Source organism: Podarcis muralis, chromosome 3 (assembly GCF_964188315.1).
Source record: "Podarcis muralis chromosome 3, rPodMur119.hap1.1, whole genome shotgun sequence".
In the NCBI taxonomy this organism is placed as follows: Eukaryota; Metazoa; Chordata; class Lepidosauria; order Squamata; family Lacertidae; genus Podarcis; species Podarcis muralis.
This window is the reverse complement of record NC_135657.1, coordinates 63,352,515-63,455,867: the sequence shown is the minus strand read 5'-3', so window position 1 is coordinate 63,455,867 and position 103,353 is coordinate 63,352,515. Positions and strand designations below refer to the sequence as shown.

General features: G+C 40.8%; 2 protein-coding genes across 9 annotated transcripts; one reads left to right on the top strand and one right to left on the bottom strand.

Annotated features, from left to right (window-relative positions):
• The first annotated feature begins 24,975 nt into the window (after positions 1–24,975).
• AKAP7 (A-kinase anchoring protein 7) lies at positions 24,976–102,926 on the top strand. Of its 8 annotated transcripts, none has more exons than XM_028723422.2 (8): positions 24,976–25,301; positions 31,293–31,430; positions 34,028–34,173; positions 38,156–38,292; positions 44,308–44,468; positions 64,292–64,404; positions 72,863–73,010; positions 101,487–102,926. In XM_028723422.2, exons 1-8 carry the CDS (start codon positions 25,031–25,033, stop codon positions 101,684–101,686), a joined length of 1,314 nt encoding a protein of 437 aa, XP_028579255.2. In that variant the 5' UTR covers positions 24,976–25,030; the 3' UTR covers positions 101,687–102,926. The 8 variants fall into 8 exon arrangements, with proteins under 8 accessions (XP_028579255.2, XP_077782119.1, XP_028579254.2 ...); XM_077925993.1 differs by having other exon boundaries at positions 72,863–73,006; positions 101,487–101,753; XM_028723421.2 differs by lacking the exon at positions 101,487–102,926 and adding an exon at positions 100,573–101,358.
• On the bottom strand, positions 66,073–69,314 carry MSH5 (mutS homolog 5). Its single transcript, XM_028721628.2, has 2 exons — positions 69,297–69,314; positions 66,073–68,566 (listed from the first exon to the last, which is right to left on the bottom strand). The coding sequence occupies exon 2, from the start codon at positions 68,536–68,538 to the stop codon at positions 66,073–66,075; it is 2,466 nt and encodes an 821-aa protein (XP_028577461.2). The 5' UTR covers positions 68,539–68,566; positions 69,297–69,314.
• Positions 102,927–103,353: the final 427 nt, after the last annotated feature.

Genomic DNA, 103,353 nt, shown 5'->3' with positions numbered 1-103,353 from the left:
ATCGGATGAGTGTTATGGGAAAGGGAAGGGAGATTAAAAACAGGATGTGATATGCTGAGTCCAAAAGAGCAGATATCAGCTAGGAAAAGCTTGAGAAAAGTTCTATCTGTGAAGCAGGAATGCAGCTTTTAACAATTCTTGGTCCTCTGGACTCGTTATCACCAGGTTGCTTTCCCTTCACTTTTGCAGTCACAGAGCACTTTATAGTTGTAGAATTCACACTGCAGACAGTGGAAGCTCCAAGAACAGTTTATCCTCTGGCTGATAATCAGGAACAGGTTGTCTTTCCCCATGTTTCTGTGTAGTTTCAAGAAAATTGACCCTCATAGAACCTTGCTTGCATTTCACTTTGTCTTTACCTACTCCATGAAATATAACCATACCTTACCTTAAAGGTAGAGGGACCCCAAACCGTTAAGTCCAGTCACGGATGACTCGGGTTGCGGCGCTCATCTCACTTTACTGGCCGAGGGAGCTGGCGTTTGTCCGCAGACACTTTTTCTGGGTCATGTGGCCAGCATGACTAAGCCGCTTCTGGCGAAACCAGAGCAGCACATGGAAACGCTTTTTACCTTCCCTCCAGAGTGGTACCTATTTATCTACTTGCACTTTGATGTGCTTTCAAACTTCTTTACCTTACTTGTCAGCAAACACCTTTGCTGAACCGAGTTAATGTTTTAGCTGTAACTATAGATTAGGGCACACTGCTTAATGCCAATTTACTTCTCTGAGATTATAACCTCAGCAAAACATGAAAACTGAGCTTATCTTTTTCACCTGGAGCAATATTTTGTTCTGTCATCATTTCACTAATGGGCAGGCTGATCCTAGGAAAAAGATGGCTGGGCTAACAGGACGCTCATGCTGTTGGTTCCTGAAGGGGACCATCAGTGGCCTAAAGGAACTGTTCCTTTTAAGGAAATGCAGAAGATTCAGAAGATAAAGTATTTATTTACGTAGCACATAGTTAAACTATGAAACCTGCTCCCACAGGAGGCAGTGATGGCCACCAACTTGGATGGCTTTAAAAAAGAGGATTGGAAAAATGAATGGAGGATAAGGTTGCTAGCCATGATGGATATGCTATGCCTTCATGGCTGGAGGCAGCACATATTATTGCCCAATGATTGCAAGGTCTCCAGTGGCCAAGGAGATCAGCAAATGATGCCTATAGGTACAAGCTCTGGAGCATCACCCAGATGCTCCAGTCTTCTGGTAGATAAAGCAGAAGAAACCTATAAGCAGCCCATTTGCCAAGGAAATGTCAGATCCAGAATGGGAAGAGAGGACTGCAGTTCTACTCGCAAGAAGTGCCAAAAGAACATAAGAAGAGCCCTACTGGATCTACATGCATATGAGAAACCCACAAGCGGAGCCTGAGTGCAACAACCTTCCGTTTCATCTTACCCGTGGCTGATGGGATATCATGGTGTACCCTCCAAAGCTACATGTCATTTCTCACAGTTGGCCTTGAAACTGAATTAAGTGCTGTGTTCTGCACATTAATCCTACTTTGAGCACAACTGTGTCTTTTGAATTGAAGAAGGGTAAAGTGATTGCTTCTGAATGGGCCTCCTACAGTAATACTTGGCACAGTTTGCACTTGTGGTTGTGTCAACACAGCCTATGTGTTTTGTCTCCACATTTCTGTTTTCCCCAGAGCTTGAAGAAGCTCAGGAAAAATGGCAGGAATGTTCTACAGCTCTGGCCCTGATTGTCTCCAGAAGCAGCAGAAGCAGCTCTTTCTCCTTCAGCGATCATGAACTTTTGAAGGTATGAAAGGAGAAAAGTCCCACCCTGATCTTTTCCTCTTATAGCTGCTTTGCTGCGCTGCGCTGCTGCAGCTGCTGATGTTTTTAACAGCATCAGCCTGAGCAAGTTTAATTGGCATAGGGTTATAAACAACTGGAGCTGGGGGACCCTTCTTTCAATTAAATCTCCCAAGCATAGTGACAAAAGCAAGATGTTTTTCCTGGATTAGGCAAGGCCAGAAAGAAAAGGAAGCATCTTTACAATTCTCTTCCCTCTCTTTCCTCAACCAACTGTCCTCCTTAACAGTGTGCAAAGAGTCCTGGGCTTCAATTGTGCTTCTACATCCAGCAGCCGATTTTTACTCCCTTCCCTTGTGTTTTTTAGGCTGTTTGGCTAGGCTGCGACTGTGACCCCTGGCTTATGTAAAGGGGGAAAAGAACCACAGCAGAAAAGTAAACAGTCTAGCTGTCAGCGTTGTTGGTTTAAATGACAATGCTGTCTCCATTCTCTTCCATGGGTCTCATTTATGCTTCAAAAATGAGGAATTTATGAGCTGTAGAGGGAGTTTCTGGTGAATGCTCTTTCCTCACAACACACACCACAAGAAAACATTTAAGCTGTAGCTCTATGAAATTGTTATCTGGACACATTTTGTTTGAATCCAGTGTGGCTTTGTTCTTGAGTTTTCAGGGTGGACAAAATGGGAATAATAATTCCAAACATCCTTGAGCTATGAAATTCTATTATTTTTTGAAACTATTGGGTTTTTAATGGATTATTTTTTTTAAAAATCTAATGGTAGCGTTCAACTAAATGGAGGGTAGACCCACTGAAATTAATGAACGTCACTAACTTACCGTAGATTCATTAATTTCAATAGGTATACTAAAACCTTGTTGAATACAGCCCTATATTTATACCTCTAGGTTTTGTTTTAAATGTTCTTAAGCAGCTGGATTGTATGCTGTGCTTTATCCTTCGCTAACCTAGTGCCCTCCCAACGTTTTGGACTACCAAGTCCCGTCAGCTCCCATCCAGCACCAACCTATTTAATGGTTCCGAACACGGTAGGGCAAGCTGTCTGCTTACACAGAGAAAGGTGTGCTTCCCTTTCACAAGATCAGATTCCTTATTTTGTTTCTTATACTAGGTCAAGCAACCTCTGCCTGGGCTTACATAGGCATTGGCATCAGAGAACCGATGCCCTCCATTAACCAACCATATAGGCTGGAGATATGAAGAGTGAACAGACAAGTACTATTTTACCAGACAAGTGCAAGAGCCTCAGTGTGTCTTTTCCCAGCTCCGCCAGTTGTTCTGTGGCTTTCCCCCTGTGGGGTTCACCAGGAATTGGGGTGAAGTTCCCTCCAGTTCCAGTGGGAGTTTTATTTCTTTTTCAGCCCAATAGCTGGGTGAGGGGGGTGGGATTTTCATCTGGATCATGATCCCTATCTGTGTGCTGGCAATCCACACCCACTCTTAAATAAATGCAGCTGCAGTTGCATGCTACACATTTAGCATTACACACATTTTGGCCCTCTCTCTCCTTTTGAGCATCCGCCTCTCTTACTATGCCATGGTGACCTGTACTCTTGCACCCTGGGCTTCACCAGCCAGGGGCTGACAGTCCATCAAGTATAGCTGAGCAAGGTGAATTACTTCTTGATATGGAGTCTAGCCCAGCCGTTCCCATGGCTCCCAGCTACAATTCGCCTCTATTGTCGTATACGATTCTATCTCAGTCATGCAACCCACTCTTCCGTTTTTCTCTCAGGCCTCGGAAAATTTTTGGGCAACCCTGGGTCAAATGTGACTGTCTTTATGGCACTCCTTCCCATTTCCACACAGCTAATTATTATTAATAGCTGTACTCGTATTATGACAGCAACAAATGAGCATTTGCAGCTATTAAGCATTGCTCATGGCAGTGTTGGATGCTAGTAAATTGTGCACGAGAAGTTCAAGGTGCTGTTTTGACTTGTAAAGCCTGTGTAAGTGGTTTTTAAAACGGGTCATATGATACAGTGCTTTCTCCCAGCAAAGCTTAAAAGAGCCGATTTGTGGAGAGAGGGTTTTTTTCTTAAAAGAGAAACAGATGGCAGGGTGTCTTGATGTTAGAAATTCCATCCTATTCTTACCCATGTATTGAAGTCCAAGTTGTTAACCGTCATAATATTCCACAGGATTGAAGGGAGTGTATGGAAATCAAAGGCATTTTAAAAAGGAAAAAAGTTTCCATTTTTGTCCTGTTTTAAGAGTTTGCTTTTTTTCTTTTACAGAAACCCAGAATAGTCACCAAATCAAATTGCAATAAAATGGTGGACCACCACTTAAAGCAGTTCTGTCAACAAGGCTCATAAAACAATACCACAAAATAAAAATTAACAATTAAATCCTGTATTTTTTCGTGTATTGGACGAGGTTTTTTGATACAAAAATCATGTCAAAAAACTGGAATCATCCAATACATGGATAGTAGCATGGAGGGGAAGATGCTGTTGCGCGCAGGGAGCAATCTGGGGGTCCTGGCTGGCGGCGCACAGCTTCCCCTGATGCCACTGCGTGCGGGAAGCACTCCCTGGATCATTTCCTGCGCACAGCAGCATGGGGGGAGAGGCTCAACAACTCTGGGCCATCTCCCCTCATTTTCTTAAAATTGAGTCCCCCAAAATAGGGAGCTGTCTTACACACGGGGGTGTCTAATAGTCGGAAAAGTACAGTACTTCACACTATTTGCAGTACCACATTGCCAACCCTATAGCTCCCTGCACCCAACATTTTGAAGAGCTTCCAGCTACCATATTAGCTTACCTACTCTTTAAAATCTTCAATAGATGCCAATTTCTCTTCCCCTCCTCACCTGCTGAACAAAGATGGTCTCCCCAAAACCTGCACATTTTGGAATCGTTTCCCAGAAGTCAATTATTTGATGCCTGCTTTATTCACTTTTAGGCATCACATAAAACCAGTCCTATTTTCCTGAGTTATTGTTATTGCTAGTTAATGTTTGCATGGATATTACTGCTATTACTCCTTTTATTCTTGTTGGTTCTTTATTGTTGCTTTGCGGCAGCAAGGTTTTGTTATCTAATTTGATAGCTGTTAATGTTACAAGGTTTTATTGAAAGGGTTTATTCTCAAAGTTGGGGTTCAGGGCCAAAGTTTCAATATTTTCGTACCCAGGACTCAAATTGACCCCAAACATGCATCTGGGGACCCATTTCTTAATTTCTTACCATATATTTATATGTGGTTGTCCCACTTGAAGAACCAAAGCCTTAGGGTTGCTGTTTTACAAAAACCATGCTTCCTTACCTTTTTTACAGCAAATGTTTTGAAATTGTTGTGTGAAATACACCACAGTCCTGCAAGTATTTTTTTCCCTAGCATAACAGCTGTATGTACTTATTATATGTACGTATAACACTCAGCAAGATAGCTCAGTCGGTAGAGCATGAGACTCTTAAACTTAAGTTCATGAGTTCAAGCCCCACGTTGGGCAAAAGGATTCCTGCTTTGCAAGGAGTTGGCCTCGATGACCTTCTAACTCTATTATTCTATGACTATGATCCCTTCTAACTCTTATTATTCTAAGACTATATAATATATAATTATATACAGCGGTACCTCGGATTTTGAACGTCTCCGTTGACGAACATTCGGGAACTCAAAAGCCGAAAATGCAGAAGTAAATGCTTCCATTTTTGCACCTCAGAACAGCTTCCACTGAGTGTTTCACAATTTTCTCAACTACATTTGCAGACCACCCTTTGTGCCTTGGTTTTCGAACATTTCGGAACTCAAACGGTCTTCAGGAACAGCTTCCGTTCAAAAACCAAGGTACCACTGTATATCATAACTAATACAGAATCAAGGGTATGTGACACTTCAAGTGCTATGAGTAAATAGTTACTCATTTTAAGCATGGTGAATGGTTTTAAGCATGGTGAATGGTTGTGCGTGACCTCATATGTACTTCATAGTAAGTCATAAGGAGATCGGTATGATTTACTCTCAGGTAAGTGTGTAAAGGACTGCAGCCATTTGCTGACAGCCATTTTTCAACTAATAGTTCAGAACCCAGATCGGCCATTTTTTCCACCATCCTACAACACACACAAACACTGGTTGTTTTGAAAAGGGTTGTTTATTTGGAAAACCTCTCATTTTCTTTTCTTTTTTTAAATTTCCCCCTTCCATTTTGAGCCCCATTATTATTGGATGGAAGCAAAGTATAGGCTATTGTTGAAAATAGTCTCTGTCCCTAACTGTGGAGGGAAAACGAAGGACTCTTGGATTTATAGATACACATGGGAAAAAATCCAACACTGAAGCATCATCACACCACATCATATGCTGACTTTTATTTTAGGGGAAATACTTTGCAGCGTTTGAATGTTCATTTCCCCCTGCATGTACACAGATCAGGAAGGCTAAGAGTAGTACCATTAACATCATGATTCTATATATGTCTACTCAGATATGAACCCATTTGAGTTCAATGGGACTTACTCTCAGGTAAGCGAAGAAAGGATACACACACACACCTAACACTTAAAGAGGTTTCCTGATTCTGTAACTGCACATATTATTCTGAGCAGCTTGTATGACAGAAAGTACAGCACAGGCTTAGAAGCTGCTTGTCCTTCGGTGCCTGCATTAACACCATTATCTGCTTCCCAATCGATGTTGCGCACATTAGCTTGGCTTAGGGGTCTGTTTACACTGCTACATATTTAAATAACTTCACTAAATCAGCCTGGAATGACTGGGTCAGTTGCTGTGAAGAACGATGGCTGATATTTTATATGTAAGGCAGCTCGCCTTGCTTTAAGAAGAGAAGTGCAAAACCGGGAGCATATGTCAAACCAGGGGGCTCACAGCTGCTTTTTCTTCAGAGTTAAAGAGGCCAGTCTAAGCATGCATTTTTGAAAGCAGGAATTACGTAACACGTAGCTTGGCCCTAAGAACGGGTGAGTGAGCCAAGCGATGATGGCTTCAACATAACATTCAGCAAGAGAGGGAAGTTTAGCTTGCAGTTCACAAAAGGCTGCCTTGCAGTTCCAGCTGTGGCAAGCTAGAGAGACAGAGAGGATACATGCCACCCTAAAGGCCATGTAACCACTGTTAAGTTGTGGGTGAACATATCAGATGACACAGCAATTCTCCAAACAGCTCTTGTTTATTCACAGGTCAGAACAGAACTGAACTGAAGGGTTCAGCCAGCCTGCTTATATAGAGCTCCAGTACAATGTAACTAACAACTTTCTGTAACTATCCAATCACTGAACGTCACTTTAGATCCCTTATTTGCATATGTGGACCTGAACTATCTACAGTATCCCCCTGCTAGCCCAGGGTGAGAACTTCAGTACATAACAACCACTATGAACCAACATGCTGGCTACTTAGGCCAAGGCATTCACAATCATCCTATCCGGTGCTTTGGATTTGCAGATTTTCTAGGAGTTGTTTCTTGGCAGCTGCTCTGGGCATTCGCAGCAGCATTACTGGACTCTAGATATGTCTCAGGTTTTGAGGGACAGGGCGGAGAATAATATTGTACCAAGCCTAACAGGTTTGCTGGCTGCATCCTCTTAGAGGGGGGCGGGAAAGGGCAAACATCATTTGATGAAATCCATTATTCTTGCTCTATTTTGGATTGTAGTCTTGTTTTGCACAAAGCTTTTGCACGCTCTTCCGTCTAGTTTGGTGCCTGAGGAAAATTCTAGCATTCACCATAAAATGCTTCCCTGAATACAGTTCCATTGACTCCAGTGTGATTTTTATTCCAGTTTTCAGGTTTGGCGCTTTGCTATGCAAGTTAGTAAGATGTCATAATAAATAGCATTATGAAGTCTCAGAGCAAATAGGTGAGACTAGGGTGTAAAAAGCCTCCTTGGCTGGTTGTATTTTTAATGCTGTTTGTCTGACATCCTTTACACATTGCAAGCGATGTTGCAGCCCTGCTGAGGCAGTGTCATGCCTGACCTCACCTGCACTAGCCAGGATCTTGCATCCTAATCCCCAAAACGTCACTTAATCCGCACAAGGGATTCCCTGCATTACTATGGATTAGCCTGCAAAGTTTTACTATACATGTGTTACGAATCTGTCAGGCTTGATAACTGGGGACTGTTGACAAAAGGATGTTTAATGTTTCTGGCTGTAAACTTTATGATGATAGCTGCCTTTAGCACAAGAAACGGAAACATAATGGGGGCATTGTGGACCCCAGTAAACATTCCCTTGGGCGGAAATTTGGTTTGAGCCATGCTCAGGATCCAACTGATCTTTGTATGATGTCATTAATTTGGTTTGGTTGTCAGTTGTTTTGGATTGCCTTGAGCAAGATAAAGTGACTAACAAATTTAATAAATTATAATAATTAATTTTCCTGAATGTATTCTGATCAAACCTGCAAACATGAAAACTAGTTATCTGCATAAAATAAGAGGAGAGACTACAGTGGTACCTTGGTTCTCAAACTTAATCTGTCCTGAAGTCCATTCCAAAACCAAAGCGTTCCAAAACCAAGGCGCGCTTTCCCATAGAAAGTAATGCAAAACGGATTAATCCGTTCCAGACTTTTAAAAACAACTCCTAAAACAGCAATTTAACATGAATTTTATTATCTAACAAGGCCATTGATCCATAAAATGAAAGCAACAAGCAATGTACACAATCAGTCAGTAGCTGAAATGGGTTCCACACATTGTCACAAAAACAAAAGAAGCAAAAATGCAAAACAAATAGCAAAAACAGACAGACCTCAGTGTAACACTCAAAACGGAAGTGTGTCACTCAAAACGGAGCATGTTTGGCTTCCAAAAAAGTTTTGCAAACCGGAACACTTACTTCTGGGTTTGCAGTGTTTGGGTTTCAAGTTGTTTGAGTACCAAGGCGTTTGAGAACCAATTACCACTGTATATTAAGTAAAATGAGCACATAAGTTTGGCTCTCTTGTTTTTCCCCTTTCTCTCTAATGAACTAGTTGGAATCATGTCCTAATTGCCTGCATTCATTGATTCTTTTATTGCTCTGTTCAAGAAAGCACAGCTGTCTTTGTCCGGTATCTTTATTATGTATGCTCATGCCACTGGCAAAGCTTGGCCCGTTTGCCTTTGATGTCTCTAATGCAACCCCTTAAAATATTTAATACGCAACTATCACCAGTCTTGTTAATTTAACTTTGCCACTAACCTCATACTTTGAAGTGAGCAGCACGGAAGAGCACAAAGGATGTTCCCATTGATCTGTACCAAATCACTTTGATCCTATGTCGGCTCATATTTAACCTGTGTGTCCCATTCTTTCACTGGGTTTCCGTATTTCAGAAGAAGCAGTTGCTCTTCATCTTCAGTATGAAAAGAAAATAGTGTACTGGAAAGCGAACATCATATCCATTTAGAAAATTATGGGAATTGTATGAGTAGTAAGTGGTTCAATGGAGCAGGGAGGGGGGGTTGTTCTTAGGCTGCAATCCTACACCTAATTACCTTTCCACTGAACTCATTGAAACTTCATTCTAAGTAGACCTTACTAGGATTGCACATTTATTCAAATAGCCCAGAAACACACTGAAATCTGTTTTCTCGTGAGTGTTCTTCAAACTTACTTCTCACAACTTCCTTAAAATAAGGGACTTGGACTAATGACACATCAGTTGTATTTCACTCCTTATTTGAAACTGGATTAATATTAATTGTTCCCAAAGTATGCATCATGTGAGGTCTACTATACTCATGTGAGATCAAAATTGTGTAACCACGCTAAAATATGTTTCACTAAGTCAGGGAAACTTGCTGTATGTTTAACAAATTAAAATGGGAGAAATGATATTTTCCATACTCTGTTCTGACTCTCCTATATAATTTCACCTGCTTGCTTTTTTGTTTTTAAAAATAATATGAAGTCCTATATATCTCAAAGCTTGACCACAACGCTACATACATTGTTTGGGTCTATGTACAGTATTATTTTACTATTGCTGTGATTTTTATTAAATGCTGTTTATTTTCTGTGGTATAAGGATTAAAGAAAAATCTTGCACAATGGATCCCACTTCTCATTACTTTAATTACCGTACTTCAAATTGTGCTCCTGATTTTGTGCAGTCCCCTGGAAATGTAAAGAAGGAAACCCAGCCAGATGAGCGATTATTATTATTATTATTATTATTATTATTATTATTATTTCTGGCTCGTGAGCAGTACATACTGGTTGAAAACCCTTCTCCATCTTTCTGAGAACCTGCCCCAAAGCTGTGCCACAACTTGAAGTTAAATACTTATCATGAGGATTCTTCCAGGACTTTAGTGTCAGTCTAGAGAGCAGACACAGTTGAGCAGTGTTCAGTTACAAGTGTAAAAGTCCCTGATTGACTGGGCTAGAATCTCACAATTAGCAACTCTGGTTACTATAGCGACAGGATTGCAGAAAATAAACTGCGTCCCTACTTGCAATTTGTATAATTGGATATAATAATTTGAAACGGGTCAGTTTTGATGTATGGATGCTGAGCCTTTTATATTTTTACATAATATATAAATAATTTAACTGAGCCCTCTGCCACTAAGAAAGCATGTGCAGAGGCATTGTTTGCCCATCTGTTTCAAATGTAAAGCAGTCCACAATAGTTTAATTACAGATTATTGCTGAATCAAAGGCCACACTCATAGGACTCATTAGCATGTTTAGCCTGCTTAACATATCTAAGTACCCATTAGTGCTGTATTTGTCACTTCAATTACATGGCAGGGCTGGTGTGCAATAAAAGAACTCTTTACAGACCTCCAGCATCGGTGGGTTGGGGTGGCGGTGGATCTATGGTTAAATATATTCTCCATGAATACTGTATTGAATATTGTTTTGGTTGGACATAAAAATATCCCTGACTGCATGAAGTAAAGTAGTTAAAATGAGAGACAGTGGGGGTCAAATCTGCCTAGAAGCTGCACCCTGGAAATATTGCTCTTGCTCCCACATGTACACCAGGTACTTCTGATCACTAAACAATGAAGGAATGACACTCCACACATACATGCATTTTTAGAATTGGTTACCATGGCTTAGGCCCAGTATACCTGAAGGAGCGTCTACATCCCCATCGTTCAGCCCGGACACTGAGGTCCAGCTCCGAGGGCCTTCTGGAGGTTCCCTCACTGTGAGAAGTGAAGCTACAGGGAACCAGGCAGAGGGCCTTCTTGGTAGTGGTGCCTGCCCTGTGGAATGTCCTCCCATCAGATATCAATATGATATTTAGAAGACATCTGAAGGCAGCCCTGCATCGGGAAGCTTTTAATGTCTGATGTTTTGGTGTGTTCCTTTACACTTTGTTGGAAGTCAGATGGGCAGGAAATAATAATAATAATAATAATAATAATAATAATAATAATAATATGTAATTACATTTATTAACCCTAAAAAGGGGGTGGCCCCAATAGCTCAGAGGTCATTTTGGAGAGAGATCCAGTTATTCACTCTTGCATTTGCAGAGTCTATTTATGTTTCCTCCTAAATATGTATGGTGAGGTATGCAGGAAACTGGAGCATTTACAAACTCAGGTACCATGGTTTAGTTTTAATTGTGTTCCCTTGTTTTTGTTCCGTTGAATTACTACATTTACCTTTGTATCAAAGAAAAGTGAAAAAATAATCTTTTTTTTTAAAAAAGGAAAGATTAAATGTTGAACCCTGGCATGGTTTACAGGTTCATGAACTAAGCCCTAGTCAGCCCTGGCTGTTTTGTTGTGACATTAGCCTTCTTAAGAAATCTGTTGAGAGTGAACGTCTGCTGTTGAGAAATTCACAATGCCAAACTTAAATGCCAATCCAATGATGTTTTCTGCACATGAGGCCAGGACTTAAGCGTACATGATTTCAGATCCTAGGGACATCTGGCAGTATACCACTATCGAGCTCCAACCAGGAAACATAAGGAAAGAACTCAATTAGTAAGTAAAGTGTATTCATAGCAATGTGCCAGAGAAGGTCTTGGTATGGCCTGACCCCTATAAAATATTCCAGGCTAGTTTGATTTAGCAAGAAGAGGACAGAGTTCCCTGTGGGAGACTACCTTTACCTTCCATTCACCATTCAACACAATGAGGTGGATGTGAACAAATAAAGGCGGCGCTTTCATCTCCTGAACTGCTTTCCAGTTAACTTCACTGGGGAGAGGCAAATCACTCATACAGCAGGAATACATACGTGGACCAGCTTTTCTAGTGAAATGCATGAAGATGACAACACACAAATGCACGAGGCCAGAGAACAGATGGCATTCAGGAGTGGGGTGGATGCATGCAGTCCACCGGGCTCTATTTACAGTGCGGCAGCCTTCATGTCAACAAGCATGTCTATATGCTTTCCTAAGTCACAAACACCCATTAGCATAGCTGACTAATCTGATTAAGTGGGGAAAGCGCTGAAAAGACACCGAGAATTAAAAACCAACCACTCAACAAAACATCAAGACGGTAATTTTGCTCCAGAGGTCCTCTTCTTTGTACTGCTGTTTAATTATGCACATCTCTCTCCCTAGGCACTTTCTTTGTAAATCTGTCAACTTTGCTGTCACACCGAAAAATCATCACAATTCTCTCTGTACTAATAGCAATCTCAGTTCTCTCCGAATGCCAGTCCTGCTGTAGCCAAAATAAAGTTAGAGAAGGGAAACCTTCTCAAGGGCCTAGTGGAAACCCCAAGGGATCTAATGAAGGCTGAGTGCGTCCAATGGAGATGGAACGCTGACTTGTGAAAGGGTGGGGGGTCCTTGCATTTGGAAATGGAGAAACTCCTGGCCCTCACCACAAAATGACTCTATCGGCCTGCCTTCTTCTTTGTGGTTTAAATCACCCTGTCCTGTAAGCCAGGTTGACAAGGTAACAGAAAAAGGGGAGGGGGATCCAAAGTGTCATTAAAAACAAATCAGAAAGAGCAAGGGGGCTCAGGAATGGAGTATCCTGAACAGGAGCATGCCACATGATAGCATGTTGGTGCCAATTTCACTCATTCCCATTATCTCTGCTGTTCAGGTAGGGAGCGCTGTAGCTTTTGTAGCCAAGCACCAGCCACACACAAGGGGGTTAGGGGAATTGAAATATACTCAGAGTCAAGTGTGAATTTCATGCTCTTTATTCAGCTCGTAGTAGCAATGAAAGAAACTTTCCCCAAAACGTCTAGCTATATATACATTATTTACACAATGGGCCTTGTTTAATTGGCTAATTCCGGGCTGCTCCTGTAGGCCAATCAGGTTGTGGATTCACTTCCTCCAGAAGCCTGATTGGCTGCTCCTGCAGGCCAATCAGGTAGCTGATTCACTTCCACCTGGAGCTGGATTGGGTGGCTCCTGCGGACCAATTGGACTGCTGCATTCTGGATCCTATTGTTCTAGGATTCAGCTCAGTACATAACAGGAATGCTGAGGTTTGCAGGGATTGTTGTTTCAGAAGCATAACCTTCACAGGGGAAGGCAACCTGCTGAACAACACATTCAGCATGCGCAGTGGTTACAGAATCAGACTGATGGAGGACCTGGAGGGTGGATGGGAAGAAGCTGGAACGGAGTAGCTGCTGAATCCTGAATTGGGAGCAGTGTGCCACGCTTCAGGTTTAACTTGTTTGATTGTATCCCGGACAACAATTGCATCATAGTAATGAACTCCTGCACATTTAGATTTTCTTCCTGGTCAAAACAGAAGGGGAATCCCCTCTTCATTTCAAGAGTTGTCTAGTTTGGGAAGGAAGGGGAGAGAATTTTAGCTAATGTGCACATATGGAAATATATTCCAGTGGCATTTGCAGTGTGTGTGTGTGTGTGTGCTGTGTGTGTCTTCAAATCTCAAAGCACTACTGCAGAGAGTTTCTAAGTGATTAGTGCAGAGCATTACTGCTCCCCACCATCTGGCTGACTGATATAGAAACAACATTAAAGAAATCAAATGAGCTATAGACATCTCTGTGTGGTAGACAGGGCACCCTGTCGTGCAGTTACAAAATGAAAGCGAAGCCCAGGCCACCTCACAATGTGAAATATTTTGAAATGTAGCTTGCAAGCAAATGTTCTTTCTCCCCATTTCCAGTTTAATGACTTGAACGCTTATTATTGCCATATACATCACTCTTGATACATCTCAGTATTCAAAGGCAGCCTGCATATTCAGCATGCTAGGAGACCAAAGTGTTAACTCTGCTTTTAACCACGGCTGCTCCGTGTCTGACCTCACTGCAGCTAGTTCATGTCTCTAGTGGATTTCTGAACACGGAGCTATCCTTGTTTGGAAGTGTTTTGGTTTTTTTTTTCAATTTTCAGATGAAAGCGAAATGAAAGAAGCGTCACAAATGCAAAATATGACAGCTTTGCATTCTGCTCCATCCATTCACTTGCAAATGGTATGCTGTATATATCCTTGTGAGTAAAATATCCCTTTATAAGCAAGAACAAAAGATACGCTTCTCCGCTCTAGTAATGTGACCCAGAATAAAGAGCCTCAGAAAGCCTCCAGACCACAGAATACAAGCTTGTGTTGGCAGAGAAGAGTGAAAGTCTATCCACTTTCCTCCATATGTCTCGTGCGGATGCCGTGCCAGGGAAGGCAATCAGGAGTTACACTCAAATATCTGCACAAGGGAAAGCAAAAGTGTGCTGAAGGTGGCAGTCTCCTTTAGCCCAGAGTGAGCTTGACCAACTTGAAAGAAAGGAGAAGAGCTCTGTGGTGTGATGTGTTTCTCCTGCCAAGATTCCTCATCACTGCAAGGAGGAAACTGAAACAACAAAGCCTTGGGTATCATTATCATATTTTATTTTCAAAATGCAATCTTGCGTCTAGACCATTGGTTTTTCCCTCGGAAACCTCTGAGATGACTCACAGCAATGCAAAATGGTGAATTGTGCCACTGCAGCTTCAAGTCACATCGTATCACTGGGAAGGGCACAGAACCGTGGAGTTCTGCTCTGTCACAATTTCCGTCCTGACTAAATGACTTAGTAAGGACTCTCAAAACAATGCCTAAAACTCCTTACTATGAAAATCCACAGGGCGGAGGTGTCATATTGGATTAGTCATGTTCTGTATCATGCTGTTAAATGTTAACGCTCGGTTCAGTTTGTGCCTGTATGGGCCTCAGTTAGTAAGGGGCCCGATGGCATGTTGCTACTTTTTGCTGTTAATTGTCGTCCACAGATAACAGGCATTTGTCCAGTGCTTCCAGTTATGCCAACTGCCGCCACTGAATTTCCCCCTCTCACTTAAGCCCCTTGTTCCTCAGCTCAAGATTTTCCAGTTTCCCAACCCCTTTACTAAAAGTTTATTAGGGGCAGAGTAGGAAGGAGGGGGGTTGACGCCAGGATGGGGAACCTGTGGCTCTCCAGATGCTGTTTGGCTTCCACTCCTGTCAATCTCAGCCAGTGTGGCCAATGGGCAGGGGTGACTGAAACTGTAGTCCAACAACATCTTGAGGGCCACTTGTTCTTCACCTCTCCTTTCCAGCAATATCTACTTCATAGTCTGAGAACTCTGGTCCTAATCAAAACTCAGGTCTGCGGGGAATTCTGGGGGGCTTTTGGCAGGTTAACACTTAAAATATACATAGCCTCCAAGTGATTCAAATGCACTTGTGGCTAGGATTGATTCAAATATCATTTGCTTAATAGGCATTGGTTACTGAAGTTGTGGTGAATTTCACCCAACACAGAGGATTATTCCCTGGCCAATTTAGCCTCAAATATCACACGGCTCAGCAATGCAAAGGATGAAAGATGTATACTGTAAGATGTCAGAGGACATCACAATGGCTCCCACCTACAATTTGATTGTTGTTTATGTGCTCCAAGGTATTTGCTTTAACTTTCTGTGCCTACTTTTTGTCGTTGTCATCCATTTGTCTTGAGAGATAACGGAGTCCGCCTTCAGGTGTGAAACCAAACCAGTGCATTACCAGTGCCCAAGTGACCTCCTCGAGGCACAAGCCTGGGCAGCGTGCATGGAGGTCCTGGGTTGCCCAGATGACAAGACCCTCTTCCTCAGCCTCGCTGATATGGTCCAAAGGAAAGCAGAGCAATACATTTGGCACCAGCTTGGCTGCAGGAGTTGCCGGAAGGAGGTGTACAAGGTGCCGTCCAGCCATCTTAGGGACTCCACTCCAAATTTGTGTAGGGTTTTACTCTCCCGAAGATGTCCTGCAAGGCAGCAGAGGTTTAGGATCAGAGTTTTTCTTCTCCTAGATGGGCTACCTTCCCAGGTTGATGAGCCCAATCTGCCCCTCACTTTGGCATGTGCAGAAATTGCCACCTTGCCTGTTGGACCCACAATTGGTCTCATCCACTCAATCTGTCCACTGCAGCCTGTCTTTGCATGCAGGGGAAGTCCCTAACTCTCTGAGGGTTTGAGAACCATAGGCTACCCTCACCTGGTTTAACCATCCAGTTGAAGTCATTCCCAGGGTGCGGCCGCTGTGGCATGCTGACAGCTTCTAGGAGCCACTGAGTGCAGAGTGGGGAGCAAAGTTGGACAAACCACCCCAGAAGGAGCATGGCATGTCCCCCACCAGCAGCACTACCCATCTCCTAGCACCCCATACAGCCCTGTGCCCACTATTTATATAATTACATCATGTCTTTATAGCCCACTTCCCAGTGCCTATCCAGTATTCCTGTACTATACAGGGCCTTTTTCCTGAACACTGAAGCAACAGTGCTGATGGCCAGTCTACACTGCACTACACATTATCATCATCCAGACAGGACTTTACTGGTCCAAGTAATAAAAAGGATGTCAGAGTCCAATTCTGTCCCGCTTTGCCCAATTTATTCATGGCTCTGGCCCTTGAGATACTTGCCAAAGTCAAGGAACATTCATATACCTTTCAGTCTCCTGATGTAGCAGGTGGTTAAGGCAGCCACAACATCTGACCATTATGACAATCTGCACAAACACAACTCAGCCCATGAAAGAGTAATTCTTCTGTCATATGGTAGTGTCTGGATGCTAGCATTCATTGTACCAGGTGTGCAAAGATTATTTGGAGTAAGACCGCAAAATGATTTTGCAGGCCTTGTTTACCTTCTGTCAAGAAAGAGGCCTTTCTTTGGCCGTTCCTCTGGGAAAGTAGCTTTATAGAAATAATAAAATGTTGAAAAACAAGTGGGCACTAAAACATTGGGAATTCATGCACAGTTAGACACAGTCAGCGCCAGTTTCAGAATTCTTGGGCAGCAGAGAACAACAACATGTTCCTTGTTCTTTCTGACTAGGTTTCCCGTGGGCATTAAGCCCAAAGGTTACAACAGGTGCAGATATCTAAATCAGAACCTGTTCCAAGCTTCTAGGGCAGGAGTCAGCTGGGTACAAGGATTTCCTAGAGTAGTCCTAAATCTCTAGAATCATGACATTCCCAGGCAGCAAGGCACTAGTACTTTCAAGGGCTCAGTTGGCCCTGTCCATACTAGTAGTGAACTAGTTGTCAATCTGAAATTCTGTGCCACTGCAAACCTTCTAAATGTGCAGGCCACACAAAGACTCAGCCATGCATCCATCACTGAAGGATCAAGATGCTAAGGCCAGGCACATAATAAATGAACAGAACCTGAGGAGGAAGGTCAGCCAATGGTTTAATAATAACAGATGATCCATGATTTCACGTATCATTGCCCATCATGAGCCCTTGGGAAGGGCCAGGTAATAAATAAAGACATTTTGTTTTGGCTTCAGGGGAGACTATAACTTCTGCCAAAGTGGTTAGGGTGGATTAGATGTTCACCTACCATGCCATCAATATATGCGCTAGGTTACTGTAACTACTGTAGTGTGAGACTCACATTATCCAGGAGCAGCTAAAGGACAGCATCAGCTCCATGTGCCTTTCCACTGTTGCTCAGTCCTCTGCCGTTCTTGCTCTGTCAAAAGCCATTTTCTGTTTAGAACATCTCTTGAATTGCCACCAGGTGTATAGCGCCTGCCATGCACACAGTGGTTTATATGCTTTACCTTATTTGTCGTCACAATGCATTCATGTAGTCTCATTTTATAGGTGCAGTTGGCAGGGAGATAATGGCCTTCCTAAAGCCAGCTAATGGGGTCTTGACTAAGCAAGACTCACAGTTTCAAGTCTCACAGTTTCCAACATGCTAACCCCTGCAAGACCAAATCCAGAATATCAAACGCAATTAGTGTCTCTTTCGATTTAATGCGTGCAACCTGGATATCGAGCTGTAGCAACAATAGTACTGGACAAGCTGCTTACACAAAGAGTTGCTCTCAGTCATTGAGGCAGTTGTGTGATCTACGCACAAGGCAGGTGTCCACATTACATATAGGGGACTGAGAGGCAAAAATTGCTTTTACACTATTTAGTGTGTACAGACTGTACAGAGCAAAAAAAAAAAGTTTCCATAAACTAACAAATGTCACGTATGAAGAGGCTCTCATTCAAGCATTTATTATGCACCTGGAAGAACAAATTCATACAGCATGTACCGCAGAACCTTTTTTTAAAAAAAATCACTGATGAATGATATGAGAACTAGGGGAAACAGCTGGGACCTGAAACAAAATGTACAGTTGTAAAATGCTATTGTTCCTGCTTCCAGCAAGTCATCCATGCCATCTTGCAGGATACTCCATTCCATTACCTGCTCCCTGATTTTCCTTAAAACAAACAAACAAACAAAACAAAAGCTCAACAACCAATTGGGATCCTGTGCTCACTCTTCCCTTGGGGTTGTTTTATTTTTAAGAACATAACACAAGTCTAGTTGGATCATCTCATCCATCACTGTTCTTCTTGCAGTGACAAACCAGATGCCTGTTGGAAATTAATAAGCAGGGCATGAATGCAACATTACTCTCCACACTTGCTTTCCTCAGCAACTGGTATTCAGCTATACTCTATTATCTCTGACACTCGAGATAGTACATAGCCATTCTGAGTAATAGCCGTATCCTCCATGAATACACGCACACATGCAAAACTTGGGGATCCCTCAAACCATAACTCCCTCTTGTGTAAAAATGGTGCTCTCTTGGCCATATAGAAATCCATCCTTGGATAATAAGTTTTTAGTTAGTGTGCAGGCTGTGTAAATAACACAGCAGGAATGATGCAAGTACAATGTCTGCTCCACAGTTCAGTCTTTTGGATAGGAGGATGGAAAGAGAAGAGGGGATAAGAAGGAAGAAAACAAAGTCAGACAAAGGATGATAAAAAGGCAAAGGCCAAAAGAACAGAGGAAAGGCCAAAAGCAGAGTTTTCTGCAAAGAAGAAGAAGAAGAAGTTATGGCAGCTGGTTTTGCAATTAGGGTTTGAATCTAGCACTTCAGTCTCGAAACAATGGTTTTACTAGTCTGTAAATATGCATTTCTTCCATCTGGAACAGCATAAAATTTGGATCCAATTCTGCATTCCTCACTTGCATAAAAATCCTAGTGAAGTCAATTAAACTTGGGTTGTTGGCTTTGTTTCATGAAGGGGGTGGATGTGCTCAAGCCTGCACAAAAATTCAAAAACTGGTCTTTTCTTTGGAAAGGAAATGGATGCAGCGTTGTTTGTTTATTGCTAATATTGCTTTTAACTACTTGTTTGACATGTTTTCCCAACATATCATTGCAGCCAGAAGATCAGTTTCAACATACTCAAGACTTTGGATGACTTCCCTCAAAATGACTTTTCACTACTCTGGCTTTAAAAACCCCCTGATTTTTATATGCTGCTGGAAGAGGAAGGCTTTTTTTCTTCTTCCAGGCCACTGCCTCTCAAAATGCATGAGAGTTTCGAGCCCCAGCAAGGCGTTCCATGACATCCTGCTTTGGTGAACAGCTTCCGATAACGTCCCTCTCAAACTTGCATCCTTTTACTTAGAGATCCGTTTTCTTTGGCAAGGCGAAGAGACAAAAATGCAGCACCAGACATCCCATTTCAGCGGTTTCCTGCTCTGTGCTGGCTTCATACAGCAAGGCAATGTTGCACCCTGGAAGAGCGTCAAAACGTTGAATTTAGAAAGTATAATAAGTTATGTGCATTGAGCCTGGAGGTGTAATAAAATTTAACATGCTCTGCTGACATTCTTCTTGGAAGTTAGGAAGGCCTAGCCTGGCAGTGCACTTTGTGTCTTGCATCTTAAGCACATGGAGCCCTGTGTAAATGATCAATTGCACTGAACAAACAGAAATTCTCCAGCTCCAGTGTGATTACATATCTGAAAAGTCACATGTTGCGGCGGCAGAGTTAAATGCATCACCACTCCTCATATCCAAACAAAGATAAGATTCCTCGCCCTGAAAAATAAGACAATAGAACCATTGTCCCCATGTCTTATAGGATGTGAAATTTGCCCGCAGCAGTAGGGTGTCTTGGGTAAACATGCAGACAGATTGTAGAAAGGGAAAGAAAGTGTGCATGTGTGGTGTATAGATTTTTATATAAGACCTAGATTACATTCTTACAAGCTTCACCCTTATATAAAACTTACGCATCATTTCTGTGGTGTTTTACTTTCCTGTAAAGCCAAATTTCAATTTGTCCCAGAACAAATCTGTGTATGGTGCCACAAAAAGGGCACCATCTGCTTTCCTGGATCAATTTTTACTTGAAAACCCCCACGGGACATTTCTTCTACTACAACACTTTGGCTAGGACCTAAAAGCACCTCTGTGGCAAAAATCAATAGTTTGCTTTTGGATATTTTATGCCCCAGATGCTTGTTCGTTTCACCGCTTACCATTTAAATAGTAATTGATTGAAATTTGGTAGCACCGTTTATTACTCTGCAGGTGATAATTTACCACAAGAATTAGCTTGAAGGTCTGTTTGTGTGTAAATTCTGCAGAAAAAAGTGTACTTGGGGTAGGATTTTGTCCTGTAATGAAGAATAATGTAGTATCTTACATTTTGCTCTGAAAATTTTGTGAGGTTTATTCCTGTCAGAAATTTCCAAAAGGGCAAATTATTTTGTAAAATGATCTGTATATTGTGCATAAACACACACATATTCTTATCTTATACTTAACAGGACTTACGTATATATTTTTTGCATCATTGACAGACCTTTCAGTCAAGCAGGCTCATTTTTCTAAACTCATGCAGGTCTTAGTTTTTTTCTCTCAAGCACTTTCCCTGTGCTGTCATGTAAAGTATGCCTGCTGCTCTAATACAAGTCCCTTTGTGATCAGCAACAGCAGGTCATGAAAACTGAATTCTCTGGGTGTTTGACTCATAGAATAATAGAATCATAGAAATGTAGTGTTGGAAGGGTCCCCAAGGGTCACCTAGTCCATCTACTCCAACTCCCTGCTGATGCAGGAATCTCAACTAAATTATACAAGACAGATGGCTATCCAAATTCTGCTTAAAAACCTCCAAGGAAGGAGAGTTCCCCACATCTTGTGGGAGTCTGTTCCACTGTCGGACAGCTTCTCCGCAAGAATATCATGGGGACTTTGTCAAAAGCCTTACACAGATCAAGATACACTTAAGTCCATAGCATTCCCTGACCCATCAAGCTTGTAACGCTTATGAAAAAAGGAAATATGATTAATTTGACATGACTTGTTTTTGAGAAACCCATACTGGGTCTTCGTGACCACAGCATCCTTTTCTAAGTGCTCACAGACCAACTGTTTAATTATATGTTCTAGGACCTTTCCTGGTATCAACGCCAAGCTGGCCGGTCGGTAGTTACCTGGGCTTTCTCTTTCCTCCTTTTTGAAGATGGGGACAACATTTGCCCACCTCCAGTCCACAGACACCTCACCTGTTCTCCAAGAATTCTCAAAGATTATAGACAGAGACTCTGGGATTACATCCACAAGCTCCTTTAGTACTCTTGGGTTCAGCTCATCAGGCCCAGGAGACTTGAATTCATTTAAAGTAGCTAGGTGTTCCCTTACCACCTCTTTTCCTATCTTGGGCTGCAGCTCTTCAAGACTCTATGCCAACATATCCCTTTCTGCCCTTCCTACAGTTTGTGTCCAGAGATAACAATATCCCATTGGTTTCTCCACTCTACCAGGTTTCTGTTATGATCACTATACTTATGTTTCCATTTAAATCCAAGCAGTGCAACTCCCCTCACAACTACGTTTCCCAACATCATTAGTGACTCCTCTTTAGTAAAACCTAGAAGTGATTTATGTTACCTCTGCACGAAGCAGGCAGATCACTATGCTGTCTATCACAAACCCATTCCTGTATTTTGAATAACAGAAGTTTTATCCATACCAAAACCCCATCCATTGCATATCCCCGCCTTATGGGTACAAATAGCACCAATGTAGTTATAATTTCAGCACCAAGTTAAGACTTATTTGTTCAGGTATTTTCCCCAGTAATGGTGTGTGGAAGTGAGAGCTGGACAATAAAGAAGACTGATTGCCAAAGAATTGATGCTTTTGAATTATGGTGCTGGAGGAGACTCTTGAGAGTCCCATGGACTGTAAGAAGATCAAACCGATCCATTCTTAAGGAAATCAGCCCTGAGTGCTCACTGGGAGGACAGATCGTGAAGCTGAGGCTCCAATACTTTGGCCACCTCATGAGAAGAGAAGACTCCCTGGAAAAGACCCTGATGTTGGGAAAGATGGAGGGCACAAGAAGAAGGGGACGACAGAGGACGAGATGGTTGGACAGTGTTCTTGAAGCTACTAATATGAGTTTGACCAAACTGCATGAGGCAGTGGAAGACAGGAGTGCTTGGCGTGCTCTAGTCCATGGGGTCATGAAAAATCGGACACGACTAAAGGACTAAACAAAACAAAAACAAACTGATTATTGTTTGAACTTCTGTATTGTTTTTAGCTGCTTTGTTTCCTGGATGGTTTGTTTTTAGTACTGTTGTTTATGATTTATGATTGGAATGGTTTTTATTATTTTATTTTGTGTTTTGTACCCTGCCTTGGTATCTATAGTGATGAAAAGCAATATTATAAATATTTTAAATAAATAAGGTAGATCCTTCCCCTCTTCCCACAAGTCAACTTTAGCAGGTGGATGAGACTGCTCACCTATCAATCACCTGACATTGGGTGATTGACGGGAGTGCTCTCACCCACCTGTCAAAGTTGGCCTGTGTTGTGTGCGGGAGAGGAAGCAAAAAAGATTCCCAACCCCATATCTAACCAGTTCATTTCCCCCTTAGTTCAGAAATTGAAAACAGTGGTAGAAACAGGTATTTAACATAGCTCTGTCCAAAACTTATCTTTCTTTAAGAACCTGCTAACCCTGTCTAACTGGCAATTCCTTCTTTTTGACATGTAAAAAAATTAAAAAGGTTTAAAAGCTATTCCAGTTCATGACTAGCTGCTTCAGATCGGAGCTGCTGCATTTCCAGAAAGATATCTCTTCCATTAGCTAACTTTCTTCCTCTAGAGGGAACATCTTTTATAGAAACTGTAATTGGTTCCATATGAGGTTTTATTTGTCTTCCTTCCAATGTCTTATTAACTCCTTCTCTTCTGATTTAGCTACGAGCTAGTTTTAGTTTTGTTAGTAGTATGATGGCAAAATTATTTCCCCCCACAACTGCTATTTCAAGTTGGATATCCTAACATTATGTAGTAAGTATTCTTTAACAAGAACCCACATATTAAAAGTAATACATGTTCCTTAACTATTTTGTCAAGAGACCAATGCTATTATAATTCTTTGTAACTGTGATGTCCTATGAATCAAGTGGGGTAGATGTGGCCAGTCTATTTTCCTACACAGTCAGGAGGGCTCAGGTCTGCTCTCATCACCAAGACTTACTCATCCCATAATTATGGCAACAAACAACAAACCCTACAAGGGGCTTCCCTTGGGCTTAATCCAAAAGCTGCAGCTGGTGCAGAACGCTAGATGTTGGCTTGGGTGCCCCATTGACACCATGTAACACCTTTCCTGAAGAAAAGGCAGTGGCTTCCAGTGTGCTGCTGGGTGCATTTCCAAAGCCCTACATTTAGCATTTACAGCCCTAAGGAATTTGGGACCGCCTTGCCCATTATGTGCCTGCTGAACAACGGCAGTCCTCAGATGTAGAACTGCTGAGAATACCATAGGCCCAGGGGGAGCACTTAGCCTATATTTAGAAAAGAGACTTTTAGTGTTGCAGCTCCAGTTTTCTGGAGTCAATTACTAGCCTAAACCAGATATTTCTCTAGCATGATGAAGCAGACCTTCCAAGTGTCCCTATTTTCCAGGGACGTCCTTGATTTAGAGAAGCCATCCCGGTTTCTGATTTGATCCCGGAATGTCCCCATTTTCCTTAGGATGTCCCTATTTTCATTGGAGAAATGTTGGAGGGTATGGAGTTATCTGACCCCTGAGCCGTCTGAAGGCAATCCAGTATAGGGAACTTTTTTAATGTTTAATTGTGTTTTTTATATATTTTGGAAGCCTCTGAGAGCGGCTGGGGCAACCTAGTAAGATGTGTGGGTATAAATAGTAAAATTATCATTAAGAAATGGGACGTCCCTATTTTTATCAGAGAAATGCTGGGGGGTATGGATGAAGTTTATAAACCTACTGGAGGCACCTTTTCTTAGAAAGGCTTTTCCTGACCCAGTCATTTATGATGAAATGAATATTTGATGAAACATTCTGTGACTTTTTTTAAGTTTGTAAGGATGTTTTATTTTAGTTTGTTGAATTGATTTATTATACTTAGAGGGTTTCCTCCCCTATGTTTCATTCTGTTTTTACCCTGCACACTGCTTCAATAGCTCTATGCCATGAAATGGTCTATAATTCTGAATTATGATGATGACAGAAATTACAAAGCTAAGTGTGCCTTTGCGGTGCCAAGTTCTTCCACTGGGAAATCCCTTCCAGATCATCTAGTGACGTCCTGCTCAGATGGCATGGCTTACAACCTACTTTCAGTGAGAGCAAAATTCAGTGCATTTCTCTGATAAATGCCAGAGGATAGCTTTGTCCTGCCTTCCCCAAAACTTGTAACATTACTCATATGTCTTGCCTGAAATGTTTTGTTCCCAGACATCAGAATACTCTGACAAAGATTCGGATGGTGAAGAAAACGGGGGCACAAAACAGGTGGCCCTTGGCGACAACGGAGGCAACTCTGACTGAACGCAACGAAAGCATTCAGATACAACTCCGCGCCCGGCCTAAACACACTCTCTGCGGCCGCATTGCATGCTGGGATTCGTAGTTTCCTGCTAAGGCAGAGGGGCGTCTCTCGCTCCCTCCCTGCGTTCCGAGCGTTCCGCAGAACTTCGCTCTTGACCCCTCCGCCTTCCCGTAGTTGCCCGGTCCCCGCTAAGGCAGAGGTGCCAGCCGGGCTATGGTACCGCGGACCCTCTGGCTCCGGACTCTCCGTTCCGCCCGCCTTGTCGCAGGCGCAGCCGCGCCGCTTCGTCCTCGGAGCCCCCTCGGCCCGCGGGCGCCTCCTGCGGAGAGGCGGGGGCCGCGTGGTGCCTGGGTCGTCATGGCAGCTCGAGAGCGTTCGCCTCCCTGCAGGGCGGGATCCCATGGGCTGGAGGCGGAGGCCCCGTGCGAAGCCGGAGAGAACGGGCAGCCTCTCTCGACAAGCAGCCAGCTCTTGCAGCAGACCGGTGAGCAGCAGCAGCAGCAGGAGGAGAAAGAGGCACGGGGACCTGCCTTATACCGAGCCAGACCATTGCTTAGTATTGCCTACCCTGGCTGGCAGCAGCACTCCAGGGTTTCAGGCAGGAGGCTCTCCTAACCCCGCCTGGGGATGCCAGGGGTTGAATTTGGCACTGCCACGGAGTAATTGTTATTATTATTTAAATTTATATACCGCCCTATACTTGGAGGTTTCAGGGCGGTTCACAGAACAAAATCAAAATGTAAAACCACAATATATATAATCAAAATAAAAACAACAACCCAATAACATCTCCCGCCCCCTTTCAAAAAAGAACCACTTTTAAAAAGGACATAGGATGTCAATCAAGCAACCAGAAGCCTAGCTAAAATGGAACATTTTTGCCTGACGCCTAAAGGTGTATAATGAAGGCTCCCCCAATTTTGGTTGTCGGTTTCGGCTCCCTATTTTTGGTGTTGCTGTCCCCCTTCTGACACAAAGCTGCTTTGAAACATTTCCCGTGCTTGGGGTAGCTTCCGACATGCATTTTAGCCCTCAGCACAGTCACGTGTACAAAGGTATGCCTGAAGTTTTTCACTTAAGCACAAACCATTTGGCGCATACATCTTGTTTTCTCAGCCATAATAGCCTCAGATCTTTAGAGTCACCGTCAGAACTGTAGATTTGAATTATTGCTGGGGATCAGGGGTCTGCAACCTTTAAGACAAAAAGAGCCACTTGGACCCGTTTCCGAAGAAAAAAACACCTGGGAGCCGCAAAACCATTGCAACATTTAAAGCATGCGCGCCGCTGCCCTCCGATCTGACAGTGGGCGGGAAGGTGACGTTGGGACGGTGCGTGACTAACGCACACACTGCCCCCATGCGACGTCACAGCCAGTACAGCGCCCGCCACAGTGGGGAGTGTCGGGGCGCACAATGCGCCTCCTCCCCTCGCTAGTATCCACCCCGGAGCCGCGGCAAAGGTGTAAAAGAGCCACATGCAGCTCCGGAGCCGCAGGTTGCAGACCCCTGCTGGGGATAAACAAGGTATTCTCATTCAGGAGGAGAAGGGCCCATTGTGCAACCTTGCTATAGATAGATAAAGGGTAAAGGGACCCCTGACCATTAGGTCCAGTCATGGACGACTCTGGGGTTGCGGCGCTCATCTCGCTTTATTGGCCAAGGGAGCGGCGTACAGCTTCTGGGTCATGTGGCCAGCATGACTAAGCTGCTTCTAGTGAACCAGAGCAGCACACGGAAACACCGTTTACCTTCCCGCCGGAGCGGTACCTATTTATCTACTTGCACTTTGACCTGCTTTTGAACTGCTAGGTGGGCAGGAGCAGGGACCGAGCAACGGGAGCTCACACCGTTGCGGGGATTTGAACCACCAACCTGATCGGCAAGCCCTAGGCATCCCTATAGATAGATAGCTAGATAGTTTTACTGATGATGTTTAACCTTGCAGTGATTAAGCAGTGTGTATTCTGGGAATAAAAATGAGTGCTACTAGTAGCAAATGCTTGTTTGGTATCCATGATCTGCTAGGTGCAGTACAGAATTTGGATGTGACACAGCTACATTAGATAGGCTAGTAGGGATTTGTTACTTATTATTCTGCAACACCTCACCCTCCAGAACTCAAAGTGGCTTGTATAGGACTTCCAGACCCAGACTTGTTTAGCTTCGGCAATGTGGCTGACTATGCTCTGAAAACTATAAGTTTCTCCCAGGAGTGGGAATTGAGATAGGAGTATCAAATGGCAGTGAAGGGACAGATAGGGCAAGTGGAAATGCCACAAGTAGTATACTGTGTATGGTTCAGTGTTCTTTGACATAACAGCTGGGGGAAAGAGGAGTATAAAAACCAATTTGTTATGCACAATTAGCATAGAAGAAAGAACAAATGACACTGCAGGCTACTGGGTTTTGTTTACCATTCCAAATGCTCTTTTAAATGTTCACCTAATTAATGATGATTTATGTTTACACATACTTTTGGTACACTTGTCTAGCTCATTCTCCTTTCTATAAGCTTATGGTTGGCATGAAATTATTTTTGCTCTCTCCTCATAGCCTTACAACAACCCTGTGAGAAATTTGGCTGGAAATGACTTGCTCAGCGCTAACCAGGGGGTGTCATAGTTTTAACTGCAACACTTTATGTGCTATACCACATTACCACAAACTATGAAATCACTGCCTTTTCTTCCTAGTTTTTTTTTCTGCTTGTGGAATCTACTTTCTCAGAGAAACTCTAGGCCATGAATTATTGGGGTGATGGAGGGATTTTTCTGTCCTTTGTGTTGCAGTTAGAGCCATGAAGGCAACATGATTTGCATTTGGCCTGCTTTTATAGCTGCCAGCAATTCACAACTTGCAGGATGCCTTGGTACCCTTTAATATAATTCGGTTGAGAAATGCAGGCTCCCAAAATGGAGTGCATTTACATCTATCATCTCAAACAGCAGTTGTTTATTCAAGCAGCGAAGCACTTCATGTTGAATAGAATAGAATAGAATAGATTCTTTATTGTCATTACACAAGTGCAACATTGCACATGTTGGTAGGTGTAGAAGTGCTTTACTGGAGTAGCTTTAAATGAGCAGGAGTAGTTTACACCCCACGGCACTGGCAGTGCAAACAGCACTAAAAAGAAATATTGCTGAAGAAATGGCTGAAGCAAACTACTATTGCTTGAAAGGGAACCCCCAGATACAGCCTTTCTAGTTTTGCAGAGCACATTTGATAGCCTAAATTACGCAAGATAGCCAAGCCTCCTAGGAAAGAGCAACACATCACTCTGTTCTATATCGGCAATAAATATAATTAAGGATGAATCTTGTTTCAGTGTGGAATCTGTAAGGAGAATATTTTATGACTGGGATCCACATACCTACTATCCATCCCACATCTGCTCATACCGTATTTTTCGCCCTATAGGACGCACTTTCCCCCCTCCAAAAATGAAGGGGAAATGTGTGTGCGTCCTATGGGGCGAATGCAGGCTTTCGCTGAAGCCTGGAGAGTGAGGGGGGTCGGTGCGCACCGACCCCTCTCGCTCTCCAGGCTTCAGGAAGCTATCTGCTAGCCGTGGGAGATGCAGCTCTCCCACGGCTAGCGGAGACATTGCCGGCACCCAGAAGCTTGGGGCGCTCTGAGCTCAGCACGCCCCAAGCTTCGGGCTTCGTGCAGTGCTCCGCTAGCCGTGGGAGAGCCGCGGGGGAAGCTTGGGCTTCCCCCGCCCCAGCCCCGCACCTGGGGGGGAAATAATTTTTTTTCTTTATTTCCCCCCAAAAAACTAGGTGCGTCCTATGGGCCGGTGCGTCCTATGGGGCGAAAAATACGGTAATTCAGCACTTATCCTGCTTGTTATAATTCAGTGGTAATATCAATACAGCCTATGGTCTCCACAGAGTCCCAGTTCAAAACATATATTCAATTTAAGAAAGATGAAAAAAATGTATATGTTTGGGAAGCAGTTAGAGATGCAGCCCAATTCAAGGCATATTTACCCAGAAAGAAGTCCACTGTGTTCAGTGTAACTTCTAATTAGGCATGCTTTGTATTGCAGCGTTGATCTTAATGTCCCAGAGCCACCATGGATCTTTTAGTATCTGTTCTACAAGTTCAGTTCAAATTACACATCAGCAAATGATAATAACAGACAACCATAAATGATGTACTGAAGTTACTGTTTCTGAACTGCAGAGAATTACACATCCAATTTGTCAACCTGCAGCAAGCCCAACACTATGACTCACTTGTTTATCTCATCCTCTGGATAATTTCCCTTGAGGTAATCCCTGCTTCACTTGTTACTATTACAAACAGTGACGTTCAACACTTGCCTGGTTCTTTGGATGCTGATAGTTTAAAGTCGAAATATATAATTTTGAGGGGGCAAAAATGGCACTTTAGCTTTTCTCTTCCTTCCCATCAGGGTAAAGGGTGTATTTTATTTTTCGATACAGTTGACGATGAAATCAGCCACACAACAGTCAATTGGCAGAATCGCCTTTTGCTCCTGATTATAGGATGGCAAACTTGGGTTTGTCATGGAAAGTGCACACAACAGGAAGCTATGGCCAGGCATAGCTTCTCCATTGATATGTCATTATGATGCATTTGCAAACCTGTTTGTCACTCTTACAGTTTACAATTTTGGCGTACACTTAAAACCTCCAAGGCATGTACCTAAAAGATGTAATGTGTGAAGCTTATATGCAAACAATGACAACACGATTATTTTTCCTGAACGTCTGAGGGTGATAAGCTGTGCCTGAGACTTTTCTATAGTTGGAAATTCAGATGCCTAACCCTTCATGCCTAACACTGGAGGTAGATAGGAATTCTGAGATGACAGAATGACCATTCACACTAAACCACTGTGTGTGCAGAGATTTGCATGATATTCCTTTTTTCCTATATGAGTAGGATCCTGTGCAGATTTTGCATTCAGGAGACAGAACAGAAGATCAGTTCTCCTCCCTCCCTTAAATCTCATGAGGCTTTTATATAGAGAATGGCTGGGAGGATTCACTTCCCCCAAGGCATAGAGGAGAGGATCTCTGAATCGGGAAGGAAGGTTTTAACCTCTCATATTTACATTATGGCAAACCTGTGTTTGTCACTGTATGTGCATACAACAGGAAGCTGTATATGCAATTCACCTAAATGCCACATTTCTTTTTTAATCAGCCAGCAGCTACTTCCTGTACAACCTTCAGGATCAGCTAACAACTGCCTTGTTAGCCTTCCCTCGCTGCTTTAAGCTGAAGCCAATTAGTATCTAATCAGGTGATTTATCTCCCCTAGCACTACGGATGAGGGATGAGGTATCTAAGAGACGCTATACAGGGCACTAATAATCTGGATCATGTGCTTGTGTTTTTTACACTTCACTTCATCTATCAAGCCAGTGATTTCTTTGCCACAAGAACAGAACAGGTGTGTCTGTTGCCAAATTCCCCCATTGGGTTAGATTTGGACTACCTGATAGTGAAGATCTGAAAAAGGAGGGCTCTGTAGTAATGAGCTATTTCCTGATATGTTGAATTTCTGATGTATCACTTCTTCCACTACACGACGATAACTGTTATGTCATACTACAATTATACCTGCATAATGGAAGAAGCATTACATCACTAATTCAGTTATGATGATCTCTCCTTAGATTGCTACTATCAGTTTAGAGTCACAGTTAATTGTTTTTATTTTAAAAAGACACAGTAAGTTGTACCTTTTCATTAACAAAAGGTGTATAATTATTTTTATGTGACAACAGTTGTCACCTAAGTTGGCAGGGCTCATTTGACATCAACACAAAATAGAACCTTTAGTGTCATCAGCCCAGCCCTGTAGAATATGCAAAAAATGTGCCTTCTGCTAAAAACTTTTCTATTCTTCCAGGCTTGTGCAGGCAATTAAGAATACATATTTTCATGCTAGTTAGTTGATGGTATCTTGATTTTATTTTTTTATGTGTTTTTATAATATATAGGTATATTATTTTAAACAGCTTTGATATTTTTAATGAGGTATATGAATATTTTTATTTAAAAAAAGTAAGGAATTTGATTATGTATATAGTTGAAGAATCCACACCCTGTTTATAAGAACCCACAAGCTGTTTAGAAGATTGGCATACACAGATGCAGTAGTAGGGAAAACTTACTCTGGTGTAGAGGATTGGAAGTTTAATCATTCTCAACTGCATAGACCCTTGTAAAGCAAGTCAGCATTACTTGTGGCTTTCAAAAAGGGAGTCAAGACACACAGATGTATTTTGGGATTGTTCATAAAACATCGAAAGCTAAGAATGAAACCTAAACTTGCAGTTTGGAGGAACAAGCAATTGCTTTGTGAGAGCCTCTGGTATTCTACTTGAAAAGCTGCCTTGCAGTGAGCTGTGAGCCTGGAACTGAGTTTTATTGGCGATGATTTCATCAGCCTTGAAATCTAAAACCCAACTCATTGTTTCAAATGTATTCCAGATGGAAGGCAAATTGCGGAGCGGAAGAAAAAGCAAAGAAAAAAACGAAAAGAGGAATCCCGCCGTCTTGATGATTCTGTATGTTGCTTGATGATGGAAATGCCATTTGCCAAAGCAGATATTGAAGATGAATTTAGCAGTAAGTATAAATACTAATCCAGAGCTGTGAAGTAGCTTCAGCTCAAATTTCCATCTTGGAAGTAAACAGGCATGTTCCACTTGGGCCAAATTTCTTCGTATTTTGTACTCTGACCTTAGCAATTACAAATGCATCTATTGTAGTCCTTGAATGTTGGCACCACCTCTCCCCAAAGTCCCAAATGTTTGCATCCTTTAACCACAAAAATGCACTCAGATCCCGAGTGAATCACAAAATATTCTGTGAACTACAAATTCTCCGCTTCCTAGTGCTTGCCCTTTAAGAAAATGCAGAAAAATGTGCAATTGTGATAATGAAAAATACAATAAAAAGGTAATGAGCAAATGCTGAGATTGTTTGAACTGCAGATTTGAAACAGCTAATTAAAGGGCTGATTGTGGCAGGAGGTACCAGAACAGGGCCAATTAAATCTTCCAGTAGCAGGAAGATAACCTCAGTTGTGTTTTGCAAATCTGGCCTGGACAGGGTGGCGCCGTTATTTCATCGTCAGTTAAGAAACAATAACCATCACCCCAAATATATGCGTGGGGAGTAATGTTTTTGTTTATTCCTGTGTTGCGTATTTTTATATTGTTAATCACCCGGTGATCCTTGGATGAAAGGCAGTTTAGAAATTTCATAAATAAATCAGAGTTGTAAAAAGACAGTGAGTGCAGCATAGAAAATACTGGAATGTACTGGCTCAGAAGCAACATTAAATTATGCCGGTTTTGGAGAAAACATAGAAGCATTTGAGAGCATAACTGTTTATGCCTATGGGACCGCCTCTCCTGGTATGCCCCGCGGAGGACCTTAAGGTCGATAAATAACAACACTTTGGAGGTCCCATGCCTCAAGGAAGTTAGATTGGTCTCAACTAGGGCCAGGGCCTTTTCAGCACTGGCCCTGACTTGGTGGAACGCTCTCACATGAGACCAGGGCCCTGTGGAATTTAACATCTTTCTGCAGGGCCTGCAAGATGGAGCTGTTCTGCCTGGCCTTCAGCTTGGACTCACTCTGACCCCTTATATGGGAATTTGGTATATAAAATTTCCCTTGGCTTTTTTTGCTAGGCCATGTCGGACCAGCATGGATAGCTGGCTCGGGTGAATATCTGATGTTTTCTTCCTTTATGGTCTTGATTTATGGGCTACTACTAAAATGAGGCTGCATTTTAAGCTGTATTTTAAGCAGTATTTTTAAGCAGTATTTTAATTAACTGTTTTTTCTTTCCCCCCCTTTTTTCTATTACGTTTATTGTAATTCATATTCGGTGTTAGCCACCCTGAACCCGGCCCTAGCCAGGGAGGGCAGGGTATAAATAAAAATTTATTATTATGATTACTATTTATTTGCAACATTTATAGCCAAGTAGATGTGTATAGGATTGAGACTTATCCTGAGGTAGTCATAGTGGAAATGGAAGCAGGGGAGTTTTTGTTACAGGTTAGGTAATCCAGAACACATTTTTCTGTGATGCCATGCATGCCAGCCTCTGACAGATTACCACAAGGGTATATGTAGCCATTGACAGGAAAGCAGATGCCCAGTAAAGGGGGTAATCGATTAATTAATTTTAGGAAAAAATGTATATGAGCTAAAATCCTCTTAAAATGTCAGGCCCTTGTTTCTGTCACCCTATGTTAGAATTCCAGTTCACTTCTTGAGGTGTTAGACAGGGGTTCCAATTCTCAACTCAGCTGTGAAGCTGTGACCTTGGGCCAATGGTTGTCTATCAGCCTAACCTACCTCATAGGGGTATTGGAAGATAAAAGGGGAAGCGGAAGAACCCACAAGCTTCTTTAAGGAAAAGTGGGATATAAGTACAGTACAGTGGTGCCTCGCAAGACAAAATTAATTCGTTCCGCGAGTTTTGTCGTCTTGCGAAGCACGGTGTCGGAAAAGTTTTGGAAAAGCTTCAAAAATCACCAAAGTCTTCAAAAACCTCAAAAAAGGCTACCACACCGCGTGCTATGAGTTGCTCCTCGAAGTCAAGTCGCAACTGTATTAATGGTGTTAAGAAAAAGGAAACAAACTTGCAAGACGTTTCCGTCTTGCAAAGCAAGCCCATAGGGAAAATCGTCTTGCGAAGCAGCTCAAAAAACAAAAAACCCTTTTGGCTTGCAAGTTTTCCGTCTTGCGAGGCATTCGTCTTGCGAGGTACCACTGTATTATTATTTTTTAAGCCACCCAAAGGGCAACAACTATGCATAAGAGGGAGGTGTCAGTAGAATAAGAGGAAACCTGAGGTTTGCTGAAGTTCAAGAAATATTTAAAAAGAAAGAAATATTTTAGAAATATTTCTAAAAAGAAAGAACCCCGCAGCCCAGTGAGGACTGAGCAGGCGCAGTAGGCTTTGACTGTTGAAGAGTAAATGGAAAACGTGTGGGATGTGTGGAGTGGAACGGTACCTCATGTGGGGGAGGTACATAAAGAATGCCTCAGATCATGAACACAGTGAGTCCAGGTTGGTTTGTACGGGGAGAGGTGGTTCTTGAGGTATTGACTCTTTGCGTACTAATTTCGAGAATTTATGTATTGTTCTACTCACGTGTGCACAGTATTGTAACACCTCTCCACCCTCCTTTCCTACCCAGATAAAAGCGCAGCTAAACCATATGTTAAAAAGACGAGAAAGAGAACTACTGGGAGGGAAAGTGAGGAAGACAATCTAATAAAGAAGAAAAAGAAAAATCAAGATAAACCAAATTACTTCATCTCAGTTCCAATCACAAATCCAAAGGTAGCCTTACTTTTTATTATTATTCTGATCTCATAGAGGACAAAATCACTTGTGAATAATGAAACCAGAGCTTAGACATTGATTCTGTGCCTTGAAGCAGAAGGGTTTTGTGCTTTGAACTGGTGGTTCCAGAAATCTTCCCTTGCTTTCAACAACAAGAAAGGTGAGGAACGAAGGAAACTGGCTCTCTTGGGAGTTGCTCCTCAAGGCGCTTGATTCCCAAAGGAGCTGCCTCCTTTTCGCTACTGAACACTTGTTTAGTGGGAGACATCGTGGGGAATGGAACTTTGAACCTGCAGATGTAGCACCAGGAGCATTGAATTGGTTCTGCCACTGTGCTTGTACTGCGCTAAGCTCCTGGCCCCCTTCCCTCTCAGTTACCATCAGTGACTTCCACATTGGGAAGCCAGGTAAGCAATGTTGCCTTACTCTGCCCAGCAGCTGCCATTGCCCAGTTGAATGTGAAGTTGCTGAGCAGCAGGAAAAGCAGCAGGTCTCTGAAGCCGCCTCTTCCTTGCTCTTCAGCTAATCAGCTCAGAAGCAGGGCTGGATAACATGGGGAGGAAGGTTATATGTATGTTGCATGGGTGCTAATAAATGCATGCATGTATATTCCATGTATGGTTGCCTTCTCTGCAGTCTCTGGTGTGTGGTGTGTGCTCTGCCCCACTGCCAGCTCTGCCCCATACATAATTTGGTTTTGGCCCAACCCACCATTGGCACGCGGTCCCTTATAGAGATGGTCCAGTATGTGGCCTCCTAAGAAGTGTGTACACATAGAGCTCTGGGTATGGACATTCCTTTGCGTGCTAGAAGCTCATGTATACATGAGAATATGAATTTGGAGACAGAATGGCGTTCCCTTCCTTTTTCAAAAGAAGAGCTCTCCCACGCCATGTTGGAAGCTGTTTTGCCAGCCTGCTGACAGTGTCAGGAATGTGCTTCCTCAAGTTCAGTTCAGACATGATAAACTGCAGCAATGACTACCTAGCCCTTTGACTGTACTCTGCTCCCACGGTTGAAGGCAGTATGCCTTTGAGTACCAGTTGCTGGGAACCACAAGTGAGTGGTGTACTGCTGCACTGAGGTCCTTTTTCCTGGCTCCTATGTACACACAGCTGTCTGCTGGAGAACAAGATGTTGGACTACATGGGTCTTTGGCCTGATCCAGCAGGGTTTTTCTTATGTAAGTTTCAGGCTCCCTTTGCCTTCCACAATGAGGAGGAGGATGCTTTTGGTTCCATTTTGATTAGATTATTCTAAGAATAGCTATCTGTTGTTTTTAATAACTGCCATGCACTGGTTTCAGATATAAATTTATTTTAGGTCCATTTGATTACTTATTTTAATTGGACTGTAATGTCTGCTGGATGAAAACAAATCTTTGATTTCCTTAATTTAGTTCAGGAAATTTCTCATCTAAACAACATTTAATAGTTACTTGATTTAATTTCTGGTAATACTGCGGTTGAATGTATGCTGTAGCAAATGTTTTTTGCTTTGCTTCTGTGCATTGCAAAAATGACTGGGTGTAATTTGAAGACAAACATTTTCTCATATGGCTGTTACTGGATGGAAAAATAAAACTAAATAACTTAATAGCCTTTACAAGGCAAAACTCATTATCCAACTTCATCTTACAAAGCAACTAGATTCATTTTCTTCAGCAAGATTGTGTCAGCCAAGTACATTGCTGCAAACAAGAATATGTAACTAACTAACTAACTAAATAAAACCAAACATTAAAATGTGCAAGGTTATCGTCCTTGTCAGTTGCCAATATTAGGAATTGTAATTTGTAATGTCAAATGATCTTTCCCATTTCCTGAGGTGTTTTAGAATATAGTTTTGCATGGGCAGGGTCCTTTATCAACTCTACAATTCTATGATTCTTGATTGGTGTACAAAATTTCAATGTGGGTGATTTTTAGTTGTTTTTATCTTATATGAATCCCCTGAATTATGTTTTTATAGTAAAGAGATGGATTATATATGAATTAAGATATATATTAGGTGGACATGTTGGTGCTGACCTTTAAATCCCTAAACGGCCTTGGTCTTGTGTACCTGAAGGCGCATCTTCACCCACATAGTCCAGCTTTGACACTGAGATCCAGCTCTGAAGGCCTTCTGGCAGTTCCCTCACTACAAGAAGTGAAGTTGCAGGGAACCAGGCAGAGGGCCTTCTTGGTAGTTCTGCCCAAATGTCAAAGAGCTAAACAATCATAGGACTTTCCGCAGGCATGTGAAGGCAGCCCTGTTTCAGGAAGCTTTTGATGTTTGATGTTTTGGTGTGTTGCTTTATACTTTGCTGGAAGCCACCCAGAGTGCCTGGGGCAACCCAGTCAGATGGGCGGGGTACAAGAAATTAATAGCAACAACAACAACAACAACAACAACAACAACAACAACAACAACAACAACAACAGCCTAATAAATCACATCAGACTGGTTCCCTAATTGAAATCCATCTGTTGTCTTAAGCAAACACTAACAGAACAATTGGTAGTTCTTTGGGACTCATTTTAACCGCACTTATGTGCTATTAAACTCAGTGAGTAGGCATGTATTGGGCTGCAACATGTTCCCAAATGGCTATTTAGCACTTGAAATTTTGAAATTTGTCGCTTGTAAAATATGTGATTCTGTGTCTTTTTGAAAAGCCATTTATGGTCTCTCTGATACATGTGGTCTGTGGCTTCATGTCCCCCGAGCCTCCGAAGTTGCTCCGCTCTCTTTGGGGTGCTCCATGGATGAGAGCTAAAATTCCAGGAACAGCCTGGCATGAAGGAGGAAGCTTGTGGATTAACTGAGCAGAGAAGCTTTTGCCCCCTGTTTCTAATGATGGATGCCAGGGGCATCGGTCACTTCTGAGGTTGGCTCTCTAGCCTAGTAAGGGGAAGGAAGGCAAGAGAAGCAGCCTGGGACTTGCTGGAGAGGTTCACTAGGTTCCCCCTTGCTCAGTGCACTGTTGTGGCATTATTCTGTGCTTTTCACATGTACTTTAATTCTCACTCTGCATAGTAAGAAAACCTGGGGGAATCAGTCATGAAGCTATTATTGAGAGAAATAAGATCTGTATTTAGTTCTGTAGCCAGAGAACCAATCTGATACCGGGGGGTGGGGCGGGGCGGGACATAACAATGTGTAGACAAATCCTTTGAGGGCAATCATAACCCTACGGTAATGAACACAGTAAAAATCCCCTGTATGCATAACATATCAACCAGAAGTCAGCCATCAATATTTCAAGGCAGCTTTCCCAGGGAACTCTGTCCCTTTGACATTTTAAGCGATCAACTGATTAAAGAAGTGAAATGCTGAAGATGCTGGTAATTTGGTTTGACAGAACTGATGCCCTGAAGTGTGAAAACTAACAACTCTCGGTAGAAAATAATATAAAACTTTGCTGGCTTGCAGCATTGGGCACGATCAAGCCCCAACCAACATCTGTATTAGATCAGTTGAGTCATTTTGTATGAAAAGTGCTAATGTGTTAAGAGGCACCCCTAAGGCTGCATTGTAACATGTATCCCGTCTGCTCTGAGCGAAGCAGAGCCCATCTCTTCACTCTGAAAGGGATTATGGGCTATAACGTGCTCTTTCGTCCTGCATCCAGATCAGACCAAGGTTTTCTATAACCTTGATGTTTTTCCTATGTATCTGTGCTTTCCTCAGAATACATAGAACAGAGGGTGGATTTGGCTTTATAAATCATGTCCTAATAAATGTATATTGTTTTGTGTTTCCTGTCTGATTTCTTTCCTATCATGGTGGGTTGTCTTAAGGCAAGAAGCACCACAAACTGGGAAAGTCTCTTGCAGGAGTCCAGTTCAAGTAAAACAGACATTGTGCTCGAGCTTTGTTTGTGTTCTCGCACTATCCCTTATGCAGAGCAAAGTGTTTTCTTTGTGTTTGCTGCTGATTGCACTAATAAAAAAAAAGTAATATTGTTTTTGTATGTGTTTCTGTTCTCCCTCAGATCACAGACACTATTCAGCTGCTCCAGGATAAAATAATACAAAAGGATAGCAGGCTTTCTAAAGCAATGGTTCATTGTGGTTCTTTGCATATCACCCTCTCTGTTCTACATTTGGCCAGTGAAGACGCAGTTGACAAGTAAGCATTTTACTCTGAAATAACATGCTGTCTTAAAATCTACTTAAAAGTGTGGTAACCCAAAAAAGGGTAACAGAAACATTCTGGTTTCATTTTAACTATATTTATGACATTAATGACATATAGCTGGGGTTAATAATTTATATTAGTAGTGTTATGCCTTCTGTGGTATAGAGGAAACTTTATTCGTATAAAAGTGCTCACATCACATAGGTAATAAGGGGACAAAATTATATGCAAACCATGGATAATTAGCTATGCAAACTAGAGACTGCTAATCTCCCCCCAAAGATTCCTGCTAGCCCATACCTTTGTTAGTAATTTGGAGCCCTGTGTGCAGTTCTCGTAGCCTCATCTCAAAAAAGTTATTATATAGCTGTAAAATGTAGAATGATTAGAGATTGGAGTACCTTCTTTAAAAGGAAAGGCTAAAGCATTTAGAGAATTTTATGTTTGATCAAGGATAATTGAAGGCCAAACTGTAGATTACTTTAATCACATAACCTAAAGGTCATAGCCCTGATGAAGTGAAGAAGGATGGAATTTTTGTCCAGTTTACATCTTCTTCTCAACATGCTGCAGTCTCAGTGATGCTTGGACCCCTCTGAGCACGCCTCTTAATAAATACAGTGGTACCTCGGGTTACAGACACTTCAGGTTACACATGCTTCAGGTTACAGACTCTGCTAATCCAGAAATAGTACCTCGGGTTAAGAACTTTGCTTTAGGATGAGAACAGAAATCGCGCAGCAGCAGCATGGTGGCAGCGGGAGGCCCCATTAGCTAAAGTGGTGCTTCAGGTTAAGAGCAGTTTCAGGTTAAGAACGAACCTCCAGAACGAATTAAGTTCTTAACCCGAGGTACCACTGTAGTTAAAAACATGGATGTAGCTTAGCTGCTACACACTACACCAGCTCTCTAATAAATATATCATAGCAAAAGGTTTTGAAGACCAGAGCCCACATATCAGATGCATACAGGATTATCCTCTGCTGTCAGGAATACACATATATGAAGGAAGAGAAAATATAAAGCTATTGAGTCAAAACACCATGAAATGATAAATTCCAACATCTGTCACTGGCTAATCTCTCGCTCGCTCGCACGCACGCACGCACGCGTACACACACACACACACACACACACACAATTCTTATATTAGTACATTAATATCCTGACTTTCTTCTAGCATGGGCCTCAGTTTAGTATCCAGGAGGTCTCCCATCCAAGTACTCATCAGACTCAAACCTGCTTAATGTCAGGAGGTGGTTGCATTATGTGCTGTGAGGCCGTATTCTAGTCTATAATGGCCTCTTTAATAGTGAGCCTTGTAATAATGAGGTGTATAGCAACTAGTGTAGTTGAGTCAGCTAATATGGTCTCCAGTAATGGAGTAAGATTGCAATCTTATGCACACTTACTTGGGAGTAATCTCCCTTGCACTCAGTGGAGCATGTACATGTCATGAGTGAACTAACAAATTTGCTTTGTGAACCTTTTGTACACCTCTGCCTTTGGCTCTTTGTTTTTGACAAATTTGCTTTCAGCAAAGTATGGCATGGGCTTAAGTTGCTCAGACTTCTCAGTGCTGTAGCTAATAGCTGGGTAATTTAATGAAAGTGAATCACAAAAGAGAAATGGACAAAGAGATATAATGAGTCCACAACCAACCCTTTCAACAGCACTATGCTAAAAGCTAAAACTCTTCCATTTGTTTTGCTTCCAATAAATTTGGGTGTGATCCTCAAAGTCTCGAGTGAGTGGCTATAGAGCTCTGTCAGTGTGTGCCCAAGTAAGGGCTTTGAGGACTGCAGCAGAATTAGCTCTCTGCACAGCTTTAAATTAAAAATTGAAGAAGGGAATGAGTTTCCTCCTTTCTGACAAGTGTAGTCTCTAGTCATTAAATGTCATGTTTTGTTTCATAACGTCTCTCGAAATGTGCACTGCTTCTGAAGAACTGCTTTGTCACATTCTCAGGCCTCTCTTTCTCTCTCTGTAGTGCAACATCTTTGTCCAGTTCCAAAACCTATACAGTAATGCAGTTTACATTTCCGCACTCATTATTTTTGATTGGTTGAAGTTGTGTCAACTTGATGGCCTGTATATTTGACAACACAAGTGATATATGCAAATACTACTTGAGAAACCTTCAGTTGACAGGAAAAAGTTTCATCTTTCATTAATTAAAAATAGTAAACATTTAGGCTTGTGGAGAAACCCTTTATAACACAGCAGGCTTGAGCAGCTTAGAAGCTAGAAAACAGCTTATTTGTTTCTTGATTTGTTCAGTTATTTAGGCTTTTATTCTGCTTTTCTGTTAATCCGCTGGGTCAATTACACACACATGTCAGTTCCCCCTCAATTTACAAGGATGAGTCCTGATTCTTGTTACTTCTGCTTCACATTAGCCACCAGGAAAGCAATCAAAGGCCACACAGCCAAGACTTTGCATTGCAGTGTAAAAGTGTGCAAGCACCAATCACATTGCTCACTCATTGCCTGGATACTTACTATGACCCCAGCAGTGGCCTTATTAGACTGGGAGGTACCCACACAAAGCGGGCAATCTGTGTGATTGATACTTGCATATGTTGCTGCTGCTGTGTGTGGCTTGTGGAAATGTACCCCATCTCCAGTCCATGTGTTAGCTTAGCATCTGCAACTGCTTCCAGTGTAAATAAAACCCAGGGTTGTGTAGCTGTCACTGGAATGCCTCCTTTGGGTGTCTTTGTCGCCACAGTCAGCACACAAATTCCTTTGCATCTACTCTTATTATTCCTGAAGCATGTTCAGTTTATTTTTATTTGATTTTAAGGGCTTTCTCTGTGGTTGTGCTTTGGTTTATGTAGGCTACATTCTTCTGGTATTTCTTTCTACGCTCAAGCAAAAAGAGCCCTCCGTTCTTCATCTGTCAAGCCTCTTCTCTGCAGTTCCCATAGTCGCATATCCAGAATTTCAGAGGAGGCTGGCAGGAAGGTCCTGGACTCCTTAGCAGCTTACCTTAACATTCACAATCTCTCCCCTACATTCCTCTACATAGCTGTTACTCTCATGACTCTCATATCTTCCCAGCACTCTCTGATAGTAGATTGCTCAAGATATTTAAATAACCTATCTTTGCACCCAGCAGACAAGTTACTGTGCATTCCTCCAGTCCCTCACCTCACTAGTTATATTCTTCATAACTGATTCACCCAGAACAAACACTTTGCATACCCAGCCTATTGATGTTTCATCTTCTGCAGGGATGTCCTTATCTGAGAGGATACTCATTGTAGCAAACAGCGTGTCCTTGTGGCCTGGGGTTGTTGAGTAATCCTCAGCAGTTACTGCTCTAATAATTGTATTTATGCATTGCTGCTTTAATCATAATAGGAATTTTAGGTCACAGCCTTTTTTATTTGCGAAGCTTAGCATTGAACTCACTGGTAATACTTGCTTGAGTACATTGACCTGGTTTTGACTCTGCCTTTAACAAAGCAATTCGTAGGGGAGAAAGGCCAGAATGAAAGGAGACTGAAAATGTTGAGAGCGCATATTACATTTAAAATTATTAAGCTCCCAGCTAGCTTCACGCAGAATAGAAAGCTGACAAATAAGCAGGTTTTTTAAGTGGCACAATGCCAGAATGAAAGTGAATGCACCAGCAACACATCATTACCCGTCCTCATCTTCCAGCAGTTTTGTGCCTTTCTTCTTCCTGTGGGCTTTTGAAGTGAATTGGCCCTCATACCGTCCCTTCCAGTGATTTCTGTTATTTTGCACAGAACATTACTTTGTGGAAACACCCTGGGCCATGACCCCAAATGGAGAAGTGATAGGTATTACAAAACAAATTTGAATCCAGCACAGTCTGTGTCACCAGTTTGAGAGGATTCTGCTGTAATGTGAGATCCAGCTGATCCCTGAGGCGCAGAGCTCTCATCAAGGGCGAGGTTGTATGTTTTAGCAGAAGTGAGAGTCTCTCGTGCTTCTGCTTTCTTTGCTGCACTGTAATTTATGAACTGGCTATTGACCAGATACGGAGCCCATCACACAGAGAGTCTACTGAGGATAGTAGCTTAGTAAGCCTTCATTTTCAGAACAGCTATCAAAGGGTATTTCTGATGCAAAAGGCAAGCTGAGCGACAGTAGCAGGAGTGAAAGGAGGGGGGAGGGAAGGGGGTGTCCATATTGTAAGGTGAAAAGAAAGGGATGTCTTAATTGACAGCATATTCTAGTCAGTCACCTGCAAGTAACTTGTTCATAGTGTGCTTTTGACACATCAAAACCAGTAAAAGTCAGTGTCACAAATGAATTATGTGGCTTTCCTTTTCATTTTTTTGTGGGGAGGAGGTTTGTAAATCTGGTGTGCAATTCAGGAATGAGTTCTGGAATTTCCTATGCTCTGACCTGCACAGAGCTGTGCACAAGTTTCCTCTTGCTATTTTTCTCTCCGTGTCTCATATTGAGTTCACCTGTGCAAAGTGGCCAACCCTTACATGATTGTGTGAGAGACACCAGTGCAGATTGCGCCATGCAGAGATGTAGCCAGCTCCTGTTTGTGTGGCGACTGGAAAATGTGCTGCCATAACAGCAGAAACTGTTGCCAAACACTGCTTGTTGTCATAAGCATGCAGACCAGTTGCTCTTGATGTTTCTCCACATGATGCCACAGCCGAGAAGGGATTATGTGGACCCGTAATGAACTGAAGCCATCCTTTAAAGCAGTGTTTATCAAGGAACCCTGGAGTTCCTCAGAAGCATATCTGGGGCTCCTCAGAAAGAATAGCAGTGACAAATGAGCTTCCTTGAAAGGCAGCTCGCTTAGGATTTCCATTGCAACAGGAATCTTCCCTTGTAGCTTGCTCCCACAGAAAATGACTAAATATGTTTATGAGGTGCAGCTGCATGCTTATTTCATATGGGATGGTGTTGAGGCCCAGAAGGTGCCCCCTGTGGTCCAAGTGTGTGCCGAGAATGGGCCCCAGAAGTCTCTTCAATGCACTGTGGTTTCATGGCTAAGAGCTCTTTGGCATACAAGAAAATGTGAAAAAATACCCATTGAAAGCTGGAAACATTTCAAGGAGGTAGCTGTTAGGATGTCTGCCTGCCTTAATTTTGTTGGAGCTGTGATTGCAGCCTTGGCGCTAGCCATAAAAGAAAGAATTGCTCAGCCTGCCATATCTTTCACTTCAGGCCAAAGGGTCAAAACAGGTAAGTATTTCCTTTCAGGACTGTAGGATAGAGCAGGTAAGTTGGGGGCTGATGGAAGGCAAAATGAAGGTGGTATAATACATCTTCCAACTCACAATATTTATTGAGTAGACTTTCTCTGATCTTGAGGATGTCTGCTCACCAGGTAGTTACTGCCACCTAGTGACTATTAAGTCATTGTCCCAATAATAACAACAGAGAAATAACTGTCTAGTAGTCAAATTAATAAGGAGAGCCCTGCTGACCATAGCCTTTCAAATATTTTATTGATTTTTGTTAAGAAATACAAACATAGCAAAAAGAAGAAAACAAAGAATCAAAAATCTAAACCACAAAGCGTCATGGCCTGGAAGGACAAAAGTACAGTGCAGCTCCAACGGAATAAAAAAAATTGACTCATACAAAGATTCCCTTTACAGATAACAAAGATACATTGAAATCAAAGTATTTTCCACCTGTGAGTTCTATCTTTATTGGGAATAAAGGTTCAATGAAGTCTTAGATGAGCCATACATTTGCATATGCTTGTGACACTAAGCAACCATGTGCCTCAATATTCGTGTAAGAAATAAAGATGTGTAAATTCAAGCTCTTTCCTTTAGATGCTTTTTGATACCATTTGGACACATTTTCTGAGTCCACATCAGATTGAGAGCTGGTATTTTATATAGCTGTATATGCACAATATTTTAATTGACTCTTGACTCTTGTCGTGCTTTAAAAATGGAGGGTGTAAAATGCAACCATTAAGAATATTAAGCAGAAGTGTTGGTATTAATGAATAACATCAGTTCTGATATATATTTTTCCTCTTGATAGTGCAGTTGGTGCTTTCATGGCGAGTAAAGATTTAATTGAAGAACTACTACAAGGAAAGCCATTGGATCTGTCTTTTCAAGGAACCGATCACTTTAGACATCAAGTTGGATTTGTGAAGTTGACTGACAGTGATCATGCAACCACTCTTTTAAAGATAGCAGGTAACTCTTTTTAACAGTGTTACACAGTGCTCAAAAAGCATCTCTTGACACCCTGCTAATGTAGATTGGTCCTCATACTCACTTCTGTTTAGGGGCAGCTAACTTTGAAAACTTTGCATAGCTACGACAGCCTGATCCTAACATGTTTATTGCAAAGTACCGTAAATTTCACAGCATTCCATGAAATGCTTAAGACTGCATTTGGGCAGGCCAATCCTCTCATGACACCACACCAACATCTGATGCACCAGCGCTTGCGCAAACTGATTCTATTTGTGATTCTATGCACTGCTCTTCAGCTCAAAAGAAAGCAAAACAATAGTACCAGAAATAAGAGTGATAACATAGGTCTGCCACCAGCCCCGCAGCACTCCTACCCACTTTGTCTCCATCCACCTGTCACAAGACTGATGACACACTCAGACCCAGCTCAGATGCAATGGGAAATGGTGGGTTCCTCCTATGAGTTGCAGTGAGCCTGCTCTTTGGTCCAAGCTTGGACCAAATCATAGTTTAAGCAACCGTAACTTAAGTTTGAAAATCTTTGGAGCAGTAAATAGTTTAAATTTGAAATTGGACATTTTCAGTCTCTTCCTTAAAGGTGTGAAGGAGGAGAGGGAATGTGTGAACCTGAGAGTTCTTGTAGCAGGAAACCATAGTTTTGCTTAAAGTATGAATTGAAGGTACCAGTGCATGAGTAATGATGGCAGGGGTGCTATGATGTCACAAACCCATCTCACGTTCCCTCCCACACAATGCATAAGAATACTTCCAGGAAGAACCCACAGTGTTTCCTTTGTCAGAGACAATCTCCCAGAAACGGACCAATCACACAACTCCTTCCTTCTCTCTCCACCCTCCATGAAGGTCCTAGCTGTAGTACTCAAGTGACCTTATGGTGAGCTGTAGCTCAGTGGAGTAATACAGGTTTACCATAGAAGTGGGGCACAGCTTTGATTTCTTGCTACATGCTCAGGGACGCGGACTTATAAAAAATATTGGGGGGGCCTGGGAAAGCTCATGAATAATAAATAAGCTCATGAATATGCAAATAAAGTGGCACCGCCTCCTCGTGAGCGAATAGGGGAGAGCGTGCTGCGCCTATTAATCAGCTCCAAAGGAAATTGGGTGGAGCTTTTGCTCGGGAGGGAGGGCAGGAGGCATGCAGCCCGCCCCTCCCTGTGCATTTTGGGCTGGGGGAGGGGCGGCGATGGCGCTCTGCTGGAGGGGCGCCGGAGATTATTGGGGGGGCGGAGCCCCCCCAAACGAATTTTTGAGGGGGCTCGGGCCCCCTCAAGCCCCATGGAGTCGGCGCCTATGTACATGCTCCCAGGAGAAAAGATTGGAAGGAGCCTGACATGCACCTGAGAGAGTGTGGTGTGACTGGCACATGAAACAGTGACCACACTTGGGTCATTGTCTGACTTCTACAAGGAAAAATGGGGTCAGGGTATAGATTGGTATGCTTGGTGTTCACCAATAAACGTGTTGGTTTTTCCAATAAGCCACAGCGTAAATATGTTCTTATGCTGTGTTTTGTTTGAAGGAGACCGTGCTCCTACTTGTATCTGATGGAATTGAATTTAGTCCATAAAAAGCTTATGCCATAATGAAATTTGTGTGGGCAGAGTTCTGCGTAGCACTAAGGAGATTGTTTCATCAGTGCAAGCATTTTTGCTCACCCAGCAGAACCATCTCCCCTTTGTTCTCCCACCTCTCCACACTGTTCTAGGGATTCTCCCAACCTTCCAGAGCAGATTTGGAGGAGTCCTTGCAGTGGTTTCCACTAATGCAGTGATGGCCAAACTTGGCCCTCCAGCTGTTTGGGGACTACAACTCCCATCATCCCTAGCTAACAGGACTCAGTGGTCAGGGATGATGGGAACTGTAGTCCCAAAACAGCTGGCGGGCCAAGTTTGGCCATCACTGCACTAATGGAACCAGGTAGTTGACTCCTGCTGGACCTTTGTCTTGAGGGTGCCTCAAGGCCCTCCTTTAATTTTGCTACTACTTGATAGTTGATAGTTGAGAGTTGTTTACCTGCTGCATTTTTCATATTCAGGGCAGTGGAAGGCATTCTATGGTCACTGGCATGCTCAGGCAGGAAAGGATTAAGAACGTGGGAAGGTACCATTGGTCTATATATTTCAGTATTTTCTATACTGGCTGCCAGCAGTTCTCCAGGGTTTCACGGCAGGAATCTTTCCCGATCCTAAATGGAGCCAGGGATTTTATGAATGCAAGCTATGAATGATCCTTTCCCTAGGGATTGAGGGTGTTTGGGAGTCACACTTTGAGGTGTAGTTTTTCCCACCAGTTAGATCCTCCCATTGCCAGCATGAGGTGTCTTGTCCCTACAGCCCCTGTTTCAGCAGTAGAGTTGAGATGATAGGTAGGAGTTTATATCTGGAAATCTGATTAAGTTCAAAACTTCAGATAATTCGTACTTGGAAACATTTTGACAGATTTTACTTAGCAGTCTTCTATTACAGAACACATAAATGCCAGATTTCCATTAAACATTAACATCTAGTAGGATGAGATTAATTGGACATTTATTCATTACAATGATATATAATTGCTCGCTGTTCTACTAGCTACTAAGTGCACATTCTAGCGAGCTTTAACATCAAACTTTACATTGTAATTCCACTTAGAATGAAAGTGATAGACTAATTAACAGATGTGCTAGTAATTGCTATGGATTGCCTTAGAATCCAGGGGGGGGGGGAGTTCATTATAACCTGCTGATAAATATCACCAAAGTGGCTTTGAAGGGGCATATCACAGATATATAATATGCTAATAAGAAAAAAGATTCTTAAAATCTATTTCCCCCTCTTGAACATTTATATTGAGCATGACCATTGGACAGACTAATTCTAGCTACATAGCAGCACAGGATTGATAAGATATACTGCCACAACTTAATTAAGATTAGAAACTCTGATGCAAATAAATCTATAGACATTTGAACCTTTTCTTTCACTCATATACAGCAACTTTGACCAAAACATACTGTATTTTTTGAACAAAGCAGAAAGGTCGGATGATTGACTTAAATTTAAATTTATCCTTAATTAAGAGAACCCTTCCCAGCTTTATTATCAGCAATGATTTTGGCACATGGCATTCAAGTTAGAATTCTTTTAAACATGTGCAGTTACTCCAGAGATCAGTCAGTGAAGGTATGAATGCATTTTCAAAGCAAGTTTAAATCCATGTGAAATATTAGTGTAAGGCAAGTTTTATGTGAAAGAAATATACTATTTTTATCCAAACCTTGACTTCATTTGGTTATTTGCATTCAGTAATTGGTCAGGAATTACATTATCAAGTTTTGGCTTCCATTTTAGATTAACCATAGTTTTAACATCTATCTCCAAAAACTGAATTATGCTTAATTTTAATTATGGAATGAAAACAAGTCAGCTTTATAAACTCTAGTTTGTGGTTTGTTTGTTTCCTCTAACCAAGAATTAGCACTACTATAGGTCTATCATAATATTTAAGATACCACCCGACTGCTATGGGTTTGGACATCACAACAAGCTGTGATTAGCTTAAAACAGAAGGAAAAGTTTTTGAACTTCTTGTCACACTGGAGGAGATGGGTAATGTTGAGCCTGAAGTTTTCCACAACTCGTTGTTAAGTCTTATGTGAGGATGCAGCTTTTGGGGGGGGGGGTTCTCCCATGCTTGTCCTGAGCCTTGTACTTAACAGCAGGAACCAGAGTGCTGAGTCTGATCCTATTTTGTCCACTGCAGTGGAAGCAATGGAGTCACTTTATTTATTTTATTCATAAATGTAGCTAAGATTTCAGATTCCAGAGCTACTCTAAAGGGAGGGGAAAGGGAGCAAAAGTGAATGTTGCATAGGAAAACAGAGACCAGACAATCTGTTAATGCGTTTTTATTGAAAGAAATTTAACAAAAAGATCTCAGTGCTGAAGAAATGCCTGGAGTTTGTCATTGTCCTTTTAGACTGTATCCCAAATTCCAACCGTTTCTTGGAAAAGGTTTCTTTTAAGACATTATTAGAGGCAATGAATGATCTTTTGTGTTCTGAGGAATGTGAAGTCATACCATGCCTGAACATTGCGTGACTCATATTAAGGCATTCATCAAAGTTGCAAAGGCCACTGCCATCTTGGTTATCTTCTACATAGCCTTATATAGCATGCACAAGCTTTCTCTTTAGCTCTGCTCTTTACGAATAATTAGTCTAAAACCTGTATTTTTTCACAGCACAGTTGGAACTTACAGCAAATATTTCTGTGTTATCTCTGCTCCATTCTTTTTGTTTGGGGAGCCTATGCCTTTGGCCCTGTATTTCTGTTTAAATTACAGTAAATATTTGTAAATTTGTAACTATGCAAATGCCAATTTTTTGGTGATGCATGTCAACTATTTTGGCCACGAGTAAGTGACCACTCTATCAAGGCTTATGCATTTTGCTTTTGCCACTGTATCCTCAATCAGCATTCATATCAACTCACAATGGGATATTCTAGAAAACACAAGACTGGTGGCACTTGTGAATCAAGATCTAGCTTCAATTTGTGTTTCTTTCACGTGGAGTCAATTTTTGGCCTAGTTCTCTTGGTTAATATTAACAGTGGTTCATGGTTACATGTTTACTCACAGTGACCATGGGTAACACTAAGTATGGTTGCTTCTTGAAGCATATTTCCCCCCATTATTTGAAGCAGATTTGCAATCCATGGTGACAAGGGAACCGAGGGGAAATTAACTTCAGGAAAAAGAGAGTAGGTGGGTGGAGTAAGGACTTCCTGTTTTCCAGGCTGTATTCTCATTTGCAGTCAGTGGATTAAAAAGCAGAGACATCACCTTGCCAACAAAGGTCCGTATAGTTAAAGCTATGGTTTTCCCAGTAGTGATGTATGGAAGTGAGAGCTGGACCATAAAGAAGGCTGATTGCCGAAGAATTGATGCTATTGAATTATGGTGCTGGAGAAGACTCTTGAGAGTCCCATGGACTGCAAGAAGATAAAACCTATCCATTCTTAAGGAAATCAGCCCTTAGTGCTCACTGGAAGGACAGATACTGAAGCTGAGACTCCAATACTTTGGCCACTCCAATACATTTTCCCTGGAAAAAACCCTGATGTTGGGAAATGAGAAGGGAACAACAGAGGACAGAGATGGTTGGACAGTGTTCTCGCAGCTACTAACATGAATTTGACCAAACTGCGGGAGACAGTGGAAGACAGGAGTGCCTGGCGTGCTCTGGTCCATGGGATCATGAAAAGTCGGACACGACTAAATGACTAAACAACAAGAAGAAAAATTACTTTGGCATGCTACTACTTTTTTTTTGTGGGATGGGGTACTTTTCTGAAATGGAAACAATGTGATTGCAGTGCTAATTTTTTCTCCTGTAGGCAAATCATTTTACAAGGCCCATTTAATCCTTTTTTAAAAATAACCAGAAAAAGAGTTGACCAATTGTCATGGTATTGACGGAGAACGCAGGGGAGGAGGAGAGACAAGTAGAGGAAGGGGGGCAGGAAGTGCCAGTGGAGGAAAGGAGGGAAACTCAGGAGGAGGGAAGGCTCTCAGATGTTGGAGCAGAGCCTCAACACCACACAGAAACTCTGGCACGGACAGTGAAGCAGTGCCGGTTCCATCTGCTCAGGAAAGGAGAGTGTTAAAGAGGAGGGGGCAGAGACATCAAATGAGAATGCCTCGCCTCTTCTGCTGGAAAAGGGGCGGACGTAAGTCACTCCAAGAATCTGACCCAGAGGATTCGGACGCATGATTATGTGTGCTGCTTGTACATATGTAAAATAAAGGATGTATATATGTATCTCTGAGTGAGCAGAGGCATCACACCAATGCAGCAGAATAAAAACAAAGGTAAAAACAAAATACCTCTGTAGGTTTAGGATAGGTTCATATTTCACATTGTATGCTGAACAGAAATATTATTTACTTAAGGAAGAACATTTATGTTCAAAACTTCTGAATCCATTGATCTTCCTTTGCAATTTAATAATGTGCAGCATCGGTCTTGGCTTTTGACAGATACTTATTTATTGTAAAAATTCCTTGAACCTCTGTCATCTTCCCACCTCCTTTTGTATACACTGTACTAAATCAGTATAAAGGTGCGTAAGAAGACATTTGTTGGATTAGACTAATGGTCAGCGTAGTTCAATATCCTCCTCCTACAGTGGTCAGTCTTCTCCCATTGTTGCTTCCCAGCAACAAATACTTGGAGACATAGTGAACATAGTGATGTTGCATAGCTAGTAGATAATGTTGGATTTATGACCATGAATTCGTCTAATTCCCTTTTAAAGCTTTGGTATAGCATCTTGTGACCACATCCACATCTTGTGGTAATGGTAAATACATAACATACCCAAACTCTCACATGGGACAAGTTGGTTCATTATGCAGACAGAGGCGTGCAGGCAGCATTGGAATTTGTGACTAAGTAAAGCAAATGTTTGACCTTAAAATTGGACAATATGACTTAGCTTTACAACAAAGACTAAATTATTTTAGAAGGACAGTCAATATAATCCCTCACATTTCTTCCTATATTAGTTTTAATTTATTAATCACTGTTAAAGAATGACAATTTTTTCAATGAACTTATTTTTCATTTTTTAGATGAAAACTAGCATTACACAAAACTAGCACCACACATGCCCTAAAAACTACTGCTTGGCAGCTTTTTGTGTGTTTTAGCCATTGTATAATGTGTAAGGGCACCTCTTGTTTACCACATTACTCTTCTTTTCAAGTAAAGTTTTGTGGGTGAGCATGATACTATGAAAAGGACTTACATTCTCCAAGGTTCTTGGGAGATTCAGTGCACTAAATATGGATAGATGCTTCCATTAGACCACCATTCCTCAACCTAGCACCTTCCAGATGTTTAGAATTGCATGGTGACTTGGGCTGACCAGAGATATAGTTGAAAACATATGAAGGGTGCTAAATTGGAGTAGGCTATCTTAGTCAGTGCAGGTATTACACTGTTTTGCTAATTTTCAGGATTATATAATTTTTTATTTATTCAGTGGCACAATGAAATCAATGTCTTCACTTCCTTGGGCAGTTAAGCCAATTTTCTCCTCCCTTTATTTCCTCTTCTGTCTCTAAATCTCCCCCCACTGGCTACATCCATCTTCCTTGTTCTTGGTTCATCTCTCTACATCACTATCTTTTTCTGCTTCATTTATTGAGGAATGGTTTTGCTGTTGATGGTGTGATCTACCTCAAGACAGGTTGAAAACCACCAGATGAAGATGAATTACATGTTGCATGCAGTAGGTTCTGGAATGCCAGAATCGTTATTCATGATTCACTGTTGAGCTATGGCTGGAAGTATATATCTTATAGGGAACGTCTATATATCTTATAGGGAACAAAAGTATCATCTCAGCATTCCCTCCTCCTGTAAATCTAGTAAAAGAAAATTTGTGGCATGGTTTCCACTTGCGTTCATTGGCTGCTGCGAGGGATGTCCGAGAATTCCACTCTAAGTGGACACAGATATAGAAATGCCCTCTGTCTGTGTGTTCATGTAGTGCTCAGGACTGGGATTCCTTGGAAGTGAATGTGGTCTGCATTTGTTCACAGCAGGGTGGGGTTTTTTTAAGTTCATAGATTACACTGGGCAACAATTTTATACTTTTTGAATGTTGTCTAGATTTCTACAACTGATTTAGGGTATTTTTGCACTGTTGAATCAGGAAATGGCATCCATTTCTCTCCATCAGGTCAGGGTTACTGTAAACTGAATGGTGGGCATTGATAAAGGTAAGTACACATATATTGCATGTTGCTTCACCATTTTTCAAACTTCAGGGCTTGAACTTCCGTTTCTTGGAACTCCTGGAATGCCCAGCGGCAGGGAGGTCTCTCTTCAGTGTCCAACAGTAGTCAGCCATCATGACTGCGTCCCAGCGACCCTGATACCTGATCTCCATCTCTTTCATGTCCTGATGGAATCTCTCCCCCTGCTCGTCAATCATTGAACCCAGGTTCTCAGGAAAACCGGTCCATATGTGAAAATAAGTAGTGCATCTTGACGCTCATGGTGCAGTCCAGATTTCTGAAAGCAGTCAGCATGTTGTTGACAAGTTCTGCGTAGTTTCTGGCCTTATTGTTGCCAAGAAAGTTATTCACTACCAGAACAAATGCCTTCCACACTTCCAGTTCCACTTCGTTCATTGAGTTTCCGAACTCTGGATCTCTGATGAGCTGACGGATCTGAGGACCATCAAAGATGCCAGCTTTCAACTTCTCCATGGTCAATCCTGGAAAAGCCTGGCACAAGTAAGTGAAGCAGTCACCATCCTTGTCCAGAGCCTTGGTGAACTGCTTGATTAAGCCGAGCTTGATGTGCAGCGGTGGGAAGAGTATTCGGTCTCTGTCCACCAGAGGGTCGTTGATGACGTTCCTTTCTTTGCAAGGCACCAATTCCTCCCGCACAGGCCAGTCCTTTGTGTAATGCTGAGCACGGTCCCTACTATCCCACATGCACATAAAACATGGGTACTTGGTGAAGCCAGACTGTTGTCCCAACAAAAAGTTCACCATCTTCAGGTCAACACAAATAAACCACTTATGCTGATCATAACCAATTTTCTCCAGCACATACTTCACCGCTTCATAGTTCTCCTTCAGTGTACTCGAGTGAGCCAGGGGTATAGAGGCAAACTGGTTGCCGTTGTGTAGCAGAACACATTTCAGTGATCGCTTGCTGCTGTCAATGAACAGTCTCCAATCTTTGGGTTCGTACTGTGGCACTCCAAGCTTGAGCAGAAGCTGCGCAATATCTGCATAGTACACCAAGTCCTTCTCTTCCGAGAAAAAACGGAGGTACTCTTGATGCCTGTTGCGGAAGAAGCTGATGCGAGCACTGTCAGAGAGGAGGTTTTTTTCCTTCAATCTGGATGCCAACAGTTCGGCAGAGTCCTTTGACAAGCTGAGGTCGCGAACTAGATCATTCAACTCCTTTTGGGAAAATGGATGTGGAGCATCATCTTCAAGAACCACTTCTTCTTCATGTCCTTCAACACTGGAGGCATCTTCGTCACTAATGTCAGGAAGTTCTCCAAAGATAGGCACTGGAATTTCATCACAATGAGCTACAGGACGACGTGCTGATTGAAGATCAGGATACTTGAGGCTGCTCCGGATCTTTCTGTTGATCCCAGCCGCACCAATTTATGGAAGATTTTGAGGTTTTATGACTTCAAACTCATCCCTTTTCGACATAACCACCCAGAACTATCGGACCTGAATACTGCTTGTCATTAAAATAATCATTTCCAATCAAAACAATTATTCGACATGGCATTTTACCCCCACCAACTTCTTCTAAAATGCTCCACACAAGCGTACATGTGAACAAAACGTAAAAAAATGACATGTGGCCATAGCTCAAAGACTTGACCTGATTGAGCAAAACCAATGTGATTTTTGGATTCAGCGCATCAGATTCGTCCTAAATCAACTGAAAAAACGTAGACAACAAATTTGTTGTTGACCAGTGTTATATATAATTAATGTCATATTTTTTTACATGCTGCTTTGTTTGGCATTTCCTAAGACTTATAATGTGGCTCAGTAGATGTTTGGAACCCTGTGATGAGACAGCTAATTGATGGGCTATTACCTGCTTCATTTACTTTGAAAGAGAACATATGTGGAATAAATGACACAAAGTATTTGCTTTGGCTGAGAAAGGTGCTGTCAAGGTGTGAGAAAGTCATTTATGTATTCAGGTTGTTGCCAAAGGAAACTAGGACTACAGGCTACATGTTGTCTCAGAAGTAAATACAATTGAATTTCATGAGACTTACTCCCAGGTAAGTAGGGTTTTAGCTTTCATTTGCTTCCTATTGTAAATTATAAAAACCAGTGGTATGCTTCATTCATTCTCCTAACATGAAAAAGTGATCTCATTGCCTGTGGATCTTACTTGCACTCCTCCATTAAGGTGCTAACCTGTTTGTCATGCGGGAAGAACCATCTTGATTTGACTTCCCACTTTGACCACCCCAAATCTATGTTTTAAAGTAAATTTAAATTTAAAATTCATTTCCTCTCTCCTTCCCCCAGGGTTTTCTTGACTAAACTGACCCTCACCAATGCTGCAGTAAGCGAAATGAGATTGGATGACAAGTTTATTCTGAACTATGAAGTAAACCCCAATGAATTCAATTGACTTACTTCAGAGTAGACTTGATTAGGCTTGCAACCATTGATAGCTTTGTGATGGGCCATTAGCCATTTGATTAACTTAGTCTTCAAGGTACCACAAGGCTCTTCGTTGTTTTTGTTGTTTTTGCTGCCGAAGGCTACCCCTCTGGAAATTCATTAGCTTTGGAAAACAACAACAACAACAAAACACACACACACACACACACACACACAGAAGGAAGGTAACAGATTTGTAAATATCTGTGTTGGCCGAGATATACAAGTTAAATCAGAATGTAGTATTGGAGTGGATTGAGGTATGCTTGTACATCCCTAGCTGTTATTTGTAAGGGGTGTGGAAGTTCTCAACACAATGACATCATATCACATGTTTTCCGTTATGAGATATTATCAGGGAACGGGAGGAATAGATGTACTGTACAGCTGCTTCTTTTAGAGGCAGCCACACAGGATCCATGTTGTCTAGCTCCATTGTAGGAATATACGAATGAAACTTTTTAAAGTTTAAGATTATTCGTTATACCATGTAAGATGAGAACTGGCTTTGCATTTTTTACTAGTGTCACACCGTTCTCTGGTAGGGTAACAATATAGCTTATGACAGAAGCAAGAACAGGAAATTAGAGATTTTTAAGACCAGCCAGCAACCAGACCTTCTGAATCTAATTAGATATGAATCTCATACAGGGATTGTACATGGCACCAGCAACATCTGGGTTTTCCAGAGAGCCCGTACATAATTCTTGGCAGCAAGTCTCTAAAGCATTTCACACAGAGTTAAAAGCTCAGTCGCAGACCAGGCAGGGCCTCGTTATTTATGCAAACTGATTAATTATTGCACAGTGCAGATCAGTTGAGCAGTTTTAGTAACATGTTATCTGCTAGAAGCAACAAGTTGCAATGGTATCAAAATTGTAATTTGGAAGTGGTCAGATGAAGTAAGCCTCTTTTTTTGCTGTTGTTAGTCATCTGTCCTGATGGTTTTCCACAGATCAGTTGTATGCTGGCAAGACCAAGAGTGTCAGATTAGATCATCTGGCATTCTTTTTATTTTGTTTGTATTGTTTCCTAAATGAGCTCATCTGAAAGATATAACATTCTTTGTACCATTATGACCACTTTATTTCTCAGCGCTAGGAGAAGTGCTGATTTCCTGAAAGCAGATAGCTCCATAGGTCATTAACTGGAACAGAACAGTGAATTGTACTAAAAAAAAAGGAAAATAGTCAGTGGCAAGCAACTTCAGTACTGAGAAACAACAGCAGAACACAGAATGGTTATCCTGTAAAATTCAGACTTTGCTTGAGAGTCCGACTGTTCAGATACAGAGAAGTGGTGTTCTGGCCACAGGAGGGAGCCTTTATTTCATGAACAGAGCAGCACACTTTAAAAAGCAGCTCCAGAGGGTGAAGAAAGATAATAGAAAACAGATCAGTTTTACTGTTTTCTCTCCTTTGTCATAGGAAAAATAATTTCCTTTTCATGAGGACAATATGCAATAGCCGCTGAACATGGGAATTACCTTTATGAATGTTTCATATGGAGAGCAGATTAATTTATATTGCTTTACTTTGTCACGTAAGTTTGATCTTGGAACAATCCACTATGGAAAGAACTGCCTACACTAGACCAGATCAAGGACCCATCTAGTTGAGCACTTTGGCCCACCTGAGATGTAACAACAAACCATGGCTTGTTCCAAGCATGAGTATACATTCCCTCTCCTTCTGCTTCATGTGTGAGAGATGACTGAAAGCTTCCACTTCCTCTTAAGAATAAACTATAGCTAGCACACCAGGATATCACGCTATGGTTTGATCCTGGTTTGTTTCAATTTACAAAGGGAGAAGACTTATGTCAGGAACCCACACAATTTTCCTGATCCAAATTATTTCCGCTCCTCTGCATGGGTCAAAAGTGCCATTGAAGCAAGAGTTTGGCATCTTATTTCTATGAATATTGGTTTCACTATTTTGATGTGCATGTTTCACTAATGGCACTGTATTTACCGTAAACATATAAGAAATGGGTATAATATCAGCGCTCAGAAATTATATCTGTTTTCTTAATCAGTTGCAATTCCTCAAATTGAAGCTGCCGGTATTTTATTTCTTTAAAAGCAAGTGGAACTTAATTTCTTCAGGTTGGTATCCCATATTAATAAAACAGGACAGAAACAGAGCGACCTGAGAGTCTTCTACATTAAATATGCATTATTGTATGCCATTTTGGTCATTTATACTTCAGTGAGTATAACACAACAGATGGAATATTTAAATATATTCATGACTGTAGTGGAACATATAAAAAAGTAAAATGCTTATGCAGGTTTGGTAGAACAGAAACCAGAAGAAGTGTATATCTAGTACATTAATAATTAAACCTAAATTAAAAGAAGCTTCGTGGTAAAATTATACCGCTAATATATTTTTGGCAAGAAAATAAGGTTATAGGGAGATTTAAGTGAATAAGAATCAATTTTCCCAATCAAAAGATATATATAATTTGATTCTGTTAAATGACTTCATCGTTTTGGTTTATATTTTAACTTGGGATGCTGGATAGTAAAATTTTAATTTGTTTTTTAAAAAAAGTATTATTACATAAAACTGTGTAAATGCATCCTATTGAATTCATTGTGTCTTCTCTACTGTAAATTGTTATTGAACTATTTATTTACAGTGTAATCCACCAACAGCTGCAGGGCCCCTACACTTCCCCCTTTCCAAAGCTTGCTCAGGCTGAGTCCTGGCAGGTCCCAGACATTCCTGCGATAGCACAGTGGGGTGACTGTGCAACATCTGTTGTTGCTGTTTGCAGCTGTTCAGAGCAGTTACAACCATTTCCACTCAGGTATTGGAAGCTCATAATTCCTGATTCTCCATTAGATACAGTGGCTTTGTGGATAGTATATGGACACTTCAGTTGTATGCTGTCTCAGAGCCCAGAGAGGTCTGGGACTTGCCAGGTTTTGAGTGCCTGGTAAACAAATATAGTATCCGATACCCATATAGTAAACCACTCTGGAACCTATTTCATACCAGGAAACTGAAAACACAGAATAAAATGTTAGCAAATATATCTGTGTTGAGGGCTGGCTTTTAGAAGAATGGTGACAAGAGAAAAGAGCAGAGTTTTAGGAGAGCAGAGAAGCTCAGTTTTGCCACTGAATCAACCATAGGGGGCGATTTATTGTTCTTGGAAGAACAAGTTGGGGAAAGAGCCATGCTGAAATGAAGTACCTGAGAGCTGATTTGCTTTGCTGTTCAGCTGATGGACATTGGTTGCTGGAGTCTGAGCTGGTTGTATGGTATGCACATGACCAGCTCAGCCTGTGGCAGTGCATCTGGGAATCAGCATGGGCCAACTCAAAACTAGAGCCACCCTGGGGTGAAATGGTTGTGAAATAGGCCCAAGATAGCTTATCAAGGTAGAGCACATTGACTTTGAAAGTTGATAAGGAGAGAGACACTGGAAGGAAAAAACAGAGGGTTGCCTAGAAAAGCTATTTAACTGGCAAATACACAGGTCAAGACACATCTGGAGTGGTGAGGGTGAGAAAGTATCTCATGAATTATCTGTAGGTGCAGGACTAGGGACGCTATTGTTGGACTACATTGTGGTAAGACAGTTATTTCTTGTACCTTATTCCTTATCTTAGACTCCATTATAGTCTTGAATTTGTTTCATTTTGTTTCACCCATTAGTAATGCAATAGGGCACGTATTCAGGTTCTAATATGTACACTTGTTAATGCTCTGACCTTCCATGATGCATCACAATTCTAATTTCTGAAATTCTGACTGTGTTCTGTTTTGAGAAACATGCCTAATTTCTTCGTTTTGAAATTATTGGAGAGTAATTACTGACGCATTTCCTGAGTAAACTTTCCACAAGGAAATGGACATCCCCAGTAATTTCTAACATTGATTATATGTTTTTCAAGCCATTTGAAATGGCTGTTTGCCTCTCAGCATGTGGCCTCAGTACAAAATCAATATCAAATGAAGCTCTGACTCATTCGTTATTGATCTGTCTATTCCATTATTCAACTCTTGGAACTGCATTTTTGCTTGAAATGCAAACAAAAGTATTTTCTAATGTATATACAAATCTCTGGTTCTTAAGAGCTACTGGGGAGGTTATACTTTGGGTACCATCTACCAATGAAATAAATAAAAAAGGATCTGTCAAAGCAAGGAATAGGGCTTTCTCAGCAGTAGTGTCCCAGTTCAATATTTCCTTTCAGGGGAAGACCCCCCAAAGATTGCACTTAAATTTCTTTTTAGAGACCGCTTAAAAAATTTACTAAGATGTTTATAATTTAAACTTCTGAGTTATTGTTTCTGTTGATGGGTTATTGAAGCAGAGAGGTGTTTGCTAGATCTTTTGCATATTTTGTGCAAATTACTTGTTGATTTCTTTAAGTGTTTTTTTTTTTAAATCACTGAGTTTTTAGTTGGAAAGGGAAGTGAACAAGAAATTTAGTAAGTAAGAGATTCAAGTTACTGTAATTTAAAACAAGGGTGGCGGTAGGTGGATTGGATGTGGGTTCCTGAAATGCTGTATCTTTATCTCTCACCACCACTGTCCCTGTTTATTTAGTTTCACATGGATGAAAAATAAGCAATGACTCTTCATGGATGCTCCATATAAACAACATTTTATTGCTAAGTGCTTATTCTGGAGTTGCAGTTTCCAGCTTGCCTACTGAGTATATCTTTCATAAAGCACATACATTCCCCAGTCCTGCTTCCCTCCACTGTTGACCCCTTCCTGCTTGAGCGCCTATATTCCATACCAGAGATGCCCTTAGTGCTTCTAGGTAGCACCAGCTTTACAACAGACCATCTGAGGGGACTGGATTATTTCAGCCTCTTGGGTGAGAGTTTAGAGAACATAGAGGCTCCCTAACATACAGAATTTGGCCATCCCTGATTTTGCTAGGATTGCAGTATTCAAAAGACCAAAACCCGGACACCACCGCCATTGGGGCTCCCCCACCCTCACCGCTTATCTCCGCAGCTCGCCCCCTCCTTTAGAGTTGTTGGCTCCTGGGGAGGGGTTATGGGAGCTGATGCACTGAGAAGGAGAGAAGAGATGGAAGGAAGAGAGCAACGATGGAGGGCACTGGGGTGGGATGTGGATGGCATGAGGCAGCCCTGCGCTGAGAAAGAGAGAGGAAATGGAAGGGAGAGAAAGAGATAAACATCGAAGGGCACTAAGGAGGGACACGGCTGGTGTGAGCTGACCGCTGCTGGCAGGAAAGGAAAGCGACCCCCCCCCCCAGACATTTTTGCATATTCTTAAAAAGCAAAACCCTGTCAGAGATTTTTACCCCTGAAAACCGGACATGTCCAGGAAAATCCGGACAAAAGGCAACCCTAAAATTATATAAGGCGTTTCTATACAGCTTTCTAAAACTTTAAATCTGTTTCTTTCCCTGAAAACAGTTCCTGCTGTCAGTAACTCATTGCAACTGGAAAAGTTACTTGTTAATTTTAGAGGCTCTTTGGGAAAAAAACATTAAAGTATCATTCTGATAAGGGAGAAATGGAAAATAGGAAGCTGCCTCTAAGGTCCTCATGTTATGAGTGGGAGGACTGGGATTGAAAGTGGCTTGCCTAAGGTCACCTAGTGAGCTCATAGTAGTGGCAGGATCTGAACCAGACTTATGGCTCTGTCTTACTGCCCCTAGGCCACACGGGTTGTCTATAGAGCTACCATCCTGGTCAACATCTTATTTGGTGTTCACTGCTCTCATAACCATACCAGTCACATATACCCTCTATCTCTTTGAGTTGAATCCAACAAAGTCATACTCAAAGTATGGACTTGTGGCAGGGGAGGAGAGGGATAAAAACCCTCTCCACTTGCCCCTGCAAAACTCTATAGAGTATATTGAAGTTATGGACATGTAATTTCAACATTTGCTGTGGCAGTCGGAAACAAATACATATTTTAATCTTTTTTTTCTTGAGTGTACCGGGGTGGGGGTGGCAGCTAACCTGTGGTCCTACAGTTATTGTTGGCGTCCAGTTTCCATCACCCCCTGGCAGCATGCCCAGTAGTCAGGAATGATGGAGTTTTAGCCCATCTGCAGAGTCACAGGTTAGCTTACCTGGTTTTGCTCAGGATGCAGTACTCACAGTATCCACTTGGAAAGTAAAGGTAAAGGGACCCCTGACCGTTAGGTCCAGTCGTGACCGACTCTGGGGTTGTGGCGCTCATCTCACTTTATTGGCCGAGGGTGCTGGCGTACAGCTTCCGGGTCATGTGGCCAGCATGACTAAGCCACTTCTGGCAAGCCAGAACAGCGCACGGAAACGCCGTTTACCTTCCCACCAGAGGGGTACCTGTTTATCTACTTGCACTTTGACGTGCTTTCGAACTGCTAGGTTGGCAAGAGCAGGGACCGAGCAACGGGAGCTCAACCCGTCGTGGGGATTCAAACCGCAACCTTCTCATCAGCGTTTGTCTACTTGCACTTAGACATGCTTTCGAACTGCTAGGTTGGCAGGAGCAGGGAGAACACCCCGTCGCGGGGATTCCAACCGCTGACCTTCTGATCGGCAAGTCCTAGGCTCTGTGGTTTAACCCACAGCGCCACCCGCGTCCCACTTGGAAAGTAAGTGCTGTTAAATTCAATGGTGCTTACTAACAGGTAAGTAGTGGGGACTAGGAAAGCAGCACTGGTTGTGTAGATATCGTAAGTGGATAATGCCAGTCGGGCTTGCCCACCTCTGCACTCCTTTCCTCTAGAGTGGTTTAGTCACTTTGTGAATCTGCCTTCTGTATATTTCTCGTCTTCAGCATGGAAACTCACATTTCCCATGGTTTTTTTCTTCTTTTAATGCTATAAGCAATCCACACCCAGAAGCAAGGCCAAACATAGTAATAGAGATGTAATATTGTACGATTGGCACAAAACAATAGTCTTCTTAATCATCCTGGAGATTCCCAAATGACTTACTTTTGCTGTAAATACAGCTGGTAATAAACACAACTAAACGGCACATTCCATTGACATTTTTCAAGTAGCAACATTAATATAAATACTGATTTCTTTTTAATATAAGTTTGATATGCTACAATCTTGAGATATTAAAAACTCATTTCAGAATAATGTTTGTAGTATCACAAACTAAATTTATCTGAGTAGTGCCTCTGCAGAGGTTAATGAAGCATGCATGTAGCCCATTATCTTTAATATGAAAACTCTTTAATAGAAAACAATTATGTGAGCTTTGTCATTATTATTATTCCCCTAGGATGAAAAGACTTAAATGAAGGGAATCAAACGCATCTTTATGTATATCTTTGAAATAAGTATGATTACCTTTATTTTCTTCATATGAAGAGGCTTACAAAATAAACGCCCTTCTGAGTTATTTTCAGGTTCTTATGCATGGGTTTAATCTTTTGAAGAACCTCTGTGTATCTGCCACTGAATCCTGTATGTTGTAGATTATTTAGGAGTGGAGGTGGGCATGTATTGTCACTTTGCACAAGGTGCCAGTCAGGCCTTTTGGACCTAGAAAAGACTCAACTCTTCACCCCTTCCTCAGGACAAACTCAAACGGTTGGAAATATATTTCTGGAAACCTTTAAGTTTTCTGTTCTTTTTGTCAAACAACATAAGAACACAATCTGAAAACTCCACTCTTCCCATATTGCCTTAAAAAAAATTATATGATTGGCAGAATTCAGTGTGTGCAATAATGTTTTCGATTTTTTCTCAGTTCTTCACTAAAGTAGAATAAGCATTGACCCTGCTGATTTGGGAAAACAGAGCTTCAGTTCTTTTAACTCTTACATGTAGAGATATTTATGCTAATTCAAAGTAGGTTTATTTCCAATGACAACCAAACTGCTTTTTTAGGGTTGCGAATCAGTCATTTTAAAGACTTTTACAGACTGGTGCAGCAATCCACCTTCTGAGAACAAGCCTAAGTTTGTTACCAAGTTTGTTCTGGGTATAAGCTTTCATGTGCCATGCACACTTCTTCAGATACCTTGTCCTATACAGAGCATTCCTCCTTTATTTGCTTCTGTTTAGAGTACAGAACGCTGATCAGATGTTTGAGCAGCTTCTTGGAGAGAGTGTGGCATAGTTTCTTTACATATTCAGTAGAATAGGTGGATTGTAGAGGGTTCTTAATTCTAAGACCCTTAGGTATAATGTCCAGGTTGTTTCATTTAGTCAGAAAAGAGATATCAGTCTGTACCTGTGCAAGTTTCTTTGTGAGGTTGATGGACTTCCATTTCATGCAGTTCATTGTGGTGCCTTCCATGATTCTAGATTCAGGTAGGTAGCTGTGTTTGTCTGACGCAGTTGAAATAAATAAAAAAAGTAAAAAATTGTCCAGTAGCACCTTGTTGTCCAGTACAGACCAATTAAGCTTGCTTATACCCAGAACAAACTTAGTTGGTCTCTAAGGTGCTACTGGACAATTTTTAAATGAATTTGTTGAAAGCCAAAATGCATGTTACTGGCAGTGCTTAGAACTGAATCCAGCTTTCTTAACATCTTTGAATGTCACTGCTTTCTTTGCATGGAAGGTTTGTATGGATTTACAATATTTTCAAGCAATTAATTCAAACAGAGAAGTGCATGTCAGTCAACAGGTGTTGATGGGAAATACCAATAATTCATAGGTATTAAAATAAGTGTCCAGTATTGATCTGATACCCTTGGAGCTTTTTATTTTTTAAAAAAGCCCAGCAACAACAGCACCCAGTGGTGATTATGGCAGGCTGATAGAAGCCCTTTGTTGTGTTTTTCTTTTTAAACTATATTATAGTTTTAACAAGCAACCAACGCCCCCCATCACGCCAAAATAATAATTCAACCAGCCTAAGACACTAGATAAGTACAAAATACAAGAAACAGCAACCCTGTATGTACTCAAATTTAATGCTCACTGTTTTTGGCTAAATTATGTTGCGAAAATTAAGGTGCACATTAGATGCAATGCTACATTTACATTCACCAGCTAATACTTCTTTGGTTTCAAGGTTCTGAAAATTGAGGTATGCATTAGATTCGATGGCGCATTAGACCTGAGTAAATCTGGTAAAAAAAAAAAATACTCAACACAATAAAACCAACACCTCATGGCAACTGATCCTGCTAGTCTAAAAGCCACAGTGTATGCTGTTTTACTGGCTATCAGTTACATAGTTCTGTTATGTTCCACTGGTACATCAGTGTGATTCAACATTGCTATGCCTAGAACAGCGTTGACCTGGCAAACTTTAGTCTTAGGTGGTACAAATTTGGACAGAAATGAATTGTGACAGATGTAAAACAACACATGTAAGCATCACCTTGAGGGCTTTTCACCTGCTACAAAGCTATGTTAGGAAGGTGGGTTTGTTGCACTAACAAGCATAGCAGATTGGCTCTTTCCATTTTTAAAAAATATGCAATTTTTAAAATGTGTATCTAGTTTCAAGTGCGTAATTCTGTGGTTTGCTTGTAAGTTTAAATTAGACTCCTTCTGAACATTTGTTCTCGTTTCTGTCTTGTTTTATCATTCATAATTTTATCAAACTTTATAGTCTTCACAATGTTTGGAATTTTAAAAGTTTCTCCATTTGTGCCTACCTAGATATTGTGAGGAAGATATTTAAAGAAAAGGGCATCGTCACAGGAGATGATAAAGCTTTTAAGCCTCACTTGACCTTCATGAAGCTGTCAAAATCGCCAAAACTACGAAAACAGGTGCAGTCACTTTGTACATCACAATATCTATACAAATGGTGGGGGAATGCTATGACCTTTAAGAAATTGTACTGTAAAGGAGGTTCAAATTTCAAAACACAGTAACCAAGAAGTTAAGTAGTGATGCTTAAAAATACAGTGGTACTTTGGTTTAATAACAGTCCTGTTTAAGAACGATTTGGTTTACAAACTCTGCAAAACCGGAAATAGTGTCCCAGTTTGAGAACTTTACTTCGGTCTAAGAACGGAATCCGAACAGTAGAAGGGCACCAGTGGCAGGAGGCCTCATTAGGGAAAGCGATCCTCGGTTTAAGAATGGTTTTGGTGTAAGAATGGACTTCCAGAACGGATTAAGTTCGTAAACTGAGCTACCACTGTATATATTATTTTGGGCAGTATCCAAGGCATTTGTTCCATTAGTGCAAGAATTCTCCCTCTATGCCCTCCCCAAATCTGTTCCAGAGGGTTGGCTGTGTGGCAAACTCCCTGAATATTGATGGGGGCGAGATAATGTGACAGTGTTTTGGGTGATTTAAAAGTTAGACACTCCTGTCAGTAACGCTGGAGAAAGATTTTCTTCATGTGGTAGCATTTACTAATATCCAGCAACAAGAACTCTTAATGTGAAATGAAAATCTGTGACCACTTATTCACCAACCAGAGGATCAAAGTAAGGATGAGGCATGTTGGAAACCAAACTGGAATTTTTAAACACACTCAGTGAGGGTTACAGCTTAATGGTTACTCTGATAAGGCACAGCCCTTAGTTTTGGTCAAAGCCACTTTAGAGAAGTTTTATTTTAAATCTGTTTCTAATTAAACTGATTCCTCCTGGAATGGTTATTTCTTCTACTATGCTAGTAAAACTCTAATGCAAATGTCCGCACTGAATTGCAACAATTAAATTATATCTCCTCAGTCTAGTGTATAAACATTTAAAGTATTATCATGATTTATATTAACCAATTTCTCCTGAATGTGTTCTGAGACTATAGATAATAACCTGCCAAATTTCTTTCCTTTATAATAATTCAACATTGTTTGGTTGTGTAGCTTGTTTTAGGTTTTTTTAAGAGTATAATAAACATACTTAAGGCATACTTAAGTTCATATTTATTCTTTTTTTCATATTATTCAACAATAATTTGTTTAAACAGTAAAGAGGAAGTTTATGTAAAACTGAACAATAACAATGAATAGAACTTAGAACACAAATATAATATTTTAATAGTCTTATTTAATTTTACCTAATAAACAATTCAATTATTTAAAGTAATTTATTTTTCTTATATTTATTAGTATTATGCACCTGAAGATGTATGCTTCTCTTTCAAATAATCTTTCCAAATATCGCTTATTGTTACTATAGAATTTCTTCATTACCTAAGCAATGCAGTGAAGGCCAGAGAGTTGTCTAAAGATCCCTAGCAGCTTTCTCTCCTAGGACATGAGCACTTTCAAGCATCCTTTTCCTTCTGCCTTTCCCAAGGCATTTCTGCCACTACATTGTGGTAGTGTGTCAAGCACCTGGTATCCATGGCTGCATTCATTTTGGTGGATCACAAGTTGTTCAGGCTTCTTTGACATCTATAGATGAATTAACTTGAGCAAGGACTCCCGTTTCATTTGTTTGTCATAACCAACTAAGCACAAGCAATTCAGTACATGTTATGCCTTTTTAATAGGGTGCAATATGGTTGCTGAAGAGGGCAGCACCTCTTCACTCATAAACTCCTTTAAATCCACCTGAGGATTATCGAGATCCAGGGAGAGGAATTTATCTACCAGAGATTTGCAACTTTGCAACTGTTTCTCCTTTGAAGAATGGTCAGTGTGTTGGATGGGTTTCCCATTGCGGAGCAACTCTGACACTTCTACTCCTCGGGCAATCAATTTAGGTGGCATGCCAGCCAAATCTGCAATATTAGCTGCATGGCTGACAGTGGACATGCCTTCTTTGATCTTGTAGAAAAACACAAGTTCATCTCCATCTTGGTGGGTGTCCATAGTCAGATATTGCAGAAGAGGACTGTCAGGCAGGAGATTCAGCTGCATCAGGCTGTGGAAATTAGTGGCAACAAAAATGTGTGGGCATTGGGTTGCTTGTCTAATCCAGTACCTTAGCACAGCAGCCAGAAGAGAGAGGCCATCTACTGTGTTTGTGCCTTTGCCAAATTCATCAATGAGCACCAAAGACCTTTCAGTGGCATTGTTTACTGCCTTGGCTACTTGGTTAAGATCAATCATGAAAGTGGACAGTCCTAGAGATACTGACTCTCTGCTATGGATCCTGGTGTAGATTCCATCCACTGCCCCTATCTCAGCTTCAGCAGCAGGAACGTAGCTGCCAATTAGGGCCATAAATGTAATAATGCCTATCTGCTTTAAATATACACTCTTACCAGATGAATTGGGTCCAGTGAGGATCTTAATCCGGCCATGCGTTTCAGTGCTCTCCGCTGAGTTGGGGAAAAAGGTCTTCGCACATAACTCCATCAGTGGATGCCTTCCATCCTTAATACGGATCATGTGGGAGTGAGAGAAGCATGGACGGATATATCCATTCTCACGAGCCATCACTGCTAAAGAGAGCAGCACATCTAAGTGTGCTGTGTATTCAATCACATCACTAAGTACTGCAGACTTTTCCAAAATCTTAGTCTGTAGCTGGTCCATGATCAGTATTTCTTGATCCCTTATTTCACAATGAAGATCACCAAGCAAACTATCCAGTTCCTTTGTCCTGGCACTGCGGTAGTGAAGCTTTTCTTCTGACAAGAACATGAAATCTAGTCCCTCAATCTCAAAGTCACTCATTTCCACCATTGTGGGCAGCCGTGGAATGGAGAGTAAGAATCCTATTAAAGGAATATAAATAACGGTACAGGATGGAATTCTATTATCCAGGTCCTCCAGTTCTTTTCGGGCCACCTCTGTAAGGAAGGCTGAAAGCCCCATCAGCTTTCGTTTCTTTTCATCAATGGTGGGATCTACATTTGGTCTGACAGTGAAGTGGTTTGCTGAGATACTGCCTTCAAAATCTACCACTTTGCTGATTAGGCTGGCAATATAGTGTAGATCTTCAGTGAAGACTTGTGAAATAGTCTGGAAGAGCTCAATGGTATTGGGCAGGGAGCGACACGTATCTCTGAGGCACACAGCACTGTAAACGGTTTTGTACAGTGCTTGCCAGTCACTTACCTTAGTGTTAGAAACAGCCATGCGCCTAAGAATCAGGGGTACATTTTTAATATTTTTGAGGCATTCCTGTAGGGTCAGAACTATTTCATGATTCCGAGCTAACAGGAAAAATTGGATAACATCAAGACGTTTGTTCAGTTCTGTCAAATTGCGCGTGGGTCTCATGAGCCACAGTCTCATCAGCTTCTCTCCCCACTTGCATCTACAGTGGTTCAGAATCCCATATAAGCTGAGTCCTTCTTTTTTCCCGCTGGCTTGTTTATACACAGAAGGATGTACTTCACTTTTAAATATCTGCAGCACAGAGTAAGCATCTTGATCCACGTGTACAATATCTGTCAGTACAAACTTTTTAAAGGCAAGGATAGGAACATTGACACTGCTATCTTCCAGTTCAACTCCAACCCTCCTCCTGTCAAGAAACTTCAGCAATCCTCCTAGCACTCTTACCACGAGTGGGCTCTCAAAAGGAATAATAGACGACAAATAGAGGATTTTCTCAGTTGCTGTCATGTCAGAGGGGACAAAAGGGAATTGCCTCGATAGGATCCTTTGCTTGCTTACTTCTAAACCAAAATCCATATTTGGATACAGGACAACCTCTGGCTTTCCTCCTTCCTGATGTTCTCCCATAGTATTACCTAAATTGGACAGGAATTTGGCTATGCTATAATCTTGCTTAGCACTACTTAATATGTATTTGGGAAGCACTTCATCAACCACTTTCTGGAGCAGCTTAAGGTCTTCATTGTCTGGTGTGTCAGCCATAAAGTAGATAGAGCAGTCTCCAGTGTCATAGTAGGCAATACCCAGCTCTCCTCCATACCACAATACACACATGCAGATCTCATGCTGTTCTTGTTCATCTTCTTGATCAATGGTAGGCAATGGTTGGGGCTGGCAGTTGGTGGCAAAAGAAGCAGTAGCACTCATTTTTAACAGAATTCTAGAAAATATGTGGCTGGGTAAAGAAAACATTCTTTTTAGTGTTTCATTCTTTAACTCCACCACTTTTCCTCACAAAGCTACCCTCCCATATGGCTATTTCTCCAAGCCTATGATATCACTGTTCTTATTTCTTACATGGCCTTGTTATATTTTATCTTACTCTGGGCATTCCTCTCTCAGTATATATGTCTCCTAATCAGTTGCAGGAAAAAAGTGGGCAGATCACCCAAGACCTCACTTCTGGTAGGCAAGGAGTATCTAGTTTGCAGTGTTAAGGCAGGTGTCTAGTTCTGAGATGCACATTTACTGCAATATCACACTCATGACCTGGTTGAGGACAAGCAAAGAGTGTCACTTTCCTTAAACAAATTCACATTGTTTCTTCCACTACAGAACCCTTCCCTAATAACAAGTTTTGTTAATAGCCAATTTCACAAAGTAGCACCTTAAATTAAAATTGCAGAAATAGGTCCCCCAATCACACTATAATGTTTTTTCAACATTATTCTCTATGTGTAGTAAGGTAAAGTATCTGCTTACATATATATGTATGATAGAAAGATCAGGTGGTACTTCTGTGTTTGAGCATTTCCTCACGTGTGCAATGTGGTATGCTTCAAAGTTGTAAATGAAAGAGAGAATGGTATGAATGAATGAAGAGAGGTATTGTATATGTGTTGATGGAAGTGAATGAGTGAGTCTGCAACGAGGAAAGAGGGAAATGGAACATCACCCTTTCCTACCTTTCTTTCTTTGCTGCATATGCTATAGAAACAAAACAAACAACAACAAAAATAACTGTTACAACAGTTGTCTAACAACAAAAATAACTGTTACAGCTACATTTGAAAAAAAGAAAGACTTTCAAAAATTTCACAAGATTATTAGACACAAAAGGCACCAGAAGGATTCTATGATTGATTGATTGATTGATTGATTGATTAAGTAAATTAGTATTTTGTGCAGACGATACAGGTAACTCACAAGTTATACTCATTTAACTTGTGCACATTCAGCTTTACATGCTTAGGGGCGGGGAATGAAAAAAATAAAATGGGGTGGACACCAAGGGGGAAAAACCTTTTGCAATCCCAGTCACCACTGCACCCAGTGTGTTTTGACCATACACCATTTTGGCTTTAGGCACTATCCTCAGAATGTAAGCCTCATGTAAGTTTAGAGTCAGCTATACCATAATAGTCTTACCTGAATTCTTCTTAAGTTGCTAATTATGAACGGTCACTATTTGAAGAGTCTAGAGAAAACAGATAGATTATACAGAATATGTAGAATCAGATGCTTTTGGACCTTTATAGCAATATGAAAGGTAGCTAATAAACTGTTCAAGAAGTGGTTTTGAATGTACAGGAGAGTGAGGTGGACTTTGATATGAGACTAACCACTAGAAAGTATAATTAAGAGGAGATTCATCATTCTTTAGCATGAAAGTAATATTTTACAACATGGCTTTTGCAAGCAAAGTAACAAGAAAAATGTGAACAAGGTAGTTTGCCTTCTACACAGAACAAGTAGAGAGCTTGAAGAATACTTAAATACAAAAACATAGTTAATCACATGCATGTGAGGCCTCTTGAGTTCAGTGTTTCAGCATATCTGATATAATGGTTAGATAAGAGATCAGTATCCAACCGTTGAGTGAATCAACATGATCCATTTGGGGTCTTATTCTCAAATTGGGTGTACAGTGGTACCTCGGGTTACATACGCTTCAGGTTACAGACTCCGCTAACCCAGAAATAGTGCTTCAGATTAAGAAATTTGCTTTGCGATGAGAACAGAAATTGTGCTCCGGCGGCGCGGCAGCAGCAGGAGGCCCCATTAGCTAAAGTGGTGCTTCAGGTTAAGAACAGTTTCAGGTTAAGTAGGGACCTCCGGAACAAATTAAGTACTTAGCCTGAGGTGCCACTGTACTAGTTTCTATAAAATTCATTATGAATTTGTGCGTGTGTTTGGAAATAGTTGTCTGACTGCTTTACCAGATTACGGTTGTACGTAATGTTTGAAAAGTCACAAAACCCATCAGAGGTTTGGCAGGCCTTATAACGATCATGGGAACCAGGCAGAGGGCCTTCTCGGTTGTGGCGCCAGTCCTGTGGAACGCCCTCCCATCAGATGTCAAGGAAATAAACAACTACGTGACTTTTAGAAGACATCTGGAGGCAGCCCTGTTTAGGGAAGTTTTTAATGTTTGGTGCTTTATCGTGTTTTAAATATTCTGATGGAAAACCCAGCCAGATGGGCGTGGTATAAATAATAAATTATTATTACTATTATTAGGTTGAAAACATCAACCCTGGTTTGAAAACTAATTAAAAATGCTTTGTGAATTATGTTTCTGTTGCTCTCTTATTGTAACATTGGCTAGAGATTATAATTAGACAAGGCTACAGGATACTATGAAGCTGGTTTATATCCCTTTACTGCAGACAAACCTTATGCCCCCTCAAGCAGACAAAGATGCCTGAATAAGAGCTTAAGAAAAGAAGTGGAGGGAAACCAGAGCTCCCTCATAATATAACCACTGCTGGACTATACCATTCCAGCCTGCTGTGGGGGGGGGGGGGAACGGGGGACGGACGGTTAGATACTTTAACGCTTTCCCTCATAAAATACTACTGCATATAAAACGAAATGTCCCTTGCCAGTTATGGAGTAATTCTGGTATGTTTTTCCTCAATATCCCATAGACTGTGTAACAGGATATTTGTTCTGTCAGGATATTGTATTAAGGCAGTGCCCCTTTAGTTCAGGTTCCACCAAAAGCCTCAAAATTATCTGCTTAAAGGTAATTGTAGTTAAGTGGCATAAATAGATAAAAATTCTATAGCTTCTAAAAATGAAGCTATCTAAAAATGTTGAGCTTATTGTTTGAAACGTGACATAAACGCATAATTTGTGACATTACACATCAATATGGATCACAGGGCATGTCTGATAAGGCATTAGCATTATTTTTCAGTTTTCTGGCTTTAAAGAGCTTAAGCCAGTATGACATAGCTTTAAATCAGCAAGGTTTTTTAAATCACTGTATTGTATTGATCCTGCAGATACTTAACTAACTTCTGCAAATTATAATTGAGTTACAAGAGTCAGTGTTGCATTAGGGGTTATCAAGAGATGACTCATGTGGAGTTAACATCATTTACCACTAGATGTCAGTGACACTTCAAGAATTAGGAAAAGCAAAGTAATATTTTGGACAGTGAGCAATTATTCTGTCCAAATATATTCTGACACACTTGCTTTGTTTTTACCTCAGAAAGCTTCTTCAAAAGTACTTGAATAAAAAGAAATGCAGCATTATTATTACTATTACAACTACTACTGCTACTACTACTACTACTATTTCTGTATTTCTTTTCCTTCCAGTCTGGAGCCCAGGGCAGTGTACAGCAAAAAAAACAGTCAATTAAAAAAATATTACGTTAAAGGCAATTAAAAAAACTCATTGCATTCAACAGAACCCAAATTAAAACTGCAGCAACATATTTCAACTGCTGGAACATTTATCTCCCCAAAACACAGATGAACAAGTATATATTTAGCTGATACCTAAAGACTACCAATGAGGAGGACAGCTGTACTTTTCCAAGAAGGCAATTCTATAATGCACTGAATAATTCTAACAGATATGATAAAGGAACCATGCAATACGTAGAATTAAATTTGAAACAGCTGACCATAGCATCTTTCTATTACTTGTCTTTAAAATTGTTTATTTTAAATGACCAAACCAAATTTATATGCATATGGTATGCCAGTATTTTAATGGAATAATACTCATTAAATAATCAGGAGCCAGCTGTATACCTCGACAGGTGCCCAATAATGCTAATCTCTGATTTAATTAATGTTGTGCTGATACCATTTACTGGTTATACCAGACAAAATGTATTGTACTAATCAACTGAGTATAGGATTTCTCTGTATTGATGTGCATCCTGACCCAACAAAAGTGATCTATAGCTGGTAACAGGTTTTCATTCACAGATCTTTGCTACTGACAGACAAAAAGACGCTAGGAGAGTGGGCAACTGCTTTAGGTATGGCATTTAAATATAGTACTTAAGTTTCAGCAGCTGCAGTGGACTCATCAGCTGGATTATTAGCCATCAAGACTATCAAGTTTTATTTCAAAATTTCAGCACGTTGAAACTTTGGTCAGTAGAACCAATAGGAAAATATTATGAAAATCTAGTTCGTCTATAAAGTGCTATGCACATTGATGGTGCTGTATTACTCTTCTGCCTCCTTGTTAGATCATGTATTTTTTCTTTACTGTTTTAAGGGAGTGAAAAGAATTGACCCAACCTTATTTGAGAATTTCAAAAACCATCATTTTGGAGATGAATCCATGAAGCGTCTAGATCTTTGCTCAATGTTGAAAAAGAAGCAGCCTAATGGCTACTATCACTGTGAGTCCTCTATCATAGTAGGTAAGTGCAATATATTTCTTATGCTTTTCTGAATTAGCTGTAAGTGAAATGGCTTTTTGTTATGTTCACTCATCCTCCTACCTCTTTCATGACCAAAGGAGTGTAGCATATGCGTGGACCTTTTGCTTAGTTCTTCAAGATTTCTTAACACAAACGCAGTGCCAAGAATGCAGCTTAAATAATGTTTCTGGTCAAGGCTTTGAAACTTGTTCACATAATATTGCCTCTTCCTCAATTTATCTTCTTAGAAAGTCAGATTAAACGGGAAACAATAGGCACTGTTTGAATTTATAATTGCCAGGGCTGTAAACTTCAAGCAACTTGATTGATGGATTAAAAAAAATTAAAGCTTTACATTAACATTAAAATTGCTTTCCCCCTCCTGGATTAATAGGAGAGGCTGTGACTGAGGGAAAGTTGCATGCAGGAGGTTCCTATATCCCACCCCACTGTGTGTACATGGAAAAACAGCACACTTAAAAATGACATACGAATGAGAAGCCTGCTTATTTTTTTCCTTTCCATGTGAAACTACTCTAGCTTTCTAACAATGAGAACCAGAGCCAGCTGAAGCAAACAGTGTTCAGTGTCAATAATTCATTTAAGTCTGGATCTTCCACAATACTAATAAGTTTCATTTTTAAAAGCCATTTGGATTTTAGCAGAGATGGCCTTTCTTTAGAGTGGCCTAGTGTCCTCTTCCAAACCAGACAGCCAGCTGCTTGGGATTGTGTCCCTTTTCCCTGTTCATCCAGTAAAATTCTTGAAACTGGCACTTAGGGAAGGGGTTTTGGAGGTGGAGAGGGAGTCGTGATCTGACCTTCCTTTCTTTTTAAATGCCAGATCTGGTTCCAAGTGCCTCCTACCGCTTACAAAGCAGCACGGTTGTTGTTTTTAAAGGCAATGAAATCTATTTATTTTTAACGTACTGTATTGACAGCAGGTCAAGCTTGTGGCTGTGTGTGAAAGACGTGAGGACATTTCCTTAAGGACAACTGCCAAAGGAAATGCAAAAAGAAAAAGAAAAAGCTGCCAGTGGATAATACTGCGTCTAACTGTGCCACATTAAGAGGGAAGAGAAGCAGCTCTGCACCCAGAGCAAAAGCAACAGCTTTGACAGTAGTAGTAGTAGTAGTAGGAATACCAAACAGCTGCTAGGGATCAACAGTGGAGGACAGAGAGGACCACCAGAATGGGACACAGAGGAGGAACTGATTTGGGGTGATATTGGAGTGAGATGCAAATTAAATAAATTTATTTTCAACAGTTGAATGCCATTTGTTTATTATTAATTTCTCACACAGGTGAAACTATTCTCTTCCTGCAATATCCTAAAAAGGCTTTAATCAATATATTTCTTTATTTGTAGAAAGCCAGGTGACTAAAGCATCATTAATCAACTTACAACCCTTATAATTACTGCAGCATACAGAGGACTAAAGCAGAGTAAAGTTTTCATTTGCTATAGAAATGTATAAAAGCAGTGGCTTTTATTATTAAATAACTACATACCACATTTCTATATTACTCAGTAACCAAAGACTTGTATTGTGATGGCAAAAATACCTTTTTGTTAGCCTGCAGGACCTTTCTCCATCAGCTTATTTCAATGGGGCGCTTTCCACAACAGTGAAAATAACTATACTCTTTACCCTGGGTGCCCCTGACACACCCCAGATGATTTGGTCCTTATGACATTTTTACTGATAATGTTGCTTTGTAACTTTGCATTGTGAAGTGCTTCACTGTTACTCCAAACGAAAAGTAGTGCAGATATTTTTTAATTAAAATAAATACATATAGGTGTGCTAGAAGTAGCATGTTGACTCCAGTTAGAAGGCTCCACTAATGGAAGGCAAGGAGAAATGATTCCTGCTGATTTCTTCTTCTACCTGCAGCCCTCTGTAACCCCATAAACCTAGATTATCCACAGCAGTTGGAAGGTGGCGTAAGGAACTACAGGGGAAAGGATGACGTGGCAAAGCTCTCTTATCCCCATCTTCTGTTATCAGGGCCTCAGTGAGATCTTCTGTGCATGGAAACATTTGTTCTGTTTGCAGAAGGGCATTATTGGATGCAATCCAATACATTACATTTTTAGCCTGAGTAAAATCAATATCCTTTATTGAATTTTATGTTGATAGTCTATAACATTTTCTTAAGGTATTATGGCATAAAGAGGCATTTTATTAGCAAGGGAAAGGTGCTCTTGGAAGTGAGTTTATATATACTAGAAAGATACCATAATATTTTTTTGCTAATGAAACAGTTCAAAGCAAGTTCAGTACGTTGTTCAGGTTCACTTCTCACCACTGTGCCATTTGATTTTGGCTTTTATTCTGCTTTGGAGCATGCAGCAGAGATTATTACTAATGTTTATTCTTGCACTTTATGTTTTGGGCTCTGAGTAAAAATAACTGTCAAATATAACATGGCTAAACGATTGCAATCAGTTTTTCCACGTGGCCTTCTATTTTTTATTTTTTTATCGTGCTTAATGCCAATTTTGAAATGCATTCGCATCCTCAGTTTTCATGTTTGTTTGAACAAGCATAAGGTAATGGGGCTTCTATGGGCCTTTAATTAGTTTATTCCTGTTCATTCCCAGCCTCAGCAGTACTGCATCAATCCTTATTTAGTAAGTTCCTGTTTCCTGCAGCATGTATGTGTGTATGTATGTATGTGTGTCTATTCCTGTGTCATCTATGCTGTATTTGCTCATTGTGCGTTTACTGTCAGAACAATTGCTCCTGTTTTATTCTATTCTTATTCTATTCAAGTTCCCCCACTATAGGAAAGAAAGCTGCCTTATTATTTCTAAGAATACAGTTCTGGGGCAGCAGGGCAGAGCCTTGGTCATGTTGCTCCATAGACAGTGATGGCCTATTTTACCTTGCAGTACAATGAGACAGGAATGAAGTTGTCAAGACCTGATGTAGAAAAATTCACTGTGCTACTTCAGATTGCAGGAGGCGATTCAAATTTTAAGTTCTCTCTCTGTTAAAAAGAAAGCGAGGAAAACTCAATGCAAGTAGAAACTAGCAGAGCAGGAAAAGAGGTGACCTAGAATCTTTCACCCTAGCATTAGCTGGGTGCCCCCCATAAGTTTTTGTGTGGAGGAGTATTAAAAAATGTGATGCGACTCTCTGCAATCTCGGGTAGGTACTGTCCACTCTTAGCACCTCAAATTCTACCACTCATTCTGCATGTGTAAACCAGGCAATATCACTGTCTTCAATGGTTTATGTGAAATACAGTTGAAAGTTGTTTCTTCAGTAGAAAGATATGGTGCTTTAAATCTTTTATGATTTCATTTATACCTTTTGTTCTTCACTGCCAGCGATATCAGTCCTGATGAGACTGATGGGGAAAAGGCTATGCTGGAAATGAAGTCAGCCGAGTGGCGTGAGATCAGAGTGGGCAGATAGGGGAAGTGTTAAGACTTCCACATGTTTCAAGGAAAACATTTTAAGGTCAGATCATGTTTTCACATTCACCAGCTGATAAATAAATGTGTGAGAAACTGAAGGATCCAGAGCGGCAAAGAAAAGGCCTAAGGTTTCAAAGTGAGCCAGGTCATTCTTACCATTGTAACTTCTCACTAAATTCCATTAAGCTGTCCTGTATTTTTCACAGGACTGCGCACAATGGCTTTCCAAATTGGTCCTCCGTTTCTTTGTTAAAAAACCATAGGTATTGCTCATGAGCGCTTTTATTTTTAAACCAAAAAGTGCCGCTCTAGTATATTTATAGTGAATTGAATATGAAAGAAAAAGATCTGAAAAGACGTGACAGCAATATTTGTTTCGCACTCTCTAATTAGAAGCTTCATTATTTTGATACCTCAGGAAGATGCGGTGCAAAAATAAAACATCTGTAAAGGGCTCAGTTACTATTTTCAGCTCTAAACAGGTTTGTTTTAACTCCCCTTCTTAATGATGGCTATTAGTACATACATAGAAAGATAGATAGTGTTTTGGAACAGGTGCTTGACACAACTTGTCTTGCTCAGTATGTGATAAGTTACTTATGTTTTGCATATGAATGCTGTTATAGGGAAGCAAGAACTCTCTCCCCTTTTCATCCTCTTACTCCTGTTTCACAGCTATCTGTCAGTGTTTGCAGTATTGCACTATTACCACTGAGGTCAAGCTTCCAGCCCCATTCTGTCTTTCCCATTATAAACTGTACTGTGGGTAAATTCATACAACCAGTGCTGTTTTCTAGAAAAAGAGGTGTTGTAGCTCACCATGAACACCTCCCTCATTCTTGTAGAATGGCAACGGTGCCCAGCTGAGAGGTGCCAGAACTGAGTTCTTGTAAGTTGTGGCTGGAAAAAAAGGCTTGCATACAACTATATTCATTTATTCATTTTTTGCAGTAAGAAGTGAAAGCAAATAAATTTCATTTATTTTATTTTTCATAGTTCTAAACCACTTTCCCAGCAAATACTTCCCCGAGTTGTGTTGTCCAAAATATCACAAAGCTTTTAAGGCAGCTTGTTTCACTTCAAACACAATGCTTTCTGAACAGGCAACGTACATGCTAAGATGCAAGTCAGCATGCATGTTGATGTGAGGCATCAAGTGATGCACATTTATGTGTAAATCAGCTGTTAAAGAATGTGAGGAGACAAACATGATCAGCAGCTTCATTTTCTCTTCTTTCAAACTATCAGGCTCTATGTATACACACTCATATTTACATCCAGTGTGCTGGTTTGGGAAATGATGAGCACACAGCATTAACCACAATCCTTTCTCTATCCTGTCATTTCTTATAAAGTACTGTGTTTTGATTAGTTTTCTCCCAAACCAGCTTCAATCCAAATTGAGAAAAAGAGCTACTTTAAAGCTAGTAATTTGCAAACAGCCTATGTAATGCTATATAGTTTTCAGTGGACGATGCAGGCACCCATACTGTTAAGACAGAAGCCATCAAAAACAAAACACTGAACTCCTGTCTTTCACAATTTGCACACATCATTTAATCCTTTTTGAATTATCATAGGTGCTAGGGTAGGGGCAGACAGCAACTTAAAAAGCAGAGACAGCACCTTGCCAACAAAGGTCCATATAGTTAAAGCTGTGGTTTTCCCAGTAGTGATGTATGGAAGTGAGAGCTGGACCATAAAGAAGGCTGATCGCCGAAGAATTGATGCTTTTGAATTATGGTGCTGGAGGAGACTCTTGAGAGTCCCATGGACTGCAAGAAGATCAAACCTATCCATTCTGAAGGAAATCAGCCCTGAGTGCTCACTGGAAGGACAGATCGTGAAGCTGAGGCTCCAATACTTTGGCCACCTCATGAGAAGAGAAGACTCCCTGAAAAAGACCCTGATGTAGGGAAAGATGGAGGGCACAAGGAGAAGGGGACGACAGAGGACGAGATGGTTGGACAGTGTTCTCGAAGCTACCAGCATGAGTTTGACCAAACTGCGGGAGGCAGTGGAAGACAGGAGTGCCTGGCGTGCTCTGGTCCATGGGGTCACGAAGAGTCAGACACGATTAAACGACTAAACAACAACAACAAGGGTAGGGGTGGGGAACCTCACTGGGGAACTGCAGGCCCTGAGGTTTGATGCAGCCCATTAGGGTTCACTGACCCTTAGAATTTGCCCTAGGCCACACACCTCTCGATTGGCCTGCTGCACCTGTTCCATGAGTGCTTTTGCCTTGCTCAAATTGGTCCTTGAACGGTGCTAATGCCCCCTGCTTGCCTAGCAGGAGAGATGTTTGGGTAAAAACCTCTGACTTTTATGTAGTTGGAAGGAGGCCTGTGCAAAAATAATAGTCATCTCACTTGCCCTGCACACTTGTGCCTCTAACTCTGCTCATCACTGCCACATTCTCTACCACTATCACAGGGAACAAGGGAATGTTCTCCTTGGGCTGAAGAAGGTGCCCCTGTCCTAGGAACCTAGTGATGTGGGCACATGATTTCTTATTGCAGCTACCATGGAAATGTTTTATGAGCCGTAGGCTGCATCACACCTTTTCAGCAATGCCATGCTATGAACTGGACTCAATGAAGAAATTGTTAGCATAATGAAAATAGGCAGGCTTAAGTATACAAAAGGCCAAATTCAAGTCACCCAGTGTGTTGCTGGAAGACTCCTGCTACCACAATGGTGCTCTTCCCACTCCCCCCTGTGCTTCCCCCACATCTGCTTTGGAGAGTCAGAACCCCTCAGAACAGTACATGGGCAGACTGTTCATATGACCTGAGCCACCTATTCCAGTGTTTAGCTCTCACTTATTTTTATTTCATTTATTTCATAGAATGTATGTTCCGGTTGATTGTAAAAAATAAATAAATCATCAAAGTGTTTTATAGTCCACATTTCCAGTGCCTTCCATATTTATTTATTAATTAAATTATTTCAGCCTTGCTTTTTGTAGCCAAATGGCTTCCAAGGCAGCTTACAGAGATTTTAGAAAATCAAAAGGCAAAATGAAAGGTGCAGTAGTTGCAATTGCATAGTATAGCAAGAATTGTTTCAGACATCAGTGATACCAAACCCACACCAGAACAATATAGTTTTTACCTGACATCTGAACGCCAACTGTGAGGAGACTGAATAAGTATCCTAAGGCCAAGTTCAGCTGCTGGGCATCATGACAAAGAAGACCTTACACTTTACAGCTATGCTTCTGCTGGTGTTCAGGTTCAAATCAGGGCCTACATTAATTACAGCATTTTTCCGTCTATAAGATGCCCCCATGTATAAGACGACCCCTATTTTGGGGGACTCCAATTTAAGAAAATGGGGAAAGATGGCCCCCATGTATGACACCCCCAAATTTTGGACATTATTTTTTAGGGGGGGGGGGGAACCTAGTCTTATACATGGAAAAATACGGTACCTGAGTGCCAGAAAGGATCATATGAGAAGGCCCAGGTAATAACCAGCATGTGCTTTTTCAAGGGGAATGCAACACCATCCAAGCGAATCACACACTTTCCTCTCAAATCAGCTTTCTTAATAACCCCCAAACCGTCACTGTCTTGCCTGGATAATGGCAATATAAGATAAATAAGAATAAGTATAGGAAAAAGCCATTTTCTTTTCTGTTAAAATGCCAGAATGGCCCTTTTCTTTCTTCAACATCTGATGGCTATCCAAAGTCTCCAGAGATTACAGAGAATGCTGCATGATTGCGCAGAGATTCTGCTCTGATGGCCATTGCAGGCCTCTGAGGTATTCTAAAATAAGATACACTGTTGAACAGGTCAGTACTTCAGAAATAATGTGAGCATTGCTATTAAAACGTTTTAGGTTTAATGCCACAGTATATATATATCTAGGCAACAATATAGAACAGCAGGAAAAGTTCCTTTGTCTTTAAAGCTTAGTATATATAAAGTATTGAGGATGAGAATTTTTTGGAGGGGTGAGGTTGTAAAAAAACATTATAATTGAGCATCTCCAACTGAGCACAAGATTTGAAATTCCACTACACACTGTCCCAATTATTATTATTACTATTTTTATTTATTGAATTCATATACCACCCTATACCCACAGGTTAGAGATTTTTCCATTGGCTCTGTAAACTTGTCTTTGTTTCAGTTGAGAAGCAACATGCAAGATTCCAGAAAATATTTCTAAAAATAAAATAATTCATCATCCTCATTATTCAATATGAGGAATGTCTAGCTTCTCTTGTTAAGATACTGTGTGTTTTAGAAAATGGGAAGAAAATTCCAGTTTGTTTCCTTGGTTTTATCATCTTTTTAATAATATATTTCTTAAAAATAGGTTGGATCCAGACTTGTATCGGGTAAGGTAAAGGTAAAGGGACCCCTGATCATTAGGTCCAGTCGTTGCCGACTCTGGGGTTGCGGCGCTCATCTCGCTTTATTGGCCGAGGGATCTAGTGTACAGCTTCCAAGTCATGTGGCCAGCATGACTAAGCAGTGCACAGAAATGCCGTTTACCTTCCCATCAGAGCGGTACCTATTTATCTACTTGCACTTTGATGTGCTTTCGAACTGCTAGGTGGGCAGAAGCAGGGACCGAGCAACGGGAGCTCACCCCATCGTGGGGATTTGAACCGCCGACCTTCTGATTGGCAAGTCCTAGGCTCTGTGGTTTAACCCACAGCGTCACCTGTGTTCTATCTTGTATCGGGTAGACCCCTGCTAATAGGATGCTATAGTACCTCTGCGACCCCGTATGTCTCGTGAAAATTTGCTTGGGACATTGTGAGGGCCCCTGGGACACTGCAGGGGGGAATTGCCATAAACTAGCAGCCCCCTCACCCTCAGCCCCTCAGTCCCTAAGTTACTGTCCACAGTAACTTGCAGGTAGCAGGACAGGAGCCTCAACTGGATCAGAGTCCAGCCCATGAACAGAGGAGACCTTTCCATTCATGAAGGAGATATCTGGATCTAACACATTGTTTTAACAAAAATTACTAAATGCAAAATGCAGGTGCCTACTATGGAGCCCTATGTATCGACTGTCAAATATTTAATAACTTGCACATCAGCTATTAAATGCCATCAGCTACCAAATGTCAATTAATGTCAAATACTGGAATTTCTTTGCAAATGTTACCAAAGCTTCAAATATTAGAATATTAGAATTTTGACATTAAGACAATTGAGACTTTTTAAAAAAAGAAAATTATTGTCTGCTCTAGTTCTATGAACCACTGTTTTAATGTGATAAAAAATCATAAAGATTGCAGGTTAAGCAACAACCTCCATTTCTCCTACTCACTATGAGAGCATACTGAGCTTTTCTGTTAGTAATTATGATAGAGTAGCATTAGTGTTATTGTTTCTGGATTTTGCAGGTAATTAATATTCCCATGTAGAAGGGAACACACACACACCATTTCTATGAAAACTTACATCTCACACTTTTGATGTCTACACACAATTCCGGGCAGCTTACAACAACTAAAACTAGCCATAAAATACAATAACATTTGGAAACAAAAACAATATAACAGAATCAGAATAAGTTCAGCCATGAATAAAAACTTACCTATCTGATATGTGTGTTATATGTAATATACCGTATTTTTCACCCTATAGGACGCACCGGCCCATAGGACGCACCTAGATTTGGGGGGGGGGGACATAAAGGGGGAAAAAATTATTCCCCCCCCAGAGGATTTAGGAAGGATTTAGCCTTCCTTCTGAGAAACTGAATATTTCCCCTCTGTAAATAATTCTAGCAGTTGTGCAGCTTTACCAGCTGCTGTTAAGCTTGAGGGCAAAGGTTCTTTATATTCTATTTATTATGTGAACTGTGATATCACAGTATGGATTTGAGAAGACACAATACTAAGCGCTTCATAATAGCATCTCTTTCTGGAAAGGCTCTAGCTGAGTGGTTAGAGCATCTGCTTTGCATTCAAAAGGTTCCAGGTTCCATCCCCGGCATCTCCAAGTAGGGCTGGGGGAAAACCTCAGTATGAAACCCTGGACAGCCATTGCCAATCAGCTTAGATGGGACTGACCTAGATGATCCCATGTTCTGACTCAGTATAACTATTAATCAAAATATTGCAGGTTGAGTTAATTGTATAATTTGTATGTCTTGCATTCTTTCAGAATGCTGTTACACAACTCTATGTTGTGACTTCATTTGGAATACTGTATATATGATTTTTGGTCATATTTTGTACTGCAACTTACCTTGATATCATTAATTTCATGAAGAACAGGCTCGAAATTGAAATAAACAAATGTAATTGACTGCTTGCTATGACTTTCTAACAACTTTTTATTTAGAAATGCCTACAATCTATATAACCTTTCAGATCAATAGTTACTGTTTGTTGACTTAAACATTATGTGTGCCTGGCTAATTTATTATTACAGAGTTTCAGATGGGATACTTAATAATAATTAAACCATTTTGAAATCTTGTATTAATTTGTTATTGACATACTGACTAATACATAATGGAGACAAGTACAAGCTATACAGTGTAATAAATCACTATGAAGACACGGGAATAATTTCCAGTGCAATTTCCTCCTGAGATGTTCCCTTTTCCCTATGGTTTTATTTTAAATTGAGAATGAGAAGCACTGAATGATGGAGGTATTAAAAGCTTACTTCTCAGAACAAAGAAACTGTAACTGTGCCAAGCTGTTAAAATATGCTGAGATATATAGGTTAAAACCTGAAATAGATTCAAAATAGTGTGTGACTGTGGAACTGTCTGGTTTCCAAGCACTAAGATAAAGCTGTCTTTGAAGCTGGTTTGATTTAACTAATGTACTTATAAAAGATTTTCTTTTAACAGCTTGGGCACACCATTCTGCCTATGAGAAATTGCTCTCAGTATTTCAGTGTTGGTTTCTGCAAGCATTCAGGCCCAATTTTAAATATGTTTTTCAGGTTTTGTGTTTTTTATATGTGATAAGCAGGCATGCATCTGATAAAGATAGGCATATTAGTCAGGGAATCTCAGCCTGCACATTTTTTGTTTGAAAATAAAAACTGAGAGCTATGAAGTGCCATAAAGCTGTTAGGTCTGGTGCTTTGGGGTCTGTATTTACACATCAAAATGTGGCTGAACTCCAAAACCTGTTACATGTAGCTGAAATAGTTTGAGAATTGTATTCTCCTGAGAAATATTGTGAAATAGGGTTTTGTTCATTGTAGGAGTACATTCTTGGGAGAGAAATGGTTCTGCAATTCTTATGCTTTTTGGTTCTTTAAAAAACAGTGGTACCTCGGGTTACAAACACTTCAGGTTACAAACTCCGCTAACCTGGAAGTAGTTCCTCAGGTTGAGAACTTTGCCCCAGGATGAGAATGGAAATTGCACGCCGACGGCGCAGCAGCAGGAGCAGGAGGCCCCATTAGTGAAAGTGCACCTCAGGTTAAGAATGGTTTCGGGTTAAGAACGGACCTCCGGAACAAATTAAGTTTGTAACCTGAGGCACCACTGTATGTGTGTAAGGATTGAATTTTGCAAGTATCCTCTTGCATCGCTATATTATGAAATGTATCATAGTGAACAGCCAAAACCAATGACTGTTTGGGGAAATGCACTATTTTTTTCTATTTAGTAACTGAAATGAGATATGAGATGGTAGATTCAATACCGAACTCTAAATAGAAGGCATGTAAAGATTTAAGGAGTTATGGAATAAGGCCCGTTGATTATAGGAATGAAGCCTAGAAAGGCTTTTAGAAATAAATCCCGACTAGCATGAAAAATTCCATTCCGGTGCCTAAAAATCTAAAGGCCAATATACCACCTGATCGTCTTTTAATAACAAAAGAAAAATATGCTTAACCCTTTGAATTTTAATTGAATGGATTCAGTGGGTAGTTTTACTACGTGTTAATTTGTTACTTAAATTTAAAAAGATGGCATCAGTTTGTAGGTTCTGGAAAATATTTTAATGAGCCGACTCACAATATCAAGAGTTGAAGTCTATATTTCTCCCTAGGGTGGGTCATTTATTCACATCCTTAAAGAACTACTTCTTAGACCAGAAGATCAAAATGACACCACTAACAACTGGCATTAATTGCATTAATAACAATCTCAGAAGTAACGTGGCTAGCATGAACCATTATTTAACTGTGGAACAGCACTTTAGTTTGCTTTTACTGTTTCATATATATGTTCTTAGTAATCCTTTCAACAACCCTGTAAGGTAGGTCAGCATAATTATCTCTGTGTTGCATATTGGGAGTGGGAGGGACACTGAGTCTGAGAAATAGTAGCTTGCCAGACAGCCATTTAGTAAGTTCATGACAGAGATAGGATTCACACTGGGCAAGCTCAGCTCATATGTTTGCCTGCTCCACTTCATTAACTCTCATGGGGACAATCCAGTTGAAGTTATGCATCTTGAAGTTTAATTAAATTCTGTGTGAAAACTTTAAGCACATTCTTAACTCTCCCTTTGAAATGGGCTGGATTGCTTTTGACACAGATTCACAGAGATCAGAAGTGTTCATTGACATTGGCACTGGCTTTTAATGCACTTCTCCCCCCCTTTCCGGCTTGCTTTGTATATTAATTGGTGCACGTGCAGTTCTTGGATACCCCGAAAAGGATGACTGAAACTCGTTACTGTCAGAAATATTCTCCCATGCTTTAATGGCTGGTTTTTACTTATGCCCTGTAGATGTGTGTTAAGCAGTCATGTTTAATTCATTTGTACTTTAGAATATGGGTCATGTGTTTTCCCCAAACTCGTGATTAGACAGGCTGACAATTTCTGCTTAGATAAGACATGCTTTATTACAAAATGTAGATGAATTTGTTACCATGCCTGATACAGTTTTACAATCCATTCTGTCATATCAGAATGGTTTAGGAGGTTGCTGTCTTCCTAGCATTCTATTTTTAAAAAGAAAATGCCAGTATTTCCACGGAGGCACCATCTGACTTCTCCTGTCCCTGCTTTGGCAGCAAAATGATAATGGGACAGCCCTCAACATTGTTAGGACACTGTGTTCTTTTCAGATTGTTATAACACATGGGTGCAATTAAATATTTTTTTAAAATAAAACCCCTCTGCTTTTGTATGTTGGTGATACTGAAGCAACTTGCTAATTGTTAATGATATTGTAAAAACAACAACAAAGATTGTTGTCATCCTAAGATCAATGAGGTTTTATCCAAAATTGAAGATCAAAGAGAGCCATGTGTTTAGGCCACCCTGATTCATAAATCTGTGTTGTCATGTGATCTTTGCCAAGTCATGTGATCTCTGCCAGGTCTTACGTGTTTTTATGGGCACTGAAGTGTTAGGTAAAGATATAAGAGTGGTGAAACAAAGGAACAAGATGGTGAGGTTGTGGAATCTCCTAGTTTGCAGTTTTCTTTGTCTCCCGCCAAAGTGTGAACGCCTTTGCATGGACATGCCTGCATGTCCATGCCCCCTGGTATGTACACAAACGAAAACAAATTAGAGAAAAAACAACTTCACGGTTCTCTAAGGCAGTAAAGTGATCTATCTCATGGACATCCTCTCAACTCTTTGCTCTATCAGTCCAGTTCCTGTCACTGTTTCTGCTAGGGGAGTGGGTGGCGGTATAGTCTAAACTAGGGGTCAACAACCTTTTCCAGCTGTGGGCTGGTCCACCGTCCCTCAGACCATGTGGGGGGCCAGACTATATTTTTTGGGGGGAAATGAACAAATTCCTATGTCCCACAAATAACCCAGAGATGCATTTTAAATAAAAGCACACATTCTACTCATGTAAAAATACGCTGATTCCCGGACTTTCCATGGGCCGGATTTAGAATGTGATTGGGCCATATCCGGCCCACAGGCCTTAGGTTGCTTACCCCTGGTCTAAACCATTGAGCCTCTTGGGTTTGCCGATCAGAAGGTCGGCAGTTCGAATCCACACAATGGGGTGAGCTCCCATTGCTCTGTCCCAGCTTCTGCCAACCTAGCAGTTCGAAAGCATACCAGTGCAAGTAGATAAATAGGTAGCGTTGTGACGGGAAGGTAAACAGCACTCTGGCACTCATCACAGTGTCCCATTGAGCCAGAAGCAGTTTTGATCAGCCAGCCACATAATCTGGAAAGCTGTCTGTGGACAAATGCCTACTCACTTGGCATGAAAAATGAGATGAGCGCCACAACCCCATAGTCACCGTTGACTGCACTTAAGCATCCAGGGGTCCTTTACCTTTCTGCTTATGGAGCATTTGCAGGACATGTTGGAGGACATCCTCTAATAAGCATTTTCTTACTTTAAATTAATTTTTTTGTCATTAATTACAGAATTACAATGAGGCATCATTTAAATTTAGTGTTAGTTGGAGTCTAATGGGACTTTACATTCTCTGAGAGCTTAAATATGTCAGGGCAAGGGGAAGTGAAAGAGAGTTATAATTCCCAAGTAGAATAGGTAACTAGAATAGAAAAGCCAAGTAGATTTACCGCCTTTTTCTGGTAGCGTTCCTATTTCTTCGAATGTCATTTAACAGACAAGAATTTAATAGATGTGACTTTTTGCTGATTTAGTGATAGAAGAAGCTGCACCTGTTACAGTTCTGCCAGTCATGCAGCTTTTAAAAGCAGAGGACACCCAGAAAAATAAAAAAGATGTTAAGGCAACACTAGCTCTAGAACTTTGTGAACTCTAAGATGAATAAAAACTGATTTTTTAAAAAACAGCAACAACAACAACAACAACTAGCTATTGTAATATATATTTTCTTGATAGTGGCAAAGCACAATGTCTTATTTCTTTAAAATCCCTGTGCAAGGAAGCCTTGTAAAATGTATGAGGTGTGTGTTTGGAGAATCATGTCTCTGTTAATCAGTCCAGATTAAAAAGTGAGTTTCCCCCTCTCTTCAACTATCTGTGCTAAAGCATTTTACACAAGGACAAGGAGGTGGAGCCTTGTTCGTTCATCACAGCACACAGCTCGCTTGCTTTCCCTTTTCCTCGCCTCTGTGTGTGCTTTTCTCTCTTCCTTGGAGTAGAATGAACAGTTTTCCTTTAGACTCCAGATTGCTCTCCACTTTGCAGTTTGGGGTGTACACACTGCAAGGGCAAGGACGAAAAAAAAGCTGTAGATGCCATGGGTCAACTCTGCTGCTATCCTTTTGGGAGAGATGAGGAGAAAATCAGTAAGTCTGACTGCTTTGTCTAGTGCCAGAGTCTTCCTAAATACTGGCTGCAGTATTCCAGAGTGCTGTTTAAAGCTGGGGAAAGACAGCTTTATTTATTTGGGGTGAGGCTCCCCCTTTAAATTAAATACTTTGCTTCAAGAGTTTGAGTGCAGGTAGGTAAAAGATAAATGTCTGAATATATAGCTATATATGCTCAGTTTATTAGATTTGTTTGTAACTGAGAGGAATTGTATTCTGATTACTCTTTGGAGGTTGTTTTGTTAGTGAATAGTAAAGCTGATATCTTAACAGTGCATCAGGGTGTATATGTGTTTAACTTACCAGGTATATACTATGGGATAGGGCAGTATTTGCCCACTAAAGACTAATCTCTTTTAAGGGTGTTGATTATTAGCCAAATGTAACAGACATGGAGGTTTGAAAAGCCAGAATATTGTTATACTTTGAGGATGAGAAAATGATTCAATAGCACTTTTGTTTATTATAAATGCATGGCATCCATACAAGTAAAATATTATTTTTGGAATAATTACCAGATCTGCTTCTATTTTAGTTCACATTGCAGTGAGTTAGGTGCACCAGAGAATAAAATTGTGCTAACAAAATGTAAGTGATTTGACTTCAGTTCTCAGATTTATTTATTTATTATGTGCTTCAGTGCAATATTTGTACCAACCTTGACTACATAGTGACAAATTTATAGTTGACTTTTTACTAACCAAAATATTTCCAGTTTTCCTCTCAGAAAATCAAGCCACACCATGTCTGTCACACTGTTTCCAAATTGTTTTAATTAGCTTCATATATTTGGTCCAAGCAAACTTGGAAGGTGTCCGTTAATAAATAAAATTAATGGCTATGGCCTCAAACCTAAGTATGTCTACTCAGAAGTAAGTCCTAGTGAGTTCAGTGGGACTTATTATTAGGTAAGTGGGGTTAGGATTGCAGCCTAAGGCTCCAGTGCTATAACACTTACACGGAAATAAACCTCTGTTAGCTGACCCATAATATTAGATGTGGTAGTCCCATAAGGTAGTCACTTAAATATATTTCTCCTGATTATAGATTAACATTTTTTAATGCAAAAAAGACAATGTTAATGTGGAATAAAAGATTGTACAATATATTTCAAATTATTTCACAAGCTTCTGTATAACAGCATACCCATAAGAAACCAGATTGCGAGCATTTTGGCTGGAGTTGGGGGCGGGGGAAGGAGTTGGAGAATGCAAACAGGTTGTCCAGACGTTCAATGTTTGGGTGTAGGATAACAGCTGGATTGAAGTTAGGTTGGATGGAGAAAGTTGAGAATGGGTTGAACGTACAAAACATTGGGTTAGATGTAGACATAGTCATGTTTAGAGTTACACCCACTGAAATAAATGGGACTCAAGTTAGTCATGACTGACATAAGTTCTGTTGATTTCAGTGGGTCCTCCCTAAGCATGACTAAGTCTGAACCCAAACCTTGACAACACAAAAGAGTAATATGAAGACAAGAATGGGTGACATATAATGTTCTAGGCAAATAGCATATTGCACAAGAAAATTATCCAGTGGGAATAATTTGGCCAATGAAGAAAATATTCTCCTCAGTGATACCAAGCTGACCTAACAAGCTGTTAGGATATCATGATGCAGTGGGCAGAGGCTTTGTTGTTGATGCTTATTACCTTATTAGCTCCCTAGGAAAAGGGTAACTGTTCCGAAGGCTGTGTGGTACATGATTACTTACCGTAAATACAATACTTTCACTTCAGAAAGATGTGGATTAAAAGGGATATTTGGTTACATCATTTCTATATTTTATATAATAGGCAGAGCCAGGGAGTAACATTATGCTCTTTGTTTTGTGATGAGAAATATAACTTCCAGCTTTTATATCCAGTATATTTCAAAAGGAGCCAGAGACACATTCAAACTCGCCTTGTAGCTGTTCTCTGCCACCCCCACCAGTCATTAAAACTATGTAGTATATGAATACTGTTGAATGCAGTATTTGCAAAATTAAACTTTATCACACAGTTTAGATTGTTAGCTGTATTTATTAGATTTAGAGGGAGTTGTAGTCCAGCAACATATGGAGGGATAAAGGTTCCCCACCCCTGAATGGGCCATACTATGTATACAGGAAGAAGGCGAAGTAAGCTCAGACACAGAACAAAGAAGAGAGTTGTCCAACTCACTAAGGTAGCACACTTGTAAAAGTAGCACCTCAGACTGCAGGTGGAGGTTCAACATGATTGGATGCTTTCTGCCATATAAAACCTTGCCTATAAAAATCTAGCATGTCAGGTAGAAATCAACTCTAAGTTTACTCATTGGCACATTGTTTTCTGTATACAGGGACTTTTTCAATGGAAGAACATTAAACCATTAAAACCATCACCTGCAGCCTAAGTAGTACAAGCCCGACACAGGTTTAGCACCTCAACAAGGGTGGTCAATATACAATCACCAGAGTAGACATAAATTAATCAGAAATGAAAGCCAGGAAAGGTTCTGGCTTATGGAACTGGCAGGTAGAAAAACCAGTGGGGTCGTCAGGGTGGCTTGGGTAAGAACCACAGGCTATTTTTGCTTGCTTTTTGCAGCAGCCTCTTGAAAGCAAAGACCAAGAGGTCACAGAACCAAATGAACTATAAAAAGCTGTGCCTTATTCCAGGCCAAAATGGCAAAATTGACAACTGAGCCTTGGAATTAACAGTTAGACAGGTTGACGAAAGGCTGAGGAGAAAAGAAGACAGACAGGTCTTTTGGGGGGGGGGGGATTTTGGCATGTGGCAGCAAATATTAATTAGCCCAGTTATAAAGCATTTGGGAAATGGTGCATTAATATAATATAATAAATATGTCTGGACAATTGGATACAATTCTGTGGACAATTTTATATAATAAAGCAGTTGCCCATCACGAGGCAATTTACAATAAGGTATGACCTCACCCCTAAGCCAACTCTGCACAGCCACATCAGATAATGGTCTGCTACAAGGTTAGCGAACACAGTGCCTTCTGGACGTTATGGAATTAACATACCATCAGCCCCAGCAAGCACAACCAATAGCCAGAAATGATGAGAGTTGTAGTTCAACAACTTTTGGCGGGCACCATGTTGGCTAGCAAGACCACTCATGCAGATCCAGTTACACGCTTGCCATGTGCAACAAGTGTGAGTTTCACTTGACCTATGTTGGGAATAATGAAAATACTCTTGAATGGTAAGGCAATTACAGTGGGAGTGTGTGTACTTTCTGCAGGTCCACTTAGCTTCAATTTATTGGCCATCACCAATAAGTCCAGGCACTGGTTCAGCTTGTGCACGGCCTCTCCTGAGTCATGTTTAATGGAGAAATAGAGGTGGGTGTCATCAGCATACTGTTGACACTGTGCCTCAGATCTCCTGATGATGCTCCAACAGCTTCATGTGGATGTTACGTAATTAGCATTGGAAATAAAACAGTGTCTTGCAGCACCTTGCAACTGCCAGGGTGTGGACACATATTTCTCCCAGTGCTCTTTTCTGAGACCAGTAGGAGCAGAACCACTTACAGAACTGTGTCTCCAACCTCCAGCTCACATTATAGTCCACGGAGATATCATGATCAATGGTAACAAAAGGCATTGATAGATCCAGCAGGAGCAACATGGTCGCACTCTCCCTGGATCTGCCCAGTCTGCCCCACCCCCACTCCCAATTTACACAAGAAGCAAAGATGAGCAGGTGTCAAGTTGTGGGATGGAGAGCCACAAGCACCTTGCCCACATCCTCAGACCTTCATAACTGGAACTGATCCTTCATAACTTAATAAGAACACCTCCCCAGACACTGGCATCAAGATCAGCATAAAGACAAGCAATTTTGTTCTCACAGTGCCTAGCAAACCTATCACAACAGAACTTTGACAGGTCCAGTGCCCCATTATCTGGGGCTGGTGCTATAAATACATGAGAGTGAAAGCTAAAGTGTATGCAAGTGTCTGTAAGGAGGAAGGTACAGAGACTTCTGCAAATTTATATCCCTGACGGATCTGAATATGTACTCCATCACAGTGTTCCAGCCATGCAATTTGCCACTGTTCTGGAGTAATCAAGGGGCAAAGTGTACTGGAAGAAATAGCATAGCACAGCTTGGCACACTTTAACCAATCAACTAGTTCACATGGGAAGGGGGGAATTTAAATGGCCAAATTATGATGCTGATTTGCATATCTGATAAGGAGACTAGTATCATTGTGATATGTCATCCTAAGCTTGGCTACATATACTAAGAAAAGTCTAGAATTAGTAGAGGACATTGGGATGGAAAGGGGGTGAGGGAAAGAAATAGAGGAGGAGCACAAGGGAAATGACAGGTAGATTCTGCAATGTTAAATATTTAAAGACCGAGCATGACTTAATAAACTTAAGCTAGCAGGAGCCAGAACAGTGAGTCCTGTTAGTACAATGGGACTGTCCTCCACATTGGCTCTGGGGGGTGGGGGAAATTTCCAAAATGGGGGAAGAGAAGGGAGAATATTCCATGAAGTAAGCAGAAATACATGCGCTCATGAGGCCATTTCCTTAGTGCATGTGCACCCATTATTCTGAACCTGACATCAGATTTTGTTCTGGTTCAGTCTCAGCATATATACTGGTTTGTGAAGATTGTTGAATAACGATTCAGCTTCTATTGCATTGTGGGGAAATATAAAGGTCTATCCACTGTTGTATTCTGGTTTGACTATGTGTGATGTCACCTGTTAATCCGAGCTCCTCCGGACACCGGTCACAGGAAGTGTGCAGAAAGAGCAGGCATTATAACCCAGGAGTGTCACAATGAAGCACCATAGCCATTGCATGCATGCCCAGCTTTCTCCTTGCCTTCTTTTATCTGCAGAAGTGAAGTGCCCCAGTTCTCCATTTCTCTCTTAATAGCAGGAAAGAGAGAAGGGTCTGGTGGTACCATAACTCAGTGCTGCCTTTTCCTGATTGAGAGGGCATATGCTGGGGAGCTGAGAAAGCCATGGGAGAAGTATGGAGTAAATGAATGAATGAAGAGGTAGGCAGCAATTTGCTGAAAATGTATTTGCAAGACTGCAGTGTTTTGTTGTATTCCTAACCAACAAAGTGTCATCAGGGAAATGGCTTTTCTTTCGTTTGCCAAGTTTCTGTATTCCATTTAAGTGCCCTTGTGAAAAGTGGTGGATGGGAATGTATATCAAAGGCTTTATTGCTAGTAATTTACCATAACAAGTAAATTGTCTCAGTGTGGAAATAATTTTTTGTGGTTAGCTATATGTAAGTATAGACTTGTAGTAAGAGTGCTTGTCAGCAGTATGCACACACAAAAACAATTCTTTTTATCTTCTATTCATAAACAAAACCTTTTCATTGCTATTAAATTATCTACAGGTGAAAGAAGGCAATGGAATACAGTGTGATCTTGAAAAGAATCTGTAGTAAAACTGGTGCTTTTGAACTTATTCATAACCAACCTGGAGTCACAGGTGAACACTCAGGTAGCAAAGTTAGAATATGTCAACCAGTTATACAGCATGGTAAGAACCCAAGTCGACATACAGAAAGTGAAAAGAATTTCTTTGAACTGGTTGACAAGGCTATAGAAATGTAGACTATAGTCAATATATTCTATCAATATATTCAATATCCAGAAAGTGATGCATGTTGGGGTAAATATATATATATATATCTTACCTTGACAATATATACAGATGAAATCTCCACTGAAAACATCTGCTTAATATACCACAACAAGGAGGCAGGGGAGGAAGCAATAAACAGACTATGGCAAATATAATACCCTTATGTATATCTAATGAGATGGACCTTTTCCGTGGTGGCCCAGTGCCTGTAGAATTCCATCCCCACTGAGGTCCACATGCACTCTTAATTATATTATTTTAGGAAACAGGTTAAGATACATCTCTTCCAGCAGGCTTTTGAAGAAAGGTTAGGGTGAAGAATTGTTAGTTGACATCCCACAGTTGGATTTTTATGGAAGTGAGAAATGGTAATGCAGCCTTTCCTGGTGTGTCTTAGAGTTGTGCAGTTGTTTTTATTATATATGAGTTGTATTTCATTGTATTGTTTTTATATGCTTTTATATTGTTTTTATACACCAACCTTGAGCCTCATCAAGGAAGTGTGGTATGAAAATGTAAGATAAACATACAAGTAGACAAGAAGCTGTTGGGGCTTTGTAACTGTGAGAGAGTTATACATGAACACAACTATGAATTGTGTAGGAAGAATAATCAAGCAACACTATTCCCATTCCTTAGAAAGCATTAGAATTATTAGTATGTTCAGTATTGTGATGACCAAGACAATAGATGCCTTTAAAAAAGGATTAGCAAATTCAGGGACAATAGGCCTGTCATGGTTGTGAGACATGATAGTCAACAATGGGTCTTCTGTATAAGTCTTCACCAACCTGGTGCCTCCATGTAGCTATCTGGAGCTAATGGTAATTGTAGTCCAAAACGTCTGGAGGGCACCATGCTGGCAAAGGGCTGCTCTACGTTCAGTCACAGTTTGGGGTATATGGCCATGGGGGAGAGAAACAACAGTACATTACTATCTCCATCATGCTACAAGTGTCCACTTAGATGGACCTTTGGTCTGGTCCAGTCATGTAGCTTTTCTTATACTGACTCTTGGCATGTGTTTTGCAGTACTGTTTCCTTTAATGCTAGAAACTGGAGTTCTTTATGGCCAAAGGTGACAAACTGTTGAAGGTGGGCAGTAGGTGGAGTGTGGCAGTGCCATTTTGTTTGCTAATATAGCTTGAGAAAATAGAAGAGAAAGAAAAGTGCAGAGAGAAAAAGGGATTATTCCAACCGTTATGGTACATAGAATTCTTTAAATCCTACTATGTTGCTTTTCTACTGTCTATTTAAAACATTTAACCTGTTTATGATTTATAAGCATTTCAAGGCCATTATATGAGAGTGATGTGTTGCTGGTTTTTTAAACTGCTATGGAAGTCCCCCCCCCCCCCCCAGTTATTGTAACGCTCAAGGTTTTCATTCATTATTTCCCCTTATCACTGTATACAAAAGGCCATTCCACTGCAATTAGATAGAAAAGGAAAATAAGCTCTTTGCATACGTATTTTCTGGGCAAGAATCCTCTTTGTGGGAACATCTATTTCCAAGGCTGTTTGAGACATAATAGGTTTGCAAATTTTGTCTGTTTAATATCCCACCCTAGGACTGTTTCTTCACTAGGTGATCAAGGCAAGTGTAAGAACGAGGACATAGCTAGAGTAATCTTATTATTACTATTCACTTATAATGCACTTAAAACTTTCTAAATGCTGTGCAGAGATGGCAAGATAAAGATTGCGCCTGCCTCCAGACTTACCATCAAATAGATATGATACAAAAGGGAAAAGGAATGGGGAGGAAAGATAAAAGCAAGCAAATTCAAACACCAGTTCTCACAGTTATATAACTTCAACAGTATCACCTGGTCTGGACATGTGGGCCTTTCTTCCTTTAAAAATGCACACATCAGCCCTTGATCCGCTGGCTGATGGATGGAGCCAGACTGCGCTTCCTTTCAGTTCTGCAGTCTCAGGGCAACTAGGCCTAGAGAGAGAAGCTGAGGTGGCAACAGTCTAAAGCACACTTTCTTTGTGATAACCCATGTTGTTCTCTGTGGGATTTATAGGACTGCACTGCATATGACTGAACACAAAAGGAATATAGAGTTCCTGTACTGTTACTGGATGTTTAAAAGCTGGAGTGTCAACAGGTGCAGGTTTCCTCATCCCTCTAGGGTAGAAATGGTTGACCTGTCGCCCTTCAGATGTTGCAAGACTCAAATTCCCATCAGCCCCAGCCAGCATGGCCAGTGGCCAGGGATGATGGCAGTTGTAGTGCAGCAACCTCTGCCCTAGGAAAAGCTTGTGTCCATTGAAATTCCCTTTACCAAATTGCTATACAGGAAGGAGCCCTCTCTCTTTTGTTCCTGGTTATCAAGACTAAACACTGATGTTGAAATCAAGTAAAATTCTGGCCAGGAAGTAAAAATGATGTTTTAATGGATGTTGCTTCCCTTCTAATGCAGCGAGAAGTTTCACTTTTGCTTCATCAACTGCACTGTTATTCATATGACTCCTTCCTCCATGCCTGGAGCTGGCAAATGGTTGATGTTTATTGGGAGAAAGTTTTTTTAGTTCCTTCACAAATTAAAAAGAATACACACACGCACACAGTTGTGGCACATGAAGTGGGGCACTGCTTCTGCGCTGTCCTCCTACCCAGTGCATCTGAGCTCATCACTGCCTCAACCCAGGGCTTCCCCTACCTGCACTGTCACACTGCCCCACTCCATCCCATTTCCAGAAAACAGCCAATTCCAGCACAGCCAAGAGCATGGCACATTGTCATCCCACCTCCTGCAGAGTGACTGATCATGTGGATCCTCTGCATTTTAATGCCATAGTCTCTCCAATATGCTCTTTGTATTATTAGTTAGCACCTTGGGGTGGGGGGGGAAATCTCATTCTGACCAATCACTAACAAAAGATGCTTGCCATACTCATTTTAGGTTCAGGCTGCTATTTTCATCTGATAATGCAGAGAATTCTGGATCGGCCGGGCTCTAAACGCATGTTCTTGGTACTACATTACCAATTACTCTTGTTGCATTTACAAATTTAAATAGGGAGACTCTGCTGTCAGTGTGGCTATTTGCTCTGCTTAAATATCAGCAGAGTTGCAAGTCAAAGAAAGAACGATCACCAAGCTCATTTCTCCAGTTCATTGTTGTAATTCATTCCTCGCTTGGAGTTTTATTATATTTGCTTCCTCATATTGTGCTGAACTCCTCTGCAAAGGATGTAGATTCAAGCCAACTTGGTGAAAAGGCATTAGAGGGCTCAAACAAACAGGAAATTTGGAGTTTTATGAATTTTGTGGTATGCTTTCTCCTAAGTCCAGCTGCCATAATCTTTTCATGGGGAGATAGTCTTCATCAGATCATAGTACTCTTTTTTTCTTTTCTTTTCAGATGGTCACATGTACTGTGTGTGTTTGTTTGGATTGTAGGAAACCCATTTTGAACCTTTGGCTAACACATGGCGAATAGAGCAATATGCTGATATGCAGTAAAATATCAAGAAAACTCATGTTGTTTTTCTTAACTTGGGGTCAATTTACACACAAATTACATGCTCTACTACATAAAGTTGGTTCAGGTAGGTAGCCGTGTTGGTCTGACGCAGTTAAAATAAATGAAAAAAATTGTCCAGCAGCACCTTAGAGACCAACTAAGTTTGTTCTGGGTATAAGCTTTCGAGAAGAAGTGTGCATGCACACAAAGGCTTATACCCAGAACAAACTTAGTTGGTCTCTAAGGTGCTACTTCCTGCCAACCTAGCAGTTTGAAAGCACATCAAAGTACAAGTAGATAAATAGGTACCGCTCTGGCGGGAAGGTAAACAGCGTTTCCTTGTGCTGCTCTGGTTTGCCAGAAGTGGCTTGGTCATGCTGGCCACATGACCCGGAATCTGTACGCCGGCTCCCTCGGCCAATAAAGTGAGATGAGCGCCGCAACCCCAGAGTCGGTCACGACTGGACCTAATGGTCAGGGGTCCCTTTACCTTTAAGGTGCTACTGGACAATTTTTTATTTTTTATTTTTTATTTCAACCACATAAAGTTGAGTACAGGAGGCTGCATGTCTCGCTTACTGCACACGGAAGGCTTTGTATGATGTTCCTGTCAACATGGCCAGCTTCCTCTAAAAAAGCGATAGATTGCATTGGTAGAATGTGTATCTAGTGGACTGTGGGCTCACTAATGCTATGCCTTCTGTGACAATTGTTAAATTTCCCATTGTTTTCTTACCTGTTTCATTGCGTAGAGCAATTCATATAATTACTGCACACCCATCATGGACATAGACTACTTCTGTTCCTGTCTGATCAGATTTAAAATGAACAAATAAACAAAAAACTATCATAGAATTTTAGAATTGCTTGCGAATGTACCTTTTTAAATTTCTAACTTCACTACAACGAAACCTAGCAACAACAAGATGCAGGACTAGAGTGCATATGCCACTTTAATATATATTCTAGTAAAATAAGATGAAAATTTGCTGGTGCAGACATGCTCCTAATGAAGGAAAAAATGGGAGGGGAGAATGATAGTAAATTAAGCTGACTTTTTGATGTTTCACAAAACAGCATAGCTGAGCTTACTGCTCTAGGATGAGTCATAGCAATGTTTTAACAGCAAGACTCTTCTTCAAAATGTTGACAGACTACAGGCTACATATGTCTTGTCCTTTCTTGTTTTGAACTTTACAATTCTGTGGTATCATGTGCCCTGGGGTGTATATTGTTATATCATAATGAGATAGCTTTATGTGGCTTTTGCACACAAAGACACAAAGAGCACACAATGACTAGGAGAAGATGCTGTTGCAAAGGTCGCCCTAGCTTGCCATGCTTATTTTGAACTGGAGTAAAGTTTCAAACTTGAGCAAAGTTTTAGATTCTACTGTTTCTATGGGGCAGGATGGATTGTCAGTTCTTAATAGGCACCAGGGGAAAATGTTCCTCTATATAAAGGCCTTTGTCTGATTAATCAATCTATGGCGTTTTAAACTGAGGGCGGTATGGTTTTTGTGATTATATTATGTAGTTGGGGCAGTATAGAAATTTAATAATAATGAATAAATGATCCTGTTCCTGCAGCCATTATAAAGCTTGCTGGGGGGAAATGAGCGAAGTCTCTTGAAGAATTTTCTGGCTTTGTCCAAGAGCTTCACTTTTAAGAAACTGTTTTTGTAATAAAGAGAGTGTATACATTAGATATTTGATATGAATTCTTTGAATAAATGTATGAAGCAGCTGCATGGCTTTTTATGTATTATTATTTGGTGCTAATTGTCTGTGTGCACCTGTATGCATACTTAACACATTAAAAGGCTGCTAAATGAATACGTAAACAAAACAACCCAGAAAACAATTCATGTTTTTGAATAATCCCAAGAAATTATGCTAAAAGCTAAGTAATAAATAATAATAATAATATGCATCTCTTTAAATCTGTCCAGCTAAAAGGCATCCGTCTTGTTGCCTTTCAAACAATATTATTTTTCTATTTTGCCTAATAATAAGCATTTTGATTTTTGTGGTAAAAACATGCATATTATGTTTACCAAGCAGAAGCATAATGTTGGAATTGAGTGAATGCATATTAAGTTGGGACCTGCTTGCTACTAACTTGGCTTATATTGCTGTAGTTTTAAAGAACTGTGGCAAACACTCCAAAGCTAATGGTGTACCAGAAAGCCAGTACCCTTAAAGCCTTGTGCATACATTAAAACTTATGTCTACAGTTGATAACCTTTCCATGTATTAACCATGGAATCTGCCATTCAACAATTTGTGTGGGGCAAGTGCCAGCTCTGGCAAAATTAACTGGCAAACTCATGCTGTACTGTCCTCATCTTGCTCTACCAGTACCCATTTCTCTTGCTGCGGCATCACTTTACTATTGATAGTTGCTCTGTCTAATCAGAGGAATATAGCACACTCTCCAGTGGCTGTACATGAACTCCTTGGGGTGTATTTTAACAATGTCCTTGTATTCACAGAAGGGTCTCTGATCCAGCTCCAGGTGTAATGATAGGAAAGAGGAGAGCTATTTCATTGATTCCCCTTTCTCTAACAGTTCTTGGAACTCATATATCTCAGCTCTGCTCCAGAGGGTAGAGGGACCCTGTAGAACAGCATAGCAGGCAGCGTGTGAGGCTGCACAAAGGAGAAAAGGGGGAATGTGTGAAAATTGGCTCTATTCCTGTTCTGCTCATGGAAGCCTCTGCAGGATCCAAGAGCCTTTCATGAATGGAAGGACAGCATTGACTATAACCCCTTGTAAGGACAGGAGAAACCAAAGTGTAGGTGACACAAGAAAGTTGTTTTAGGGAACACTAGAGAATTGAAACCTAGGGAAGCAGTCATTTTGAGTTCAGATTGTTATAATAAGAAATGCACAATGGAAGCAAAGTTTGTTCTGTCCTTTAGTCTTTTGTAGCATCCTTTTATATACCTTGCAGTTGCCATATTACACTCTGTTTCCTCTGCCTCTCACTCCAGGGTTTAGAGAGGCAGTCAGTGGTCTTCCACAATAGATGCATTTAACTGAGATTTTGAACCCATTAGCAATACAGCAATCAAAAAGCAAAACAAATGTTCCCTTTTAAAATGAAAAACATAAATACACAGACGGTATTGTGAGTTTCATAGCCAAGTTTGAATTCACCGTGCTCAACAGACTTCTCAATTTTTTAATGTGTAAGATACAGTTTGGTGAGAAAATAAATATTGGAAAGTAGCTAATAGGGTGTTTTATGTATTATGTCATTGATTTATGGATTTAATATGAAAGAAATATAAATATATGATAAGAGCTCTGGGATATTTAGTTGCCAGTTCAGTTTATATATTATTTGTAGAAATGTATTCACACTAGAACATTAACAGATTTTGCTGGTTGTGGGTTTTAAAAAGTGTTTATTATAGTTTCTTTATTATCAGGGCCACACCCTCTTACCTTCAGCAATAGTGCAGCATCAACTGTTCCCAGATTATTCACCACACCAAGATTTATAGTTTTATGTGCTGCTGTTTCAAAGTGATTGTCAAGCAGTAAACTGGGATTTGGATAGCATTTGGAACTGGGAGGAATCTAAGAGCAAAACAGGCCAACAAAACAACTAAGATTCATGAAAGGTCAGGGCACAGAAAAACAAAGGAGAGAAAGCAGCCTCTTTATGCTTCCATTTAGAGGGACTTCCTGGAGTTGAAAGTAAACAGAGACATTCAGGTGGCTTTGGGTGAGCTTGCACATCACAACTAGGTGAGGTTGAGCAGCTAGTCCCAATAGATGTGTACTGCATGCCATTTCCCCCACCTGCACAGGTTTACTGATTTTTGTCTGTTGTGGTGTGTAGGTGAAAAGAAAGGGGCAGAGCCAGATGATGCAGAATTGCTGAGCCTCAGCAAAAGGCTGGTGGAGAATGCAGTCCTCAAGGCGGTGCAGCAGTACCTAGAAGAAACCCAAAACAAAAACAGACTGACTGATTTTGAAAGCCCAGTGAAAACTGAGGAAGCAGCCATTGGCAATTGCAAGGAAAGTGAGAATGACAATAGAAAATGAGTGCTTTGAAGGAGGCCAAGAAGGCATGATCCAGCTACAAATACCCACGACTCTGCTCCCTGGATCAGCTCTGCCGAGCTATCCTGGCTGACTTGAGTTGGGATTTGTGATTGTCTGTTATCAGGCACCTCATCTGAACAGAGCGATGCTAATTTACAGAGCTTCATGATAACAAGGCTGAATGAAGGGAAAGACGGCAAGACAGAGAGGGCCAGAAGGATGGAGAGATCTTACTACTAAAGTGCCAGCTTCGTTGTGTTCTCAGCTGCAAAAATAAAAATGAATCTCCACTGCTTTCTTTGTGTGCCCTGTGGATACAAAACAAATGGCCAATGGAAGACGGGCTAACCAAAATGGAAACAATGCCATTAATTTTTGTTTTGCAGAACTGGACAACTGTTTACTTGAAGTACAAAAGAAGACATTTTGTTGAATGGAATTGTCACTACTAATATTAATCATAGCTACTGTTACCCAATAGAATGGGAATTGTTCATGAATATTGTATCACTATGCTTCATTTCTAAGTAACATTTGCACCCTTAAATTATATTTTTGACTAAACATAACCTTTTATATATATTTAAAAGATGCATAAGGGCATCTTGTGTTTTTTTTCCAATCGATGGCATCTCTTTTTATTCGTTCCATAACATTTTAGGCAACAATTACTCATATGCAAAAATGTATCATTTTCCTCCTCTCTAGGGAAGAGCCATGAAGCAGATGTAATAAAGGAAGCCTTGCACAGAGAACTGTTGGCCCTGTTGTCCAAACTGAATCAGATAAAGGCGCTTTTGTCAAGTCCAGAGATTCGTATGAAAATGCACAAGGAACTGCTTGGAAAAGGACTTGTCAGTGGCAGCATCTGGGACAGTTTCACCAATCCTGCACCCTCAGTCTCTTAACTATAAATTACTGTTTTGTGAAACCCTACAACTTCATTTTTTAAATGAATGGTATTTGTTTACCAAATTTGTGTTGTTTTGTTTGAGAGGTGGGGCAGCAGTTTGTATGAAGAGTATATGCTGCAGCAACACGTGTTTCTAGAATACATATATTTCAGTGTGAGAGAGAAATTTTAAGTGATCCTACGTTTTATGTGATCCCAAGAGGAGGGGGAATCTATTCTAAGCATTGTTTTTCTTCAGTAACAGTGTACATAATTGATATCCTAATTTTTACAATTTGTTCTGGCATATTTACAAGTGAATGGAAATCCAGCACAATGTCCCAGCATTGCTTGGGCAATGTCATGGTTTGTGACATGTTTAGGCCCATCCTTACCCACCTACTGCTGGCACAGCAAGTCAGTGGGTGAGTACATATGCATATGTGGCAACTTCTTTTACTAGCCATGCTTCAGCATTTTAGTACAAATTTGGAAGTGCGGGAAGTAGTACCTGGATTATTACTTTTGCAGGAAAGAAACGAGAGAGGAGCAAAAAAGAAGGTCCCACATGGATTGATTATTATATCCCTTCTTTTCCTCTGATTGAACTTAAGGTAGATTACAACTAAAATAGAAACAGCTAAAACATTATTATTATTATTATTATTATTATTATTATTATTATTATTATTATTTATTTATTAACTTAGGCTGGTCTTGTGTGTTGGTTCTGCATAGACAATACTATGCAATTTGCATCTATCAGATACCCGGAATCAGTATGTCAGAGGTCTAAAAGAAAGAAAAAAGGATACAACCCAGCCAAAATTAAGTACTTTAATGTTGCCATCACCAGTTAAATATGTTCTTCTGTAGAAATGAGTAAGATTCAAAAGTACTTAGCATCTTATTATGCCACATCTCCATATACGTCTTTGGGTTTAAGCCCATTATTCCTTGTTCTTCAATAGATCATTTCAATAGCCATAAAGTCACATTTTAAACCAAACCAACAGATTTTTAAAAATGATTTTAAATTGTCTAAGGAAATCATTTTATATTATACTGCCTTTTATGTATGTGTTCTGGCAATTTGTTTTGGCAATGTCTACTTTTTTAACAAGCCAGAATTTGAAATCATATGTATAGATATTGAAATATAATTTCTGCTGTTGTTTACATGCAAAACAAGATTGTTTAAACAGTCTCAATATTTATTGTGAAGCAACAAAACAGAATGATCTTTTATCTAATCACTTCATGAAGTATGCTTAATTTTTCCCCAAAGAACAAAATGATTGCTTTTCTGTACAAATCAGTTGTCTGGAGTTTGAGAAGGTGTTAAAAAGTCCTGTGTTAAGCTTCATAGTTTTATTAATTAGATACATCTGAATATTATTTTTATCAACTCTGAACACTGGCAAGTTTGTGCTCTTAACAACATTCAGCAACCTACACCGGTCTTTAATTCTAATTACCATAGTTGACAAAGAAAATCTGTTCTGATTATTATACTTCTGGAAAAGATCTATACATACATGCTAAATAATACTATCTGCCCACAACCAGTGACCCTCTAACTCACTTCCATAACCAAGCAGTCAAGGAAGGAAGATAGATAGATAGATAGATAGATAGATAGATAGATAGATAGATAGATAAATTTATTGTCATTGTCCGTAT

Coding starts and splice junctions, on each gene's coding strand:
- AKAP7 (XM_028723421.2), top strand. CDS start 25,031: ATGGTACCGCGGACCCTCTGGCTCCGGACTCTCCGTTCCGCCCGCCTT. Junction 31,431..34,027: donor TATTGAAGATGAATTTAGCA/GTAAGTATAAAT, acceptor TTTCCTACCCAG/ATAAAAGCGCAGCTAAACCA. Junction 38,293..44,307: donor AGTGAAGACGCAGTTGACAA/GTAAGCATTTTA, acceptor TCCTCTTGATAG/TGCAGTTGGTGCTTTCATGG.
- MSH5 (XM_028721628.2), bottom strand. CDS start 68,538: ATGAGTGCTACTGCTTCTTTTGCCACCAACTGCCAGCCCCAACCATTG.